General features: G+C 45.2%; 5 protein-coding genes across 17 annotated transcripts in view; 1 reads left to right on the top strand and 4 right to left on the bottom strand.

The window, feature by feature from the left end:
* Nucleotides 1-29,630: 29,630 nt before the first annotated feature.
* On the top strand, nucleotides 29,631-131,612 carry caska (calcium/calmodulin-dependent serine protein kinase a). Of its 7 annotated transcripts, XM_071926390.2 has the most exons (28): nucleotides 29,631-30,425; nucleotides 67,841-67,953; nucleotides 77,168-77,273; nucleotides 80,236-80,313; nucleotides 80,552-80,624; nucleotides 96,832-96,934; nucleotides 98,016-98,191; nucleotides 99,132-99,254; nucleotides 100,282-100,365; nucleotides 100,564-100,663; nucleotides 101,816-101,937; nucleotides 109,345-109,422; nucleotides 112,277-112,324; nucleotides 113,299-113,379; nucleotides 116,534-116,722; nucleotides 116,913-116,991; nucleotides 118,007-118,092; nucleotides 118,288-118,356; nucleotides 119,571-119,639; nucleotides 120,498-120,533; nucleotides 122,327-122,368; nucleotides 123,014-123,210; nucleotides 123,361-123,476; nucleotides 127,846-127,926; nucleotides 128,014-128,094; nucleotides 128,231-128,433; nucleotides 128,533-128,616; nucleotides 129,810-131,612. In XM_071926390.2, exons 1-28 carry the CDS (start codon nucleotides 30,367-30,369, stop codon nucleotides 129,984-129,986), a joined length of 2,853 nt encoding a protein of 950 aa, XP_071782491.1. In that variant the 5' UTR covers nucleotides 29,631-30,366; the 3' UTR covers nucleotides 129,987-131,612. The 7 variants fall into 7 exon arrangements, with proteins under 7 accessions (XP_071782491.1, XP_071782493.1, XP_071782494.1 ...); XM_071926392.2 differs by lacking the exon at nucleotides 112,277-112,324; XM_071926393.2 differs by lacking the exon at nucleotides 119,571-119,639.
* Nucleotides 86,761-89,065, bottom strand: gpr82 (G protein-coupled receptor 82). Its single transcript, XM_071926379.2, has 3 exons — nucleotides 88,184-89,065; nucleotides 87,270-87,428; nucleotides 86,761-87,081 (listed from the first exon to the last, which is right to left on the bottom strand). The coding sequence occupies exons 1-3, from the start codon at nucleotides 89,063-89,065 to the stop codon at nucleotides 86,851-86,853; spliced, it is 1,272 nt and encodes a 423-aa protein (XP_071782480.2). The 3' UTR covers nucleotides 86,761-86,850.
* Nucleotides 91,157-94,737, bottom strand: gpr34b (G protein-coupled receptor 34b). The gene is made up of 3 exons (XM_071926400.2): nucleotides 94,566-94,737; nucleotides 93,310-93,922; nucleotides 91,157-93,170 (listed from the first exon to the last, which is right to left on the bottom strand). The coding sequence occupies exons 2-3, from the start codon at nucleotides 93,897-93,899 to the stop codon at nucleotides 92,633-92,635; spliced, it is 1,128 nt and encodes a 375-aa protein (XP_071782501.2). The 5' UTR covers nucleotides 93,900-93,922; nucleotides 94,566-94,737; the 3' UTR covers nucleotides 91,157-92,632.
* Nucleotides 131,613-135,654: 4,042 nt separating the features above from the next.
* Nucleotides 135,655-141,397, bottom strand: nyx (nyctalopin). The gene is made up of 4 exons (XM_071926382.2): nucleotides 141,376-141,397; nucleotides 138,567-138,853; nucleotides 136,899-137,203; nucleotides 135,655-136,606 (listed from the first exon to the last, which is right to left on the bottom strand). Exons 1-4 carry the CDS (start codon nucleotides 141,395-141,397, stop codon nucleotides 135,778-135,780), a joined length of 1,443 nt encoding a protein of 480 aa, XP_071782483.1. The 3' UTR covers nucleotides 135,655-135,777.
* A 1,595-nt stretch (nucleotides 141,398-142,992) lies between these two features.
* The window catches only part of ddx3xa (DEAD-box helicase 3 X-linked a), a 16,130-nt gene continuing 14,943 nt past the window's right edge, over nucleotides 142,993-144,179 (bottom strand). For all 7 annotated transcript variants that reach the window (XM_071926354.2, XM_071926355.2, XM_071926357.2 and 4 more), the window contains one exon: nucleotides 142,993-144,179. This exon is cut by the window's right edge and continues 1,928 nt beyond it. The gene's annotated coding sequence lies outside the window, so the exon portion shown is untranslated.

Raw genomic sequence — 144,179 nt, 5'->3', positions numbered from 1 at the left:
TACAGCCCTGCTCCTGGCCCCAGTGCAGCTTGCTGTGATATGAAATCTGACACTGTCAATTTGCCTCCCAATCCGTCAGACTGTGGATTGGATTCAGATGGCAGTGTTGTGAGGCCCGGGGACTCTGAGCTGTGGCCTAGGCAACCGCTCACTACCATCCACCCACCGCCGTACCCCCACGAGTCCCCTCGACGGTGAAATCGCCTGCAATCTCCCGTTAAATGTTCCCACTCCCAGACTCGGCGCTAGATTGTTTTCTGGTCCGCAGGTAGGGGCGGTGCTCAGAGTCTCCCTCGGGCGCAGAGGTGAATCGCAGGGACAAAGATAGCTTAAAAACAACAGTTTCTGTCTGGAAACACTTTGTTTCTTCTATTCTGGTGGAGTGAAGCTTTGGATTTGTCATGGTTGCAAATTACACCCCATACTTTTTCATTTAAGTACATGTTCCAACTATTATGAAAGAAGATACATAATTATTCTGCACAACCCCACAAAATCACACTTTTAGATTCACATCGCTGTGTGTCTGTCAGAATAGAAGCCATGCAGTCACATTTCCAGGCACAGTAACAATCAATAGGAAAGCAGGGTTCATTTCCACAAAGTCAATAACCATACTCCAGTCATGCTGTCATTTCAGAAACTGAGAGGGACTCCGCTACCATACAATGTGAGGGAGCGTATTGCAGGTAATAGAGCCATCATTGCTGCTCGCCCCGCCTGACCTCAACAGTGGGCCGTCTATGAAGCAGCAGGGCGGGATGGAGCTTGTATCCCAGCCTGCACCGGGCCAGTGGTGCTTAGCGCTTCCCCACCTTTTCTACTGCGCTATAGGCCTCTACCTTATTGTTCTGGGCTGCTGGGACCTCTGCAAGATTTACTGCTAGATCCTCAATTGATTACACCGCCTTCTCTTGTTAGACGTTTCACAATGGTCAGATGAGAAAAACACGCTCTCCGGTTGTGCTCCATCTCGAGATGTTATGCTTATACTTTAACAAAGAAAAGTTGCAAATATTCCAAGTAGGTTAGAGTTCTGAATAACTTTCCCTAAGTTTCCGAACTTACGACCTGTAACAGCTGCACTCAAACGCACCTGAATATAAATCGGGGTATAAAAGTCGAGCTTGGGAAATAACGTTGTATTCAGCATATCCAGTATAGCGTAGTCTATGGGCTATTTTTAGTCTGGTGTACCACAAAGATCCCGGTGCTGGGGTTGGACCATTAGCTCAGAATGGCTCCTCGGTGACATTGACAGAGCGCCGAAGAGGATTTCATCTGATATGGAGCCATCAGCGCCTGGTAATGATCAACATCGCTCACTCTGTCAAAGCAGACAGACAAAAGAAAGAGAGCATGGAAAAGAAAAGTTAGAGAGCGGTAAGATAGTAGGAGAGAGGGCGAAGGAGGTGAGCAGGCAGAACCATCAAGAGGAAGCGGAGAGCAAGGTGAGATCAAGAGGGGAAGACGCAGAGAGGAGGAGGGGGGGGGGGGGTGAGGGAATCTGCTGAGGTGTGCTGAGAACAAAGTCGGTCCTGACCCTTGGGTTTTACCTGTAGAGGCCCAGCGGGGCGCCGGAGGAGAGAAACTCTGCTTTTTTTAGAGTGAGAGGAAATGACCCAGCACCTCCACTAAATGACAGTTTCTGACAAGCGACACGAGTTTCAACATGAAGCCCCAAACGCAACAGACTCTGTTTCTCCCTGCCGGACACCCATACAGCCGCCTAACGGCCCGCATCTATCTCTCCGAGCCGGAATGACCCAGCCGCGGAGAGAGAAGAAGGGCTTTCTCTGATGGCGGATGAGAGAGTAATCAAAGTGAATTACGCCAGGCTGAGAGTTTTAATTCCAGCCTGGCGGTATGTCACTCTCTGTAGCCCTGCAGGCCTCTCCGTCACAGCTCTGAAGTGATAAATAACTGGGGTAAATAATAAATCTACCCTAGACCGCAGTGGGAGGGAGGGAGGGTCTGTGAGTTTTAATCCCTAGAGTGAAATGACTGCAGTGAAAGTCAGCGCTGGAACCAAAGGAGCCTCTCTCTCTCTCTCTCTCTCTCTCTTCTCTCTCTCTCTCTCTCTCTCTCTCTCTCTCTCTCTCTCTCTCTCTCTCTCTCTCTCTCTCTCGTCTCTCTCTCTCTCATCTCTCTCTCTCTCTCTCTCTCTCTCTCTCTCTCTCTCTCTCTCAATTCAATTCAATTCAATTCAAGGTGCTTTATTGGCATGACAGTTCACAAACAAACAATATTGCCAAAGCATGTAACAAGAGATTAATCATCAATAAAAGTATTAAATAACAAAAATAAATACATAAATAAATGATAAAATAAAATAAAATAAAAAAAATAAAAATAAAAAAAAAAATATATATATATATATATATATAATAATAATAATAATAATTAAGTAACATAAAAATAATTCTATCCCCTCCTATTTATTATTGTGTGTGTGTGTGTGTGTGTGTGTGTTGCTGTGCCTCCACTGTCTACTGACTATCATTGTTTCTGTGTTTATGTCACTTGTGTTTCTGAGGAAACATAAACCAGCAAAATATCACCTTAGCCAATTAAAACAGAACTTTTCACATACATTCATATATTATTCCTCACATTTCTCATCCAGCTGTGTGTCCCTCTTCCCTTAAAGTGTGACAGCAATCTACAAATTTAGCAGCTAATGCTGCACACTGACTTTTCTCCCCACACAGGTAGGGCAGTTTGAGAGGATCAGGCAGATGGTTGAACTCTGGGTAGATTCTACCTATCCTCTCAGAATAAGTCTGTCTCACGTCTTTGTATCTGTCACAGTGTAACAGGAAGTGACTTTCTGTCTCTGTCTCTCCCTGACAGCAGAATAAACACAACCTGCTCTTCTCTCTGTCTCTCTCTCTCTCTCTCTCTCTCTCTCTCTCTCTCTCTCTCTCTCTCTCTCTCTCTCTCTCTCTCTCTCTCTCTCTCTCTCTCTCTCTCTCTCTCTCTCTCTCTCTCTCTCTCTCTCTCTGCCCAGGTAGGTAAATGGTCCATTACAGTGAAAGTGAGGAAATAAACACTAAAGTGCAGCACTTAAAGAGCATCAGCTGCCACAGTCATATTCCCAGCTGGTTAAAATGTGTTCCATTTAAATGTGTAATGCCTTAGAGGGTAGAAATAGCTAATCACAACTCATTCTAAATTAGTCTACGCAAATGGCAACCTGGCTTAATCATATTGGAAAGCTAACTGTGTAGAATGTTATTTGATTATTCCGCCTCACTGAAGACCTAGCGTGTGGGCTCACTTCTAGGGTGACAACTTATGTGTGTGTGTACATGTGTGTGTATGTGAGTGCACATGCATGCATATGCATATACATCTCAGTACAAGTACAAGCTTTTCTGGTCTTATTCTGTTTAATCTACCTTTTGAGAAGCTTGAACTTTGCCCTCGGACAAGTAAAGAGGCTTTTTTCTTGAAGTCAATTAATTTCCATCTGCTGGCCTGTGGAACCAACTGCATCTCTCTCATCTCACTGGGGAGGGAGAGAGAGAGAGAGAGAGAGAGAGAGAGAGAGAGAGAGAGAGAGAGAAGCACTGAAGCATAGAGCACTTTCATTATGTATCCTCAGTTTCACACGAGAGCAACAGTGTGGCAAATTTCACAGTGTAGATTTGCTGTCATCCACTGGACACATCTCAAAAAGCCTGTTACAAAGGCTGATGACGGCGATGCCAGAGCGCTACACGTTAGAATAATGGGAGTGTTTAGGTGGGTTCGTGCGACCGGCGGCCTCGGAGGAGTCCGGGTGCACAGGAGCATGAAGTGACGGAGACCAGCCTCTCCTCATAAAGACAGCATCCAGAGGAATCCATTCTGGTCACACTTGGTGTAATGTCACGTTGCTCTTAATGCCTCTTAGTTCACACTCACTAAGCTGTCAGAGGGGAGGGTGCGCACTGCAGGAAACGTCCATCTTTACAAGTCATTTAGTCGTGTATTCAGTCTGAAAATGCTATTTTTCTAAAAACTTGAGAAATTCTGCCAGTGGCGCGAGATAATTTCACTTGTTTCTGGGATTCTCAAGAAACAAGTGTCCTTATCTTGAAACAAGGGAGAACAAGACAAATGAGAGTTTTAAGAAAAATAAGATTTTAAATGGATTTTTTTGCATGTGCTGGCCCCATGAGCTTCCACCATTCAGTAAAACCCATTAATCTCACTCTGAGAGGGCTGACTGTGGGTAAGCAAGCATGCCTACACAGATACCAACACTGACCAGCGGCCATATTCGCTTTTCCATTCCGCCATTGCATCTTTCTGAACGCCTCACCACCTTACCTTTTGTCTCTCTCTTCCTCTCTGCATCACCTCACCCCATTCAGCCAGCCGGGGTGTAAATGCCTTTGTGACTGTGTGTGTGTGTGTGTGTGTGTGTGTGTGTGTGTGTGTGTGTGTGTGTGTGTGTGCGTAGGTGCCCATTCCTCTCTGATTGCCACCTACTGGCCTTCAACTCGATTCAGCAGTGAAATGATTTGTGAAATGGTGTGCTTTCATTTTCTCTGGATGAAATCAGGTCATAATCAGAGACATTGTTTATCATAATTTGATGCATCCACAGAGTGCTGTTCTTTCAGGGCACTGCCATCACTTCAAAATCACTAAGAAACCTACTGACTATTTTTCCTAAGCAATCCGGCTGACAGTCTAAGTCAGATATAGCAGGTTGTCTTAGAATGATCCGAAGGCTTTAGTCAGCACATACCAAACCAGGACGATATAGTCTAGCCCAGCAATCCTTACTGCAGCACTAAAAGTGTAGCACTTTATAATTGGACACACTTGATGACAAATCTCTCATCCTCTCAGAGGCTCAGGGAGAAATCTCTGCTGCACTGTTACGGGCTTGTATATCTTGACATTTGTCATCGTCAAAATGGATCAATTTAGATCAGAGCCCCGGAGGCGGCAGGAGTGTGTGGAGAGTTTTATCTGTTGTGGGGAATGTTTTGCTAAAACGGCAAACACTACTGGATGCCATTCTGCAGGGGAGAATGCACACTGTGAAAACTCATAGTGCAATTTAGTGAAATCAACTCATTTTTATCCATTAACACAATGTATATAGATGTGTTTGTCAATTTCAACTTAAAAGTGCTAGTTATGAGCTTCATGACTTAAAATTATGAGTTGAAAGAACACCTTAGAAAGCATTCATTAAACTCAACACTGTTAGTTTATTAGCAGACTTCCCAGTATGCATTGCATTCAGTTTAACTTAGTTACAGGATGGAGACTTCTTATGTATGTATGTTTGGTGAATCATAGGTCAATTTCTGATTAAAAAAAAAACAAAACAAAACATGATAAAATCTACTATCTATCTTATCTATGTATCTGGGAAGTAAGTTTCTCTCTGATGCACATGGCAAGTACAATCCACTACAAGTAAGTGTATTGCAGCTGCATACTATATGCTGAGCTGTGTATTAATCACGTGATACAAGAGGAACTTGAACTTAAACCTAGCAAACCTTGTGAAAAAATAAATAACACTGGATTTCAGTTCATCAATTAATGCATTCAACTTGGAAACACGAATCAGCATGACTAGACATTTGTTGATTGAACTTATTGTCTTAAGTTCACTCAGTTAGCTTTTCTACATTAGAACAACTAACTAATGATCTTTGACCTAACTATTCAGTACTACTTCAGTCAACTCACAATTTTAAGTTTTTAAGTTGAACTGCCTTAATATTCTTTGCAGTGCAGGGAAGAACCGTCTCTGACCGGCGCACTGCTTCTTTTAGATATGAGGACGCAAGACACATGCACAAGCACACACACACACACACACACACACACACACACGCAAAGAAGACCCCCTGGAGGTCTGTCAGTCACACCTCAAACCCCCTTGGGGCCAACAGATTCATTTGCACTCAATTATAAATCCAATTGAAATTTTTAATTCAAAACCTGCAAGGAAGAGGTTGAATGCATTCATTACCCTGTTAATTGAATTCAAGTGGAGGAAAACAGTTGAGTGAATATGAAAACTTGTTCCCTGCGTCTAGTTTATGGCGCATCCCACTCTGAGACAATGATAAGATACATCCATTTATACACAAGTGGAGTGGCACAGACAGTAAATTAGCAGTTCAGTAAGATACGCCCCAGGAAACAGAAGCATCATTACCACCGAGGTGATTCTTCTTTATCATTTGGTGATTTTCATAAATAGGGCGATGCAATATATTGAACAGTCTAAGAGCTTCCACTTCTCATTCTGCATAATTCATCAGTCTCTTCCTCATTTCTCTGTCTCATCTTCGACTAGGATTTCTCCCCCCAAAAAAAAAAAAGATGGCAGCACTTGCCTCAAAATAATACAAAACGACGGAGTACTTACATTGCGCTTAGTTTATTCAGAGCACACACACTGGCAGAGAGAGACTTTTCAAGGCTTCATCAGAGCATATATCATCTCCCTCGATTTGGCCCCTTTTAGCGTCTGGAGGAGAGACAAGGAATCGAGAGGCAGAGTATATTATGGGTCCTCCGATATTGCTAATGCAGAGGGGGCAACCTGGATTCAAGCTGCAACTGGAATTGTTATCCTTCTCTTCCCTATTCAGGTGTGGCAGCCTCTCTCCGTCTCCCATCTCCCAGGCCTGACCCCATTCACATGCTCCAGTGGCCACCTGCATTGTGGGCAATGTGGGCTGATAGCTGGGCCAGCGAGCCTATTGAGAGGCTAACCTCGCCTCTATCTCTGGCACACAGGTGGGGACAGACGAGGGGGGGAGAGAGAGAAGGGAAGAACGGATAGGATGGGAGACAGAGAGAGAGAGAGAAAGAAAGAGAGAATCAGAAACAGAGACAGAGACAGAGAGACTCGGGAGTGCTTTGCATGAACGGTAACAAAGTCTCAAAACGCTGTTGGAGCTTTGCTGGAACAAGACAGCACTGCAACACCACTGGCCCCACAAAACGCTCTCTCGCTCTCTCCTCTATCTCTCATACTCACACACACACACACACACACACACACAGTAATGCCCTCTCTCTCAGTGCATGGGTCAATGAAGAGTGGTAGCTTCAGGTTGAGCCAGTGGAAGGCGTCTCAACCAGAGCTTCAAGCCACCAAACCAGCAGCTGCACAAAGAGTGAGGATGATGTGCTGAAGGAACTGAGAAAGAGAGGGGAAGGAAAGGATGAACAGAGAGAGCATCTTCCCATTGGTGTTGAAAGAAGAAACGGGGCCACTTGCATAACATCAGTGTTAAAGAATCATTAACACTCCTGGCGTGAAAGTAGAAGCAAAGTGTATACAAAACGCGCACGGGGGAAAATGGCACTTATCTCTGTGATAAAAGTGTTTGTGATAAAAAGGGTGACTGTTCCCACTCATGACACAGAAAAGAAACTTTGATCTTACTGCCAGTATGACATGGCATGAAAGCACCGTGTATCACACCCACACTGCAAAAAATACCCCCGAAAATTACAAGTAATTTAATCCTATGTTCAGCCTAAAAATCTGATTTTTCTTCAAACAAGTGAAATGTGCAAAACAGGTGGGGATGGGGGTCAATTTCATCGTTTTGTCATTTTTTTCCACCCATTTTTCTAGAATCAGGTGATATGTCCATTAGCATGAAATCACGCATGATATCAGTTGCCTCAAGAAAATTCCTGAAACAAGTTGATTTGAATTTGAGACCCTTTAACCCTTTAACTTTTTCTTTAGAGAAAATAATGTTTTAACACAATAACTGACCTATTAAGATGGATATTTAGACTCTGCTATGGCATATCATATCACACAGAGCAACATCCCAAGGTGTTATACTACTGAAGATGCTAAATGGATAGTTCTTATAGCCCGATTATCTAGATCCAAATCCTAGGCAATAACAAGTCTCCCCCACAGGGGAAGACATCATGATAGATACGTCAAAATCCCACATTTAACCCCATAGCTCCACAAGGTGTACTTTCTCTCTGTGGCATCCTGGAGTAGCATAGAGGCTTAGCAGTTGTGTTACAAATCTCCTAGCAACCACGTCTGGTGCCATTATGGAGATCCCAAATTTCAAAATATAAAAAATCTCTAAATATATAATAAAAGGCTACCTGAAAAAGATTGTTGTGGTGTGGGTGTAGGTCAGAATTTATGTTACTGTGACACAGGAGCCTGTCTTTCTAAGGTTTAGCCCTATAGCTTCTGCTTCAAAAGACTGAGTTTGTAGCTTGAGAACCTTTACTTCTTAGCTAGTGTGCTAATCACGTGTTGACAAGGCAGTGATGGTTAGCTGACCAGATACTATGGTGAGCTACCTACTGTATGTAAGCTGACATCATCTAAACACAAAATCCATCATATACATCAGTGAAGAAATGATCAGTTCCCAGTCAAAAACAGCACAGAAATGAACCATGTCTGTAAAATTCTATTGAGATGGCCAGTTGTACATTTAGAAACGCAATCAGCCGTTCACAGCTATCGCCCCAGAGCTGACGACCTCCAATATGGCCGCCAGAGGGTGCGTGACATCACCTGAAACCCCTCCATACTGTGTATGAGAGACCTTTTCTCCAGGTGGGGAACATGTAGAGCTCATCTGGAGCTCACTACTGGCAATGCCATGGATATATGTGTGTTAAAATGTCACAGCCCTTCTATCATCCCCCTACCTCTACAGCGGCTGCCCGTGTCTACAGGCAGTTTTGTGTGCCTGCATATACATACACACACTGTATATGTGTGTGTGTGTAGCTATATGTATGTGTTGCATGTGTGCGTTTAAGTGGACCAGTGTTATCAGCAGAAGCTGTTGCCTCTGGTCAGCAATGCTCTATCAGACTGGTCCATTCCTCCATCCTCCCTCCTTCCTATCTCTCCCTCTCTCCTCCGCTCCCTCCATCTCCCCCTTCCCCATCTCCCTCTCTCCACTTTTTCCTCCCTCCATCTCTTTCAAACAATATCTCCCTCTCTCCATTTTTCTCTCTCTCCACCTCTCTCTCCTTTCATTTGGCTCCCTCCATCTGCCTCCCTAACTATTCCTCTCAGTGCCAGCTCAGACCTGACATTTGGTTTCCTGCTGGAAGCAGCAGGACAGAGAGAAAGTCGGATAGAGGGAGCAATCGGGAGGGCGGTGGGCAGAAGAGGAAGAGAGAGAGAGAGAGAGAGAGAGGCGGTAAGAGGCTTGGTAGAAGAGAAGAAAGAGGAAGCAGGTGATCGTGAAGAGCAGGATGAAAACAAGGACTTGTGAGAAAGAATGACCCCGGGAGGTAAAGAGAGAGGATGAGGATGCAAAAAGCAGACCAAGAGCGGCTGAGGAGGGGAGAGATGTAAAGAGGGAGGGAGGGAGGGAGGGAAGTAGTTTCCATAGTAACCTGTGGTTGTGCGAGTCTGGGATGCCAGCAAGTAGAGGTAGGAGGAGAAAGAAAGGTGGAGAGAGACAGAGTGAGAGAGAGAAAGCTGTGTTGTGATTTAATTGCTGCTCTCCAGCCTAATCTCCTGTAAGCCCAGTGAATCCTGAACAGCCGCCTCCGTCCAGGGAGAGGGCAACACTCTCCCAAAAAAGTTGTTCACCGTCAGCTGAGCTGGGGTCTGAGGACTGTTACACAAAGAGCCTGAAAAGCCTATAAACTAGACGGATCGCTCACTAGGATAAGACACGCGGCGCTTCGGCATGCTGGCGATGACAGATAATGCGCAGAGCGAGAAAAAGACAGATGACAATGTGTTTGATGTGCTAACTTAGGAAGCTGTCAGGCATTCAACCTTCTCCGCAGGGGGCTCATTATCACACTTGTCCACCTCATTCCAGAGACTCATCGTTTTTTCAGCACAGTATTAGCCCAAACTACCCCGCGTTGCACCATTAACAAAACGCGGCCTGCGCTTCGCAATTGGCAAAAACGGACCCTCATAAATAAAATCACGCACATTATTTGAGACTGGATGCTCGTTCCCTCTGCACTGTACTCAACTACATGGCAGGGATAATGAGAGTCTGATGTATTTTTGGCACCTCTCTCTCCCTGCCTCTACATGCACAGAGGGTCCATTTGTATTGATTAGAAGCTAATGGTGTGCAGCCCCTGTGGATTTTGGCATCACTCCCCCGGAAGGCATGTTAGACTCTGTGAGCGAGCTCCAAACGCGCCTCACTTTCCACGTTTTGGCAGTGGTTTTCACGTGCATGTGTGTGTGTGTGTGTGTGTGTGTGTGTGCGTGCACATTTGTGTATTTGCGTGCATGTGCGTGCAGCGCGTTCGTATGAGTGTGTACGCATCCAGTGTGCACCCATCTATGCATGAGTGTGTGTGCATGCATGTGTGTGGTTTTTAATAACCTAATTCCCTTCAGAGGGGAGTGGAGAGGCAGTAGCCCAGGCAGTCTAGGAGATAAAGCATTCAGAGCTCTCTGAGATGGTTTTACTGCGGCACACACACCAACAGCACCCAAATCCAATCCTTACTTACTGCCTTCCGCCCCTTTGAAGCCCCGGCAGAATCCGTTGGAATATTCCAGCTATTTTCCAGTGTGGGGAATCTCCTAAGCCTTCCACCGCTCTGTTTTCACTGGTGACCTGAATCCCCACGTCGTTTATGTTTTCAGAACTGTGATTGATCGGCATTCGAAATGACAACCGTTTTGTGTGTAATGGGTACGTGTGTGTGTGTGTGTGAGCGTGTTATGTTAAGAACGTAATTCTTTATAGATAGATATGTGTCCTGAGGGTGGCGTCAGTCACAGTCCTGACAGCTCTTTCACAGCTGTCTCTCAGTCACACATACACACACACATACATCCATTTAACTTAGTGGTCATGGCTATATGCTGACTACAAAAGACTGAAATTCTAGTTTCAGGAGTAGGAGATTGATACGATAGTGGGGAAACCATGTGATTTAACTGCCTGTCCACTTGTCGAGCTGTCCGTCTCCCACTGCGTTCCTCCAACCTGTCGAGCTGCCCGTCTCTCTATCCAACCTTTCTTCTGCCTGACACGGAAAACACACCACTCCTGAGAAGTAACAAATGTTTTAAGGAGGGCACTGAGAAGACTGAACAAGGAGAAATTAAGTCATATGGAGAGTGTGAAGGGAAGGAGGGAGAAGACAGGAAGAGAGGGGGAGGAGAGCTGCGGCAGACAGATCCCCATGGCCTGGGGCTGAGATCATGGGGGGATGAGAGTGATGAGCTCATCTAAAGCTGCCTTCTCTGTACTTTGCCCTATAGGAGGAGTGTACTACCAAGGCTGCCGAACTCAAGGTTCCCACTGGGCTGAGATGGGACTGTTCCCCAGGCTGGGGCTGGGTTTATAGAGATGTCACTGCTGACGTGAGTCCTCTTCAGTTTTCATCATGAAATACCACAGATAAGTTCTTGATGATACAATGGATAAGGTAGATACAGACACCCAGAGATAGTCAATATATTTGCAATTGTATCGGCTTGAATCACTCAGAGTGTGAGTGTTCAGCTAAACATGCAAAACCTTTATTGACTTCAACAACACAACATTTAAAGTGGCCCTATTATAGGAATTCAAATTTTCCTCTATTTATATACATATATGATCAAAGATGTTTAATGAAATCGTTAAAATTAGATTTTGTTTGAGGGGCTAAATCCTTTTTTACAGGCAGTTTCAGACTAACGTCAGAACTGGTTCGCCTCACTAAACAATTAGTCAGGTTTGCAGCCTTTGAACTGAATTGCATCCGTTCAACAGGTTTGCCTCATTTGAATTAGAGGAGCCGGTGTCGTCGGCCAACCAGTGTCCAGTATTGTGACTGTTTTCATGAATAATGGCACAGGGCACAAAGCTCAGTCAAAGGCACACAGCACGAGCACACTTTTCCTTCCCTTTAAAACAGTGCACTCTGCGCCACAGGGCTCTGACCATTTGGTGATGAAAAGAACAGTCTGGAGCGGCTCCATCACAAAAGCTTCTCCCAAGAGGAAACTGATGTCCTTGTGTGGGAGATGCAGAATCGCCACAAGCAAATACACGGTGCCTTAAATAAGCTGCCGAGGGCAGATGATGTTAAATTAGCTTGGTAGGAGATAACACATTTGGTTACTGTGTTGCTGTGGTCCTAGGAGAACCACTGCCCAGTGTAGGAAACGGTTCAGTGATATTAGGCTAAGAGCCAAACAGAAGTTGGCGGCGAACCACAGAGAGTTTGGCTACAGGAGGGAGCATCCACCAGCCAGTCCCTGATGTCTGTAGAGGATGCAGCTGCCCCAACAATCCATTTACAACACAGCCACATGTGTATATAGTTTGAATGAAAAATGTTATATTTTTTTCTGCCTATGGGATTTATCAAGTCAAATTGGCCAACACATCATCCACAAAAAGGGTTTGCATAGGATCTGTTCATGCGCGCATCGCTTGGTAAAGCCACAAAATAACACAGAACTCGCCTGTACTTTGCGCTTCATGTGCTTTTGACCTGGTCTGAGCAGGCGGGCGACGCAAGCACAAATCCCTGTAACCCTTGACACAAAATTGCTCTGCGCTGCTTGATTGTTACTGACAACCCCCCTACTGCGCCTCTCCTCCCACTTTGGTGCAGTCAAGTTCACGACGAGACTGAATCTTATAGAGGTGCTCCTCCCAAGCACCTAATAAATACCCTTTAAACTAAGCTACATTTATTTGCAAATCAACATTATTGTTATCCTGAGCCATAGTATATCTGAAAACAAAATCATAAAAACTGAAAAATATGGGACCTTTAAAGGGAAAGCAAACACCAACAATGGGCCATTTCAAACGTGTCACAAATGTAAGTGTTCTCTGCAACCTTCAGCATGATTGGTGAGTGAAAGAAACATAACAAAAATCCTGAACCTTCCATTTAAAGTTACTATCCTCAGATGATTAAATTTGATAACGTCACACGTCTGAAAATGTCAAATGATTCTTAGTTTGAAGACTGCAGATGAAAAATATCAGAATATCTTTCCATCATAATTACACTTAGTCCATTATTTCAGTTAGTCTTTTATTTTGTGGAGGGAACAAGTAACTGCTGTTGGCATACAGGAGTGACACAATGGAGGATTCTACTGCAAACACTTTTATACACACACAATCAATACAGCATACATAATACACACACAGGCAGAGAAAGCTGCTGATGTGAGAGTACTGCTAGCCACCACTGAATCATAAGGGTCTGTAAACACACACACACACACACACACACGTGCACAGTCACATACACAGGCACACAAGTAAATACACACACACAAGAAACCCTAAAGATGCTTTGCTGGCACCCACATGGCATCTGTATCTGTGGGGAATAGCTGCAAACATACATCAAACCCCACAAGCTGCACACACACACACATACACACACACACACACACACACACACACTGTCTGACATCTGTTTGAGGTTTGAAAATAGAAAATAGAAGCCCAGCAGCAGGGAAAACTCCTATAGACTGATGCCACTCAGCACATCTGAGTTTGTATAGTATCACACACACACACACACACACACACACACACCAACTCCACTGTAGCACAGGTTTGAAACACCTTATTGTATGTAACACAGCTCAGCTTTCGTTATAAAACTAACATAACCACTGCCTTCGTACACACACACACACACACACACACACACACACTTTTCCCTTGACCATCTCTCTTTCTCTTTCCTTTCCTCTGTCTCCATGTTGTCCATCCCTGCTGCTATAACTGACGGTGCAATGAGCCACGGTACAGTGAGCCGCTCTACCGTAGCAGCAGCCCTCAGGCCTTACAGTACGGAGTGAGTGGTAGTCTCTATTGGTGATTACTGAACCATCTGTCAGTTCACTTAGCATGTTAACACTGAAGGAACACACTCCGACTCTCCTCCCATGGCACACACAGAATTCCTCGCACACGGATCAGCAACTTCGAAAAAAAATAATAATAATAAATCCCCCTCGGATACACTTACACTGTTAGATATCCTCAATCTGTGATGTTCAATGCATTCCAGGAGTTATTTTGTGTGTGTGCCCACTTCCCCTCAACCAGCCTTTGTTTACTTCTACTTCACTTAGTGATTTCCTACAAAGAATGCCTTTTGACGACGCCCCAGAGAACACGCATGAGCTTGTTCCATTCAGCTGTGTGTTATAAGTGTATATGTATATGTATGTAATAGCGATAGCAATAGAAAGAGCAAGAGAGCGAGTTTTTCCCATTGAGAAAAAGTAACAGTGGATTTCTCCCTGTATGATTGCTGAACGTTGATGCAAAATGGCGAGTCTAGAAAGAAGCCTGTGTTCTTTGATTCTGAGGACTGACCAAAACCTGACATTTATGGTTGATGTTGAAAATGTTTCTGCTATCAAACACCACCAAGAATAAGAAAAATACACACCACCAAACTACAAAATGGTCCAGCAATGAAACATTTGTCACAAATAGTTAAAGTGTTTTAGGGTGGATTTTTCCTTTGAGTCCATTTATTTTGCCAGTCTCAAGGCTGGAGTCTGACCAGGGCACATGGATCACAAATAGCTAAACATCATAATGCACAATAATCACATATAGTTGTACCAGAGGAGTGGAATTTGATTTAGAGTCAGTTTTGGATTACCACTTATGTCTGAATCATCTCAAATGGATAGAGCACAAATTCTGTCCATCATCAAGTCTCATTTTTTACTTGCTTGCAGCAGTGGTCCTGTACTATTGCTCTGTGCCAAGGGGAATTGTTATTACAATCCTGCAATGCAACTGCAAAACAGATGCAGGGTGGAGTGCCATGCAATGTAAGGCTTTTCTGCAGTGGCAGTGTGCAGTGTGAATCATGAGGGAGTTTTTCTGCATTTAAAGTACAATTACTGCTGCTTGAAGACTCATCATGGCCCACAATATCACATCTTCTCAGTCTGATTATAAGGCAGCTCCATCACTTGGGTACCCATGATGCTTTGCTGGCAAATGTCACATATTAGTTAGTGCAGCGGTTCTCAATCCTGGTCCTCGGGACACAGAGCCCTGCTGGTTTTCATTTTAGCCATCTAATCAGGAACTGATTTAGACGTGGGAGGTGAACGCAGTTAACTAGCTGGTAGGATAGAAAACCAGCAGGACTCTGGGTCCTGAGGAGCAGGATTGAGAACCACTGGATGGTAGCACATATGAGTTTGCCTGGCAAATTAATTAGGAAAGCAAACATGTACATGAAAGCAAACAGAAAAGACATACATACATACATAGGCTGTGCACTGGCAGGCATACATGCTCACACACACATACACGCAAACACACACACATACAAACACCTCATTACCTTACATTTAATGATTGTGATCCCAGCAGTACATTACCATTTTACAGGCCCAGTCCCAAGGATGTAACAAGGACACATCTCAGTCCTCTCTCTCCCTCCTCAGGGGGCCGTCCACCTTTATCCAATTACCTACTGCATCACCTACTGCATGAAAGGAATATCTCCACTTGCATTGTTTATTTGCTTTTCTCTTTTTTTATTGCACATGCCTCATCTGTCGGTCTATATCATCTCCACTCCATCCTCTCTCTGTCTCCCTCTCTTCGTCTTTCTCTCCCCCTTTCCCCAAACACTCTCTTGCAGCCTGTCTCTCTCTCCATCTCCGTCTTGCTTTTCATCTTTGCTGCTAATATTTTTCAGTATGAATCATTACACATTTGTATGTCTGGCCCAAAAAATTAAAAGCATTAAACCACTAATGAAAATCAACATTAGCTCAGACTTAATCAGTGCATTTGGATTAGACCAAATGAAGTGTGTGAGTGTGTATGTGTGTGTGTGTATGTGTGTGTGTATGCACATGCATTTGTCTATGTGTGTACATGCGTAACTGCATGTGCGCGCCAAACATTCCAGGCTATGGCTGAATGCCCCATGTTTTGACTCCACAATCTGCAATAAAAATATATAGCCAATTATTACAAGATTGTAACATGTAAACAGATGTATAAAAATGATGAAATGATAAAAAAAGATTAGCATTTGAAACTCACAGGAGGTTGTATATTAATAGAAGATACAGTGAATGATATAAGCTGGGACATATACATCAAGTTGCATTATGATTTCAAGTTATGATGTGACAGAGCATGCCCATGCGCCAAGGGCACTTTTAGTAATTAGAGAAATGGTATAATATTAATAGGACTTAATTACATCTATCAGTGTGTTAACATTGCTATGTGTACTGTGTATTTGGTGGGACCATTCCAAATAAAGGTTCAGACGTGAACACAGTCTTGTATTGATTGTGTGAACCCACAGAGTTATAAGGCGTTATACCTGGTCTATAGTCTATACCTAAAGGTGGTAATCTCATGCCCACATGAACCCAATCACAACCATCATACTTTGCCAGCACCAAATTTCATAAAATTCCATCAACCGCAATAACAGATACATGAGCTTGCTGGCCCCACCCCATTGGTCAGTTGTAAATACTTATAGGACATGTGTCCCCCTCTACTCAACAGGGCCCCGCTCCTCCTGCGTTGTTTAATTAATCCAGGCTAATGTGATGCCAGCCGTTTCAAATTATCTTGCTAATCCGCATCCAGCTAACTCTGTTGGATGTGGATGAGCACACTCCCGTTTTGAAATAAAGGGAACATGAGTAGAGATGAAATCATGATCACCAATCATATGACTGGCAGGCATGGCATCATGAGTAAGGAAAGAGGACTTTTTTTTTTTTTACTGCGGCTGAGCAAGAGCTCATCTTTGAAGGCTATAAGGAACCAAAACATATATTAACAATGAAATGCAACACTGCCAAAGCCTCTAAAATGAGAGAGCAATTGTGTCAGAAAAATGCAAATAAATGAAATGCAGAAGCAGACTATTTACAATTGCACCTACAGCCCATATTGCATCATCATAGTTATCTATATACAGTGGGTATTTTCATTGTGGAAATTATTCAAAACAGCAGAATATGGCGTATGATTTCTTTTGACGTAAGCTGTCATTCTTTAACCAGGTATAGCAAAGCACTTAGTTTATGCCTTCCTTTCACAGCTGTATTGTCTATATATAGCAACAAGAAAAAGGCAGAGCTGGCCCTTCAGCACGGTATACACCGACCAATGGTGGAGGCTTTACCTGGGGGCAGATCCTCTGAGCGTAGTCCAGGATGCAGCAGCAGCTACGTTAGTGGTAAAGCCAAAACCACTATTTTACCTTTGTCTGTTTTTTTAGTTGCAGGATGTGGTGACACTATTGCCAGTGCCTCCACCAGTAGCTGGTGAACCTTCTGTTGTACGCTCTTTTTTTTAAACTTTGTCAGGATTTTCAGAATGAGATATTTTATTGTAAAGTGAACTCATATCTTGTGTTTTGTAACAGCCTGTTGGCTGTATAAATACCATTTCAGACTGCTCGCTCCAGGATGAGGTAAGTCCCAGTTGTAACACTTAACTTTACTTCTGCAATGCCAAATATGCTCAATGCAATAAATCTGTTGCAGAAGTCCAGCACCACCCCTCTGGAGAGGGCAGATGCAGCCGGTGTCTCCACTGGACAAAGGGGTAGAGAGGTGAGTTCATGCTGAACTTGGTGCAGCTGAGTAATGTTAAGGTAATGAATCAGAATCAGAATCAGAATCAGGTTTATCAATTTGAATCTCCGGAGCCTGAGGAGGATGTCCGATCCCTCTGTAAAAAAAAGTTGAAAAGGAGATACTGTTGCTTGATAAACAGCTGGTAAGTGATAATGCAAAGGAATCTATGAGTGTTATATCTTTTGCATTACAAGCATAACACCTGTGAGTTGAAAAATGTAATGTGAAACAAGGCTTTGTGAAGCATTTTTTTAAAATCCCAGAGAATAAAGTAGCCTACCAGAATGAAGCAGCACAAATGATTCAACCAAAGTATTGGGCCACAGTTCTGCCCCTTGCAGCTCTGCCACTGGGCTGATCAAGTCAAGGTGCGCTGGCTCAAGGTCATCATCAGGTTGCACTTCAACTGCAGGGAACCTCTCTTTCCTTATGGTGGCTACATTGTGTAGCACAGTACAAGCTAGTATTGTGTCACATGCTCTGTCAGGTGTCATATCTCAAAGACACTGAAATCTTCCCTTTAGTTGCCCAATGGTCATTTCAATTCAAGCCCTTGTCTGGGCCAGAGCTGCTCTGTAACGGGTCTGGGGCCCTGGGGTGGGCTCAGTGAATGGGGTCTTAAAAATGGCCTGCAGGCGTGGCCGCTGTCTCCTATCAGGATCCCATAATGACCTCTGGAGAGCAGTGAGATTACTTCATGAGATTTTAACTCCATGACATTGACAATTCATTAAAATGACTGTACTGCTTACCATATTCCATTACTAAAGGAGCATGCAGACACTGCACACAAACCGTGCTTCAATACTGGAGTCAGGTAGAGTCACAGGAAAAAAAGTTGATTAGTACAGGCGTGTCCAGAACTAGAATTTGGCTATAGGCAGTCCACATAGATTGGTGTAGGTCAGGCTGCCTGCACAATAATACTGTGGAAGCCTTTCCTGTTCACAAAATCCCTCTCACTGGTCCTGATGGAGCCTTAACCTACTGCTACAATGACATTTGCGAATGCTATGCAAACACATTAAGCTATTAAAGGATGTTATTAAATTGATTATCATTAAAAGTCCTGGTATGTTAATACATTTTCGTACCTGAGATTGCATGAACCCCCTTATTAATAGCGTGTAACCTTGCATGGCCAGGAAATGTGACAAATACATTAAGAAACCGTTTCAGTGCCAAGTAACTTGCCAACTTCCCTGATGACGCGGCACACAGCCGTTTTGCCAAGATTCTCTGCAAGTACAAGAAAATGCCACTGGCGTGATACACAGTGTTTGTGTCACTGTGCATGCATTGCTCTGACGAGTTTTTATTGTAAGTTTCTCAGGTATAATCCCTGATCAACTAAACCTGTATCTTTCAAACAACAAATTGTCTGAATTAGCCAACGGATCTTACCGATCTGTCAGGACACGTTCTCTTGTAAAAGCATGTCTAATTATAATAGGGCCTTGATCTTGTGTGCCTTGACGAAAAGGAAATAGACTACATACAAAATAATAAAGGAGACTATAAATAATTGTAGGGATATGTAAACATGCTGTCGACAATACGTTAAGTAGACTGTAAAAGTGAGACATATGGGAAAGAAATCGATCACTAACATTTCTGTTCTTCTCTAAAGAACAAACTATTATAATGAATAATTATACACAGTTTCTGCTGCCAAGGCTAGAGAGTGTTGCTGGAGGAAAACTGCAGATAGTGTAAATGCGTAAATAAATAGGCTTATCACTGCCCGTCATTAAGGCACAGTGGTCATATTTTTCATTTATACAATATTGTGCCATCACATGGAGGCTGTGAAAAGATTTTCTACTCACAAAGTCGGCCTCATGCTCCCAATACGGTCCAATAGCACACTAACACTAAAAACTAAGTAAATGTGATGGGCAAATGGCCTGGAAACGCTACAAACATTTAATATACTGTATCTCTGATATAATAAATCACTGATATAATAACTCATTATGGAAAGCAAAGGGGTTCTGCTGGGCTCTAAACACCCTTGCCCTTACACTTAACAATAAATTGAACTCATTGTTGATAACTAATGTAAGCTGTCTGCTATTTGATAGAAGCCCTCTTTTATAGTCTGAGTGGGCAAACGGCCTGGAAATGGTACAAATATTTATTATATCTCTAATCTAATTAATCATCAGGGAAAGCAAAGTGGTTCTGCCAGTCTCTAAACACTGTTGCCCTGCGAACAACCCCTCTTACTATCTGTTAATTCAATAGTATCTCCCTATATTACTTGTCTCAATGTTTTTGTTTATATCTGGTTTTGGAGATGGAATTGTTGCAATAAAGTTATTCAATAAAGGCCATGGGATCCTCTGGTGATGCCATTTTTCCAGAGAGTTGATTGGTGAGGAGGCAGGTTTTGTCTAAGTTTGGATCCAATAGCCTAAGCATAACCTGCTATGGAGTATGTTAGCTATGCAGCCTAAGTTACCATGGTGACGTAACTTGCTTAAAAGTGAGCCACTGCTGTGAGACTGAAAAGCCAAAGTTAAAGCACCAACTTTTGGGGAGTTTGGCCCATTGGTCACCTTACCCAATATCTGATGAGAGGCTTGGCACCAAAATAATTTCTGGGTCTGGAATATATTGGCATACAGTGGGCCACACTCACACACGTCAATCACTACCAAACCTCATATTCTGACATCTACTTGGCTCTAAAGCTCCAAATTTTGTGAAATTACACGAATCACATTAGGAGATACACATTGTTTGGCCTTTGTGGTGCTCCCTATGACCCAATTTTTCAGACATGGATCACTACCTTTACTCAACTTATGTACCAACTTGTGTGATGATTGGAAAAGACGTCGATGAGTTACGGCCAATTATGTATTAGGGCACACCTTTTGTGAGGCTCATTGGGTTAATGGCGGCCTTATTGTTTAACTAAATGAACCCGTTTATGGATCATTTGAGCATTTAGGTCCCTTCTGCAGTTTTTCCAAAATGCAAATTAGCAAAAAAATCCTGTTCCTTGAGCACAAACAAAAGCCCATCTAGGGAGAAATATTGCAAATTAGCTTAGGCTATAAATGTTATATGTGGCTTCAGATGATTTTCTTTAAAATGTCCTGTCTATCTATCTGTCCCTATTCAAATAAACACTGAAAAAAGATAGCTGGATTTGTGTACCACGTTTCATATCAACTAAACTTACTATGTAGAAGTTATAGCCTTTCAAAGTTTTTAAATTTGACCTTTAATTATAGCGTGCCCATCAGACCGGGGTAATACTTGCTGTGCAGGTGGCGTACACCATTATCGATCACTGTGCCAAATTGCATGTCTCCATCATGTATCACCTCATGGTAAATTACACAACTCAGTAATAATAATAATTTAAAAAAGAATAATAATAATAAAAACAGCACAAAAACAATACGTCTCAGCCCTACAGGTTTGAACCCCTAAATATTCTCCTAACTGCTTTCCACAGACATGTGTCTTCATGGAAGAACGGACACAGTGAATAATTGTCTTTTCCCCTCCTTCCTCTCCGGCAAGGAGCAACAGTCCATTAAAAATGTGTCCATTACATTCCTTCGGCGTGCCTTTCAACTCGCCTGTCTGGGGACAGAGCACCGCGGGGCAGATGAAATTGAGCAAACACCAAAAGAGCTATTTTTTAAGGCAGCGGATTCATTTTTAGAGTGTTGCATAGGGTGTGGAGGTTTAGCACAGTGACACTTACAAACGCACAAACACACACGCCAAGCCATGAATTAATCTCTGCAATTGTCTCATTGAGTTTTAAGAGGAATGTGCACGGCAGAGAAAGCGTACAATCAATCAAATATAGATATACGCGCATACACACATGTGCACGCCCAGACACACACACACACACACACACAAACAAATACAAAACCACAGTGGCTTGTGCCCTCTTTCTCCTCGCTGTAATGACAGATCCCAGTTACATAAGGTGCTCCAGTATGTCAGTGCCAGGCAGGGCATGTAGGGGTGTGTCTGCCCAGATTACAACTCTTCCACTGGGCTTCAGTTGGTCCCGCTATCCCTCCATGGAGAGATGAAGGGCTTTGAGGAACAGGCCAGCCAAAACTCCTCAGGAGAGGACACCCGCTGGTTGAGAACAGAATGTATAGGTAAGGCGGAGATTATTTGGAAGCCACTGCAGAAAGGACTGAGGAAAAGACCCTGATTCAGCCCCGGGCTCCGGCAATACACAGCGCTCTGCGTACGCTTGGTAGAGATGGATGGCAAAAGGCAGCGGAAAAGAGAAATATAATCACACACTGTACTACCTTTATGTAGCCGCTTCTACTGCTGTGTGACAATTTTATTGGACCCATAAGGTCTTTGGGGAGCGGCGGAGAGAGAATGTTTTTTCTTGCGGACTCCAACAAAGCACCTGGCATGAGCGCATCCAAAACAGGCAGCTTTTCTCAACTCAGACACACCATTTGCCATTCATCTCATACCTCCTCCTCTCCCTGTCTCCTCCTCTCACCCCCTCTCTCCTCCTCCCCACTGCTCGCCCTGTTCCTGATAAGCACTCTGCAGACAGCACCTCTGCTGCAGTCAGCTAGACAGATGAGCTTCCTCTTTCCTTCTTTCTCTCACACACAGACAAAATACACACAAACACACACACACACACACACACACACACCTTGGCTTTCATTCATTTCATCAGCCCCACCAGTAACCAAATTATTCATCTATCCTGTGGGCCGTGAAGTCCATTGATTCAGCCCATGTTAACCAGCATTGATTTCTGCTCTGTTAATGACATTAGAAGAGCCACTAGTCTGTGGGAGGACAAGTCTCATCTTTGCTGGACCAGGCAGGCTTAATGATCACTTTCTGTGTGTGTGTGTGTGTGTGTGTGTGTGTGTGTGTGTTTGGTTTTTTTTTTGCCCCAGGGACATGATAGCATACAATTAGTCTCAACTGGGCAGAAGAAAATTGACTTTCTGATGATCATGCGTGTTTTCCATTGGCAGGTCCCCAGTCAATGCAAGAATAACACTTGTTGACACTAGCTTGGGCACAGAGGGGCAAAAAATGGTCTCCTCTCTGACCACACCAAGGATGTGCATTCTCTTGATGAAGCTGCAAGCAAACACAATCACCACCACATCCCCCAAAACTGGCCAGACGGAGATAAAGGTATTCTTACTGTTTTCCAATCCATCTCGAAGAACACACAGCATTACAAAATTATTCATATGGTTGTCGGTTGCTGAGTACAAACATATCAAACACGCAGATGAAAACGAGAAAGTACCAAAAAAAAAAAGATTGGAGGAAGGCATGAAAAACTAAGAAGGGGGGGGCGTGTGGGTTTGTGAGTGTTACTTGTGGGGAGTGAGTTATCCAAGACAGACGGAGAGACTGTAGGGCAGTGTCAGAGTATTATAGAAAAGACACAAACAGCTCCTAAATGGATTCCTCCAGCAAAAAAGATGATGCATTCCACACGCAATACTTTTCCTAAAGCCTCCTAGTGGGGAAGTACAGTTTACTCTGCTCTTGAAAAATGAAACAGGCTTTGCTTTAGACTCAGCCAGGGGCGAGACTTAATACTCAACCAAAACCAGCGAAGAATATCATTAAGCAACACTGCCATGATCTGCTCCTTTGATGCGAAGAAGTGGGCTTGTTGGAGCTGGATGGAGGGAATCACACATCAGAGATAGCCCCCACACTGGGATGTTTACAAAGCATGTGTACAGAGTAAATAAAGCAGTGTTTCTAAAGCCAGTAAACTCAACATCCACGCATGATGTTTGAACAAGTGTTTAGGAGTTTGCTTGAATGCAGCCAACTTCTGGGATACATTGTAACGACTCTAGCGCCATTTTGTCCATATAGCGGAAGCTTTACAGGTTTGCATGCATATACTGTATTCCAACACATACATAAGCGTAGAATATCAAATATGAATTCCCTCCCCACACAGGGGAGAGGAGGGGAGAGGAGAGGAGAGGAGAGGAGGGGAGGGGAGAGGAGAGGAGAGGAGAGGAGGGGAGAGGAGAGGAGAGGACGGGAGGGGAGAGGAGAGGAGAGGAGAGGAGGGGAGGGGAGGGGAGGGGAGAGGAGAGGAGAGGAGAGGAGAGGAGGGGAGGGGAGGGGAGAGGAGAGGAGAGGAGGGGAGGGGAGGGGAGGGGAGAGGAGGGGAGAGGAGAGGAGAGGAGAGGAGAGGAGAAGAAAGGAGAGGAGAGGAGGGGAGGGGAGGGGAGAGGAGAGGAGGGGAGGGGAGGGGAGGGGAGGGGAGGGGAGAGGAGGGGAGGGGAGAGGAGAGGAGAGGAGGGGAGAGGAGAGGAGAGGAGAGGAGAGGAGAGGAGAGGAGAGGAGAGGAGGGGAGGGGAGGGGAGAGGAGAGGAGAGGAGAGGAGAGGAGAGGAGGGGAGGGGAGAGGAGAGGAGAGGAAGGGAGGGGAGGGGAGAGGAGAGGAGAGGAGAGGAGAGGAGGGGAGGGGAGAGGAGAGGAGAGGAGGGGAGAGGAGGGGAGAGGAGAGGAGAGGAGAGGAGAGGAGAGGAGAGGAAAGGAGGGGAGGGGAGAGGAGAGGAGAGGAGAGGAGAGGAAAGGAGGGGAGGGGAGAGGAGAGGAGAGGAGAGGAGGGGAGAGGAGAGGAGAGGAGAGGGCAGGATGGGAGCCCTGACAGTGGAGTTGACTGCTATCATGTCACCCTTCAGCAGACTCCTCCAGGGGAGCTGATGACATCCATGAGATCACAGGACCATTGAAGACTCTGTACATAGTCTGTGATCATCCTTCTCTTACATCAAAGGAATCACAACATCACACACTATCCTTTTATTTCTTTATTCTCTATACGTACCTCATCACTCATGTTCTCATCACTCTATTGAGCCGGTGCTCTTTGAAGTTAACCACTGTGGGGTTTTCTCCAAATCTAAATACCTTTAGTTATACAACCAAGGTCGATACGTCACTCACATAAAATCACAACCTGTCGTCATCGGCCCTGTGGCACTCTCCATGATAATCATTAAAGGTCCCATATTCTACACTTTCCAGTGTTTTGAGGTCCATTAAAAGCTGTTTGTGTGGTGACACTCTCAATCCATTACACGTTCATTTTCCAGCATCTCTCTGAGCCTTACCAAGAACAGGCTGTTTCTGCTGGTGTGTGTTTAAGGCTCATTAATATTAACGACCCTCTGTTCTGATTGGCTAACCGTTTCAAGGGTGAAACGTGAGACACCACAGCGCAGGCAGCTACAGGCAGCTACAGGTAGGGAAAACTCTCCAGTAAATAAACAATGGCAACCGCTCAACCACTTTGAAAAAAACATTTTGTTAGCCTATTATTTCTTACAAAAATGACAATGAGCGAACCTTTGTGACGCCACAAAGTGACGGAAGTCCAAACAGCTCGTTTAGAGGCTCGATTTTCTAAAACGGATTGTGTGGATTTAGTTGGCGACCGTGCGTTATGATACTTTCACCATGTTTAGATAGCACATCCAACTCCTTTATAATCAAAGAGGCAAGGGAAATCACGTTTTCCACGATATGGGACCTTTAAATTGTTAAAACCTTGTGTTTGTGAAAGGCGTAGGTGACAGTAAGAGTAATAAAGTAGAATGTGTTGCTGTGATTGTGTTATAGAACAAACCAACAGATTATTTTTCAACAGGCCACAGCTATAATGTTGCCAATAGAACGCTGAGGATGTCTCCAACTGTGAGGGTTGTCTCCGATTTTTGTTTACAATTTGCTAAATCTCACAAGCACTTCTGCTGCACATTATGATCAAAACCATTGCCATGAAATTAACTGTGTGCTTTTTTTTTAGCAGCATATGTCATTATTTCCCTTCCTGCTGCCTTTGACACATAAATTACCAGATTACCTCCAACCATGAGGGATTTTACTGTGGGAAATTGAACAAGATAAAAATGTAACCAAATAAGCACAAGGCTAATCAATGCTCTTTATAATACCGATAGCACTTTAATAGCTTGCATTAGAATGTGTCGTCACAACATGTTTCACAGCTCTACATGAATAAGAAAGTCCTACATGTAGCATCTTTAAAACAAAGCTTGTTGGCTTGCTATGGTGGGAATATTTATTCATGGTTGGAGTTGTTAACAACAGTTAACACAATCCAACACACTAGGTCATCGATGGCAATTTGCTGCATGCATGTTGGGGTAGAAGGATAGAATAAAAATGGAAGAAGAATAAGAGAATAATGAATAATGAATGATGGCTGTATGGAGGATAGACCCAAGCTCACATTTAATAAAGTCGCAGACATTAAGCTGTCTCTTCCATTCTCTCCACACACACATATACACACACACACACACACACACACAAACACACACACACACAACCTCATCCTGTGTGTTTTATCTCTGCACAGTTCAAAGACATCTCAGGACGTGACTGTCTATTCCTTGCAGGGCAGTGTGTGTGTGTGTGTGTGTGTGTGTGTGTGTGTGTGTGTGTGTGCGTGTGCGTGTGCGTACACAATACCACTGTAGCCCTTAGTCAACAAACAGGCAATCTATAGTACATCAGCTTTGGTCTCGATTCCTGATTGGGGATAGGGGGCTAAGAACATCTGGCATTATACCCACCTACTCACAAACACACACACACACACGCACACACACACACACACACACACACACACACCACTGGCTGAGTCTAGAAGGGTGTGTTGGTTAGAGATAAGATTTTTTTCTGATGTCCTGATTTCTCTTATTCTTAAACCAAATGGTCTTCTGCTCCCAACATCACAGCCCCCCCTTGCACACGCGCACACACACACACACACACGCACACACACACACACACACACACACACACATTACATGATGAAAGAGGGCAAAACCTTCCTAGAGGTTTCAAATGCCCCAAATAAAAAATGTTTGTGCTACAAAAGCAACCATTTATCAAGGGAGAGAAACACAATACCTCTGTACTCTGGAGCTTGTTTAATTACATCAAATCCTTTTTGTTGAAAAACCATAAATAAAAGAACAAGCTCATCATCTTGGGTTTACTAACTCTGCTTAATTATTCACCCGACGTTAATTAGGCAATCAGCTGGCAATGTATTTAACCCACCAGAGCCCATGAAATATGAATAGACTGTGCTTGTCTGTATGTTGTGTCTGCATGTCTACACTGTCTGTGTTGGGATGTATTTCTGGGCGACAGCAGTGCAGTTTGTGAACGAGAAGTTCCAATTTCAAAGGAAATTCAGCTCAAGAGGCAGTGAACTGACACGAAACAGGCTACCTGAGCAACCTGTTATTTCACTTTGTTCCGTATCACGATACTGCGTGCAAGTGTCACTGACCTAAACAGTGTTCAGGGCGAGTCCACTTACATTCTAAGCTGTTTCTCTACTGGCTGTGCAGTGTTTATATACTGCTGTTAAGGCCCACCGCATGCATCTGTCAATAAAATCGGTATTATGTTTTCACAAGGCAATGTTAAAGCACTTAAGGACATTTGCATGGTTTAGGATGTAATGTAACACAGTATTGGTGTGTGAATAGTCAACCTCCCATATGTCCCAGATGTCCTCAGTGATGCCACGCCCATGGTTTCATTTTGAAAGATTATCCAAAGTCATGCATCAAACTATGGAGATGCACCTGAAATGTTTTTGTCTGTGTAGAATTTTTCATTAGGCATTTAGTTTGCAATTAACGCTTACATGAGCTGGAAAAAAAACAGCTGGAACACCAATGCAATGGATGATCTAGGTGGACAAAGTCAGATTTTGACTGTTCTTGCATGCTTGCATATTTCATTCTCTTCCAGTCCTTACATTACTGGATTTCAATCAGCGCACCAACTGACTATGGCATGTTTCAAGGGTAGGCTAAATGTGAGGCAGGCCTGGGCAAAAGAGTGGGATAGCTGAATGTATATTGAACAGGTTAGGGCTATTTGAAGCATACACACACACACACACACACACACACACACACACACACACAATCATTTGAATTATCTTATGTTGCAAGTGTCCACTTTTGAGCATGTTGTTAATCCTGGTCCTCAGTAGTCACAGCCCTGGTGGTTTTCATTCTGACCCTCTAATCAGGAACTGATTCAGGTGAATGCAGTTAAGGTTTGAGGACCAACTAAGTGGCTGACAAGATAAGTGAACCTCAACTTATCCTCAAATGTTTTGATATAGATATGCCATTGATCTGTTACTGGTATAAATCAATAGGCTACCTAAGGTAGAGAGATACAGTAGTGTCACAGATAAGAGCTTGAAGAGTTAGGCAAACCTAAACCAAGAGTTTTGTGTACAGACTTTCAGGGGATGTAACGCACCCTCTGGCAGCCATAGTGGAGGTCCTAAGCTGACAATACACACATCCCATAATCTTTTTAGCAGGGGCTGGAGTGTAGCAGAGCTAAAGTACTTAAAAGAACGCTGCACACTGCTGCCAATAAACATATGACTTGGACATTTCAACAAAATTCAATAGACATGGTTAGTTTCTGTATGTATCTTCATGTGCTGGTGAGAAGGTCTGACCTCTGGGACTTCCAAGTCAGCTGCTAAACAGCATTGTATTCATGTGCTATTTAGTCAGAATATCAAACCCAGAAGACATACAATAAACAAACACGGATGTCCTGCAGCTAAACAAGTTAATCAGACAAATTATGGCGACTGCTCAACCGCTTTGAAAAAAACACTTTGTTAGCCTATTACTTCTTACAAAAATGACGCCACAAAGTTCCGGAAGTTCAAACGGCTCGTTTAGAGGCTCAGGTTTCTAATATGGATTGTGTGGATTTAGTTGGCGACCGTGCGTTTTGATACTTCCATGATGTTTAGATAGCAAATCCAACTCCTTTATAATCAAAGAGGCAAGGGAAATCCTGTTTTCCACGCTATGCGACCTTTAAAGGTTACCATTGCATCATAACTCATAAACTTGGGTAGCATAATTTTCTCCCAGTTTCTAACTAAATTATCCAACTTTGGAGGGCGTGCATGTGAATTTTCCAATTAGGAAATTCATTTTTCTGATGTATCCGAGGCCTAGTACATGAATGCCCAATTAGTAGTGGCTAAGTAGTCTGATGTTAAGATTAGCATCATTTAGTTGCATTGCTAAATTGGTCTTCTGGCTAGCTGTTTGTTCAGATTAACTGAGTTGACTCTTCTCATAGTGCTTTGTAGTAGAAACTTTGTTCTTAAAATGGGTGAAATGTAAGTAGAGATGATATATGACTAAGTCACTATATATTTTAAGGCGTTACTGAATTTTAAAGAAATGTTTTGGTAACAACCATGGTACAGAAGTTGTGTTATCCTCCCTTTACAAAGCCACAAAATGACCTAGGACTTAGCATTCCAGCATGTTGCACAGCACAGACTAAATACAATTTTGCTTAGCCCACCTCAACAAATAGGTTCTTCTAGCTTCTCCCAGTTATTATACACAGGATATGGCGTTGACATGCAACAACTCATAAGTGGAATATTTGAATTTGTTAGGAGATACTGTATGTGACACAGCTGAACTTAAAGCCTAGGTACACAGGAACTCATAGTTACGGGTGCTAATGTTAGCTGTTTTTGACGCTACACCTATGTAACATAATTCCTTAAGTCATTTTATGACCCTGAATCAATTAAGTCACTTCTTCATTGTCTGACTGCAATTGTCTGTCAACAGAAACAGAAAGTGTCAATGGCAACACCTGTATTATGTAATGCAATTAATTGAAGTTCAAAATAAGTGATGACAGAGTGACTGGGAGGTTACCTTTCCCTTCACCTCGCTTCCGTGTTGGAGCTCCACTCCGTTTCTATCCATTGAAAGTGGTTAAGGAAACTGCGCTTTTAGAAAAACCTCCATGGCGCCGCCGCTCCGCCATCTTGGCTCAAAGCCTATGAGCCTCAATGGAGATCTCTGGGAAACGGCCGGGAGCCAAAATGGAGGACGGCGGAGCAGTTTCATAACCCCCTTGTAGGAGGAGCTTGGTTTTCTGGAAGCTCTCTGGAGGTGAACGGCAGAACGTAGAGGCGACGGGGAAAGAGAGAGAAAAAATAAAGCAACCGACTTGAAAGTGTTGGAGAGCCAGAGAGAAAGAGGGAGAGAGCAAAGCTTGAGAATTGTACCTTGAGAGATTGAATCCGCCCGTCAGTTGCACGACAGGAGGACTGTGCGCGCATTTCTAAAAAACACGAAAGTGCAACCCGTCGCTTTTCGGGATGTGAAGATCACTGTAACCCACCTGGATCCCTGCTCCAACCCAAGCCTGTTACATTGTCCACTTGGTCTGTTTGGGCATTTCATCCGCTGTGCGCGCAACATTACTAACGTATCAGTCTGGTCGGAGCTGTTGACAGGAGCTGCGGGCAGACACACGCCAGCGGAGTTGTTTACTAAAATGTTTGTTTGACAACCATACGGTTTGCTTTGAGAAGGGAGTACGAAACCGGGAAGCTGTGGGGAAAGGTGGGGCCGAACCGGGGGACTGCCAAACGGGATTATTAAGCTCTCCTTGTGCCGATTCACCCACAGCGACGCAGCGTTTTTTGGGGGGGATCGACGGAGGAGCCAGCAACTGGGATTTTGCAACTCTTTTTAGTGACTGCCCTCCTGCTATTGAATACTAGTGCTGTGCGCCGGTTATTTCTGTCAAACGGTCAGCTGGTTGTGGCCTTTGTCTCCCCGTTTTGGAGCATAAAAACGTTTGGGACGCATATTTTGGGGATATTTTTTCCCCAGCCGGGGTCGGACTATGGCGGACGACGACATTCTCTTTGAAGATGTGTACGAGCTTTGCGAGGTCATTGGGAAGTAAGTGTCACGTTATCAATTTATTTCACTGTTTTACGGTTAAGATTGGACATTAGAGCTTTCCAATTAGCCCCTCATAATATCCTGACGGCATGCCGTGCACGCGTGGGCTCACAGATGCACACACGCACACACACACACACTAACGAAAAATCATTGTAATATTACCATAGGGACTGATGGTGTTTCTGTGGTAATCAATAGTGAATTTATAGTGACCTTACCGTACTTCAAGGCATTTTATCTCCCTTGGTATCACTATAATATAATATTTGTAAAGGGACTTGTAGTTTTGCTGTGATGTTTCTATAGTATCCTGCAATTTATTACAGGGGTAGTATTGCTCTTTTTTGTAAAGACACACACACACACACGCACATTGCCGCGTGCCATGGACATGACAGTTGTTGCGTTTCCTGTTTAACTGTCTAAATCTGAGAGTCTGTGAACCTACATCAAGGCCCAGGGTACGTTGACGGCCAATATTCAAATATTCTCGAATTTTTAACATCATCCACTAAAATAATCTGTGTGTCATTTGCCCAGATTGAACATGCTGCCGTGCGCTTTGACCTAGTGGCAGTTGGCAACTTGGTGCAGAGATTAAAGGGCAGGGCACAGGCCATCATGAGTCATGCATGCTGCACATCTGGTTACTGTTAGTGACAGCTAGACCACTTGGAATAATAGTCGTTCTCTAAGGGCAAGACTATAGCAGTGCGCATCTTTGTGGTGGAATTGCATACAGTAGTCCCAACATTTCAACCAGGCTACATTCAATAATCGCCCTCTCCTTTGGAATAATAGACCCTAGACTACTATGCAAATGTAACAGCAAAACTATAAATATGGTCACTAGAAAGTCACTATTGAGTACTACAAACACATTATGAGTCTTTGTAGGAGTATAGTGTTTGTTTGTGTTTTTGTCGATTTGTTTTGTTAGGGACTATTGCAGAGTGCTAAAGGTTAATTACACCACATTTACTACAATTATCTTTTGTAAACCTGCTTCAAAAGCAAGGGCCCTTGCAAACCCAGTGCCTGCGCACTTTTCTTACCTGCAACATCATTAACATCATTCCTCACACTATATAGGCTACTAATTATAATCCATTACAAGTGGAATGTTGTCACAGCAGTGATTACAATCTTATTACACTGCATGAGAGTAGTCTACATGTGGCTATGACTGCTCCCATGCTGCTGGTGGATGACATACTCGAACACAAACTGTAAAAAAAAAAAAAAAAAAAAAGCATGTCAGCAGGATCTATCTGTACAGCTTCCAGTCCTTGTGTCTGATTACCGATCCGTTCCAATCTTTAGCCTGTATACACAATTTTACACTCACTTCTCTTGTGCCAAACGACTGCAGTTCCTACTACATGTCTGGAGTTTCCTAGACATCACACTGCCTCATATTGGACTGAGGAACTAAAGACGAGTAGCTCAAAATGCCACAGCATGAACTGTAGTGAAAGTGTTAGAGTTAGGGCTGCCTTGCGATATATTCAGGCTCATCTCCCAGCCAGGTTCACGGCCACTTTGTCTTCATCTTCAGCTGAGGAAGACGGTTGAATGAGTGGAGAAACACCGTTTGAGGAGTAATGTTTTTGCTCCGGGCGAGCCATGAAACACCCGTATCTAAACTGCTGGTCTTTGAATGAAGTACTTCATCGGGCGTACAACAAACAGAAGCTCCACATGAATCAGCAGCTTGGCAGGCCTGACAGACACACTCGGGTCACACACAGTCAGGCAGGCAGTCAGTCAGTCAGAGCAGGCTGACTGGTTATGGGACTGCTGCAGCGTAGGGAGATGGTTGGCTGTTTGACAGGGTGATAAAGCCTGTACTATACATGTTTAGGCAAGCCTGAAAACGGAGTGTTCTCTTTATCACACACAGTCACAGTCTCTCTCTTTCTCCCTCTCACACACACACACACACACACACATACTGTCCCACAGAAGTAACATCCTGCACTATCAGCTCTGTTCTTTCCTGCTTCAACATAAAGCATGGTGATGATAATCACTAACATGGGTTCAGCTAAGGTTCTGATGTGAGTGTAGACATGGGATTGGGGGAACGCAGCAAAGCCAAACGCTTCACATCAGCCACACATGCGCACACACACGCACACAGAGCGCTAGTTGTCTGAATCACGGTCTTACTCATTGTATTCGACAGATCGGCTGTGATTTAGAGTTTGCAGAAGGCGAGAGCGGCCTTTTATCAGCTGACCCGCTGTTCTCCGTATGGAGAGCTGCTGCAGCCACGGCCTCCTTTAAGACGGCACTGAAGCAGCAATTGTGTGGTTTTTGATCCTGAGAGAGACGGGATTAACCGGAGGGAAACCCAACCAAATAACAACACAGCAGTCAGAAAAGGCATCGCTTTAAAAGCCTATTGCCCTGGATCCTGTGTGTGTGTGTGTGTTTTTCTGCAGGGTTAGACCTATGTAGTCTAGGATATAGGCCTATATATAGGTCATCCTGAACTGTGCTTGAAAAGCAGTGTTGTGAGCACTGCACTGTCCTAGTGTGTCCCAAGGACTGTGTGTGAGCTGGATTTATTTAGGTGTGTGTGTGTGCATGATTGTGCACATACATCGTTTGACTGTGTGAACGGGATTTAGTCCTAAGCCCTCGTTTTTAGAACACTGACCTCGGACACAAATCCTGTCTGTCTGTGTGTGTGTGTGTGTGTGCGTGTGTGTGTGTGTCCGTCTGTCTTGTCGCTGTTAGATTGATCCAGTCTGTTGTCCCGCTGCGTCCCGAAGCAATGGAAGAGGATGGAGGGGGGAGGAGTGGGAGGAGGAGGATGGGGAGAAGGTGAATAGAGATGTGTGAGGAACAAGAAAAGGATGGAGAGAGTAAATCGGGGATGGAGGATGAGAGAGCGAGCGAGGGAAAGAGAGAGAAGGAGTTGGAGAGGGAAAGAGAGAGGGAGCGAGGGAGGTCAGGGGTACTGTAGAGGGAAGCAGTCCATTAGTTTGACTCACACATTAAGAGACATCCTGTACCTTCAGGCTATGCTCTTTCCTAGTTCATCCTCAGAAAAGTTGTGTGTGTGTGTGCGCGCGTGTGTGTGTTTCTCGCAGTGGCGGACACAACCGCAGTACTATGCAGAAAGATGTTGTTCATCTTTGTGTTTGTTTTTCCTGCAGCAGTGACTTGGTGACAGCGGGAAATGCCTATTTTAATGCACCAAACCAAAGATACACAGAATGAATCCCAGGTTTAATGTTTTGTTTTCAGCCCAGGTTAAGGTTGTGATTCCATCGCTGTTACATTACACAGTGGTCTACTTGGCGGTAACAGTATTGATCCTTCAGTCATAGGCCATTGAGGGGCTTGACTGCAAACATAGCGTCTGTCTCCATGTGCTGTCTTCCCCTCTGTTAATAGAGCTCCAAACAGGACTTAATATTCTCCAGCTGAATGGATCAATGGCCTCCCAGTCCTGAATGTGTGGACTCACTGTGGATTTAACAATGGAGATTGTCCTTTAACACAGTCAAGTAGGGCTGCTCCGCTCCACTGTGAATGAAATGAATTACGCTCCATTTGCATACCTCACGGCCTAGGAGGAGACTCGGGGGTGCTGTACAAAGCCAGAATGTCATTATAACTCTCGGCCCAAGGAGGTATGTGTGTGTGTGTGTCTGTCGTTGTCTGTGCCTGTGTGTATGTGTGTGTGTGTGTCGGTTCTTGCGAGTGTGTACACTTGTGGGTCCCTTTCCAAGAGGTGACAGGGAATAAGAGCCCCGGGCCTTGCTCTGGCTGCTGTGCATGTGTGTCTTCTGTGGTCCCATCCACCTCATGGAGTGAAGTGACATCACCCTGCAATCCACAGGGAATCGAATGGCTAATAGCCCACCACTCCACTGCAACCCTTTTTCAGGTTGCTCTGGAAGAAATGATGATAATGCGGTTGTGTGTGTGTGTGAGAGAGAGAGAGAGAGATTCTTTTCCCCTCATCCTTCCCCCTCCCCCAGGAAGAGTGTAGTATTTCCTTTTGCCATGGAGCAACCCCCTCCTGTTTGTATAATTATGTATTATGGTTCCATTATGCTTATGTGTTGTAACGGGGACAACTGTGTGTGTGTGTGTGTGTGTGTGTGTGTTGAGACGTGCGTACGCATGTCCGTCCTTGATGAAGCATGTGTGGAACACTGACCTACATTAGGAGGGAGCACCAGTGCAGGAGCCTTGCCTCTCAGAGTTAGCCTGAGGCCTTGGATGGTGAATGATGATGAGAGAGGCTAGCTTCTGTTAGCTACCGCTCAGCGTGAGCAGCGGTCAGCATCGCTGTGTGTTGATGAATTGGCCAGACCTGTACTACTGCCTACCCAGTCCAGAGCACCGCCAGGCCCATGGGCTGTGGGTCAGTAGGTTAAACACTGCTCTATTTACACTGTCAAGAACTAAAAGTGTTTGAAATAGCAGCTATGAACTGGGCTCTATTCACTGCAGTACCACTTGTCCTATAAAAAAACCCATTTCCATACCGGAGGTCAATTTGAATAAAAGCATGTGCCAAGCGTTTGTATTTTCCATGGTGCCGTCCTCCCTTTTCAGTGGTTGTTTTGACGCCTGCTGGGCCGGGATGGTGGCAGACCCAGAGAACTGCCAGAGATAGCCAAGCTGTTCTCTTCTCTAACAAGTCCTCTTTGGCTCCCTCTTCATAAATCAGTTTTAATTGGACGGCAGTTACTGAATAATGTCCATTTAAGAAATGCAGGGTTGAGTCTTTTTTAGTCATAATCCGCCAACACTGTGATAGCGGTTGTGACTGAATGGGGTTCGAGGCCCCAGGGGAGTACACACGTGGTATTGTCTCCGGGGTTTTCGCCCACGTTGTGTGTGAGTATGTGTGTGTGCACACAGTTTGTATTGTATGAGCTCAGCCTCTCTGTTGGGGTTTGAAGGGGGAAAATCTGCTGAAAGGCTGGTTTCGGCACGCACAATTACACATAGATGATATAGCACAGTGTTCTCACACTCAACCACTAAAATATTTATTCGTCCTCATCAAGCTGGAGAAAACACCCCGGAGAAGACCCCAACAGCTCACTATGTGCAGCGACAAGTAAAAAAGCTGCATTTACCATGTAGCTGAGCCACTCGGAGGCACAGCTTAACATCAGCAACCCTGAAACATGGTACCAGGCTCACAGGCACTGCCAGTTGGCTGGGCCCTTTTAGACCTAGCATGGATCTTTTTCTCACTTTTTAAGGATGTTGTGTATGCAAGACAGTTATACAGGGAGAACAGCGTAAACGGAGCTGTTATCTGGAGACCACTAATTGCTTTCCTCATCTCCACTTCATGTCCACATAGATGAAAGCAAAAGTGTACGGGGCACCTGACCTTTTCCTAATGCAGTAATCTATCATATGTTTTCCAGGTGAGGAGAGGAGACTCGCTTGATGCTCTCCGTTTCATTATTTTCAGATTGACCTAAGTGGGCTAGTGCTACAGTTATCCATGCAACAGCAGCTTTTTCCAGGTCACTAACCCGCAGAGCTTCATCACAGATAACGGCGCTGTTGGATTGCCTCCCCGGCGTGATTGGAATTTGGTATCGGAATTTCCAAAAAGTTTCTTCCGCATCTAGGCCGCTTGAGACCATTGGAAGTGACAGCAGTCTTTTTGGATAAAATGCAATGCCTGAAGACGGTCTTACTCAGGAAACTGAACTTACTGGCTACAGTAATGTAATCTGCTTTTCTTTCTTTGGCCAGGGCCCCGATCATAAATGCTGCAAAGTTTTAATAGATCGCCATTCTGTGTTATTACTGTCTGGTTAAGTTCCCGCGCGGTCTATAAGGTACTGAAGAACCCCTAGTTGACTGTACAGTGTGAAGGAAATAATGGGGAGGAGCAGGAGGCTGTTCAGGCCAACTGAAGCGGTGTTATTCTAGTCAGGAGAGGGCCCTTGCTGTCCTGGCTGTCCTGTTTCCAGCTCTCCTCTTCCCATCCCTGCCCTGAGCTAGAGACGGCCACTGATGAAGAGCATCGAAGCATGGCAGACACTGGCAGGCCTGCACAGCCAGACACACACGTAGACACAGACACACCATCTAGCTCAGTGCTCCCAACACGCTGTGGTAGACACAGGTGGAAATACACACACACGCACGCGCGCTTACAGACTTGCACACACACGGCTTACCCACTGTGGGCGTTTGTATGCATATGTGTATGTGTCCGTGTGTGTGTGTGTGTGTGTGTTAAGGTGTGCAAGGGTGTCTCCCAGTCAGGTTCAGACTTTGTGGTCACAGCAGGTTTCTGTTAGCTAACAAGGTGATGCCTTCATTAATGCATAATTAATGAATTATCGCCCAGCTGACCCTGTGTGTATCCGAGTGCTCCCCCACAGAGATGTCATGCGTGTATAATTAGTCAACCAATAGGTTCATAACACACAGAAACACAGTTGGAGAGACATGATGAACATCTCTGAAGTCTCTCTCACACAGAAGTTTGTATGCTAGTTGCCTAGGTCTGCACGGATAAATATGATATTATTGCTGACCAAAATCACTGTGTTCTTTTTAGCGACTGGTGGTTTCTGGTGTTTCTGAGTCAGGGATGAAGGCACCAAGGCTGCTGATGTAGCCTATGATATTTTAGTGCTACTTTTTCCCCTCTCTCTCTCTTCCTTTCTTTCCTTCTTTCCTTCCTCAGTTTATTTTCTCCGTCTTTCTTTCTTTCAATTGGGGCCTTTTCAATCTAAAGTCATTTCCGCGCTGCCTGCCAAAGCACACACAGTCACCTGGGTTACGGCTGGGGCCTTTCTGGAAAAACAACACACACTCGTGGACACACACCCAACATGTGTGTACGCGTACACACACACACAGGGACAAGCCATTTCCCTTGCAAAAGCCTAGAAACTGCTTTTCAGTAGCAGCGGGATGCCAGAGAACAACATTCATGCCTTCAACCCACACAGCATCAGAAGTGACTTACTGGTGGCGTTTTGTTAAAAAACTTGTTTACTGCCTGGATCCAACACCCAAGTGAGCTGTGAATGTGCTTGTATCGGAGAAAGCAATGGGCCTAATATGAAGCATGTGGTTGCAATGACAGTCGGAGCTATTTGTTCAGCGGTGGGAGGAGAGAGAAAGGATACGAGCAGAAAGGTTAGAGTTATGAGCTCGATCTGAGAACCCTCCCACGCTAAAGATGGCTTGCAGATGTTCAGAGGCCAATGATTTCATCTGTTTCTGTTGTACTATACCTTCACTTGTGTAGATTGTTGTGTAAGCACTAAGCCTGATTCAGCTTCTAGCAAAAGGCCCAGTGCAAATTCAATCTATTTTGTATTGTTGAATTGATATGGTAATGGAATGTCACTCTGGCTGTCGAATGCTGTTCCAATACAGTGTGAGCTGCATCCAGTAGCTACTAAATGGGAGATGCCTCCAGTTGCCAAGGGTGTGTGTCCATACTGTACACTCAGAAGCATCACTCTATAGGCTATTTGATTGAATCTGGCCTTTAGGCTCGTGCGGTATAGCTGATCATAAGCTTTTCCCTATGTAGAGGCTGCCAGTTTGGGACTTGCCTCAGGGTGTGTGTGTATGTGTGTATGAGGATGCATGTGTACTTCACACTCTCAGCACATAATGGTTCCTGCCTCCAAGGCCTCATTCTCACAATGGCAGGCCTATTGTTAATGGCATCAGGCAGCAAGGCCCGCATATATTGCTGTAATAGCTGATATTTATGTTGTTCTATTCAGCCAGGTTTCTAAAGCTGTAAACATTTCTATAGAGCCCCAGTTTGGCACACATTCATCCCATATTATCCATGTTAGTATGAGATTAACCCATATGGCTCTCGTACATTCTCTCTCTCTTGTTCCGTTCCCCCCTCCCCACTCTCTCTCTGTTGGGTGTGCACATGGCGCATTTTTATTTAATTAACCTCTATTTAACGAGGCAGGTCAATTAAGCACAAATTCATATTTACAATGGGAGCGTGGCAAGACAGCTGGAGGTGCAACACACACACTCTCTAATGTGTGGTTTAGGGCTGTGTGTGTCTGGTGTTTCCCTCCAGCCTGAGTCCATCTTCCATTAGATCAGACAGCCGTTTTCTGGTCTGATCTCAGCCAGGCAAGACTGTCTCCCAAAGCTGAAATCCCCTTTGTGCCATTCCGCACTCCTTCAAAAACAGCAAAGGTAGACCAATGGCTGTGACCAACCAAATATCAGCACCATCTAGTTCAAGCAGCCACACGGTCCTCCTGCTATAAAAACCGCTTCTTCCTCACAGCAATGCAAAGTCTTAACTCTGGAGCTCATATCCACAAACCATCTGTACAGGCTTCTATTTTCCTCATCATGATCTTACATAGAGTTAATATTTTTTTAATCATGTCTGAACATTCAATTGGTGTCACGCATATCCTTGAGCTCCTACACTGTAGCAAAATTCCACCAGTTCTGCTGTACTGCAATAGAAGCACTTTTATTGGCCTAATAATGGGACGAAGATGACCTTAACACAGACACTAGTGCAACCCGTCTCTCCTCTTCAGTTCTTAGTGTTATTGGTCCTTACACTTGTGTCCTACTAGGCTACTTGCCACTGTGGGATTCACAGATCCTGACCTGTCAACTGTTGCATCTAGATAAGAGCAGAAGGTAAATGCCTGAATGACAATTCAATGCAACCCATGGACCGGATTATCAGCTCTAATAATACATCAGGACTATCTGCTGTGTGCCGGTAGCCCTCAGGTTCTGTGGTCTGCTGTACCTCTGCCAGTTAGCTCTTTACTAACCTATAAAAACTCCTAGGCTCGAACAAGCTATTAGCCCATTAAAACGTATTGCCTGTTAATTGGAGGGCATCCTGTTCTACTCCCCTACTTCACTGCCCCCTCGCAGACATGTATGTGTGTGTGTGTGTTGCCCATCAATGATCAAGAATTATGCTAACTTAGTTTAATAAAAGATAAATCAGTCTGGCTGGTAAATCTGATGTTTCAAATTGTATCTTACAAAAAGTTTATTTTGTCTGCTTCCTTTTCTGTTTATTTGGTAGTCGTCAGTTGTAATGTAAAGCTACTCTGCTGTTCTTCATCTGGTATTTACTTCAGTGGCCACAGCACATCCAACTGTTCCAACTTCTGACTGAAACAGACCCAAACACAAACCCAGTATCCCAAATCAGTGTTACACAAGCGTTTAATTTTGGTTGCGTTGTGGCTGATTCAGTCCTGAATGCTTCTTGAACCACACACACATCGCTACAGGCCGTGTTCATGTTGTATATGTGTCCACGTGTGTTTATGTGTTCATGTGCTCTCTGGCCGTGTGTGTGCATTCAGATGAGTCTGATGCATTGTGACTGTGGCAGATAGTGAAAACTAGGATAAATGCATTTCATTTGTTTCAGTCAGTCCCTCATTACCGTTTTCGTGTGTAAACATGATGGTTGATCTAAACGGTAATAATGGGTTCTTCAGAAAGAGGAAGTGTTTGTCTCATGGAGCAATGATAAACACTGATCACACTCTACCCAGCCTGCCTCCCAGACAATGGCTCATATTGATTAGAGGGATGTCTGTGTGTGTGTCTGTGTGTGTGTTGGGCAAGTTGATTTGTGAGAGACATACAGACACACACACACCCATCAGAGTGTGAGGGCTGGTGACCCAGTAGTCTTCTGACCCTCTGTCCTTGATGTTAATGCGTGGGCATCATCTAATGATGATTCGCATCTGAATAGTGTGTGCAGTGCCTCACAGACACATAGTGGATCAAAAACACGCACACATTCTCACACTATCTCACACACATGCAGATCCATGTGTCTGTCCTTCATGACCTTCCACTTAATAATAAGCTTCCCCCACTCAGGTGTGTAGTACAATGTGCATGGCTGCGCTGTGGCTTACAGTTGGGTTTAAATCATTTATCATAGCTGCGGGGTGTAGAGGTGAGAGGTGTCGTACAGAGGTGTGTGTGCGACTGTGTGTGTGCATGCACGGCAGGGAGAAGTAGAATGTCTCACTTCTAAATCAGACAAATTTAATGAAGCACACTCATTCATGTCCCAGTGTGTGTTCCTGGGGGGAAAGTGGCGTCATACTCCAGGCTGTAGCAGGCTGTATGCTGAGAAAAAGAGTAGCAGTTTGCTGCTGGATATCGCACCACCAAGAGAAACTGTCGACAGAGGGAAGTGGATCGGAGAAAGTGCGACGGGAGGTAAAGAAAGAAATGGATGAGAAGGAGAGTGAGGCGTTCAGCTAGGCAGAGTAATGGAGAGAGGAGATGTGTGATTTGGAACCAATGAATATTTGGAGGAGCAGCGATGCACAGGCCCTCGGCGGGCCGTAGCCACATTTAGCCGGGGTATGGCCATGTTGACATGTTGTCTGACAGATGGGTGACACATGCTCTGTGTCCCAGCCCCATTGTAACTGCAACTGGGGCTCGGTGACAGAGGCACAGAGCGGGACTCGCTGTGGTGCGCTGGGTGGAAAACCACATTGTCTCACTCTAAACCACCACGGTCTCGCAGAACAATACACAATTACCACTACAGCTCCCTCTCTCCTCTCTCTCTCTCTGTCGCTCTCCTCTCTCTCCTCCTCCTGTCTCTCCACAAGCTCCCTCCTCTCTCCCTCAACCCTTCCCCTAATGTGTCAGCCTTATTTATGAGTGCATTACGTGTAATGTAAATATTATTCCGATATTGCGCTTTATTAATTCATCCGGGCAGTAAAACTCCCTGCGCGCTGAGTGTGGAGCGAGGTCGCAAAACACAACTTGTGCATTTCCAGTATAATCACGCTGATTTGTTTTCATCCAGACCCCTCCTTCCTCTCCTCCTTCCCTTCTACCATGCTCCGCTGAGCAGCCTATTGAAGGTTGTATTGTATGTACGGCATTCATTATAATGTAATAAAGAACAAATCTCAAGACTTGGAGGCCGAGTAGTATAAAGTGGTAATTCCAACTTCAGATAAGGTGATCTGTCTCTCTCCATCTGTCTCTGTCTCTCTATCTCTCTCTCTCTCTCTCTCTCTCTCTCTCTCTCTCTCTCTCTCTCTCTCTCTCTCTCTCTCTCTCTCTCTCTCTCTCTCTCCTCCCACAGTGTCAACAACAGTCAGGTTGAGTGGTTGTTGATAAGCTCCAGCTCTCCAGCTCTTTCGGCTGTCTGTCTGTCTGTCGGTCCTCCGCTGTCGAAGGCTGGTAGGAAGGCCCACACAGTTTTTACACCTAACAACAGCCAGGCAGCCACCGAACGCACCAACAGCTTGTTAGCTGGAGTCTAGTGCCACATTCAAAATGGCAATAACGCCAAACAGAGCATCGCGAAATGGCGCCCGTCTCTGAGCACAAGCTTTTCGGCCTTGTGATATTTCCACACAAACGTATATGCACGCATGCACCCACACACACAAACAGTCCACACAATGTGGGCTCTCTTTCACTCTCTTTTGTCACTCCTACACATGCCCTTGTACCACGTCACCGCTCAGATTCTTTCTTTCCCTCCCACCAGAGGTTCCAGTCAGTCAGTCAGCCAGTCAGAAGCTTAAGTAAAGCTCTCGTTACTCATTGACTCTCATGTCCTTATGAACAGAGCAGCTGTTAATCTAAGGTTTATGACCGTGTTCCTGCTTGTAATGGAGTGACATGGCGACTGTGCAGTGACAGTGACGGGATAGAGAACGGATGGATGGATAGAAGAAGAGTGCCGCTGTCTCTTTTTGGCTTTCTCTGCCCTGCCCTCCATCTGGAGCACTACGGGAGGGCGACGGCCTTCGAGGGCATATGGTCTGTGTGGGTGTGGCTGGGAAATGCTTACAAAAATATCCCACTTCTAAATCAGTCGACTAAAGACACACACACGCACACAAGCAGTAGCGTGACTCCCTGTCAAAAGCAGCCAGACATTTTACGAGCGTCACGGTCATTTCACCTTCTCCCAGACCTGTCTGCAGTGTGTGAGGTGCTAGCAGTCCCTGTTGTTTTATCACTGCTTGTTTGTTCATTTTGTCTGGGATGAGTGTGTTTGTGCTTACATAGCTTATAGTCTGCCAGGGGTACGAAAGAATGTGTGGCAGGCTGGCTGTATTGAGACATGCACACACACACACACACACACACGCACACACACTGAGCCTCTCAAATATTTACCCTCTTCTCTTTCAATCTGTGGATAGACCTCCTAGCTGTTTGCTGCTGGGGCTGGATGAGAGGCAGAGATGAGAGGATGAGCTGAGATCCAGGTGCTCTGAGAGAATGAGTCACTGATGGGAGGAGGTAGGGGGGCAGTTAGGAAGGAGCAGTGATAGGGGGAGTCACTCAATGTTGTGTCCTGGTTGACCGTGGTTTAGGATAGCGCATCTGTTATGACTGTTTTTTACAGTTGGATCCCCAGTCAGTGTGTGTAGGAACACACACACCGTTGAGTCACGCAGTCTAATACTACTACTACTGGACTGTATTTAACAATAGTCTCAGGTGTTGTCTTTATCATCTGTTTCCTGAAGAGTGACTCACCAGCTAAATCGCAAACCAAGCCCACTTCTTCTGCTTGATTCTGGAGTCCACTATCGCCAACTTCTGAGGGGCCGTCACAGCTTTCTTGTGCTCTGACAATATTAATTTGAGCTCTGACCAAATTCAGGATGATTGCACATCATGACTCATTTTACCAGCGGGAGAGTTTGCTACAAACTTTGCACACTCCCCTCTATAGTTCAGCATGCTATTTGCATGTCTTCCCCAGCTACAGAAAATGAATGTAAGCAGCACTGCTGCCAAGCCTCATCCATAAGCCACGGGTGGATATTAATGCATCATCTCCTTTTGACACACTTGTGTACAGAGCGCACTTCACTCACCTCTCCACTGTTCACACAGCAGTACCTCGCTTTGATGTGCACTTTTTGCACAGATGATACGACTTCCACTTACTGCACTTTGCGAGTTTGAAACTGATCTCAGTAGGCTACAACTTTTAATAAACAAGTGACCAGTGTATAGATTGTCACCATGTTTTATGTTTCATGTGTACTGTAAGGGTTGTCTATTTTTGTTTTTACCTGACTCCATAACAAATGTCCCAGCCGGAGTAATAAAGAGTGATGGATTGATTTTGCTGGAGAGCAGAATATGGAGCAGAGCTGTAGTGCGAAGTCTCTGCTACCAGTCAGCCAGGCATAAATGCTTAGATGGTGATCTGCCGTCCAAAAGTCTCGGCTCAGTCATGCATGACTGGGCAGCCAGGTACCTGGATCAGGATCATACTGATGATACGAACGATATGACATTAGACGCTGCCTTCATCGTACTGTAGTGTAGAAGCAAGGCTGACAAACAGTTAACTTGATAGCAGGTGGAGTGGCAGACTAGATTATAGATTATATTGTCCTTTACTGGTGTTGTCAAGGTAATGGAGAGAAAGAGAGAGAGGTGGCGTATCATTGTTTTGGGGATGATGCTCAAACTTTGGCTGAAGCCCAGCAAGGAGAGAGGCAGGTTGAAATGTGCTGGGGTCAGTGGTTTATATGCTCTCCAGCATTTGCACACTTGTAATAACCATGCACACGCACGCACACACACACACATACACACACAGAGCGATAACAGCTCCGCTCAGCAGTTTTCCCAGGCCCTTTATGAAAGCTCTGGGCTCACCTCTGCCAAAGCATCAGACCACGCCAAGCTCACCGCTCTGCGTTCAGTGAAGTGCCACACACACACACACACACACACTGCATGTTGGATTATTCTGTGTAGCTAGCTAGTGGAGCCCTACTCTCATAATTGGGGTCAGGTAAACATTCGGCGTGTGTTTTTTTAACTGAGAGAAGCGCAGTTTATTTATACACTTTCTTCTTTACAGCTCCTCTGTTTGGAAAACAAACAACACACATTCCTGGGCCCATCTTCACACACACACACATGCACACACACTCACACACCATGCACACACAAACCCCAAATGGTTGCCTAGACAATGTCACAGCGTTTTGTTTAGCTCTCAGTGATGACATTGCTGCCATATGTGTGTGTTTGCTGACACAGTAGAGGAGAAGGAGGTGTGTGTGTGTTTGTGTGTGTGTTTAGTCAGATGTCTGGGGCTCAGGTATGTCCCCAGCCCCAAGTCCCAAAGCCCACTGTGTGATAGAGTTTATGCATGATGAGCTATCAATAAGTAATTAGTCTAAATAGCATCCAGCATATTCTCATCTCCAGATAAATCTGTTGACGCTTCAGGCCCAAAACTTATAGGAAGGCCCACACCGTTTAGAATTTGACCTTAGATGCTCTCTCTAATTCTGTACTTTTAAACACTGTTAACAACACACACGCTCACATTCACACATGCACACACTGTCACACTGTGCTACACTACATTAAACACATGTATACACTACTGTTTTCAGTTCAAAACCACCTGGGTCACACAATAATCAGCAGTGAAGCAAGGCAAGCATCTCTCTCTCTCTCTCTCTCTCTCTCTCTCTCTCTCTCTCTCTCTCTCTCTCTCTCTCTCTCTCTCTCTCTCTCTCTCTCTCTCTCTCTCTCTCTCTCTCTCTCTCTCTCTCTCGTTTGCTCTATCTCTCTCTCTCTCTCTCTCTCTCTCGTTTGCTCTATCTCTCTTTCTCTCTCTATCTCTCATTCTCTCACACCCACCAGGACGATTAAATAGTAATTTCAGCCAATTAAGGGAGGCAGCTGCACCTGTGATGGCCAGAGGCTGCAGTCTGAGATTCTCCTGCCTGTTTGTGTGTGTGCATCTAGGTGTGTGTGTGTATGTGTGTGCACTCATTATACTTCTTGCCTGCCTAATGTAATGTGGGAAGTGGGGTGTGGTCAGATTTTGAGTGACAGCCCTCATCTTACCCAGTGGTTGTCAGGGTCACGACCGGCTACAGGGGCATCACTGCCGCGCCCTGGCCTGATTGGCTGTCGCATCCCATTAGAGAAGCTCCTGTCAGAAATCGTTAGCGTGCGATTGGCCAACCGGAAAGGGGCTGACACCTGTCTGTCACCATCCCCCTCACACTAACACATTTAACATGATGTTAACACCCGTGTATGTCACCTCAGCAGATATAGGTGGTTCCGTATGACATTAACACAATCAGGGTTAGGGGTGCGATTCCCACTGGGGCTACCCATGCTAAAAATGTATGCGTGGGTTACTGTGGCCCCCAAATGGCGTTTAATTAGGTGTTGGTGTCGTCACTAATGTTGGCAGATTCTGTGATTGACTGCATTTAAAGCGAACTGTGTTTTCAGGTAAAAGGGCTAATGGCCAAGGAGGAATGAAGCCTTTTAAGTGTTCGATATATGGCTGGGTAGGATGCCCGATTTGGAATCAGTAGTGAGCAGCCTGACCTGCGTGCCAATTACACTCAGTCAGTTAACAGAGTGAAATCTAATAGAAGTTCATTAGCTCTCATTTACATTACAAAGCGCCTGCCTTTAGATTCTGAGAAACGCTGTTGGATTGGGCAGAGGCTAATGCAATAAGCGCATTCCTTGCAGAGAATTGGAAGGGGAGGGTGAAAAAAAAAAGACTTTGATTTGTAATTACATTCCTCTTGAACTATTCGCACGGTCGTTCAGCTGTGGGAGCAATGCGTGTGAAAGATGTAACGCTGTCACCCATCCAAATGACTGTCCTGTCCGGTCCTGTCCCACTGACTGACTCAGTGTTGACACCACAGGATGTCAACTGCTCTCTTTCGCTCGGTGGCCATGTAGCTGAAGCGAAGACACAAAGTAGTTATGCGTGTGTTTGTGTGTGTGTGTGTGTGTGTGTGTGTCGCCCTGTTTATGCAGGCATATCTGATCTCTTGGTTTGTCACAGTGTGTGTGTGGGTGTGTGACCCTGCTGTGTGTGTATGTGTGTGTATGTGTGTGTGTGTATATGGGCTAATCTTAGCTTTAGTGCTTGCTCCAGCCAACCATGAGGATTAAGAGACATAAGCACACGACGAGTGCTACTGGACAGAGCAGACTGGTGAAAACGGAGACAAGGCAGCAACAGCTACACCCCTAATGGAGGATATGATGATGTCGAAAGTAGTGGAATAGTCTTGTAAGGGCCGGACAAACTCTGCTTCACTCCGTTCACTTCATTCTACTCCTCTAATCTCAAAACGTAGAAAGACTGGGCACAAACTCTTCCTGTGTGTATTAGGGTTCGACCGAAAGGGGTTTTTGAAAGCTGATGCTAATACAGATATTTTTCTATTGAAGCTGCTGATAGCCAGTATGTAAATTGAACCATTGTTATGCCAAAAAATACAAGGATTCAGTGTTTTCCCCAGAATTTTATTCTTGGCTGATGGAAAAAACCTCTGAAGCAGTATTTGACCATAGGACACTAAAACTCTCCACTGAAACCCAGACTAATGAAGTTCTTTTAGATGGGTTAGCAGCCCCCCTATTCAATGGTAGGGCAAACTGTGGGAAACATTAAAGCCTTTAAATGAAGAATTAATTTGCAAGGAACATTATTGAACAATTAAATGAATAAATAAAATATGCAAAGAAAATACAATTTCATTGTAGGTTTTACAGACTGTTTTTATGTAGCTGTGGTCAGGGAGAAACCTCCATCATATCGGCGGTGGATGGCATGACTGGTCAATATCTGCCATTTAATAAAAGGCCAATATTGGATTGATATCAGTCTTATTCAAGTCTGTAAATGTGCCTCTCTGTCTTGCTTCCCTCGGTCTCAATCCCTTTATGCCGTTCCCTCACTCTTATGTGCTTCTTCTCCCATTCTCTCTCTGTATTCTCCCCAGTTCTCTGTTTGTGTTGCTTAGCCAAAGCCCATATGTTAGCCAGCAGTACTAGCTATAGGCCTGGCTATAGGGTGTAAGCCTATATAAGCCCTACTGCTCCAGCTCTCATAGCATGCTGTAGACTGCTGGAGAAGGCTTTCTACTCAGATAGAGACAGAGAGAGCGCAGTGGGAGTGATCGTCGAGAAACTAAACATCAACATCGTGTGGATTCATCCTCTCTAAGTACTGAGCGCTGAGCACATCATCTTGTCAGGACTGCCTTGCCCTTTGGCCCCGCTATAGTTTAAATGGATAAGTGGGCTCGGGGCCTGACAACAGCTCTTACACACCCACCGACGCTGACATGCGATGAGACTGGTTCCAGTCAAGGTAAAGGTCAGAGCTTTCCCATCGCCCCGAGGTCCTGCTGAGACACTCAGAGGCTCAGGCACTCGTTCTCTGTTTACAGCACAGAGGGACTTGTGCACGCGCACACACACACACACACACACTCATCACAGTGACTGAAACCACGGTGCATTCAGGGCACTAGGCTCGGAGATGGCCTTCATAAGCACACAGGAACTCATTGTGTGATAGAGAAAGGCTTTGCTCGGAGCTTTCTGCTGAGTATTGAGTTCCTCTCTCTCTCTCACACACACATGCACACACACACACATGCAAACACACACTCTTTCTCTCAGGCTGTGCAGCCAGACTATTGACTGTGTAGCATAGATTTAGTGTATTTTGTGCGGAGTGCTGATTGGGGCCTGTGCTACCGGAGCAGCATCACTGGCATGTAGATCAATGCGGACTTGCATGAGAAATCAGATACAGCCCCCTGCGCCGTGGCTTTGTCTTTGACTGCGAGGGGAGGAGGCTTCCAGAGGCCCGGGGGAACGGCGAACGTTACCGTAAGGTTAGGTTAATGCGTGTCGGTGTTGCCGAGCCGACGGGATGCGAACGGGACGGCAGGTGAGCGAGAAGGGAGAATCTACGAGGGGGAAGGTAGCGTTTTACAGCAGACATGGAGTAGATGGTAAACAAGGTGCCTTTTATTTTTTGCCTGTCAGAATGCTTTTGTGTTCTCCAGCAGAGCCGTGTGTGTTTACAGATGAGACGCTAGGAGTTGACCCTCGCTGCCCTTTTCCTCGTCCTTCGATGGGGAGACGGGGGGGCTGGAGAGAGTGGGAGGAGGCTGGTGTGTGCAGATATGAAAGGATATGCTCCTTTATGCCATTCTTCGCTCTCCTCAAGGTTAACCTGCGTTTGCTCTGGGTCGCCAAGCCTCAAAAATATATTCTGCTCTCTCCTTTCATTTATTTTCATTCTCTCTCTCTCTCTCTCTCTCTCTCTCTCTCTCTCTCTCTCTCTCTCTCTCTCTCTCTGTCACTGTTTATTTCTCTCTCTCTGTCTCTTACTCTCTCAGCTTCTCTCCCAGCTCACTCTGTTAGGCCTGGAGGCCACTAAACCTCTTTCTATCTGGTGGAGGAGAGCAGTAGGGCTGCTGAGTTCTTTTGAAGTCTGTCTGAGAGCCTGGCAGAAACTGGCAGACTGGCATCTCTCTCCCTGGCAGGGCTGCTGAGTCCTGGAGAAGTTGTGGAGCTGGCAGAAAGCTGGGCTCAGGAAGGGCTGATGCTGTTCAGAGTGTAATGATGATGGGGATGACTCAAGCTGATACTGAGACTGTAGCCAAAGCCTTTATTTTCATGAAAGCCTGATGCAGTATTTTTCCTTGAGCTTGCAAAAACAATAGAGTTTTGGCTTAAAGTAGTGAGCAAGCTAATAGACTAAAGTGCCCATGAGTTAGTGTCGTGGCAGTGATAGTGATACTGGTGTCATGTATAATTGACTTGGGTACGTTTGCATGCACACAATACTCTAGTTACTGTTAACAATCAGATGTAGGATATAGTTTGATTAAAGCATTTATGTGGCTCAGAGTATTGTGAATTCTTATTAGCATAAATCACAAATTGTGGCTGCAACAGAGAAGAGTGTACCATCCACTTGAGACCCATAGGTTTGACATTAGTTATATTCAGCTGTTGGGTATGTACATGAATTGAAACTTAAGACCAAACTACAAACTGTAGAGAGCAGTGAGCAGCGCTCCGTCCAGAGAAATCTGGACTCATCAACGTTGGATCTTTTCCTCTCTCATCCCTTTGGTATAAAGCATCACAGACCGGCTGGTAAACATGAGCGTGCTGTGTGTAGTTTACTGACGTCATGTTACATGATATCTGGGTATTGAAGTTCAGATTTTTCAAACAGTTGCCTCGCTCTCACTGGCATTTGGGGCTGCCAACATGCAAAGTGCCTGGTGTAAAATGTGTTAAATACAGTTTTAGAGGTCTTAATTTTTTCACCATGTAATGACAGGTGTATTTTTTAATTAAGTTTTATTTCAATGCAAATATAAAATTAGGTAGATGTAGTGAGAGATGATTTTATTTGATGATTATACCTAGTCAAAACAGAGTTGGAATGTAAAGCAAACAAAATAAGACAAATGCCATGAATTGTGTAGTTTCACCAAAAAATGTGAACGGGACCAGCAGTAGTGTCAGACAGTTTTTATTTTCTTGTGTAGTTACATTCCATACAGTAAGTTTGATCCGCATGCATGTCGACTCTTAGATTACTAGAGAGCAGGGTTAATACAACTTGTGGAACATGTTTTGTTTTTATCGCATCTGCTTTAATGAACACAGTGGGACATCACGTCCCTGAACATTTCATTTCCTAGTGTTTTTCTTGTATTGCCCATTTATGGTTTCAGAACTTCAATTGGCTGTGTTCAATTGGAAATAGGTTGAATTTGGCAGATTTGGGTTTCTTTATTTTTGGTGGTTAAATTGGTCTTAAATTTAATTCCAAATAGTGTTAAAAGATGTTAAATTTGGCCTGAAACTTGCAGTTATTTTACTTACTTTACTTTTTTAAGGAAATCAGACTAAGGTGTTAAATGAATTGAAAGATTGGGCAGAAATCTAGGTGTGTCAGCCAGGATATAGTTAGACGGATTATGATCTTGTGTGTATTCTGTGTATGCAGAGGCATTTACGCCCCCAAGACCACTCTCAGCCCCAGGCATCTGGTGGATGGCCTTGCATTAGCACTGCCCTCCAGAGAAAGAAATGGAGAGACTTTGAGAGAGACAGAAAGAGAGGAATAAATGAAGGAGGGATTAACAAAAGAGGGGAAACGACCAAATTGGAGAGATGAGAGGAAACACTGTATAGTGTGTGCATCCATGCGCGGAGAAATACAAAACTGTTCCCTACTGACATTCCCTTCCCCTCTCTCTCTCTCTCTCTCTCTCTCTCTCTCTCTCTCTCTCTCTCTCTCTCTCTCTCTCTCTCTCTCTCTCTCTCTCTCTCTCTCTCTCTCTCTCCCCTTCTCTCTCTCTTTCATGCACATGCAGCAGTCCATATCACATGAGTACTGTGTGCATCAAAGTATCATCCGGTTAGCGATGCTTTCTTCCTATCCCACAGGGAGCTGGAACACATCCTGTCCATAAAACACTGGATTTCCCACCTCTCCGCCACATCCATTCACAACACACGATGATGAAACCCATCTTCTCCCCTGTGGTGTGTGTACATGCCTTCAATATGTCTCTGTTCACCCCCTCCACTTTTTCCCCTCATTTTTCGATGCTCCTGCTCTGTATTCTTGGCTGTGACGACACCTGCACACAGTGATGTTCCTGTGACACTCATCCGTTGCTATCGATCCCCCTATTCATTATTCTCACCATCTTTCTTCCTGTCCTCGTCAATGGACGAAGACAGGAATCATCCTCTCCTCTCTCCTCTCCTCTCCTCTCCTCTCCTCTCCTCTCCTCTCTCAGTCTTATAGCTGTTTCTTAGCACTTGGCTGAGGAGTAGGAAGTGAAAAATAAAATACTGGCAACGGACAGAAAAAAAGAGGAATAACCGAATTAGCGGTATAAATAAGGAGTAGTGTAGAGTGCGAAGAAGAGGGCGAGAGAAGATAAAGAAATTGGGAAAGAAGGATGGGACCACCCTGCTGCGCTCAGTGGGGGTTCCGAGCCAGAGTATTATTTCGTTTTTCTTTTAAAGGGAGATAAATAGTGTGACGGAGGTAGGTGTGTGTGTTTGTGCGCGTGTTTTTTACCAAGGTGTGTTTGTGCGCGCGGCTCCACAGTGTGCATTCATTCTCACTCCTTCCTCTTTCCTTGCTTTCTTGCCTCTTCGTTTTCTCTGGTAGGCAGAGCTGAGAATTAGCAGTTCAGGACAGCGGCTGTAGCTTAGAGCGGTGATTACTGACCAGTGAAATGATCCTCATGGCCCACTGAATCACACACACACACACACACACACACACTGAGCTCTCCTTTGGCAGCGCAGAGGAAGTAAGGGAGCGGTGTTATGTAAGGAGGCTTACAACTGAAGTGTGTGTGAAATTTGAGGAGACAGGGAGGAAACGTCCTGGCCCCGACTCATCTGAACCTTAAAACACAAGACTGGGGGCAGTGTGTGTGTGTGTGTGTGTGTGTGTGTGTGTGTGTGGGAGGAGGAGGATTGATTGTATGTGTGTGTCCATGTAAATGCGTACATATAGGCTTACTGACGTGTGTATCTGTGTGTGTTTTGCGTGTGCGTGCATGCGTTTTGCGTGCTATGAGTTCCAGCTCAGTGGGCTCATTAACTTTTATAGACTGCAGCCTGGGATAGGAGGAAATGGCCAAGCCAATATGCTGACCACTCTGCAGATTCACTTCACAGAGGACACAAAGTACACACACACACACACACACACACACACACACAAACACTTTCTCTTTCACGCCCTCTCTCTCCCTCTCTGTCTCGGACCTGCACATGATTAATTGCACCGAGAAACGAGATTGGAATCTTCTGTGAGTAAAAAGACAAATTCATGATTCTTCTGTTGGTGAAAATCCAGCCGCCTTTCAGACGCGCTTACCTCGCCTTTTCATCATTTGAATGCACTGCACTGTTAATCAAAAGTTCAATTGATTTCTCCGTGCCGGAGCCCTGCAGCATGAGCTGTATTTTCGAGGCTCGGCCGAGCACAGAGGAGGATGCCTGGGATTTAGTGTCAGAGTTTCCACTCCTCGTTTTCTGAGGACCATGATGGTTTGTGGTCAGCAGAGTGCATCTGAGCTGTAGAGGCTGAATGGCTGTGGTCGGATTCCCGGCGGAGAAGCCGCGGGCATGATGCCTCTTTGGGAGGTCCGGTTTAGTGTAATAACCCCGTAGAAAGGCGTATTTCTATCCTCTATATGAGGCTGTGGTGCTGACCACTGTTTTGTGGCTGGTTGAATATAGACCAGCCTTACACGGTACACAGTACTCATTGCTGTCCTAAATTTGAACCCAGAATATGAGGTTCTCCTAATATACCAATGACCTCATGTAGCAGGGAACAAAAAAACACATTTTGAAACCTGCTTTTGTTTTACACCCTGGAAAAATGAAGGTAGCCGGTGAAGGATCTTTTGCAAATAAATCATTATGAACTGAACTGCGATGACAAGTTTATAGCCCTCATGAGCAGTTTTCTATTGGCATAATTTATTTCCCCTCCCCTTCGCTTTTGATGCAAAACTAGCCTGCACTGGGAATCAAGCCTGAGAACTCCCAAATTAGATCAAATGAAAAACACAAAGCACATAATCAGGCCTGCTGTTTGTAATTTCACAGCACTTTATTAATGAGAAAATCCTACGTTGCATCAGCACACGTGATTTAAAAAATATCATCTTTGCTCTTAAAGGTCTAGCATTTTTAAACATCAGTATATTCTTGGCAGATTAATTGTGATACCTTGATATAATTAATATAACAAATGACACTAGGGATGCACCGATACCGATACTGGTATCGGTATCGGTGCCGATACCAGGCTAAAATGGAATATCGGTATCGGAGATTTTACCCAAGACTAAATCTGATACCGAGTAACATGTAAGAAATAAAAGCAAACTGTCTTGATTTTATGCATTTGTGGCACATAGAAGCCTGTATTTCTCAAACAGTGGGAAAAACAAGGATTTTATCTCAATAATTTTGTCCATTGACCCCAAACTAAGGAAGTAAGCCTGCACTGTTCAGTAAAAGTAATGGATCGGATCGGTACTCAGTATCGGCCGATACTTAAACTTTCATACTCGGAATCGGTATCGGCATTGAAAAAGTGGCATCGGTGCATCCCTAAATGACACCATGGTCAAGATTTCTCAAAGTGAAGACCACATTTCTCATAAATCCCATTGCTTCTTGTCCCCAAGAAGAAGCTCCTTTGGTCAAAGGTTTTTCTCTTTTGCTTTACTGACGAGGATAAACATGTTGGAAGTGATTTTTTTCCGTCGGCCTTTCAGTCCTTCCACCATCTGCCATTGCCAGAAACTCTTTTGTAGCATCCTTTGCTCCTATGGGCCATTTCTCTGGGTCACTCATGACTCCCGCCTTCCTTTCTCCCATCGCTAGCTCCTCACCTCTCACCTGTCACTTTTGTCACTGCGGCAGAAAGCCAGGCCATGCTGCTTTCATATCCGCCGAGTTGATTCGCAGACCCTGGGAAGCTCTCTGGCTCTGTGCCTGTGGTGCTGCTAAATACTGCTTCAGAGGTTACATCATGTTACGCCGTCCTGTAAATAACTGTTCCACTTTCCTCTCTCTAAGCTGTAATCCATCACAGTGCTGGAAGGCAAGCCAAAACACCTGAGGGCGGGAAGCTCGCTCAGTCAGGTTGTATGTGGGTGTGTGTGTGTGTGTGTGTGTGTATGAATGTGTGTGTGGGCACACCAGTACAGTTACATGTGTAAAGATTGACAGTGTTCTTTTGTTTGTTTTTTGAAATAAGACATACTACATTATGAGAGAGAAGAATTAGTTTAGTGATCCTGGCAGGGTGGCCCTCTACTACACACACACACACACACACACACACTCATATGGATGCTAGATCATAGCGGGCTGCGGGCTGCTACCATAAACATGTTGTCTTCTGTCGGGGAGCCTGGCCTTAAATGCTTTCTAATGGGCCCCCTCGGAGCCCGCGATGGCCCTGCAGCTTATCAATGATTTAGCAATGGGAAGATGGCATGGACCTAATGGCCCATCCACCCCATTAATGTTGCATCAGACCACAGATAGCAGGCGCTAGCCGCAATGCTAACGGTATTGTAGCAGAACACATACATAGGAGGGTCATGCAAGATGAGACTTTCTTTAATGTGTGGAAGTGAACATTGGCCTCCAGAGTTGACCGATGGCTTACTGGCCGAGCTGCAGATTCCAACTCTCCCGCTCAAAATGTTAACTTTTATTTCAGTACAAACCGTCTTAAAGGATAGCACCGCTGTTTTATTTTTCAGTTTGTACCAATCATCCATCTTGTCCATCTCCTTTCCATTCTGCACACAGTCAGTGTAGTTGGGATATCAGAGCTTGTTTTCCTCCCTTCAGAAGAAGACATTTGCTGCTATTCATTCTTGTACATTATGAAAAACAACTTCCCTAGACCTAGATAATCCATCACAGGAAGCATGAAGCCTTCATTTGGTTTTGTCAAAGCTTCTCTGTTTAATCGTTATTTCAGTGTGTCTAGGTACTGTATGCCCGAGTGTTTTCATATCAGTGGGCGCCTTCAGAGACCGATGTCAGGCTCTTTGATTGGATGAGTGAGGCCAGGCGCCGCATGTGTCACAATGTAAACATAGCATGTAGACAAAACTATTCACCATCACGTTGCGCTCTGCTTACTGTCAACCACTCGACACCCACAGGAAGACACGGAAGGCTCCGCCAGGAAATAATCCCTCAAAACACGTCGCCTTACAAACTTTGTGAATCCCTCAAAAGTTGGATCTAAAGTGTAGCATCAGTTGTGAGATTAAATTTCTCATTTGTCGTGTAGCTGTGACTGATTGAGTTTTGTAGGTCAACCTGAGTCAGCAGCAGACTGAAGAGATAAGTAGCTCCCATGTTTGCCGTAGCTGTTAGCTTATCCTTGAGTGCTACAATTGGGAGGAAATGATATCATTCTGGCTACTGGCAACGCGGGCGATACTTCAGTCTAGCCTGCAGCTTTGTCCCTCGGTGGGACAGTTCCAGAAAAGATTTGTTTTGCTAAAAATTCTCCCTCTTTCTCTCCCCTCGTTCTCCATATCCAATCCTATCACCACTACCTGCAGGGTTCTCTCTCTCTCTCTCTCTCTCTCTCTCTCTCTCTCTGTTTCTGTTTATGTCTCTCTGTCTCTCTCCTTTCATGTGAAGGATTTAGTCATGAGTTACTCTCTTTCGATATATACGGCACAGTGTGAGCATTTCTCTCTGAACTGATTGGGCATTTACTCAAAGTTAAGTAACAAATCAGCCGGCTAATCCAGAGAGTGCCTCCTCAGTCTGCAGACAGTCCCGATACAGCAGCCGGCAGCAAATCTCACTCTTGGCTCGCGACCCAACACACTCAGGGGATTGGAGAGGAAGATTTTTTTTTTCCTCTGGCTTTTCTGTCTTTACTTTACTTCATTATTCTTCCTCCCACGTCTTGTCTTCCTCCTCGGCGTTCATTTCTCGCTTTGTTGTCCTCTCACTTTCTTGTTTCTTTCTTTTTTTCTGCCCCACTCATTTATTCTTGTGTTCCCCTTGCATTTTGTTTTTCCTGGGGCTCCATAAAGGCCTGTTACCATTAATTTGAATGGAAAATGTGCTTCCTATCTAACTCTCCTGCACACCGGAGTGCATGAGCTCTTGATGTCCATGCAGCACCTTCACCGGTGCTGTAGGCTGTACCAGGCGTCCCTGTCTACATACCAACACTCCGGCTTACAGTAGATTAAATTAGATGAAACTATAATGATCCTACTAGGGAAATTGGACCGTTGCAGCATCAATTAGTAAACGGATACAAAAAGAAATAGGAAATGCATAATACAGCAAATGCAAAATCAAACAACTTCAACACTCAGAAATATTAGAAAGTAGAAATGTATGAATGAAAATGTGCAAAAAGGTATGGATTCAGTGCAGTGGATGTGCAAAGCAGTAGCATCAGAACATACAGAGACAGATAGACGATATGAAAAAGCTTAAGAATAAGAATGAGGGCAGTATGAGAGACACATAACCGGGTCTACAGGGGGCCGCATGTACTGAAGTGTCCGACTTCTACAGAGGGAAGTTAGTTAATTCAGGCTGAATAAATGTGTGGTGATGGATCCAATCTTTGCAATATAGCTTTCACCCATCCAGACCTTTGAGATCAGTTAGTGAGCCTCAGAGTTGAGCTCAGGGAAAGGTGCCGAGGTGCTGAAATGGAACTGGGACCTCCAACCAACTCAGCCTGATCCTGGCTGACAGGATAAAGTTGTCGAGGTGCCGTGCCACTCGGCCCCCTGGGAACTCGCTGCTTACTTATTCATCCCCGACTGACTGCGTGGGAGGAGGCAGGAAAGGCCTTCAACTGCAGCGCTGTCAACTGTCACTCTTCATGTCCCCCCTGTGCTGTTTTCTCCTCACAAGAGGCTGACTCTTAATGGCTGTCCGAAATGTATTTTCTAGCCTTGTCTTTCCTCTCTTGGTTTCTGCCGTTCACCCCTTTGCCACCTCTTTCTCTCTCACTTTGTCCAGTTCTTTTCTCTCTGTTATTGGTTTAGTCACTCAATCAATCATCAATCCACTCACTAGCTCAGCTTTATTCCGCTCAGTGTGGAGATTCCCATGGGCGTGACCCCCTGCCTTCACCCCTAACCTGAAGCTGGATGGTAGAGCAGAGGGGGGGCTGGTGGAGGCCGAGAGGGAGGGCAAGGAGGAGTGGAGGTGGTGGGAGAACACAGCGGGCCTCCCTGTCACATCCAATCATCCTCAACCTCTCTCCCTCCCTGCTCCTCTGCTCCTGTCCGCCTCCTCACTGCCCTCCCTGCTTCTCCTTCTCTGGGTCAGGGAGCAGGTGATGCGTTTGTGTGTGTTGTGTGTGTTCGTGTCCACGCATGCCTTCTCGCTTAGAGCATGCTTGTTTTTGATGGGGCGCCCAGTATGTGGCCCTGTTTCTTGCTAATTGTGTGCTGTTGTTGTTGCCCTGGCCCCATTCTGCAGGCCAGCACAGCCTCGGCCCCAGTGGGCGGTGGACCGGGCCAAACCAGTCCGGTCCAGTCCAGACCGGACCGGGCTGGGCCAAAGGCTTGAGGCAGAAACATGGGAGCCAGTACTGGGGCCAACAGCCATCAAGGCTGGGGGGATTTCACCACACACATCTCCTGCAGTGTGGTTAGAGGGCTGGATGGGTTGGCGGCGAGTCTGAACCTCAGTGAACACAAAATATGAAACAGACGAATGATGACTTCCCTCTTACATTAACCGTCCTCTCTGTTTCACTCTCTGCCTCTCTCTGTTTCTCTTTCTCTGGTGTATTTGTATCTCAGGTCATTACCAGTGTAGGGAAACATGATGCTTAAAACCTCCTCTGTGTGTGTGTGTGTGTGTGTGTGTGTGTGTGTGTGTGTGTGTGTGTGTGTGTGTGGGGCAAGGTGAGAGGACGAGAAGAAAAGAGTGAGCCAGAGTAAGACTGTGCTCTAAATGTCTGTGCTCTAGAGATAATGTATTGACTGACTATTTCCCCCATGAAGCAGCTTTAGTTGGAAAGACAATTAGAAAAACAACTGGACCGAACCATCTTATAAACTCCTTGTGAGAGGAGAGGAGCGAAAAGAGAGAAAGCACAAAGAAAGAAGAGGAAGCACAAGAACAAGGAAGTGGACTCTTGCCTACTCTTTGTGTGTGTGTGTGTGTGTGTGTGTGTGTGTGTGTATGTGATGACTCCGACAGAATGCTAATGTATGATTTCATCCCCCTCCCCATTTCTTTCATTTTATCTGCCATTCTCTGTGATCCCACATTACCACATCAGAGCCGAGAGGTTACATAAACTCTTCCATCTCAATCCGCTGAGAGACCTGGGCTCTACTGAGAAATGTAATACAACACCCTTACCAGTACAAAAACAGAGAAATCGGCTAAGAGAGGAGGTTAATGGCATAGAAAATAATAACCATGACCTTGGGTTTTGATTGGCAGCCAGTGATGATAATGACATCATTGGTTTAGAGGCTACTCATGAATATGCTAATGCATGGTCCCAGGAGGAAGCGCAGCAGCAGCATGCTAACTGACCCAGCACTCACAAGAAAACTCAAATCCAGCTTCAGCAGTAGCGGACAAGCAGCAGCTGACTCTCCATAGTCACTAATGAACTATTGAGCCATTTGGCTTCCTGGTGGCGATTGGAGAACATCCTAGGAGAGGACCCTCCAAACCAAAGCGTCCCATCCGATTCTCTCTGCACTACACCAAACACAAACTACAGCTGATACTACTGGGCTTCAGCATGGAGAAATAAATTGTGGTTAATTAACACAGAAGCAGAAGGAGAAGGGAGGAGAGGGGATACTCTGACTTATAGGAATTTCAACTCTAGATCATCATTAGGCAACCACATCCTGTCCCCTGTAACGTAGATATAAAAGCACAGCAATGACCTCATCACTGTGCGCCAAGGTGGGATGACCAGTGAATATTCATAGCTTTGCTGCTTTGTTAATTAATATTCATTATGTCTGGGCCAGATCCATTTGCCCTCTTGCTACGCCGAAGTCAAGGTCCTCCCAACAATTATCATTACTCATGAGCAGACCAAGGATGATGAGAATATCAAAGCGATCCTGCAGAGGAAGTTTGATCACCGACCATATCACTTGGAATGAAGTATCTGGCATGGCTTCTTGTCTGAGACGCACTTCTCCTGCCCAGGCCTGGTGGCCTACTGCTGCTGCTAATGTAGTAGTGCATCAAAGTGCATCTTACACCCTGACTGGCTTCTCTGTGAGGGATTTTAGGGAAAGCCTGTCAGTTCTGCTGCATTGCCTTCTCTTTGGGGGTGCGTTTGTCTGTGTGTGTGTGTGTATGTGTGTGTGTGTGTGTGTATGTGTGTGTGTTGGAAGCCTGTCGGCGAGCGTCGCAGGTGCTGGCATGTCCAGGTTTCTGCCTAATCCCCATGGGAGCGTAAATAAGCTGCCCCGCTCTGCCTCCTTACATAACTACTCTGCCAGAAACGAGGGAAAGATGAAGGGATGGATACAGAGAGGGGAGGAGTTAGGGAGGGCCATTGATGAAGAAAATGGTGAATGAGGGAAGCCATATAGGAGAATGGGAAGATGAGGAGAAGACAAGGAAGATGGGGGTCAAGGGTGAGAGGAATCTATGGATGTATGGGTACCAACCCCTGCTTCTCCTGAGGTGTAGCTGGTTGAAACACATTTAATTTTCTGTCTTTATCTCTCTCTCACACTCACTCACACACACACACACAATTGCTTTCTTCTCAGGCTACACTTTCCTCTAGCTAGTGTTTGGTATTATATTTCCTTCCCTTTCACTCTCTCTCTCTCTCTCTCTCTCTCTCTCTCTCTCTCTCTCTCTCTCTCTCTCTCTCTCTCTCTCTCTCTCTCTCTCTCTCTCGTTCCTTTTCTTGGTTTTCCATTTTCTGTCCCCTCTCATGTCTGTTCTGTGAAGCCTCTGGGCGGATGCTGGGAAATGTCAGGCATTTAATTGAATTTGTAGCACTGCTGGATCCACTTAGAGTGATCATCGGCAGCATACAGCAGCACACGCACATATATAGAGAGACACACGTCAGAAGGACTGCACTTGTTGAGATATTGGTAGCTACTGTCACATCCACATGCCAGGAGACCCTATTACGATCTGAAGTGGAGTTCCAGTAGTGTGTGTGTTTGATGCGAGAGAGTACATTTAGCTGGGCTGCGATTGTGTCTTCCCCGACTATTCAAGAGGTTTCTCGCCTCTCTCAGCTGCTGTTGCCTAGCAGAAGTGTGCATCACATGCAGCTTAGGACATTGTCAAATTTAGAGTGTGTGTGTGTGTGTGTGTGTGTGTGCTTGCAAGAAAGAAAAGTGTAGAGAAAAAGCGATAAAGAGAGAGTGGTGCAATGTTCAGAGACATTCACTACTCTCCAGCTACCCAGATCTCGCACATACACACACACACACACACACACACACACACTGGTGTGTCAACACATATTGGAGCAGACAAGTGTTAGAGTTGCCACCACAGGAACTCCCCCTGATGCTTGTGCACCATGCTAGGTCTTCTTATGCTTTCCTTCTGTCCCCTTCTGCTTCCCCTGGGATAAAGTTCACTACCCAGCCAATCAGCAGCTGAGGGAGTGAGACAGCTGGGATAATATGCTGAGAGGAGGACAGAAATATAGGAATATTTAGCGGGGGTTATCGCTGTTAGCACAGCACAAAGCGTTTAAAGCACACACACTCTGTCTTAAAAAGATGAACTGGCTCTCATTTTTGCTCTTTCTTTTTCTGCTGTGGCCTTTCTCTGCTCTGCTCTCTCTCTCTCTCTCCCTCCCTCTCTCTCTCTCTCTCGCCCTCTCTCTCTGAGAGAATTAGAGGCAATAAGGATGATTGGAAATACTAGAGTCATAACTTTTTCAGTTTTGCTGCTGATAATCACATTAGAGAAATGACTTGTGTTAACCCATCATCCCATGAACTGAGGACTGCAATCCTGATGCTGTATTAATACTCCTGCTAAGCTCCAGCTCCAACACATACACAGACACACACACATGCTTTGCCCAGCTGGTGAAAGAGACTAGTCATAACAGACTTATGTTATTATGGCCAGGTCATGACCCTTAATGAAGGGGGTAAGGACACACTGCACACATCACACACAGAACTCACCCTGCAGCGCTCGGTGTCCTGTGGTCAGTACAAGCTGCGTGTACGTGACACACCCACTCCGTAGCTACACAAAACACTCCACACACTCACCTTGTAGTGGGTGTGATGTGGGTCAATGTCTGTAAGTCTATAAATGGTCTGCACTGTACTTGTAGAGCACCATAATCCAACATTACACACACATATAATCATTAAACAAGAGAGGGAGAGTAGCCAGGACAGCCGTGTCCCTAATTGCTCATTGTGAATCATTGTCTGCTCTCATTGCCCAGTTGCCCTGCATTAAACACTATCTCTATTGCCGTCTCCACCCTCGGGCCATTTCTCCCTCTCTGTATATCTGCATGCTCTCTCCACATGCACTCTCTCTCCGCGCTCTCTCTTGTTTCTGTATCTTATTCACTCGGGGGCAGCTAGAGCCTTGTATTATCGTTTTGTTTTTTTTGTTTTTTTAATGTTTGCTTTGTCTCTGCTTTGTTCAGTTCATAAACTGCAGACTCTTACTTTTTTTTTTTTACTGCACGCTCCGAGAGCCTGTGTTCTCTGCCTCTGTGTCCCTGTTGTGCCGAGCAGCCCTTGTGTAGGATGTAAACCATCTTCGCTCTGTCTTTGGCGAACCGTCTCGTATCTGAGAGTCAAAAGGCATTACGACAGCTGGGTGAAGGGTGATCGAAGTATCACTCTCAGCTGTTAAACCAGCGTGTGTGTGTGTGTGTGAGCGAGAGAGAAAGAGAGAGAAAAAGAGAGAACACAGCTTATCCAGTCAAAGTTGTCTAAAACCTGACATCTGACTGCTCTTTAACAAATCCCCCTGGATCAAAGCTGTCCACTATTGCTTTTCCTCCCTTTTTTTTTCACTTTTTTTCTCTCACTTCTCTCCCTCTTTCTTGGTCCTTTTTGTGCATCTCCCTGCCCCTCCTTCTCACTTATCTCTCCCTGTCTCTCCTCTCTCTCCTGCCTCGCTCCCCAGGAGGTGTAAACATGTTAATGACGTTCTATTAGCGTCGATTCTCTTTAATGTTTCCTCCAGGCTGGAGTTTCATTATGCCTTCTGATATCATTAAGACTATTACAGTGCCAGGCTTTTCAATTCCTATCCATTTGCCTGATATCAGTCTTATTGTTTACTCCTTCCGCTGGAGAGAGTGAGAGGTGCGATTATTTCTACATTAGCTCTTTTTTATGCATTTTCTCTCTGTTTTATCTCCCTGGGTTTCTCTCAAAACGATTCAGCTCCGTTTCTTCATTCTTTTTTTTTTTTTTTGAAGATGGCATAGTTTAATTGCTTTGTATTGTTTGTGGTGATACTAGCCGGTCATTCATCAAATCACTCGACTGCAACATCAACTGACGCGCTAGAAATAGCAATCTAATCTAATAACTTTGGACCAAACGTGACTGTCATCTCCATGGTGGCTGTTGTCCCAGCTCAGTGGAAAGGCCCGCTGTAAAGCAGCTTAGTGCAGCTCTCTCTGTTGTTTCTGACTGACTGACTGACTGGTTGGTAACCATGTTGGTCAGCTTAATAGCTATGACACAGTCACAGTAGTGTCACGGGTCATGGGCAACACACACACACACACACACACACACACACGCCGCTGAGTCGTCCTCGCCACGGATTTGGCCATTAGGCGTATTCTGAGCGTGAGTGATGCTATGGACGAGTGTGTGTCGTAAAGCTGGTGACATTTACGGAATGAGACGCAGCGTGATTGATGCACTCTGAAGTTGGGAAGGAGTGCAGCCTGCAAATCACCTTTTACTACATACACATACACACACAGACACAGACACACAGGCAGATGCAGATAGATGGCATCCAATGTAGGGCACCGTGTCTTTTTGATGTTGCGATAAATCCCTATTGGTTACCATGAAGCCCCGACATGGAATGCAGGAAACGCTGGTCTCTCTCCCCAAGCCTCTCCCCCGTTGTGTCACCGGGTTAGTTGTAGTATCAGCGGATTAAGGTCCCAGGCCAAGACAACACCTCCTGGCTGGGAGGTCAGCCGGAGGGGAGAGGGGAAAGGTCGGGAGTCGGTGTGGGGTCATTAAGCGCTGACTGCAGCGTGCTGGGCGAGTAAAGGTCACACATGTTTACCTTTCACACTGTGGAGAGAATCCTCTCCGCTCACCTCCACATCTGGTCGACATGTAGACACACAGTTCACACACTTCTACTCTCCGCCGCTGCGGCACGCCACATCACCCCCACACAGACCTGCAAACACACACAGAAATGCAGAAGACTGAACCGCTGTCCCGAGCATATTTCAACTCTCCTCTCTCCTCCCTGGGCCTCACGCCAAGGTTTCAGCGTTGTCCCTAAAGCATTGATACGCCATGGGGGCGTCCCGAACCTCTTCACTTCTGCTCTTTTCCTTTCCTCCCTCACTACCACTCCTTTCCTACCAGGAAAGAAGTTGGAGGAAATGAGGAGAGGAAAGGAGGAAAGCGGAGAAGCAAACAAAGAGAAGCGAGCAGAAACCGGACAAAGTGCTTCCTATTACAGTCACCAAAGCTGACGGCAATTACTGATGAAGTGGCCCTATCACACTCAATTAATCAGACAACCAGTAGCAGGGTTTATTCATGACCGGCCTACTTAAAGTGCCATAGGCCTGGCCAGGCTCGTTCTAATGTGGAATATGAAATACACATTCTACATCAACATCTATTATGGCGTGTATAACATTACCAGGCAATGACAGGCAGTGTCTGCAAATAGTTTTACACATGAACATGGGCGTGAAATATAAAAATACTTTCTGGAAGGAGGATACTCAGCTGCTTCATCTGAGGATTTTAAGCAGCTTCTTCTGTCTCCGTTACTATTGGGACAGTCTCCAAAATGGTGGAGCAAAAATCAATTTCCAGGTCTGGGAAGAAATGGAGGAGATGGAGGAGGAAAAGAGGAGGCATTTTTTTAGACAAACGGGACGTACCCCATTTCTCTCCTGTCTCTCACTCTCACTTTCTCTCTCTTCCTGTCCATGTGTCTCTGCTTCTTTCTGTCTCCCTCTCTACCTCTTCCCCTTTTCTCCCTCTCTTCCTGTTATTTTAGCGAGGGTGGCTAAAGTGCAGGAATCTTCAGAACAGCCTGTGTGCAGCTGACTTCTATTCAGAACTATAATGGCTGACGCTGTGTGCAGCTGAGCCCCATTCAGCGCCAGAATGGCTCCTCCATGTACAGTCGATTTCTTCCAAGACGCCCAGTTCCGCCACTTGAGCCGTCTGCGGTTCAAAGCTGTTTTCTCCCCCCCCTCATCACACACACACACACACACACACACACACACACACACACACCCTCTCGCAGTCTTCCTTCCTCTCCTCTCCACAGAGAGATTTCTAAAGTTAATCTTTCCCACTTTGCGGTATTGCGGGACTGATGTGTGGGGGAGATTGTGCGTCTTAAACCTTTTTTTGATTTACGCTCGCCCAGGCTGCTGTGAATAAGCCCCTCATCTGCTCCAGCACTTAGCTCCTCGCTCAGCACACGCACACACACACACACACACAGAGTTAGGTGCACACAGGCAAATGACGTGATGTGGGGAACTCACTCATCCTGCAGTCTCTTCGTCTGGCTTGCTGATTAGCTATCTGCCTGTAGGTCTGCTTGCCTGCCTCTCTTTTTATCTGTCTCTTTCTATCTATCTGCCGTTGCCTGTCTGTGCTGTTCTCCTTCAGACCTCAGCCAACCTGTTAGTCTTTTTTTGCCCAGCGCTTTCTACGCTGTAAGCACTTATTCAAGGCTCAGTCTTTCTCTTTCACACCGCTGCCCGTCTCCTCTTGCCTCCCTCCTTCTGTCCTCCTTCTCCTCCTCTCTTTGTCCCGGCTCTTCTGGGGCTCCTTGTACATAGTTGTATAGAGTGAGTCCAGGAGCAAGGCCTGACATTTGCTGCGCTGCGAAGGGGGGGGAAGAGGTGAAGCGACAGGACTGTAGCGGCGAGCCAGATAACGGAGGAGACGAGGGCTCGACCGCATTACTAATGAGAGCTCTTTGACCCGTTGTACCTGCGTGAACAAAGTTTTCGGTTGAAACAGATTTCTCTTAGAGTTTGAGTTTAGTTTTAGAGTGCTGCCATCCTGAAGTTGAGGAATTCAGTTTTTGTAAGCTGGTGTTATCTTTCCCTCCACAGACTGAAAGCCTTTAGAAACAGCTACATGAAAGCTATCCATTTTCCCCTCTTCAATCCCCTCTTTCCAGGGATTGTGTACAGCTAGTGCAAAACGCAACATGCAGTATAACTAGTAATCGATTTGTTTCTTTAACAGGGGACTGGTGTTGTAGCTTAGTTTTACTGAAGTCCCGCAGCTAATTAGAGGAAGGCATATGATAATTAGTTTTCACAAGGAGGATGCCATACTTTCTCTGCCCCCCTGCAAATCCCTGCTGCGTGTCACATATTTACATAAGGAATCATGTTGTCTATGGTATGTTCCTCACTGCTCTTGACCCCATGCCTCCCTGCTTGATGTGGATGGATGGATGGATGGATGGATAGATGGATGGATAGATAGATGGGGATGTGCCGGGTTGACGTGGAATTTACTGTCTCCCTGTGTTTTTTTGTTTTATTTTATGTTTTTTCCTGGCTAATTACCGCTCCAGCCAGCCTGTAAAATAAATACCTATCATGTGCCAGCTAACCGAGGAAACCAAGGAATGTTTCCGCTCACTAAGCTGTTGACCCAGTAGCCTGTGCTTCTGTTTGCGTGTGTGTGTGTGTGTGTGTGTGTGTGCTGTGTGTGTGTGTTTGTGTGTTGTGTGTGAGCAGGAGGAGCAGATGCATGCATGCAGCATTGAAACGTTGTGCAGTTCTGGTCAAAGTGACAATTTACTCAGCAATATTGCTCACAGTGTTTATTTCAGTCTGAGTTTGATCTATGTTGCGTGCGAGAGTGTGTGTGTGTGTGTGTGTGTGTGTGTAGCTCTTGCGTCTTTGGGCACCGTGCCGCCGTACCTCACCCTTCTGACGCTAAGCAGCTTTAGTTTGATCACCATCTGTTCAACCAGTCTGTGTTTGTGCACAGAGACTGCCTCACACACCTCACCCACTCTCTCGCTCTCTCTCACACACACACACACACACACACACACACACAGCAGCACTATTTGCGGTTAAACCACAGCCAGTCGGTACTGCGATGTCTGCTGCAGCCAGGGCTGGTGTTTTGTTTAGCTGTGAAATGGTCGCTGTCACATTACCACTGAGCTTGTATTGAGTGTGATGCACTATGGGATGGGTAATTCACAGGGGGCAGCGGGGGGTGTGTGTGTGTATGTGTGTATGGTGGTGGGATGCTGTGTCTGTCTGCTGGTTAAAAGCTGCTCTGCTGGTGAACCCGGCTAACTGCTCTATTTCTCAGTTCACCAACAGTTCAGAGAGAGAGAGAGAGAGAGGCAGAGAAAGACATGGAGAGCTAGAGAGAGATGGGGAGGTGACACAGCAATACACTCTCACTGGGACATCAACGTTTTTACACACTCTCACATGGCCAGTGCAACTCTCACTATGATCTTTGAATATGTGTGTGTGAACTGGGTCATCTTTAGATAAGCGCTGCGCTCCTGAGAGCTGGAGACAGCAGCATTTCCACCTAGCCGACAGACAGCAGATGTGAACTCTGTTTGTGCTGTGTTTAAGCCAACTACAACGTGCATGCACGCACACACACACACACACACACACACACATGCACTATGATTATCCCATGCCCTGATGATCCAGATCATTAAAGCTCTTTATATCACTAGGACATATCCTCAAGGTCCGCGAATAACTGCACGACAGCTTAAGATAAGGGGGTGCTAATGTGTTTGTGTGTGCATGCACATGTATTAATTTGCTTTCACGGTTACAGTTTGTGCCATTCTGTGTGTCTGTCTATTCTTACACAAGATCCATTGCTTTATTTACCCCAGCTTTCTATTTGCACCAGCTCTCTTCCCTCCTCTCTGCTGCTAAACTTCATCTTTTTGTTACACACACACTCACACACACACACACACACCATTCCATAGTTCGCACAGGTCAAGCCCATTACCCCAGTGTTGTTAGTGCAGCAGTAGCCATGGGCTTTATCGAGGTGGTATCCTCCTGCTGTGCTGTGCTGTGCTGTAACCCTGGCCTGTTGGCCTGTTAGTTCTAACTAGCAGCTGCGCGAGAGGTAGGCCTCTATTTACCCATCGACTGAATGGGATAATATACTCTCTCCACAGGAGGGATGATTCAATATGTGAACTGTCCGACCTCAGCGATAAACTGCAGCGCTGGTACATGCTTTGATATGCTGCGTTGTGCTGCGGGGTGAAGGCATAACACACTCTCACTCGCCTTTTTTCTAATCAGAAGGTCTAATCACCCCCTGTGCACTCTGAGTTCCTTTATGCCTCTAGGATTAGCACTTTAACATAACCTTGGAGGAGGAGGAGGAGGAGGGTTAGGAGGAGGAGTAGTAGTAGTAAGAGGAGGGGGAGGAGGAAGAGAAGTAGTAGGAGGAGGAGGAAGAAGAGAAGTAGGAGGAAGAGGAGATGTAGTAGTAGCAGGCGGAGGAGGAACAGTAGTAGTAGTAAGAGGAGGAAGAGTAACAGGAGGAGGAGGGGTAGTAGAGTAGAAGGATTTGGAGTGACGAAGTAAACTTCAGTATTGACTTAACTTCAGTTTCAGGCTTCCTTCTGCCTTTCAAGTTTAAGTAGCGACTTCATTTTCAGGTTCCCCTCTGCTTTTCAAGCGTAACAGTGGTTGAAAGCACTGGTACCATAAGGCACACAATGAATATGATTGTTAATGTGTGTGTTTTCTCTGTGTGTGTGTTGTGCAGGGGTCCCTTCAGCGTGGTGAGGAGATGCATCAACAGAGAGACGGGACAGCAGTTTGCTGTCAAGATCGTGGATGTGGCCCAGTTTACCTCCAGCCCTGGACTCAGCACAGAGGGTAAGAGAACACACACACACACACACACACACACAGAGTTGTTTCCAGTTGCTCATAAATATTACATATTGAAGATTATTTCTTTTTGGCAGTCTTTCATTGACCCCACTCTGTCAAACACTCAAACAGCTTGGTGTGGGGTGATACGGGGGTCAGGTTTGTGTGTGTGTGTGTGTGCGTGTGTGAGGTTGTTTCTTTTTTAACCTATTTTATCCAGGGAAAGTCGACTGAGCGTACTTGCTCTTTTTCCAGCAACAGCCTTCTTTACATTCACACAGTTGCTCACATTCACACTGGGAGCTGCCCAGTTCAACCACAGTCTTCACAGTCTTCCCTTCTGCAGGTGGGAATTAAGACCCTTTGCTCAAGGCCGTCTTCACAGTAATTGTTTACTCATTCACTTTCATTTTCACAACGGTCCTGGGAACCGAACTGGTGAACGTCCGGTCGCAAGCCCACTTCTCTAACTTCCAGGCGGCTGGTTATCCAGAGCGAAGGTGTTTTGTGTCGATAATCCAAAGAGAAGGGCTGCTGTGTACCTTCCAGACGAACCAGGCAGAGGTCTGATCAGATACGGCCCGCTGCCAGAGGGAGCGATGGAGGAAGGGAAGGAGAGAACAAGAGAGAACGAGAGATTGAATTAGAGATATGGGGCGTGATAGCAGAGAAACTATTGGATGGAGTGGGAAGGGGAGAGGGAGAGAGAGAGATTGAGAGGAATGCGGGACTTCGTTAGAGAAAGAGAAAGTGGCCAGTCTGCTGCGAGACAGGTTTACTACAGTCCATATATCCAGCAGGTATTTTTAGAAAGCAATGAATGGCTCAACACTACTTCTCACCCTTTTCTCCCTGCATTCATGTATCACTGCACAGGGTTGAGCGAGGCCTTGTGCCTGATAGAACAGGACATTTAGAGCAGAGGTTTAATGTAGGATAGAGGTTTCAAACCACAGGCAGAGCAATTTTCTCCATAGTTACACCCATGGCTTATGTTCAGTTTATGTAATAACAAACATTACCAAGGCTATAATTTTGGTGCATTACCTAGACATAGATATTTTTTTTCTCTACAATCAGTCCATCATCAACTTGTTAAAGTCACAGTGAAACCATATTTTTGGAGCATCTTGCTGCCTTCATGTGATATAGGGATATTGGGGTGTGATGTAATGCAGGGAGAGATCATTCAAAAGTGCAAACCAATGGGAGATCAGTTGGGGAAAGAAACATTTTTATTTGATGGGAAGGGCGGGATTGTACAAAAATGTGATGGTTTGATTGGTTCAAAGTTTTATTTGCACCGCCTGGTACACAATGAAGTCACTACTCACGATTTTCTGTTTTCCAGGATATAAAATGGAATTTTGATAATAATAACTTTGTCATTTTTTGACGTTAGTTGTCAAATAGGCGTATGGTATGATAGTTAGAATGAGCTACAAAGGTGAAAGGGTCATTCCAGTGACTTTAATGCTTTTCGGTATTACACTTGAATTATAACCTCTTCAGTAGAGAGTCAGTTTGATGGTGTGTTGCTGCAGCTGCAATAGAATTTCTAAAATAATCGATTACAGTGTTTCTCCAATGGTGTTCGTTGGAGTGAACTCAGCTGTATCTTGATTTTGTTTTGTGGATGAAAAGAAATTAAAATTAAAAGAATAACACATAAAAAAAATGACATGAAGATTAAGAGGTTCCTAAACTACCATTACTATCTATTTCCACTAACTATCCATTTTGTTTCCATTTCACTTTTCCACCAAATAGACAGTGTGTGTTTTATCATCTAATCTGAAAGCTGAATAGATTTCTTAGCTCATAAAATTTAGCAAATTCTATTTTCACGGTTGTCTTTGCTGATTTACATCCGTTTTCCAGTACAAACTGCATTTCCACTTTTGTTTTCACAGTTTGGCAAAGTTGTAACGTCCCTCTGCAATTGGTTTGCTTACCAATTATAGAGCAATCAACCACCATAAATTATCAAGAACATGCTGATAAGCCCTCTGCACAACCCCGTACTCATGACATGCTTATCATACTTTTGACGTGGGTGATCTCATTTTTGCCTACTGTGCATACAAGTGGCAGTTTTTTAAATTAGCGGCAAAAAAAAAAAATGAAAGTGCAGCTTTTGAACTGAGAAAAAACTGCATTAAAAACAAATAAAATCAGCCAATGACTCCCCCCACACCCTCAAAGTTAATATGCACATAGGCCAGGGACTCTTCATATATCTCCCTGTCTCATTTTCTATCATTATATTAGGCCTGACATTTCCAAGCAGTGGATAATTAGGTATGCCTTGGAATTTTGTATCTGCCCCAAATTTGCTGTGACATTAAAAAGGTTGGGAACTTGGGATGATTTGCTGTGTCCCAATGCAGACAATGCCGTAAGTTCAAGAAAATGAGGGGCTTTACCCGCCATGTGGCACACCGGCTCTGAACTCCACGCAACCCTGTCCTTATCCCCCTCTCTCTTTCCCCTCCTCACCTCCTCTCCTTCTCTCTCTCCCAGCCCCCGGAGTACATGATCCAGCGCACCAGGCATGTCAGCGCTTCTCCTTAGTTTACTTAAGCCTCTATAGAGCAGCCACAAAGCGCTCAGCCAGTCGTGCGATGATCCCCCCACTCCCCCCCCCCCCCCCCATCCTGCACAAAACACCGGATGCGCAGACCTCACACTGTAAAGTGAGACGTTTGAAGCCTTTTCCGTGGAAGATTGTAGGTTTCCTCCCCCAAGGCCCCGTCTTTACTTCATGGTAGTGTGTACTTCTGGGCTGAGGTCAGCGAGGAGCACTTGTTCAGACACAGCCGCTTATTATGAGGTCTGCTCCTTCGATCACTCACTCCCATGTAGCTTAAACCTGAGCCTGCAGACACAGACACACCAGACAGACGCGCAAACACACGCTCGCCCGCTCACACACACACGCTAAAAACTTTTAACTGTAAGTACGATATTATGTAATCGTAAGCCCGCGAAACTTTAGGGGTATAGAAAAAGGGATTAACGAGAACAAAGGAGGAAGAAGATGAGAGAGAAGGATGAAGTGAAGGAGAGAGGGAAAGTGAGCATTGAGGATTTTTTTTTTTTTTTTTGTGAGATCTCCTGACTCTGGCTGCCTGTCTCCTGAGACTGATCACAGCTCCTTCTAGCGCCGGGTTTCATTATTCTCCTCTCTGGATCCCTCCAGAGTGATATCGACACAAGTCAAACACTAATGTTATGGTGCACTCTGCATTCACATAAGACGACTGCTTCTGCTTCTGTATTCACATAAAGGACACAGACACAATTTGCTGTACATTTCCTTCTTTTCTTGCTCTGTTATCTGCGCGTAAACAATAGATCATACAATATAAAAACACTGTATTGCCACTGCCAGCATCCACACAAAACCCATTTCTGATCCGTGAATGATCTCCCAAGCTGGATGCCTGGGAACTGCATGTAAACTACACATTTTGATAAAGAGCAAGTCAGGAGATTCGGTTTGACAAATTGTGTCATACTAGCATTAGGTGGCTGAAAGAAACATTTCCCATGACACCATCTGGCTTATGTGCTTTACTCATACATGCCATGTATATGGTTTTTCCCGGGCCTTGGAGTCTGCTTTTAGACCGAGCTGTGAAAGGCAATCTGCAGATCATTTAGTGTAGTCACAATGACAGATCCTATTCCACTAACATAGGCAGGTCCTGCGTATTTCTCCAGAGTGAAAACAATGCTCCCTTGGCTAGTTTCTCCTTGCAGCCCTGCCATGCAGCGCTGCACAGTTGTTGAGTTCTTTATGGGCAAAATTGTATAGCAACTTAAATTGTATAGCAACCGGGAATCTCTACTGACATAAACTATCTACACGAGTGGGAGTTGTTGTTGTTAAAAGCAACTTGTCTTCTCCTTCAGTCTCTTGTTCTTCCCCCTTAAGTGTGCATGTTCACACTGCAATAGAATCTGTGCCAACCGCCAGGCCCAAACGGTCCAGTCGGGATTAGAATCAGCATTAAAATCGTCTAGTGTGACCTAGCCTTTAGTCGGATTTCAGTCAGTGTTTTAAATGTGGACACGTGTCCAAAGAAAGTAAACTGACCCTGGTGCAGTGGCAGTGTGTTTGTAAACTCAAATGACATGGTGACATTCATGTGTGACGTGCTGCGTGATTACAAAAACACTGAGAATAATACCGCTTGTATCAAGGTGAGCTTTAACAGCATCAATGCGAACAACAGAGAATACCAAAATAATCTGACAAATTGTTGTGAGTATTTCTCGTCTTATCAAGATGAACATGAGCTGGATCTCATTTAGTCACATCCCCCTCTGAGTAAACTAACCTGACTATCAAATAAAGCACACTGAACCCAAGAGGAAATCGTGTCACTTTGAACCATGTAAACACATGGAAGTCCTCCTACTCTTACCCTGCTCTCTACTCGCTACTGTACTGGCAAGTATATAACTGGCTAGTGCCATGCTGGCCTGGCTCCATCTCTCTAGTCTAGAGAGGCTTACGGAGAGAGAGAGCGAGGAATCTTGAACAAATGTTCTCTCCTCAGAGATTGGGTATTTTGTCATCCCTCCTCTCTCATAAAACGGGTGATGAAAAGCTGGCCTGAAGGATCACAGCAAACACCTAAATGAAAGTTTTTCATTGTAGCTTGTCTGACGCTGTACCAATGCCATTCCTCTTCATCGCCTGCATGTGTTTACATGTGTGCACCTGTGTGCGAGTGTGCGTGTGCATGAGAGTGCACATACATGGTCATCACCCTCTCCAGTCGTTTATATCCAATCACAGTCGCTCCTCGGCGGCGCTCAGAAATCCATCAAGCTGTGCGCTCCCTCCAGACGCCAGCCGGCTGTTCTCATTGTTGATTTGTTTTTATTTTCCCCCTTTTTGTTGCCCCGTTGAAAGCGGAGCAGTTACAGTTGAGCGGGCAGCTTTAATACGGCAGCAGAGTAATCAAGCAGGCACACACACACACACACACACACACACACAAAACGCCGCACAGAGCTCAGACCGGGCGAAATGGGTCAAACGGGTTGTGTCTTGGCAATGGATTGGCCAGCAGGGGCCTCAGACATGACACAAACACACACACACACACACACACCAGCTTGTTTCTCTTCAGCCTGTCCGGAGGTCCGTCTGATGAATAGGTCAGGCCTCTAAAGGGATGAGAGAGAAAAGCTAGCCAGAGAATGAGCAAAATTCATCATGTGCCATCGCCGACCCCCTTCCCTCCTCCTCTTCCCCCTCCCCTCTCTCTCCTTTCCTCCTCTGTCTTTCTCCATATGTCTCTACCTCTCCCCCTTTCTCCCTCTCTCACCCTCGCCTCTGTTTCTTCTCTCCTCCCTCCCTCCTCTCTCCCCCGTTTTCCTCAAGTGGCCTAAAAGCTACAACAGAACTGTTTTTGTGGTTGTTGACTGTTTTCGATACATCCTGACATCTCGTCCCAGCCGTCTGCAAACACTCAGTCGGGCCTCACACATTGGAGTGTACACACACACACACACACACACACACACGCACATTAAAACGCACACGCACAGCTCTGTGTGATGTAGCTGTGGTAGCAAGGCCTCCTTCCAGTGCAGGCTTTGACTCCCAGCAGGAGAAACAGGGACCACTGTAGAGATCACATCTGTTTCTCTCCTCCTCCCTCTCTGCCTCTATACCTCTCGTTCTCTCACTTTTTCTTTGTGTATAATTTTTTTCTCTGATCTCGCTCTCTTTTTCTCTCTTTTTCTCTCTCTCCCTCTCTGGCTCTTTCTTTCTAGCTGTCTTCTGTTCCCTTCTCTCACCAGCTTATAGCTCTTATTTCCCCCTCTCTTTCCCCTTTCCCCCTTTCCTCAGACTCTTTCTCTTTCCTTACAGTTTTCACTCTTTCCATCCCCTAATGGGTTGGGTCAGTGGTTCCTAAAGTGGGGTCCAGGAATCACTAGTAATGTAGTGGTAAATCAAGAGGTGGGTAAACTATGTCCTCCAGTCATAGTCATTATAAAGCAGCCGGCATAAACAATCAAACATCAGTTCTATTTTCAGAAAAACTGAAAATGTGCTTTTCCCTTTGAAAGTCCCTATCTTCATGTAACTGTCATCTGTTTGATACTGCTTACTGTGATATATTTATGAATTTACCCTAAGATATTTTGGCTTAAAAAGGTGCCTAATCGGAGTTCACATGTTATTGTTGGCAGTCACTTAACTTCCTCACTTTATGTGTGTGCAGTATGTGCTGTATGTGTTCGCAGCCAGTCCTGCAGTCTCACCTCTCTCTTCCTCGTCACCCTTTCTCTCTCATTCTCTGGTTACTCATTCACTGTTGCTTACACCCTGATCACAGGATCAATAGTATCCTGTAGGCCTCACTGCCCCCTCTCTCTCTCTCTCACACACACACACACACACACCTAAAAACAAAAAGACAAAGAGAATGGCTTCCCTGCTGCAGTTTTTCCTCAGCTCAGTAAGAGGGAGTGGCAATTTGCTCCTCATCTCATAAAGTATCTTTTGTAATCTCCAGCGGTAGTTACGGTGACGGACATTAGCAGCGGGATCACCGGATGACATTAAATGTGGCGGGCAGCGGGGCCCTTAAGGTAGCCACTTATCCCGGCTTTAGTAGCATTAGCATCATGTTAGAGCTAGCCCGCGCCTTGTGTTTGTCCTTAGAGGATTAGCTTAATGTTAGCGCTGAGACTCGCAGCAGCACAAGTGGCTCATGGCTTCAACTCAGGGCTTAATTAAATGTCAGTGCATACATAGCAAAACAATACTGTAGCTTTTCAGCATGGCTCCCAGGCGTGCGTGTGTCTGTGTGTGTGTGCGCGTGTGTGTGTGTGTGTGTATGTGTGTGCGTGCTCCCCGGAGTCCTCCCATCACATCTTCTGTAGAAACATCTGCTTTGTCCCATTTCTTTGCCATCTCTTCAGCACTCCTGTCCATAAATCACCTATAGCAGCTAAGGGAATACCATGCTGGGAGTGTGGAAGACCCAGCTGCCATATACCTTTGTGCATGCTTATGTTTGCACAGCGCGGCTATTTCAGTTGGCCGCGTGCAATATTGCAGAGGAGGATATTAAAAGTTAATGCAGTTAAGAGTGCTCGGTAATGCATTTTCAGCGAATGAGTTTGAGTGTGTTCATAAAGCAGAAAGGTTATGTATATGATATATATCTCTATTTGGCCTCTGGCTACAACCCCCAACCCCCAGAATAGCAGCTGCCAAGAGGGGGGACAAGGAACTGCCTCGTGGAATGAATGGATGGATGGATGAATGGATGGATGGCTAGAGGGCAGGATGAAGGGAAGATAGAGGGAGAGAATCACCAACTGGGGGAGGGAGGAAGGGATACTCGGCCTGAAACTCCCAAATAAACATAGGCAGAAAAGTGGGAGGAATATATGATGGTCTTGAGTGGTCATGATGGTGATGATGATGATGATGATGGTGATGATGAGAGAAAGGGGCAAGGGATTGACGAGCATCCAGAGGAAAAAAATGCACCATCATGTTAAATTTTGTGGGGAACACACACAGTTGAGATGCACCTGTCATAGCTTATCACAGCTCCACATTGTGTTTGCCAGTGTTGAACGCTGCTGGGCCGGTAACTCCATGTAATGTGTCTTTGTGGCCAGAATGGCAAACAGCTGTCCAGCTTTTCAGAGCGCTTCTGCCTCCTATCTAGGACAGAGATGCCCATCCATTATACAGTTAGCAGAGTGTACATACAGAGGCTCCAGAGTTTATACCTTCAAATCCGTGCTCCATCCATCCTGTTTAATATGACAGAACAATTCACCATTTGCATTACAGGGAGAGTGCCAGAATATTGATTTGTCTAAGCAATTTCTTTGTTGACCCCATGCACATCCCTCTTGTCAAAACTCTGGCTCGCTCAAATGATATCTAGCTATCTTCTTTCTCCCTGCGTTGTTTTTTCCCCACATGAAGAAAAAAAATCTGTACAATCTCTTCTTGTCACTTTTTTTTTGTCTTTTTTGTTTTTGATGAGAAGGAGGGCTGTGTGGGATTGTGTATTTTTCTCTTCTGGTGTGGCTAGCTGTGTCTCTGTCCTCTCCCTCCGGCGACATCTCTAAACAGCCAGGCTCCATTGTTCTTTTCAGCTTCATTAACCCCCCTCCATTAACCCTCCTGTTCATTAGGAACTAATTAAAATGGTAGATGCTTATTGCCAGGCAGCAGTAAGAAGATCTAAAATAATGAGATGGATACAAACAAACATCACTAGGACCCGAACAGAAGGGAGACCTGTTGCCGTTTCGCATATGAGAGACCCGCCGCCGATGAGTCATCACCGCACTGTTTGCGTGTCAAGCTCCAAGGAGTGTGACCCTAGTGCTGCACTGTGCATTTTACATTATCTCCTCTTGCTAACGGTGGGAGCGAAGCTGCAGAAAGCCCTGAGGCAGGCAGGATCTCAGCAATGTCAAGGTGTTCAGCTGGGAAAGCTGCAGGATTCGACTGCTTAGATTGGTTTAAAAACACGGCAGCATTTCTGAGGAACCTTCGCGGTGTAAAGGTTTCCCTCGGCTTACAGTGCCTTGTCACTGGGCAGCAGCGAATGTCTGAGGAAAAACTGCTAAATAATGAAGGTGCTTGCTATGACATTATGGACATTATGACCAGCATGAGGGCGGTAAAGCGGTAAAATCTGATGGGGTTGCTTATAGACACTAGGCTTCATAAATACCAAAGTAGGAGGAAAAACAGGGCTCTTATGTATTTATAGAAAGTATTGAGAAGTAAGGAAATTGATTTGGATCATTTCCAGGTCTTTCAAAAGAGGAAAATGCACTCTTTGGTTCAGTCCAGATACCCATATGATGCACATTTTATGTCTATCATCTTGCATAATGTAAAAGAAATGATGTAGTATAAGGAATAATCTTCTCATTTCTCAGCCGTAGAATGGTTTGGCCTAGCCGTATTGCCCAGACATTATCAGCATACATCACATTCACCATCACCCAAAATCTTGAAATCCAGCCAAGAAACCAAAGGTCAGGAAAAAGCATGGAAAATTGGAAAAGTAATATGCTAGGATCCCTGAAAAGAAGTGTGATCCTCTTGCTGCTTTACGATCACTTAAACCAAAATATATCTCTCTCCCTCACTCTCTCTCTTTCTCTCTCTCTCTCTCTCGCTCTCTCTCTCTCTCTGTGTTTCCAGATCTGAAGAGGGAGGCCAGTATCTGCCACATGCTGAAGCACCCACACATTGTGGAGCTGCTGGAGACGTACAGCTCAGACGGGATGCTCTACATGGTCTTCGAGTTGTAAGTCTCAAACCGCACACAAAGTCGACTTTCCGCCAACGAAGGCAAAGCGGGCCTCGTCAAAGGCCTTCACGCCAGCACACGTGTCGGCGAAAGAAAAAGGAGCGTGCGCGTCAGAGGATAGAGGGACGTATCTGCGGGAGAGTGTGAAGATGGGTTGATATGGGGACGGGGAACACGGGGCGATAGCAAGGAGGGGAGATTGACAGTGGAGGATGAAGGGGGGCAAGTGGGAGGTTGCGGCGATAGCATGAGAGAGAAAGCGAACCCCGCGGTGGTTTCACATTCAGCGCTGATACGAGAAAGCTTGTTAACTGAGGAACGAGAATGAAAGGGGGAGGGGGGGAGGTTTAGAGAAAAGAAAGGGGGGGGAGGGGTGTTGTGAGTGCAGCAGTGTATATGAAGGGGCAGAGATGAGATTAAGATTTCACACTTGCTGCTACCTCCAGCTCTTCTCAAAGCTGTGCCCTCCCCCAGCCCCTCCCACACCCCACCGTATCATCGTCTTTCCCCTCTCTTCCAGAACTAATTCCTTTATCATTTAATTCCGTTATCGCTGATCGGGCAAGTCCTAGGGTTTTGCACACAGTTCTATCACACGCCTCGGCGCAGGGGAGAAAACTTTCAAGGAAAATGCAAACGAGCTCAATTTTTGAGGGATTTTCACGGTTTTGGCACACGTGCGCACGTCGTGTGTACGCGTCCCCGTTTATGGCGCACATGCACACGAATGTGCACGCGGGAATGGGAGTAGATGTGAGACAGGCTCGGAGCAGTGCGGTCCTTTGAGAGCGGCATAGATATCTGAGTAAACATGGTAGATAAATGCAGACGGCTTCATATGTCTCCCTGTCCCCAGGTCTGCCTCCCAGCTAACCAAACAGCCAAGAATGGGATGAAGGGAGGAAGAGAGGGAGGGAGGGATGGTGGGTGGATGATAGGAGAGGAGAGAATAAGGATGTGCAGTGGCCAAATCCCACATAACGGCCCCATTTAATTGGTGCAGAGGCACAGCAACGCTACAGAGTAAGTTTGGATAATTGGGGGAAGGATGGGGACAGAGCAATTATGAGAGACTGAGTCGATGGTAGGTAAATGACTGGGTCGGATTTGTGTTTGAGCGCGCGCGTGTATCTGCGTGTGTGTGTGTGTGTGTGTGTGTGTGTGTGTGTGTGTTGACGTGCTTGTGCAGTCCAGTGTGTGTGTGTTTGTGTAAGGCAGCTAACTAAGCAGGATTGAGGCGATGTGGTAGGGCTTAATGGCCATATCTTAAAAGTCCGTCCCCAGCAGCCTGTATTGATTGCATGGTGCAGTGTAGCTCTGTGCATTGAGACGCGCTGTCATCCCGGCTACAACCTGGGTTTAACTGGGCTGAGAAGCTGTCATTGTTAGAGGCATATCTTTACTGTAAATTACTCCGTAGGGCTTTTTTAATGCAAAAGCGTTAAAACCTCACTGTTACAGCAATGCCTCCTCCTCCCGGAGACTCAATTAATATGTCGGAGCTGCGTTACTGTGCACAAATATTTTAATCTCTCTGAAGGACTTCCATATCCTTCCTGAAAAGATATATTTGCTCAGGGGGTTTGAGACTAATAGCATCTGAGCGTGCGCAGTTGCACGTACACTCACACACATACATAGTTGATTGATTTTTATTTGGTAATTTCTAAAATCATGGAGATTCATTCATGAATTTATTCAAGGAGAGCAGCATGCGGTAACACTGCTACGCTTTTCCTTCCATGAATCAAACAAACAACAGGACCATAGATACATATCAGTATTGAGACCAAGCAAGCCAACAACTGTACAGTTTTTAATGCAATACAAAAAACACATTAAAAACTCATATTCAAGCTGCATTTAAGAGCCGCATATGGCCTGACAACCCAGTAGTCAATTTAGTCCTGTCACATTACACAGAAAAGTAAAAAAAAAAGTGCCAATATGGCCTTTTCATGGCCTTTACAAAGGTAGACTACATTTAGACACACCACTTAAACATTCAGCGTGGATTTAAACCTATTTACAAACCTATTTGCATCTGGGCAGCTTGTTCCATAGAGTAGCCAAAGAATGCAATAATGATTCCTTGCCCATGCTATTCTTAAATTTACCTGGAACAAAATCAGTAGAGCTCCCTCTAGTGGAGTATCTCTGGGTATCTCTGACACCCTTAAAATAACCCCTAAGATACCTAGGAACCTCTCGAGGGTGCATCTTTATCTACTTCACTCTATCTTCCTCCCTTAGCCATTTCAGCCTCTCAAAAAAGGGTTCCAGAGTTCCAGGTGAATATTTGCTGGGAACTTCAAAATTGTCCTTACAGGCTCGTTTGATAGTACACTCAAAATAAAAAGAGGCCTCAATTTCCTATCTAACACGCTTCCTTTTTCAGAGAGGAATAACACTCGCCAACTTCAGTTCACTAGGAAATATCCCCGACGACAATAAAACAATTTACGATATGGGTCACACATGGACAAATAAAATCAGCTGCCTCCTTTAAAAATCTAGCGGGAATATTGCCAACACCAGTTGCTTTAGAGATGTCTAGCTCATTAAGTTTCTTCAGCACAGCCATTCTGTCACTCTCTCGAAGGAAAAAGCACCAGCTTCTACCCCTCGATGGAGATAGAGCTGTGGAGCATTTCCAAAACAACCGGGTTTGGGAGGGAATTTATCAACTGGGGTCTCGGCAATTGTGGTAAAATAGCTGTCGTTTCCCCAACCGACAGAGACGAGACATAATTACAGCTTCTCCTCTCCTGAGCTCTGTCTCCCAATTCACCTCCACAACCAATCACAGACAAGCACAGTGTTGAAGTTTTAATAGGAGTGACCTTTCCTTCCTACCTAGACGCCTGCGCTGACCTTTATGCCACACTGACCCTCTCTGTCTCCTCTCTCTCCTCCGTCCCCCCCCCCCTCCTTCAATCTCTGTCTCTGTCTTTATTAGTATGGATGGAGCAGACCTGTGCTTTGAGATTGTGAAGAGGGCAGACGCTGGCTTTGTCTACAGTGAAGCAGTGGCCAGGTGAGATTTGTGCATTTCTTTTTCTTCCTTAAGACTCCCCAATGTGCTGTTTGAGAGTTTGTGGTCGGTATTGATGCATGTTTTCGCATTCCAATCCCATGACTATACTTAAACGGATAAACATGTAGACAAACACCTAGTGCACTATTTGCAATGTTGTTAGTCTTCTGCTGCTCTTCTGCTGCTCTCTTATTTTGCTGTGACACAGCAGTAACAGTGCTCTCTGTCTTTTCCTTAGTCACTACATGAGACAGATCCTCGAGGCACTACGCTATTGCCATGACAACAATGTCATCCACCGAGATGTCAAGGTATTTCTGACTTACAATGAAGCTTCTCGCCTCACTAGAAGCTTTCTGGGGCAAGGCTGCGGGGTAATTCTAGCAGCCTGGGATATATGCAGTTCAGGCAGTATTAACAATTCAAGAAATAACAGCACGCTGCAGAGATATAATCATTAAAAATGTTCTCCGGTGGAATTGCTTTATAAAGTTGTTTCCAGTGCTCCGTGACCTTAAGTTTGACATTTTCCCCAAAACGCGCAAAGAGCAATCGGGTCAACTCTCTCCGCTCCGCCGTTTTGATTACTCTTTGATCACTCTCTTCTTGTGAAGACTGTGTAAGATCCAAAAACAATTAAATCCCTGTTAATTTTTGTGGTTGCATCTGCTCTGGTATCTCCTTGATTGAAGGACTCTTGTGGCGACAGTGCTGGGAGGAGGGAGAGAGAGACAGAGCTATAGAGAGAGAGGGTGATGTGTTTATTTTGACTCTAATCCACCATTTAAACCGGCCTTCATCAGCCTGTATCATCTCATCATATCATAGTGCTGATCATGGCCAAATCAACAGGCAAGCCTCTCCAGTGTGACTCTGGTCCTGGTTAAACTTGGCGGTGAATATAGCAGGATAACAGATGTAATGCGGGTTTGACTAATTTGATGCACAATGCTAAGGCTGCAAATTACTGTTAGAGTGCTGATTGACAACATGCAAGCAACCAGCTGTGTGGCAGATAGGTAAGCGGTCACAGAAAATGGTTGATTGACAGCTGACCTATAATTTTCACAGTGTGAACTTAAGCTGTCAAAATCCAACAATCTGACTTTCACTTGTCTTTATCTGGTCCATTAATATATAATGCCTTGTACTGCCCTTGCCTTCAATATTTTATTCTCACTTTGTGTTTGTCTGAGGACATTGGAGAATATTTGTGAGAGAGAGAGAGAGAGAGAGCCAGACAGAGACAGAGAGACAGACAGAGAGAGACAGAGAGAGAGAGAGAGACAGACAGAGAGAGAGAATGTGTGTGGATGTGCTTGCATGCATACATGTGTCAGTTGTGTGACTGCATGTCTGTCTTAGGTGTGTGTCCACGGCAGGCTGCAGGTAGCCAGTGTGTCTGCCAACTTTTCAACCACCAGCTCGTATAATGAGCAGCCAGGTTTCAGAAAAACTCGAATAAGGCTTTGCATCCAAAGTGGTGCCTCTTGTCTCCTCCATCTCGCTCTCAGCATTCGCAAACAAGCAAGGCAAAACACAATTCCCTTGGCAGCTACCCCAGCTGTGAGTTTAATGGTTTTTATATGATATTCACAGAGCTCAATTGCAGTGCTCCCTTTTATATGTATTTTATTGCCTTTTCCCAGAGACTCATAATGCATATTATATGGCCGCAGTCAGCTCCCAGCTTGTGGATTACTATCTCTCTCCGGTGTTTGGCCGGGGTGTTAGTCATCTCAGCCTATAGAATCCTATCTCTCTGTCTTCAGTCGGCGACTCTCTCCTGTACTGGATCCCTGGCTGCTGCACAGGCTTAGCCTCTCATTGTCTATACGTGAGTGATAGCCAGCCAGACGGTTCAGGGGCACGAGAGGATAGAGCTGGCTGTTTACGTGTGTGTGTGTTACAATGCCTCTCCTGGTTATTAAAGTGATATCTCTTCCATTCTACTTCTGTACAGCCTTTGTCCTATATCCCCCATTAATATATTGCCGCTACCTATGAGCTGCCCTAGCTACAATGTCCCGTTTTAATTTACACTTCCACTGATTAGGTTTTCACTCCGTCCGTGGTCAAGAGTTTCTCTCCCTGCATGCCTTGCTGCTCTGCTGTCACAGCAGCAGCCTTGGTATGTCAACCAATTATCCCCACGTGGGCAATATGTTCAATTAAGTATGCTTAGTTGGCAGTGTGTTGACCACAGTAGTGACATTGTAGTAAGCTGAGAGTCACGCTGCACGGCATCACCCAGACTTGTGATTTTAACTGCTTTAACTGTTGCTTACTCTCATGGGGTGTCTGTATGTGAAGCTTAGTGGGCATTCCTTCCATTCTCCTTAAAGTTAAAGGTACATATCTCACTGCTATCTTATGGGCCTGTTTTCTGCAAGATCTTTTTGTCTAAGATGAGGTGTCAGGTACTGTGTGTGTGTGTGTGTGTGTGTGTCTCCGTATCATGCAGTTTTTTTCCTCTCTGCAAGCTGCCACTCTGTCTGCCTCTGGCCTACAGGGAACTCTTCTCACACCAGAGACGAGCTCAAACGCATATACACACTTCCTCCTGACAAACTCTATCTGCGCTCTGCGTAGTGTTTTTACCAAACACACTCCCGAGAGATGGAGGAAGCGTTTGCAGCTCGATATACACTGATATATTTCTAGTCACAGCAAGAAGATGAGTATTTAGTGGAACTGAGGATCCATATTCATATGAGTGAACTTGTCAACCCCTTCCACTTAGTTAGTCCAAGTTTTCTGCTATTTCAGATGCATCACAGCCACCAAAAATTGCACTGGTTTTGATCATCTGGAGATACCCGCGCATATATTAGTCCTTGGCTGGTTTCCTTTCATTCTAAACAGAGTAAACAAATCTCTATCTAGCAATGACATCATCCTCTATGGAAGCATCACCCAGTCATTGAATATGGATATTTGTGAAAGGCCAAAGGCTTAGAAGTCAAAATGAATTTGTATGATCAGTGTAGCAAGAGGTTTAAGTAAGATACATAAACCTCTGAGCTTTGACATTGGTACAGGGTGGCATTCACCTCCATTATCACCATTTAACAGTGGCTCTGTGGCGTGTCTCCTGTCTGGCTTATCAGATGTACTGCCTGGGATTTATGCCCTCTACAGGGGACACAGAGGGATACACACACACACACACACACACACACACACACACACAAACAGTCATACACACAGAAACACACACACACTAACGGCAAAGCTGTCCTTGTTGAATATGGATAGGCTTGAGTGTGCCACATCCTTCCATGCATGAAAGTCAAAGTCATTGAATTCATTTGAATCCCGATGTTCATAAATCACCGTGCCGCTGTTTGTCTCCCGGTATTTATCTTCCTCCTCACCTCACCACAGACCTCCACCGGTGACAACGGCAACTGTCGCTGTGTGTGTGTGTGTGTGTGTGTGTCTGTGTCTATCTGTGTTTGCATTTGGTCTTTGTTATGCTACAGACAGATTGTATGCAGATTGGCACTGCAAAACTGATAGAATCTGCTTCTCTGGCTCACAAGTTTTGAATGCAGAACTTGGAGAGCTGAATACCGGCACCAACTCGCCCGAGTCTGAAGGTGAACCCTCTTTTTTTTTTTTGATAGAAAAGGTGTAGTCACACATCCATCTGAATGTGCCTCTGATATGGGCTCTGGAAATTTCCAGTGTTTGCGCTAGCGTCGGTTCTGAAGTCGAGGCGCACCGAGGTGACGCTGAATGTTTGAACTGCAAAGCACAGATCCCGACACTGTGTTGAGCAAACTGAGGAATTCATAAACACGCCGATACTTTCGATGTAAACATAGATGAATGAATAGAAAGTCATGCTGGCACAGGCCTATACCTTACCTTACAACATAGTAGCGCTTTTTTCTCAAGGCGCACCGAGGTGAAGAGACCAGCTGTCAAGACGTTCCTAGCAGAAGAGACGGTAGGCTTTATCTCTGTGAGTTTTAGAGTTCGGCTCGCTGGAACTTTACATAGTGTTCCTGCAGGAAGACGGGAACTTTGCCAAACCTCGGTACGCATTGCTCCTAATGCCATTTCTGCTTATAGCGTCATATTGGAGACATAACTGCTGTCTAGTCTATGGTTAAATTCTTCTGTGCGTTTGCGGCGTCATTATGGCCTAATGAAGCTGGTGTCAGCTTTGTAGACGGCTTGGTCAAGTCTGATGCTCAGAACGCAGGTAATTGTAGATTTTCCCTTGACTGTCTGGTTGCAAGAAGAACACACACACACACACGGATGCACACCCTTATTTTAAACTGTATATACAGATACTTTATTTCTGAAAAGGGAATGCCGACAAGCAATATTAAAACTAGCAGAGAGTAGATGTGTGCCCTCTGTGTTGTGTACTGATTAAAGCCTGATCTTTATCTAATCCTCTATTGTGTCCTCCATGACGGGCAGAGGACAGGAGGTCATTTGGGGAGGAGCTCTATTAGCCAGAGCCTCCGTACTAGAAAACAGACATGGAATGAAAAAACATGTACTTGTACTTGCTGTCTGCCCATCCATGTTTGTCCGTCTGTGTGTGTGTGTGTGTGTGTGTGTGTGTGTGTGTGTGTGTGCGCGTACATGTCAAGTCCCACATCTCAGCCTTATCTAGGCTTGCTGCAGAGCAAATGCCACATTCTCCATATGAATGGCTAGAATTGACAGAGGTGTGGAAGTCTTATTTCCCCACTGAATACTTGAATGTCAGCTGTTTTTACAAGGTAAAATGGCCCCGGTCCACTTGGGCCTATTCGTGTTACACGCGGAGGGCTATTAGCAGCATTGTTAGTGCTGTTTGTGTGGTGATGGGTGGCTGTACGGGCGAAGCTAATGGCTCCTCTAATGGCATCCAATGGGCCTTGTGGTGTCAGAACATAAAAGCTCTGACATTGAACCCTCATAGGTACGCGCGCGCACATGCACGTACTACAGCACGCATACATACTCACACTCTCTTCCACAAACATTGACATATGCGCACACACACACACACACTCGTTTTCACACACACTAGTAGTTCAGTTCTTAAATGCCTCATAGTCATCTAGGTTTGATGGCTAAATTACACCTTTCTGCACCGCACCACTGGTCACATCCGTGTCGCGTCTTTGCGCCGGCCTGTCTGCTGATCTGTGCGGAGTAGCTGTCTAACTGTCCGCTGTCCTGTCCTCGAGAGCCGTGATGACAGCCACAGCCTCGTATCTCCTGAGCGTGCTGGTAGTGATGGTCTTTCATGTCAGAGAAGGCTTTGCCCAAACAAAACAAAAACAACAATCAGTCATTCTGTCTGCCTCTGACAACAGTGGACAGCCACTGGAACTAATGCCCTCTCTGGGGAGACTCCTGCCTCTGTCACACAAACAAATGCATGCAAGAATGCACACACTCACTCACACACACACATGCACATGCACATATACATGCCCCAAACACACAAAGGTTTAAATGAGGCTCTTTGATAGGGGTCATTGGCATCTGTAATGAGGCCGAGCAATTGGGAAAATCATGTGAATTAAATAACAGTAATCGCTCGGTAAGGAACTGCTTTCAGCAAATTAGTGAGAAAATGCTTTCGATTAAGATACTGTAGATTATGTTAATTGGGGTAAACAAGTGTGACTTAAGGACATTTTCCACTTGCCCAATTTAGACCTCCCCCAGTCCCCCCCCCTGCAAATACGCAGCATGAGATTTTTCGCTTTTATATAACCAACCAAGTAAAACAAAGGTGCATCGTGTGTATCGTCATATTATCCCCTGAAATCAACAGATTCATCAAAAATCTGGTTCATTAGTTAGATTTTAGGATAGCTCAATTTTCCATTTTCAGTGTAAAAATGATAAAATTACTGACAGTAGATATCTGCACACAACACAGTTGTTTTTTGGTGGTAGTCCTCTGTCTTCCTGTCGGCTACAGCACACTACAGGAACCAAATGCTGCAGCACCGCACATCACCTGTGGCACTTCTCTCATTATTACTCCTCTCTTCTTCTTACCGTCTCTCTCGCTCGGTTCCTTCTCTCCTGGCTCCCTTCCTTTCTCTATGCTGTCTATTTTTCCTCTGGCTTGTGTGTGTGTGTGTGTGTGTGTGTGTGTGTGTGTTTGTGAGCAGACACATTGGAGAGTGTCTGATTCTCTTGCCTGTCTGCCTCAGTCTGAAGGGCCCAGGCCCCTTGGGGCACACACATCTGCAAGGGCCACACTTCACAGAACATCCCCTCCCTGCTGAAACGCCCTGATACAATCTCACACACCTATTGCACAAACACCAGCGTGCACTTGATAATCCACACTCAATAATTTATACACAATTACTGAACAAAGTAGATGACACATACAGATATCAAACATTTATAAGCTACTATTGCACACGAGGGATATTGCACAAATACTTCCTCATAACAAATGCTTGCAGAATTATATTATTATTGCTCTTTCACAAGCCCATAAATTATTTCATATTATACGTTTCATACATCAAGCTACCTTTATAACAAAACAGCAGGCTACAAAATAGTCTCATGACTCCAATCCACTGTAGGAGTCTCAGTCCCCACCTCTAACTGTCCACACTTCTGATTGGCTCGTCCCATCACTGAGCCAGGTGATTGGCTGCCATGTGGGTGTCGCCTGAAGAGACTGAGGGTGTGCTTGCGGAAGGTCTTGTCCAGCAGGAAGTACATCACAGGGTCAGTTGAACCCCGTAATGCAGCCAGAAGGAGCAGGCAGTTCTTCAGCTGGAGGATGAGAGAAGAGATCTTTCTTGTCAGTATTCCTTATATTTTTATAATGGATGAGACCTGGACACAGTGGCACACTCTAATACAAATGTAGCATAATCTTAACTCCATAGCCATACAAACAATGCTGTAAATCAGTAAAGTAGTCTGCAATCTTTTTTTGAATACAGGTGAAATTTAGTTACCTCAATGAGGGTGGAGAGTGGATGACAGTGATTGGTGGGGTTGGGTCCGAGTGCAGATGAACTGTGAGCTGGATGGGACAGCTGACGTTGTTCATGGACCAGAGAAATGAAGATGGGTTTGAAGACATGGTGCGGCAGCAGACACACTATCAGAACCACCTGGGGGGAATCGGTCAAACACACAGACCGTCCTGGTTGTTATTATGGAAAGCAAAGTGAAATATAGCCTCTGGCAGCAATGAACTGGTTACCACAGCATGAAAAAGAATGCACTGAGTTCCCTGATTGCCCTGCAAGGCATTATGGGTATTGGAGTCTTTGTTATTATCACAACACAATGTAAGTTCAAATGGCTGTGTTTTCTTCAAATCTTTTTCTTCATATCAGCATGTGGCTTGGTAGATTCCTTTTAATATTATGTTTCTGATCAACCTGTCGAATTTCAAGAGGATTGACTACTGTCATGATTTTACAGTCAGTTGAACGTTTTGTGCAAGTTTTTTAAGAATTGATAGGTTAATTACTTTTTTTTAGTACATTTTTCGACCAATTCCAAAGAAAAGGCTCACCCAATTAATTGTACTTTTTCGAAAAATCCAAAATGGCAAGTTTCACATCTCAGTGACTAATTGCACAGCGGGGCTGAGCCTTAGACCTTGAGGGCTTATCATGGCGCCCCCTTTGGGCCAATCAGTACCATTCTTTGTGTCCAGGCCATGAGTCAGCAGAACTATCTATGTGCTGAATTAAAAAAAACAAAAAACAAATGGCATATTTAGGTTACCACCGCATCAGCGGTGGTAACCTAAATATGAATGACTAAGATTTGTGTTTGACCCAAGAACAGGGATGCAAATTATGGTTATTGATGTAATAACCTTTTCTAGAGAATAATATCATTAATTCATAGCCACCTGGATGACCACGATGTTACGAAGCACCTTCCCCAGCAGGCTGTGGGAGACGGTGATATTCGTGCTGCGGCGTGAGCGCCTGATATGCCGCAGCACCGTCATGTAGGACAGCAGCACCAGCAGGAAACACACGAAGAAGACGGTTACAGCAGGCACATAGCAGGCTGTGGACAGGCTGCCCCCTATCTCCACTGCTGGGTTGTAGCACACCTCCCCGTCCTCCACGCCGCCTCCTTTCTCATCCCCTCCACCCTCTCCAGCCCCGGCGCCGCTGCCGCTCCCGGCTTCCTTCACGGAGTAGTACACCGTCACGGGCACAATGCCGCCCACTGCCACCACCCACACTGCGGCGCACACCCCGCAGGCGAAGGAGGCCCTCCTGAGGTGGTTGAAGAAGGCGCGCGGCAGCAGGATGGTGCAGGCGCTCGGCCTGGAGGCGTGGGTGTGCCGGATGAGGCCGGCGAAGCGGCTGAGGGCCACCCAGGTCAGGATGATGACGCCGATGTAGATGTTGATGTGGAGCACCGGGGTGACGCTGTGCAGGACCAGCTGGCACATGACGCCCCCCCGAGGCCAGACCGGACCCCGGGCGTAGTAGGCCGCTAGGAAGGGCGTGGTGAGGGACAGCAGCAGGTTGGAAACACTCAGGTGGGACAGATAGACGTGGGTGGGGGTTTTGGTGGAGATGCGGCGCAGGAAGACCCACAGAGACAGGGCGTTGCCTGGGAAACCGGTGAGGAAGAGGAGAGCGTAGAGGGAGGGGAGGAGGAAGAGGGTGGCGCCAGTGGGGCAGAGGGGGAGGACAGAGGAGGGGAGGGAAGAGGGTGTTGGAGACCAGAAGGAGGTGTTATCCAGCGGGGAAGTGCGAGGCGTGTTCTCCATTGATCTGTAAGAGAGATAAGTGAAGGGATAGAGAGAAGAGGGAGAAATAAGTCTAGAACCCCAGTGATGAACTCTGCAGTTTAATACAGAAACAAGTCGAAGTCGTTCTTTCAGTAGTTGGCTTCAGATTATTAGTCTTACATGTCGACCTCCGTGTTTAGAACACTGTTATCAGTAACGGGAAAGTTTTGTCTAACATTACTAAATATAACTAAAAAGGATATTTACATTTTACTTCCAGGCTACCGGGGTTATCATTTGGGATTTTATATAGTTTTGAATTTTTATTTAAATTTATCTTTTGTTTGGTTTCAGTGTGGGTTTGGTAGTTTTAGTTTAGTTTTTTTGTTTTAGTTTAGTTTATATTAAGTTTCAGTTCTAGTTTTAGTTTTTTGGTTGGGGTGGTATTTTTAAAAGGTATAATGATAGAAGTACAGAACTGGTATTGTGTTTATGTTTGCCATAGGTATTATGTAATACAAACAATAAATCAGAAATTCTGTTTAAAATATACATACATTTTTCAATTAGCATTATTATTAGCATTAAAAATACTGAAAAAATTGCACATAAACTAGAAGATGAAAGCTGGAAATTTCTCACCAGTATTTAGTAAGACAGTTCAGTTTTAGTTTTTTCACAGTCCAAATTTTATTTTTATTTCAGTTTGCAACAATGATTTTTAACACCTAATTTTAATCTTACTTTTAGTTTACAATAATAACCTTGCAGGCTACATCCTCAATTTATTCCTGTGAGCATTGATACAGAAGGTGCTATATAATTGATGTCGTCTGCCCTGTATAATGCATCAGAAGATAACATATAATCAATAAGCAATTATCTGAATGATTGTCAGAGTACAAGCCATAAAATTTACTTAAATTACACGCAGATCAATTTGTTTGCTTTATACATACCAGTGACAAGAGCGCTGACAAGAGCTCATTCAAAATCTCACAGGCGTCAACCACGATACTCGATAAAATATTCACAGAAGATGTTAAAAATGGAAGTTATTAACAGTTAAATGCGAAGCTCCTTTTTAAGGTTCCTATCGGACAAGAGTGTTAAACATCTCTGGTCTGCAGCCTGGTTTGTGGGTGTGATGTGTGTCCTCTCACCTCTATACTTATGATTGTGCACGACTGCATGATGGTGTACTGCAGATAACATTATAGAACAGAAACCTAAGACGGATGTTGCGGGTGGTGTTTGAGTACATTAATAGCTCTTACCTGAAATGTGATGCATTTTTGACAGGGGGATTCTTGTGCGGCTTCACAGTTTAGAACACAGAGAGGTTTCATGTACCTTCTTCCTTTTTCTGCTGGGCTACATATATGGTTTCTCTCACAGATACAATCCACTGTGGGTAATTATTCAGATGCGTTGGTCCAGTTATTCCCCCATGTTGTCGGAGGAACTTACTGTTACCGTTCATTTAATCGCATATGGAGTTTAGGTTTTTGGTCTCTCTCGTTCTCTCTCTAGTTTAAGATCCTTTTTTTTCCTTTTCTACTCACCTTTACTTTGCATCCAAAATGCACTTTCTCTCTCTCTCTCTCTCTCTCCCCCTCTCTCGTCCTCTCTCTATTTCTGTCTCTTCCTCTCTCTCTCTCTCTCTCTCTCTCTCTCTCTCTCTCTCTCCTCTCTCTATTTCTGTCTCTTCCTCTCTCTCTCTGTCTCTTCCTCTCTCTCTCTCTCTCTCTCTCTCTCTCTCTCTCTCTCTCTCTCTCTCTCTCTCTTTCTTTCTTTCTCTCTTCTCTCAGCTTTTCTCTACTCATTAAAGGTGTCCAGTGATCCAGTGGAGGGCGCTCTTCAGTGGCAAACTCTCTACACTGTTTACTGTCTGTATTTATTCTGCCTTGGGGTGGTGCTGCTGTTCTAGTCAACTGTTTAGGCAGCAAACGGAGTTGAGTTTGTTGACAAGGGCTCAAGTATCCCATGCTTTACTCATCCCACTGTAGAATGTGTATTAGAATCTACATATAGAACTTAGTGCTCTAATTGAGTTATCTTTTATAAATGAAACAATGTCAATACACACTAATGTAATTAACTTATTTTGTTTATTTATTTTCTATGCATTTGAAAATGAGTAGTGTTACCTGAAGATGTATATTGTCACTGTCAGGTGACTCATAACTCATGTTTTAACTTCAGTTGAAGGATCATAAGGTCCCTTGGCTTTATGAAACTCTTTCAAAACCAATCGCATAAACTCATGGTGGTCAAGCTAAAAACAAGACAAAAGTTTACATTTTGGAGATACAACAACAGCCATACAGTCCTTTGTGAGACAACATGTGGTTATCAAAAGATATCAAAAGCCCTGACGTTTGGATGGAGTGGCATTTTATCAGTATAGCCCCATGCTTTCATCTTAGTAAGAGGCCCTCCAGGTTCTCTATAAGCTTGTGATCACTATCACACTGATGAAAGTTCATGCTTTGATGTATTCTGTAAAATTGTCATCCTCTTTCATTTGGTTTCATCAGAATGTCCCACATTGTGTCCTTTATGGTCAGAGAATAATGGTGCTCTCATTGTCTGTATGCTCACATCATTGGTCCTCTGCTGTTATTTCAGCAGTACTTGACTACATATTTGACTGATTAGGGTAAAATAAAGCACAAATACTACATTCGGTGACCTTCGGTGGTTTTATAATCCTGGTTGGTGCTTTTTCTGCTGTGGTTCACTGGTCCACTGGTGCACAGATCTTCTTTTACACCAGACTAGTGCCATGGGAAATATGGAGGTGAACCGTTAATGTGAAATGTTGTTGACCCTGGTCAAGATCAGGGTTGCTCCACTTAGTGTGAAAGTTCAGCGCATCGTTCTCTGTTTGGAGCGAAACAGAATCTATCCACATCTGTTTTAATTACATTGTAAGGTGACTGCCCACAGGACAGTCTTGTGCACAAGGCTCAGTGTAAATTGCCTCCTACACTGGTTGAACCCATATCAGCACACTGTATTTCCAGGTTGTGTGTGCGAAGGGGCTAATAGAGAGCAAGGTCAATGTTAATCACTATTAACATAATGATTTTCACTTATCATCTGAGAGTGATCCATTTTTATAATGGTGGCGGGAAATGCTGTATCACACTGTTTCAGAATCTGCCATAAATTTCAATTGCTATCTTATCAGATCATTGAGTTCTTGACCTATGGCTATCATGCTTTTCACACCATTGGGTGACCGCTCGTGGCTGGTGGATAGGCATCCATTATCCTGGAAGACTCCACCCCCATCAGGAAAGAAAGATAGAATCGCAATCAGAAATGTTATGTTAGTTGTGATTAAAATTGACCTCTCTACAAGATCATTGGACCTAACCATGCCTGCAAATGCGCCTGATATACCAGAAACCCTCAATTTGTGAGACTTAACCCTCTGTGTCCTTTAAAGCATGAGATGAGGCCGTACTGTAACTTGATGTGACTGTGTATAAAGATACAGATTGATATCCATCTTATTCCCATTATAAATTTAAAGGCCTCTCCCAATCCCGTCCTCTCATAACTCAGGAAGGCTGGACCTAACAGCCATCTTGTTCCTCAGAGTGCTGATGAACCTGACCGTCCTCTGACCTCCATCTGCCTCCCAGTTCTGGTTCCCAGCTCCACACTGGAGCTGCTCCCGCTGGCCCCGCCCTCTCGCACGCGCAGCACGTTGTTCACCAATCGCAGCACCTCCTTCCTCACCGAAGAGGATAACAGGAAGTACATAACAGGATCCAGGCAGCTGTTGAGGGCAGAAAACAGCAACGCCACCTCATTGGCCCGGTCAGCCACACCCCTCCAGAAACACGAGGAGTCTGTGATCTGGGAGATGATATAGAACACCCGGACCATGTGGTAGGGGACAAAGCAGACGGTGAAGAGAAAGAGGATGAAGAAGGACTTCCTGGCGGTTCGGGTGTAGCGGGATGCGTTGGGCAGGTCTGGTTTCTCTCGCGACGCCCTCAGGAGCTTGTTGGCGATCTTCCAATAAGACACCACCAGAGAGAAGAATGTGAGCCAGAAGACGACCACAATGAAGAGGTTGATGTACGCTTTCCACTTTGCATGCTCGAGATGCTTGTAATGGAAACACCTGGAAAAATCAGTACATACATACGTCAGCTCATGCTGCTCCTATCACACATACAGGGATTCTTGCCTCAAACAAACTTAAAACACCCATTAAATGTCCTTAGGAACAGTTAAGCGCCAAGCTGTAAGATGTCACCAACCTGTTCACGTCTTTATGATTCTTCGACAGCACGAACGCCAAAGTCAGGGCAAAGGCCATGACCCAGATGACGGCGCAGGCGGCGGTGCTCCACTTTGTGGACTGCAGTCTGTGCTGCATCCCCACACTGCGTTTGATCTTCAGGTAGCGGTCCACGCTGATCAACCCCAGCAGTGTGATGCTGATGTACATGTTCATGTAGAAGAGGTTGCCCACTACTTTACACATGGTGGGGCCCAGGTCCCAGCAGTTACCTCGGCTGTGGTAGAGTATCCTGAAGGGCAGGCACACCACCAGCAGCAGGTCTGCCAGAGCTACATTGATGAGGAACATGCGCACCGAGTTCTTCTTGGATTGGACGCAGAGGAAAACCCACAGAGCCAGCAGGTTGCCAGCCAGACCCAGGACGAAGAGCACGGAGTAAAGCAGCGCCAACGGGATCTGCAGTGAGCTGTCATCTAGGTTGCAGGGCTGTGTGGGGTTAGGGGTGCTCAGGTTCGTCCAGCTGGTCTTTGTGGTGATGAGAAACAGAGAGGAGTTTGGAAACAGCAAGGCAGTCGTGGCAGTTGTGGTGGAGAAGTTAGCGGTCATGGTGGGTTTTGTATTCCTCAGCCCTGCAAAGGGGAAAGAAGAAAAGTCTGAGAGGGAGAATTTTTTGTTTTTGTTTAAGCATTCCAAACACAGTCAGATTTTGCTGTGAGTTTGGGTGGGAAATGTGTTGAGTTGTAAGTCAATAGATTCAAGATTAACTCTAATGTGTGTTTGGAGTTCTTCTGGTTCTCTTGGGAAAGTCTTGGACTCTCATTAGTGCTGGTCTGTGTGATGGCCCAGGGCCAGCTGTATGGCTTAGCCCTAAATCAGCATTAATCCTGCCCTCATTAATTACATATCACACAGCAGCCCAAAGCTTGCCCAGCTGACCACTTTACCAGCAGGCCTTGGAAAGCCCCAGATAGATGGACCTGCATCGATTCTCTCCATTGGTTAACAGAGCTTAACCTTCTTTTTGATAATATTGATAACTGATCTAATAGAGATCAGTTGATTGAACCTCTGAACTGATGAAATCTAGTATTTTGTAATGTTCTTATGCAGCTAACCAGTAGTTCAGTGTAATCAGTTCATATCAAAGGATCAGAATCTGAAATGGTAAGAGAAGTTTCTTTGCTCACAGCACGCAGCCCTTATCTTACAACCAGCGTAACAACCTAAAAGATGTCGCTACTATTTCAAAGAGGAACTTGTCAAAGTACTCACCATGTGATTGAAGTCCATAAACGACTTGTTGCTCTTGTTTCTTTGTGAATGTGCTTGTGTGGCAGGAAAGGATAAAATCCCACTCTCAGACACTCACTCCCTCCTGGAGAATAGTAGCTCACTTGTGGTTTTTGTAGTCCCTTTCTTTTTCTCTGTCTGAGTCATTCCAACATTTTCCCCTCTGGTTGAATCTGTAGGAAAAGACCTTACAGATTGCTTTCCTGAATAGACACGTATAGTTCAGGATCCTTTTCTTCCTTCATTTTGCAGTCAACCTTCCGCTGTTCTACTTCATCCTTCAGTGACTGGGTTACAAGGTCAAAAGACAGTGCTGTGTAGAATCTGCCTCTTTCTCTAGCTCACTCTCTCTCCATTATCTCTACAGCTGTGAGTAGCTTGCCCTCCCCAGCTGTGCTGTCGAGAGCAGACAGAGAAATGCTGAAGTGCAGAATGCGGTAATGCTTTTACAGAGAAAATAGAGGAAAGAGGGGGTTGACCACAGTTTGAAACCACTGTGCAGAGCAGAACGGAGGCAGAGACAGAGACAGGGCTGGGCTCCGCGCAGGGCTTCTGATTACATGTACTAGAACAAGCAGTGGGATCACAGAGCACTCACCGCTTGTGTATACAATATGCTTTCCACATCGGGCTCTGATTATAATATGGAGGTACCTGCAGAGTGTAGTCCACTGTGTAAGAGAAAGGTTCCCAAAATACCACCGTATGTCCTTACAATAATCACAACAATGGCTTTAGAGGAGAGCCAGGCTGAGTTTAAATTGCCACCCAAGAGACGTTGGCCGCAAACCAGTATCAACCTCTCAAGCCAACTTTTCTTAAGCATAGGGTATGGGGAAAATGATCCCCGCTCTTGAATGTTGATCATGCCATCACGTTTTCAGGTCTGGGTTCAGAGTAGATTTAATGTTAACGCCGAATGTTTTGTTGTGTGCCATACACAAAATCAGATTTACACTTGGAGTTATAGGAATTGCTTTCTTCAATTAAGTCTTCAGCTCATAGCGAAACCAAATCTTCTCTTTTTTTTAAGTGAAGCTTTTCAAAATGATGTTTTAATAGTCTATTGCCTGCCCACACCTCCTGTTTTTAAAGCCTTGGCGGTTCAAGAGTCTCCACCACAGTAAGCTGTCGACACATTCACAGTCACAACAGGGTGGAGAAGCACTTCATGATTTTACCAAAATATTAAACCCTCTTTTATGTTTTTTGTTAAGCCCCGGTGCATATAAGATGTGCGAACTTGTGTACCAAAGTCCTGAATAAAAGAGGAACTGTTTTTAGTGCCAATCATTTTGATGAAATCTATGATGAATATTCATGAGCAACTCTCTCACGGCAACTCTTTTCACGTGATGAAAATGACACAAAAGGCAGATGCCATGAAATTCAGAAAACAATTGCCATCCTAGACAATTGCCTGACTAGACTAAAATGATTTGCCATTTTCATGGTCTATAAAGCGATGTGTTAAAAATGTATGAACACACTAGAGGACCAATTTTATGTAGCTGTTTCTGTATAAATTACATCGAGGTGTGTCTTGCATTAGATGTAAGGGCTCAGTATATAATATCTGGCTCCATTCTCCATTAGACTTTGACCTCCATTAGACTTTGACCTCCAGTAGACGACTGTATCAGCCTGTATGCAGAGGAACTGTATCCAAAACAGCAAAGTCACAACTGAGGGACTTGATCCTGGGAAAGAAATATTGATTCATCTTTTACGAAAATATGAGTTGCAACATAGTAACACCTTCCTACTACAAGTGTATCTTCTGACATTATCAAAGTTGCAAGTCAAAATGGTTGCAGAAGTAGCAATTGCTCAACCAAAGGCATTTTTTTCTGCTTACAAAGTGACATTTGAACTTGTTGGCTTCACTGAAAGAAAAAAAAAAAAGAAATTGGATGAAATTACTAATTTGTAACTAAAACTAAATAACATTCTATTCAAAATACTGACATAGAATCTAAACTGCTGCCAAAATTGACACTAGTTAATTTTAGTCTATGTATGTCACTTATTCATCTCTTAAGGCTTTTAATCTCCTGCGCTGTTGGTTATTCGTGTGTGGTAGTGGTGGGCGGGAGGGTGTGTGGAGATCTGAGGGGTTTATGGTTTGGGGGTTTTGGGTGTGTCTTGTATATGTGATTATTTTCATTTATAGGCGGGTGTCCCTCTTTAATTAGCAAAAGAAGATCATGAAATCATGAGTCTCTCTCTCTCTCTCTCTCTCTCTCAGCCTCACTGCGTGCTGTTGGCGTCCAAGGAGAACTCAGCTCCAGTGAAGTTGGGGGGTTTTGGAGTAGCCATCCAGCTGGGGGAGTCAGGCCTGGTCGCAGGAGGTAGAGTTAACACTGCAACACATGCTTACAATAACATGTTACACACACACACACAGACACACACACGCTCATCCCCTCCCAGGCACATTGTTATGCACAGACACTATGTCATCACCTAGTCATACTGTGTGCTCTCCTGAGTAGTCAAGTTTATTGGAAATGTCCAATTGATTCAATATGTGGTGCAGATTCCACTATTAGCATGGGACAAAATGTTCAGACGATTCTGTTTTAAGTTCTAAATCCTTATCAGTGCTGATTAGCTGGAAGTTGCTTCACTCCTATGAAAGCAACTCCTCCTGTCTTATCATCCACTGTAGCTTCTGCTGAGACCACTGTGTGTAGCCTATATCATCAGACATCATGCACATATATCATCAGTGTCCATTAGAAACCTCTTTACTGTCAGCTTTACAGAAAAAAAGGAGCTAGTCTCCCCCCATTGATGCCCACACATTTTTGACAGTTTACAACATATTTTCTATTGTTTTGTTTAATCTCGAGATTACAGAAGAAATTCCACATGTGGCAGTCTGGGCTTTGTATAGGACAACATTGATATGATTCACTTTGTACACTGTGAAGCGAGAAAATGAGTATATAACCAGGACATGAAAATTGTTGTGGTTAAAACACCATTTAGCTGGAAAGAGGAAACATATCTTTGAGGTATTTGTCAATAGAACTTCTGATACATAAAAAGTCTCAAATTGAAGAGAATATCACTTAAAATCCAGTTAAAATTGAGCACTACATAAGATCTGTTCAGAGTGCAATAGAGAACTTGCAAACTAATCGTAAATCCACATAGAAACACTACATACAGTCTCTGCTGCAGGTTTCAGTGGGGGGAAGCAAAAACAGAGATTAGCCCATTTCCTTTTTCCAGTTCACAGAGGAATAAAGAATGAAGAAGCCCTGTTAACCATAATTATGTGTGTCTGAGCATGAGTGTGCATGCTTGTGGACGTCTACACGCATGTGCCCCATGCAGTCATCCATATGCATACTCTAATTATACACCGTCCCAAACTCGGTTCATCAATGATGCGCCCCCGCCCTTCCCTCTCTCTAACCCCAGGTCGGGTGGGTACTCCACACTTCATGGCCCCGGAAGTGGTGAAGAGGGAGCCGTACGGTAAGCCTGTGGACGTGTGGGGCTGCGGAGTCATCCTCTTCATCCTCCTCTCAGGCTGCCTGCCTTTCTACGGCACCAAGGAGCGCCTGTTTGAGGCCATCTGCAGGGGCAAATACAAGGTAGGAGGTCATTAATGGAACCTCCTCACTCAGGTGTGTGGTTTCATACACCCCTCAAAGTCCCCACCGAAAAAGGAATACACCAAGTTTGTTGGGATATTGGTCGCTTGGTCAACTTACCTGTTAAGTGAACATAGACATCAACATCATCCATGTGTCCCCGGTGGATCATTTGCTGCAGATAGTTAATAGCACCCTGGATACCCAGATCCTTTCAGAGTCTGACCGTAAGGAGGAGGAGACTCACATCCTTATCATGGAGAGCTTCCTGCTTTAAGCCTACGGACCTTTGATCATCGCACTGAACCGATGTCACTTTATTTCCATTCCATACAAAGAATGCAGAAATATAAGATAAGATAAGATGATATAGCACTTTATTGATCCCCTTGGGGAGCTGGAGGCTCCAGGAACTACATGGTGCCAGGCACCCTCAGTCTGTTTGATGGTCATGTCTGGCCCATGTATGTAAAACACAAGAAGGTTTCAACTACCAGGGACTACTTTTCCTGTTGAAATTGGAAGTGAAGATGATGGCCAATGAGAGACTGTGTACAACTAAAAGTCACTGCGCAGTGGATGAATAAGTGGTTGCTCACATTAAATCATTCCAAAAATAAACCTGGCTACATCAGCTATATGATATTTAATTTTTAAATTATATTAATCTACAAGCTATATAATAAACACCAACAACTTTTTATTGCTAATAAGTCAGTTTTCTTATAATTCTGATAATGCTAGTCGCCTACTATCACTCAATATAGTGTATTCATGGACACATGGATGATTTTGGTGTTAATGCTCTCATTTTTTTTTCCGACTAAGTTGACCAACGGGCAAATCTCCCAAGAACTTGGTGCATTCCTTTAAAGTGTGCACGCATATGTGTGTGTGTGTGTGTGTGTGTGTGTGTGTGTGTGTGTGTGTGTGTGTGTAGATGAATCCACGCCAATGGGGCCACATCTCAGAGAGTGCTAAGGACCTGGTGAGGCGCATGCTGATGCTGGACCCTGCTGAGAGGATCACCGTCTACGAGGCCCTCAACCACCCCTGGCTCAAGGTACACCAGGACAGACAGAATAACACTCAAACCTTCTTACAAACATGTCATGTTCACATCGGGGCCAAATTAAACACCAAACAGATTGCATGATGTCAGTCAACTGCAACGGCAAATTGCCTTCTCATTGCCAAAGTATTTTTAAACAAGAGGTTAGACCACTTACACAATGAAAACGGATCCGTCAAATAGTATTATGAGGCTGTTCATTTTAATTTTTATTTCATGTCATAATATCTAGGTTATATTTTGGAGAAATACTTCAATGTGACTCCTACTGTAAAAACCACAATACAGCAGAGTTATAGCTGGTTTGTCTTCACTGCCACAGTAGAAGGCAGAAGTTGGTAAAATGTTACTTCATCTGTTGGTAAGTTTCACATGTGAACACTTTGCAGAGTTTACCATTGATCACCTACTGAAAATAGTGAACATCCGTTTTGCCACTGACCGCATGTCACCACAATGTGAATGTGGCATTGCAATACACAAACACATTTAGAAACACATGCACAAACTCTGCCTCTCACTGTCATTTTGTTTCTTCTCAAATACTTTCTCACACTGGTTGAAACAGGGTTCTCCACGCAACAAAATGAAAAAGTACAAGTACAAATATCCGTCAACTATGACAAATTAGAGGAAACATGACATATTCAGTTCTTCATTTATGCCAAAAGGTTAACAGGCTAACACACTTTCTCACACTGCAACCATATCAACTTGGGCTACAGCCACATCCGCCTCAGCTCTTCCTTTACAGCCAACAATGTCATGTGACCAGCAGAGGAAGAGATTTGTTAGGGTATATCTTTGCTGCTCTTCAACCCACTGCAAACCCCTAAATAGTCAGGTACATTTCAGCCCAAAGTCTACTTTTAGAGGAATATGTGACAGATGTGATCAGAAAACACCCACCAATGGAAATCTGGGTTTAGACCGTGGTCCAGTATCACCTTGCTATATTGTTGAGTCTCTGTGTATCAGCAGTATGACTGTGTGAGCAGTGCTGTGTTGAATTTCCCAGGAGCGAGACCGTTATGCCTACAAGATCCACCTGCCAGAGACTGTGGAGCAGCTGAGGAAGTTCAACGCCAGGAGGAAGCTCAAGGTAGGCTGCTGCACGCTCGAGCCTACATACAAGCACGCATGCATGAACACGTTTTGCAAAAGTCAAGGTCTGTTAAGTCGTCCCACCCTGTGCACATCTGATATTGAGTCGGTGCACCCAACCACAGATAAAGACGGTGTATGTGAGCCAGATGCTTAACGTTGTGCGGCTGCGGCTGCTGCTGTTGTTGTGATTCAGGGGGCCGTGCTGGCTGCAGTGTCCAGTCACAAGTTTAATTCCTTCTACGGAGACCCCCCCGAGGAACTCCACGACTTCTCTGACGACCCCACGTCCTCAGGTACACACACACACACACACACACACACACGGGCACAAACACATTTCACACCCTTTCATCTTTGACATACTTCCTCCCTAAAATTTCCTTCCTCTCGTCAGCTTGTTGTTTCTTCTCACATCGCAGTTCTGTTTTCCCTGACAGGCCCCGCACAGCCTGTTATTACGATAAGCCAACTACTGTCTAGCTCTTATTGTATTTACCGCTACAAGGAAGACAAAGCACACACACCCAGACTTGCCAACTGTTGGAGTGCATTTATTGTAAAAAGAGGAAAAAATAGTCCCACATTCCTCTGCCCAGTTTGTGACGTTTACTTGCCCGCTGTTTTCAGCACAGATTTCACCATGTGACACTCTGAAGAAAGATGCACAGATAAATGTCACTAACTAGAGAGAAGAGCATGTGAATGTTTTCCTCTTTATATTAACCGCTATGCAATATAACTTCCTTCTTCCTACAGCTTATTAGACTTTTCTGAGATGCTTTTTTCTTTTTGACTTGATGTTTTGTGTAAGGAATGTCTCAGTACTAACTCTGATATGATAAAAACTCTGATAAGACTGAAAATACTGGAAGGTACAAAAGATTTTTTATCCAAATAGCTACCTGTCTGGCAATATTTATACTGTTAATTGAGCTAACCACCTGGGATTTAGTGTCTTTTAACTGTTTTAAACATCGGTATTGACACTTCTGTTAATTTGCAAGAGCTTTGATGCCAATCTGTGTTTTGTCTGTTTGTATTAATGCTTCCCACCTGCTAGGACTACTAGCAGCAGAACGTAGGTATCCCTTGCTTCGTTGTGTGCTGTGATGCATGTTACTTACTCTTTCCCATTTGTGGCTGTTCAGTCAATTTGCCACTTGCAAAAGTTGTCTTTCTGTTTTCAATAGCTCACCTACTTTGTTCACATCAGTCACAGGAAGTATGAACAGGTTTAATCATTCAGAAAATGTTTCAGCCCTTGAGTGAAGTGCGTGTGCATGCTCACTGAAATGGCATTCAGACAACCTTTAGGTGACTGATGCAACGTGGTTCTGACACGTGTGTGTGTGTGTGTGTGTGTGTGTGTGTGTGTGTGTGTGTGTGTGTGTGTGTGTGTGTGTGTGTGTGTGTGTGTGTGTGTGTGTGTGTGTGTCTGCATACAGGGGCTGTGTCTCAGGTGTTGGACAGTTTAGAGGAGATCCATGCTTTGACAGACTGCAGTGAAAAGGATCTGGATTTCCTCCACAGCGTTTTCCAGGACCAGCATCTACACACACTGCTCGATGTAAGTGTCTCTCACACACACACACATACATACCAGCAACATAAGGAAGCACACTAGAAAAACTATATCCACCTTAATGATTCAATAATTAATATTGCATCTTAAAAACATATTTTTCTTGAATTAATAATTCACAACAAGAGCACCAAATGCATTTTGCTACTCTTTATTGCCAGTTGATATAACACAATGTTGATTCAACCTATTCCCAGTTTATGAAAGCTTTTGCATCTGCTACATTTGTTGTTCTCAACACCTGGTGCCTGGTAGGTCTTTCTAGGGACAAATCCTCTGGTGGAAGGAAGTGCAGTGTTTTACATTTTTGGCAGCGCAAATAGCGGTTTGTTTTGAATGAACAGAAGAGGAACTGGGTACTTGGCATGAGCAGTGATAGCCGCCATGGCTGAACAGACAAACAAAAGACCAGTACCTACAGAAACTCGAAGAGGCAAAAGACGTTACAGTACTGGACACACTGTTTGACTGACAGTTGATCTGTGGGAAAACAAAAAAACAGGAACACCACAGCAATGAGCGCCAAAGATATCACTAAAATAAAAAAAGCCACTATCTCGCAGATTACCGCTTTTATACAAGTGAAATAAGCCGCCAGTGCTGTGAGATAATGTCACTTATTTCCTGTGCAAATCAACTTGATTCAACAAGCTGACATTATCTTGATGCTAGCGGAGTGATCTGCCTTATTTCAAGATGTTGGCCTTGTTTCAAGAAAATTATCAAAACAAGTAAAACAAGATGTTAAGACTCACTGCGGGACTAGATGACTTATAAAGATAGACATTTTATGCAATTTAAGACACAAGCATCCCTTTCCCACCAACACTCGTACACACACACACACACGCACACACACACACACAAGGATGCTCAGTATTCTTAGGGCAACTCAAAAAGCTCATGATGTTTCACATGTGTCATTGAATTCTCCCCTCAATCTGCCTGTGTGTGTGTGGGAAACAAACGGCAGCAGAGTGCAAGCTGTGAGTCTGACTAACGGCCGGCTGCTGCTTGTTTCTCTGACTCAGAGGCGAGCGCTGGCAGAGAGAGTGCTGCTGCAGGTCACAGGAACAGGCTGTCGACCGCGGTGGTGTCAGCCTGGGACCGACTGGTTCACCACACCGGCACCATATTGGGTCACACACCAGCCCAGCCACCAGCAGCCCAGGGAGAGGCTAGACTGCATGCTGGATCAGAGAGAGAGGCTGTGATTGTAGTGGAACGCTGGTTTCTCCCAAGTCTCTGACACCATCTCTCTCATTTCGTCTCTCTCTCTTTCCCTATTCTTTCCTCTCACTCCCTTTTGTTTACTCTGTCCTCTCTCTCTCTCTCTCATTACTTCTCTCTCTCTCTCTCTTTCCTGCTGCTCATCTCTCTCTATGCCTGTCTCTATCTCTCCCGCTACTTTTTCTCTCCGTCTGTCTCCATCTGTTTCACACAACTTTTTCTTTGTCTCTGTCAAATTCAAATAAGCTTTGTTGGCAGGACAAGGGCTTTGGCAAGAATATGATATCCAAGAAATGAACAGCATGAAGCGTAATAACATTAAGAAATCAAATCAAAAATGTAATAACAGGGGATACGAGGCAAGAGTAATTCGTATGTGTTCATATTCAGTCAGGTAACTTTGAAATATTTACAATCAGAGATAAGATTGGAGTAGCAACAGTGCGGTCTGTTCTCTCTCTCTCTGAGGCTGTTATACACATCTTGCTGCCAATAATAGAGACCTCTCCTCAACCAATTTTTGTGTTTGTGATTTCTTTAGATTTACCATTAGTTTCCCTTATTTTGTCATATTGTGGGCACGAGAAAAGTAAATGTATTTCTTACAAAGCCTCTGATCCTTGGTTCACCAGGTTTTTGAGTGCTTTCCTTTTCCAATTTCAAGGTTATGGCCCCCAAGTCTATGTTTAGTAGGAGGATTTCTTCCTTTAGTTTCATGAAAGGTATTTGGCCAGTTTAATTTCTCTGTTTAATGTTTGATAGCACTCTGAATTTTAATTTTATGTTGTTTTCTCCAATTATCTGTGTACTGTCATTTTAAGTGGAGGCCAATGCACTTTAAGATCTATCACTCTCTTTGTCTCTTTCTCTCTCTCTCTTTTTGCACAGTCTTCCTTTTTTTCAATGTCTCACCCTGCATATCTGTGTTTCCTGGCCCGGTGCCACCTCCCCTGTATCGGAGGCCATGCTCCGTTCACTGACAGAGCACAAAGTCATCCAGCCAGTCCCGCTGCACAGGAATCTATGAGCCAGGCAGCCGTCCTGCTCTGCTCGGGATTTCATGCCACATTAGGGCCGACTGGAGGGAAAGGGGTGGACCGTGTGTGTGCATCAGGGCTCCCGCTGGTCAGGGAATTTCATGGAATTTAGAGAGGTGTATTCCAGACAGGGGAAGTCAGGGAATTTGTTAAATTCTCAGGGGAAGACAGGGAATATTAGGGAATTGTACGAATGCGTTACTTTTGTATGTATTTTGCAACTTGTTTTATACATTTATGGTATTCGATGGTGCTTTTTATACGTTGTATGCCCATTTCTCAACAGCAAGGCTAACAGTAGTGGAAAGCAGACTGGTTACCCTTTAGATCGTTTCTGAGCTGAAAACAACATAACAAACCAGAAAGGAATAACATTTTTAGGTCATGGAAACACTCTCAGAGAAGTCATGGAATTTTACATCAAGGCCGCGGTGGGAACCCACCGCAGTGTATTTGTGTATGTGCATGTGTGTCTGTGTGCGCATTTATACGAAATGCTTGTGTGATTGTGTGGTTTTCTGTGTGTCTTTGGGTTTGCGCAGGCATATAAACTTGCAGTTTGGCTTTTATGTGACAGTGTAAGCAAAGAATATTAGTATCTAAGGATAGGAGGATAGGAGGATAGAGGTGTTGAGAAGAGTGTGGCCATGGAGAGGGAGTGGATATGAGAGATGATGTCCCATGCAAGACAAGGAGGAGGAAGGTAATTCATAGTAGTAATGATAGTTTTATTTTGTTGATACCTGTCTCTTTTTGCTTTACCCCCCTGCAGGGAGGTCAGACCACACGGTCAGCTACAGAACAGCTGCAGTGTCTTCCCCACTTTTTTTATTTAAAAGGGAAAATTGACTGAGCACATATCGAGGGCTTGGAGCCAAAGGGGCGTAAGTGCGATTTTGGGCAAATATGAGTATTATATATCAGTTGAAAGGTCTCAGTGAGATCTTTTCAGTGCCAAAAGGACACAACTGAAATCATGACCCATACGTTTTAATTAAACAAAAACTGAAAGCCGTAACAGTAAAAGTACGGTTTTGTTTGCTGCCAAAAGGGCGTAACTGCACTTACGCCCTTTTGACACCAAGCAAAACCCCACTTTTGACACTGAACAAGCATTGTGGGTAGAGGATTCTAACAGCATTTAGGTCAACTCAAAATGCATGCTGACGTAAGTAATGCTAGCATGGCAGCATGATCACATCATTTTTAGTATCCTATTCATATCCTAATTAATATTCTAGGTCAATATTAGATGAATGTAAATATGTTAATATTCCCATGAAATACTTAGGCCTATAGATTCAAAATGTTATTTTATAATGTTAGGAGTGTGAACTGGTCAAGATGAGCTCTGGTAGTAAGACTGCTGGTAGCTTCCCAGTACAGGCAGGCTTCTACAGTTGCCACTGAGCAGGTTAAGAGCTTTGATCTTACTCATTCACTTTCCCCACCCACATGTTCAGAGCCGGTCCTGGCATTCGAACTGGTGACCTCGTGGTCACAAGACCAGAAGCACCCAGTCACCCGCTTCTATAACCTCTAGGCTAATGCAGATGCTTGCCAACATGAGGACTTGAACCCGAGTTCCGGTTGAAGGACAGTTTCTCTAACCATCAGACCACCCAGCTGCCAAGAGGAAAGTGCATCCCTTTTTTCCCCACAATGCTGTAGGCATCAAGAAGCAAATTCAGGTCAGGAGGCAGGAATCAAAACCTTTGAGGGAGCTACTGGGACTTAGGGTAAGAAGAATTGAGAGAAGGGGATGGCTGAAAAGAGGTGTGTGTGTGTGAGTGTGTGTGCGTGTGTGTGTGTGTGTGTATGTTAAAGGCTGTCCCAGTTGCTAGGGGCTGAATAGGTGGAAGCGGGGAGCAGAGGACTAGGAGGAGCGGAGCTGCCAAGTGTGTGTGTGTACAGCAGTATCAGTGGGAGCCTGGGGCTGCAGATGTCTCCCTTTCAGCCTCAGTTTCACACCCCTGCCCTGCACCGAGAGGGGCAGACACAGAAAGAGGAGAAAGAGAGAGAGAGAGAGGAGCATAGCCCAGCCCCAGACTGTGAAGGAATAATGGCATCTATTGTCAGGCCTTAGCACCATTCATAAGAAGCACAGCCTCCAACAGTATCTGCCTGTCCATCTGACATTAGCCTCCGCTCCACCCAAACACTCTGAGGCTGAGGGGAAACTAGAGATCCAGCAGACACGGAATGGATGGAGCGTGCTGGCTTAGATAACTTGTGTCTTGTGTGTTCTCTGTTGGCTGCGTTTCTCTGACAAACTGCTCGCCGTCTCCTGGGTGAGTGTGTGTTTTCTTTTGTGTTTTTCTTTCTGATGTGTTTGGAGGAAGAGTGTTTTGTCAAGAGATGCCTCGAGCTAATTTGAAGTCAGCCAGGCATCCCCCCGTGTGTGTTTTTGGCGTTTGACATGTATAATGAGCTGCTTTAGTCAAGTGCATTTGTTTTTGTTCTTATGCGCTGGTTTCTGAAGCTCCTTAGGCTTCTTAGTTAGTGGAGGCAGTGTAATAAGTTGTCCTCCAGGAAAAGATGTCTTCATTTGCTAGTCTCTAATAGGAAATGAAGATATCGCACAGCTTCTCTGCACACTTAGGCTTTCTAGTTTGTTGTAGTAGTATTATAAGGAGTTCTTGAGGTGCATGATGCGTTTGTGTACATCTTTCTGAGGGTTTGCTCATGAAGGGGGGCGTAGATGCGGACTTGGGACATGTGTGGTGTATGTTGTCGTTTCCATGACCCTTTTTTATGGTGGGGTTAGTTTTCCACAGTGGGGATAGACTCACTGGCATTTCTATTGGCATAAATACACATGCAATTGCACATATTCACTCACATATATACCCATAGTCCCAGGCACACATTCATATGCAAGTGCTCTTACTTTCCCACCCTCCCCAGTGTCATTTGTCTTCAAACACACACACACACACACACACACACACACACACACCACGAATGATGACTACTAAACATCCTCAGTCCAGTCCAAAGACACACCACATGCCACACAACACAAACCCATAGTCGCTTACATTCTCAGTCAGTAGTGTTATAACTTCAAATTCAGGTCACACATTTCAGCCACTCACATCTAAATTACATGTGTCTCCATCTTTCTCCCTTCTCAGTGTGGATAATGTTCTCTCCCAGGCGACTTTACAGACTACCTTTACAGAGCGGTTTGGCTATTACAGAAGCTTATTAAAGGAGAGTTCCCACTGGTCATGGAAGTTTTGGAATATCAAGGATTTTTGAGAGGTGCATTCCAGACAGGGAATTTGATACACTCTGTAAGGAAGTCGGGGAATATCAGGGAGTTGTACAAAATGGGTCACTTTACAGGAATATACCAGAAACTATTTTACAACTTGCTTTACTTATTTATTGTGTTAACAAGCCCAGCTCTAGAACCAGACCACCAGACTGAGCTGAAAAAGAAACCAGATAGGAGTCAAATTTTTATGTCATGGAAAAGTCATGCAATTTTACATCAGGGCCACGGTGGGCTCCCTTATTACAGACGTTCATTACATGTTGTATATTACAAAACATGTTACAAAAAGCACAAATTAAATACAAAGTAAATATGAAATGTTCACCATGATTGCAGCTTCTATACAAAGTAAGAGCAGAGCTTTGCTGGTGAACACTGTGCACAAACATGCAGATCATAAAGGATTTTTGAGGTTCACGCTGCCGCTGTTGTGTCTGCCATCTTTGTTTATCATTCATCATGCGCCCCATGACGGTGACCAGCATCTCATGTGGTAGTACTGTTGCTGCTGTAGTGTGAGGGAAAACGGAAGAGTCTTGGGCCCCGGGGCTGTGTTGAAATGTCTGGTACTAAAGGACTGTGTGTTTCTGCGTCTGAGTTTGTGACTGTCTGTGTCCGTCTCTGTGTTTCTATGTCTGTCTCTGTGTTTTTCTACGTGTGTATGCAGTGTGTGAGTTTGTCTTCCTATGTAGGTTAAATGAACAACAGTATACCAGACAAATTGCTCATCATACATCACATGATAGTTTTTTTGAATATGATAGCAGTTGTGTCAGATGACCTCTGCCTCTTTGATACCAAGTCTTTGTATCGAGCATACAGCTGCTGTCTTTGTTTAGACTGTGTTTGAGGGCTATTTTCTCCACAAACATGCACTTACACACACACGCACACGCACACACATGCACACACACGCACACACTCTGTCTAGGCCTATACAAGCCTATCCAGTCAGTACCGTTTATTAGTCAGCTGGGTTTTCTGTAAACAGAGCTGTCGAGCTGCCCTGTTAGTCAATGCTCTTGTGTCTCCACAAATGTCTGTTGTCCTCCCATCAGGGAGCTGAATAAACAGTTCCTCTTTGTTAACATTTCTATGCAAAAAAAAATCAAAATCGCTCAAACATGCCTGCATCTAAAGCCAACCAAAACCAAGTAGAGAGATAGAACGGAGGACAGGTGGAGAATAGATTATTAATTCATCCATAAAATTCACTATTGCTGTAATGATGGCCTGCAGAATCCACAACACTTTCTGCTTACACACACTTTGGTATTGCCTTTCATAACATTACATTGACCATGTAACCCAACGACAGATGCAACTGTTCTCCAAGCATCGTTTTTGAGACGGGTCAGATCAGATTTCAAATAAACGTTGCAGAGAAATTGGAAGCTTTGAGTGGCTGTAATCAACACGTCTATTTTGCAATTTCCAGGAGGAACTGTTGTTCATAAAACAAAATCACATCACTAGGGAAACAAGTAAGTGTGGAAATCTGATTGGCTGTTGACGGTTAATGACTGTGAAAAGTTCAGCCATGGCGACAAGCTTGTTGAGCGTCCACACTGGTCGCTCAGCTCTATAGGAAACGAATGGTCTTCTGGTGACTTGTTGATCATGTTGCTCAGTGTGGAAGCACAGCTGGTGTACCTTATCTCTGTTGTGTGTTGTGCTGCTCACTATTGCATTGATTGATTGATTGATTGATTGATTGGTTGATTGACTGATTGATTGATTGATTGGTTGGTTGGTTGGTTGGTTGATTGATTGATTGATTGGTTGGTTGGTTGGTTGGTTGGTTGGTTGATTGATTGATTGATTGTGTCTCTGTTGTTTCAGCTCTACGACAAGATCAACACCAAGTCCTCCCCACAGATCAGAAACCCCCCCAGCGATGCTGTGCAGAGAGCCAAAGAGGTGAACAGACACACACACACACACACGCAAACACACACTCTCTCTCACCACCAAAGCACACCTCCACACCCATACTAAGACACTCACTTTGCACATACAACAAGAAGACACATACCTGCACTGAGACGCCACATATCCATATCATGTTGGCGCTGTCCCTTGTCATGTGATCCGTGTGATATTAATGATGATGATTGATCAGCTGTCCTGATGACAGACTCTCTACTTACTGGCTCTCTTCCTGAACACCTAACAACCTGCAGTTCTGTCAGTGCTTAGGCTGTATTAACCCCTCTGGCCTTCTGCTCACTAAAGCTCTAACTCTTCACTGCTGTGGATCACTCTGCTCACCTGCTCTGCTCATCTAGGGCAGTGGTTCTCAACATGCGGTCGGGGGACCCCCAGGGGTCCTTCAGGCGGTTCCAGTGGGCCTCCAGCAAAATAGGAACTAGTTTAATTCCACTATAATTCAATTCACTAGAGATTAGCCCAGTTAGAGAATGTACAGTATAGGAATGGCTGTTCTCATTGAATTTCACTATCTCCCCAAATTCATTACAGAGAGATTAATGCAGTACTAAATCAACAACAAAATCTTCTTATATGGAGGTTCCTGGGACTAAATCATATGGGGGTGGGGAGGGGTCTGTGGCCCGGCGTGTGTATTTTGGGTGTGTGACATGAAAACGTTTGAGAACCCCTGATCTCGGGGATATGTTGGCCATATGTCAGTACTAGACATTATGGGAATGGGAATACTACTTTCTAGGACAGTGGATAAATATCACCTCCTACTCTTTGCTGAATCATGGTTGATGCTGGACCAAGGTATTCCTGAGCTGTCATGAGAATATCTCATTTACTTGAAGGGAAAGTTTAAAAGGTCATTCATGCCATTTATGAGCAAGTTTTACAACCCCAGGGCCCATGAAACCCATTTAAAAAGTCATTTTCTAGTTTCAAAATTGCATGGGCTTCACTGGTAAAATTGGTTTTGTCAATTTCTGAAACGTTGACCTTAGAGATGAAAGCTGGAGATTTTAAGTTTTTTTTTATTAGACAGCAGAATCTAAGTTTTTGGTTTGCAGAAGGTCCACAGCCTGGCAGGGTGGTAAGCCACAGTTCTGGTCTGCTGCTGTTTGTAATATCTCCACTGGCGTACACCATAGTGACAAGTTAGTCCTCCTTGGGTACTGCAAATGTCAAGCTATGTTAATTTTTTTCTCCAAAAAGTTAGGCTCACGACCACGCTTAAATTATAATGAGTCGGAACAAGCAAAGAAATTGAATTTTTCCATTATTCATGTTCATTTATTGAGTCCTCTCTAGGATCCCCTCAAAGTTCCGTGACCTCTTGAGCTTTGCTTGTACACGAGCCGACTCCCTCTGACTCAGGCTCGCTGTTAGAGCAGTTGTACCACAGCCCACTGCCCCGCTTACAGAGAGCTGGATGAATATAGGATTTCTGGCTTGTTTGTTTGACCTTCCTCATTAGAGATGCTGCTGGATGTGTCAGACACACACACACACACACTGACAGGGTATTTGTGGGCTATTAGTGTGGTGTGGACTGTTTCCTCTCTCAAAGGGGGCTGCATTGCGGTCTCCAGGTTTTGACCTCGGCCAACATGAATTCATAGATTGAGCTTGTGTGTTTACCTCACAGTGCACTCAAACACTTCAGCAGGATGCGGAGTGGAATTGGTGCTTAACAAGGAGTGTGAGAGAAGAGAGAAGGTGTGTGCGAGAAAATATTGGGGCATCAGTGGTATGTGCGTGTGTGTGTGTGTGTATTTGTGGACGTTTGTGCATGCTTGCGGGTGTGCAAAATGAGCTTTGCCAGTGTAACGTGTTTGCGTTGTGCGCTTTGTTGAGGGAGCAATTAAAAAGTCTGAATAGGGAGGGAGTGGGTGAGGGCTGGCGTCTTAAATCCCAGCTGTGCTAACACTGGGAAAGCCATTGAGAGGAGCCAAGCTCTGTTTAATGTGGCTTTGGTTCATGTCAAAGAGACCTGGCTAATTAACACGGCTCTGGTACACTGTGTCCGAGGAGTCGACGTCTGCTTATGGAGCGAAGTCTGGCTCACATTTTCCTACTTAAATCAGTCTAGATGGATCAAGAGATCTGGATGGAGCCGCACCAGATGTGACACTGTCTGCGTTGGCGTTAGGGAGTCAAACAGTATTTTAGTGCTTTAGTCACAGACTCTGTTGTCTTCCGTGCCTTTTATTAATTTTCCTCCTGAACCAGGAGAATCAAGCTTTACTCACACTTAAGCATTACAAACACACTTCTAAACTTGCTTTGTAGGCAGTCCAGGACTGCTTCAGTACAGTTTCACCACAGACAAACTCATCATCTAATCTTGGTCGTGCCTGTAGGGACTATCTCTTCCTCCTCCTCCTCTGCTTTGCCTCTGTCTCTACTGATTCACTCTGGCTGACACTGAAATGCTTTGAGCCAATCAGACTGCCGCTTCCACCGTACTCTGGGGTTTCTCACCCACTACAGCAGGGGTAAGGTGCTTCACGCCTCAAGAGTAACAAAGCTTTGTTCTAACATCGCACTAACACACCTTATGTGACCTCCAAACAGTTGAATGGGTTGTGTTTGTGTTGTGTTGGAACTAATTCTTTCTGAGAGTGGAGTCGCCTATTTCAGCTATAGATACTAATCTCACAACCCCACCCCACTTCACGGCTTATTTCAAATTGGCTGCCATTGATTAAAGGAAGGGGCGGAGTTTGACTCTCCTTTGACCTCATTCATCACTGACCTTTCAACCTAGACCCCTCTCTAATAAGGACAGTCGACAGCCTGTATAACTCTTCTTCCTGTGTCTTCCTCCACTAAGAGTTCCTCCCAAGACGAAGCAAGTGGAGCTTTGAAACATCTGGAATATGTAAGCCCAAGACCTCATCACACTACTGCCATTTCCACACTACAAATGAATAGAGCATAAGACAAAACTAAGTTGGCTTGGCTTTTAAAGCATTTGAGTATTCGAGCTGGTTTGGGTCAAAGGGGGAGCGAACATTATCGTAACACCCATGAAGCGTGCTGCCGTGTAGCAGCCTCCGTTCCTGTGTGTTCAAACGTTCTGTACTCACTGGACCGAAATGTGAGTTTAACAGGACACTGGTGTAGGTTTCTATGTATATGTGTAGGAGAAGATTTGCCTTTGGGTTCAATCAAAAGCTGTGTGTGCCTGTCAGAGGATGTAGCTCTGCTGATAAAGCACATTGTTGTTGATACGCTAGTCGGTGCTGGCTGTGAGTGCAGCAACTGGATGTGATTATCACAGATTAGAGATAATGAATACCTGTATGTACACACACACACACACACACACGCACACACACACACACACACCTCTGATTGACTAGCAATCTTGAGAAAGGGAGTGCGTAATAACTCCTCAACGCAGGTTTCACACACACACATACATACACACATACTATACACACCCCCTCAGAGGCCTCACCTCTACAATGCCACATTCAGCAGCCAGGCGCAACATAACTGGAGCTGACATCAATCCAGGTCACGTCAAGAGGGCAGGGGGAGGGACGGAGCCTTGACCAGATTCCTTGACTACAGTTGAGTGACATCCTCAGTCGGTCTCTCATTGGCTGTGGTGACGTGGGAGGCGGTGCCGAGGAAAGTTTTAGAGGGTCTGTGAGGTCGTTGCTCAGTGTGTGTTGGATGGTTCTCCGTACTCCGTCCTTTCTGTAGCAGGTAGGGGAGTGTGTGTGCGTGTGTGTGTGTGTGTGTGTGTGTGTGTGTGTGTGTGTCTGTGTGTGTGTGGTTGGGGTTCAGGCGTAAAGAAAGACCGCTGCGGCTTCCTGACCGCCTGTTCTCTCTCTGCCTCCTCAGGTACTGGAAGAGATCTCCTGCTACCCAGAGAACCACGACGCCAAGGAACTCAGACGGATACTGACCCAGCCGCATTTCATGGTGAGTCAAAAAACCACACACACACACACACATACAACTCAAGGCCCTCGTCTTCATCATACCTCCCGGACGGGTGCAGGAGGCCTCTAACCAACATTCAGGGCTGCTGACGACGACGTTCTTGGCCAAACTTGGCGCGACAGAATCCCGGTATCTCCATTTGACAGACACTGCAGGCCTCTGTAGTCACTCAGCAGGAAATACATACCTGTACCTCGCAACTCTTTTCATGCCGTAACTTCCTCTGCCCCCGTTCTGGGAGAGGAGGAAGAGAGGGGAGATAGCAGCAAAGAGAGAGAGACATCAGCATGAGTCAGAGACAGGCTTTTTCAAGTTTATTTTCTATGTCAAACCCCCCTTTACCACACACACACACATACACACCCCACTCCCCGGCTGCAGGCAACCCAGTAAAACTCTCCTAACAAACACAACGCTCCCCTTGTGGAAAAAAAACACTCTTCTCTCCAGAGCTTTGCACTCTGGGAGAGTAGCAAGGGAACGGAAGGAGGTTAGAATCCAAAAGGTGTTTGTGTGGGTGTATACGTGTGTGTGTGTGTGTGTGAGTGTGTGTGTGCGGGCCTGTGCCACAGCAGGTGGATTCAGCGTCTTCAGAGATGGCGTATTAAAGGAAGACAGACAGGTGAACAAATAGACAAGGTCACAGAGCGTTTTTTTTGGTTTCTGTTTGACATGTGCACGTCCGTTGTGATTTTCGCGCTGTCATTCCAAAATGCTTTTGAAAAAACCTTTCAACTTTATGCGCCAGTCACCGTGCTGCTGCGGATGTTGGAAGCCGCGTGGGTCGGAGCAGCAAGGGTTAATCCAGTCAGGGGAAAACAGTCATCCCAGTGCTGAGGGTAGAGTCAACAGCTCCCCTACTAATCCTATCACGTCAATGCGTCTGATCCCCGTCTCTGATCAATGGCCTGCTCAATTCCAGACAGACAGACGAGCAGAGAGGGAGGGAGCGAGGGGAGGGGGGGGACGTGAAAAAAGAAAAAGAGAAAAGGAGAGAGAAAATCAAAACGAAGTGATAAGGAGTGAAAAGATTAGCGCTCGAGAATGGACGGAGAGGGGGAGGAAGAGGAAAGAAGAGATGTGGAGGGTGCAGATTGCGTAGCGAGGAATGAAGGGAGGTGTGGATGGAGGTCAGTAAGGCGTGTCTGATGTGATGTGATGTGCTGTGTCGGGTCAGAGGCCCGGCTCCTTCCTAGTCCTGGATAGAGGGAAAATGACAGAGTGAGGGAGGGAGGGAGGGGGGGGGGGAGGGGGGGCTGAGGCACCGTCATGTACTACATTCCAACACAAACACAAGGAAAGGAAAGTATGTCTGTTGCTCTGTTAGCCCGGCCGGCCGTCTCTAGTGAGAGCTTACTGCAGACAGCAGCAGTCGACTGTTCCACTGAGCCTGGTGAGGATTTTGTGTTTTGTGTGTTCTTGTATTTCTCCACTTATGAGGACCGAATGTCCTCACAGAGATAGACAGATGAGGGAAATCCGACAAAGATGAGGACATTTTGCCAGTGTTCACTTCTTTAAGAGGCAAGTTTAGGGTTAAGGTTAGAGTTCGGGGTTTGAGAATGAATGTAGTTGATGAAGGTCCTCACATTACAATACAAACGTGTGTATGTGTTTGTTTGTGTTTACCTACACATGCCATTGCAGGTGCATAGTCCAGATTTTTACATGCTTTCTGCACTTGCGCTGCATTGGTGCTCCACCCCTAAGAGGAACTGTTTCACTAACGCAGGACAGCGCAGGGTGGGGAGACTTCTATAGCGGCTGCCACTGTACGGCCTCCGTATGTTCTGTCGATGAAACTACTGTACAGTGAAATGCCTTTACCTTGGAAACTGTCGAGCTACTTTGGAATGTCCTTTTTTTCCCCTCCAACTATATTTAGACAAGGTCTGTTAGGTTTTCTCGTCTCGCCTTCCATTTGAATACTTCTCACAGCGCGGCCCAGAAAGCGTAGTCTTTGTCTGGATGTTTCTGAAATTATCACTTCACAGCTGAATGGGTTGTTCTGAAAAGTTGCTTTCTTCTGAGAATTTGACTGTGGGCCGTCGAGCTAATCTTAAAATCTCTCTCCTCTCTATTTCTCTCTCTCTCTATCTTTTCTTCTCTTTTAGTATCTGTTGCACTCTTTCTCACTTTTATGTTTTTTTCGGGCGCTACTTTGCTGTCTCGCTTTCTCACACTCACTCAAACGCACCCACACAGCATGGAAGGATTAGTTAACCCCTTAACCCGGTCCTCATTAGGGCACAGACACACACACACACATACACACACATGCACACACACACATTCTCTCTCTCACACACACACACACACACACAAGTGTACCTCCTCTGTGTCTTGGAATGAGAAGTTTCCTCTGTGTGTGATGTACTTTGACATGGGAGTTAGAGACGCTGCCATTGCCTTCATGTCTCTGCCTCTCTGATCTGCTCTCCTTCCCTGGGTGTGCGTGCCTGCACGTGTGTGTGTGTGTACGTGCGTGTGTGTGGCACTGAGGGAAGTCGGTGACAGGTTTCCCCTTTTGTTGTGGTTTGATTGCTGTCTTCTGAAGTTCAGACTGGTTTGTTAAAGTGCCACTCAGGCTTCTGCGGCTGTCAGGGAAGTGGAGTCGAGCACTCTGTGGGTGTGAGGCACCGGCGGGCTCGGCGAAGACAGAGGAGACGCCGCTTTAACTCAGACAGACGGGGGTTACAGACAAAAGGCTGCTCTGGGGAAAGGTGCGCTGCCTTGAAGAACAACGAGAGTAGAGTTTCAGACGACGACGTGATGGAAATCACCCTCTGCTCTTTAGCGGCCTGACTGGAGAACCGAGTCTAACAGGAACGCCATGGTTCAGGCTTTCTGTGTGGCTTGATGGGTGTGAAAAGTGTCGTCCACGTAGTGACCGCGCACCTGAAAACCACCGTACTTTGGTGGCGCTGTTGGAAAATTCAGCTGTCCATGTCCCCATACAAGAAAAAGAAAAACACCGGAATTGGCCAGCAGTTCTGGTTCCAGTTCCGGTTCCGCTTCGTTCAACCAATCCTAGATGAAGGTGCATCTTCGTAACCAAGTTCCCGACCTCATGCCAACTCACCCATTCGTTCCAGATGCAATTACATCATTTCGTGTGTGTGTGTGGTCACAGGCCTTGCTGCAGACCCACGACGTCGTGGCCCACGAGGTGTACAGCGACGAGGCCCTGAGGGTGACCCCCCCGCCCACCTCCCCCTACCTGAACGGAGACTCCCCCGAGAGCACCAACGGAGACATGGACCTGGAGAACGTCACCAGAGTCCGCCTGGTGCAGTTCCAGAAGAACACAGACGAGCCCATGGTACACACACACACACACACACACATTTAAATCACACTCACATTCATTTAATCACACACATACTTTATATATATATAGACGAAGATGAGGGGGGAGCTTTTTTGTGAAGAAGTTCAGCAGAATATCCACTGACTCTTGGTTTGTGTGTGTGTGTGTGTGTGTGTGTGTGTGTGTGTGTGTGTGCACGTAGGGCATCACGCTGAAGATGAACGACTTAAACCACTGCATCGTGGCAAGGATAATGCACGGGGGAATGATCCACAGACAAGGTACATTTCCACCTCTGACAGCTGACATTTATGCCTGCTCCTTGATAATGGAAGCTTTATAAACGCCCCGCTCAAGGCCGCCTCACACGAGCTGGCTGTACAGGCAGTGATCACAGCAGTGCGGGACACACACACACACTCACACACTCACACACTCCTACACACCTTACATCCAGGTGGGCAACAAGCCATGCCCTTGTTAACCACTCATAAAATTTGCCGCTGCACGGCTCCACGGAAGAACAGAGCTTGTGATTTCATTAAGTGGATTGTAGGAAAAACAGCGACCTGTCGGATATGACACCTGCGATGTACATATGGCAGCGTGTCACTGTGATGCTGCATTCACATTATGGTCTAATGAAAACCGCCATACTGGTCAGCATTACGGGATGTCAGTCAACTGCAACGGCAAACTGTCTTCTCATTGGTGATTTTGATAAACAGGAGGTTCAACCATTGTGTTAAATAGTATTGTGACTGTTAATTTTCAATATTTAATTTAATTTCAAAATTATTAAATATTATTCCCTGTGTAAATGAATAGGATGCCAAGCTGGAAATAGGAATAGCCCAGCCAAAATCTGGCATTACATCTTCTTTTTCCTGGATAGTCAGAAGGAGAAAGCTTATTCACGATATTATCTTCACTGAAAGAGGAGACAAGAAGAGCAGGTGGACCGCAGGTGGCACGTGCGTCCATTTTTGCCAGACTTTTCAACATCTGCTTCGTCTTTACTGCTGCTGTAGAAGGCAACAGTTGGTCTGCTGCTACAACGTGAACGCAGCATAATAAATGGCCACTTGATTAATTAGCTAGTAATTGGTACGGCATTGTGATTACAAGTGATGCTTTTGTCGACTATGTTAGTAATGTGGAGAGAGTGATCGAGGTTAATGAGTTACTACTTTGGCACTGTAATGAAGGGAAAAGGTTTGATGATTCCACATATGTCTCTCCTTTCTCTCGCTGTCTCTCCTTTTCTCTCACTCCTTTTCTCTCACTCCCTCTCAGGAACGTTGCATGTAGGAGATGAGATCAGGGAGATCAACAGCATCAGCGTGGCCAACCAGACTGTTGAGCAGCTGCAGAAGATGCTGGTGTGTGTTGTGTGTGTGTGTGTTGTGTGTGTGTGTGTGTTGTGTGTGTGTGTGCATGTGCTTGTGACTAGATGTGTTAGTACATCCTTTAGTGTATCTGTAGATCTCTGTGTACAAATGTTAAATCAGAAAGGCGTTGTATGCTGAATTGAAGATAAGCCACAACAGTCACTATGTGTGTGTGTGTGTCCACAGAGAGAGATGCGAGGCAGCATCACGTTTAAGATCGTGCCAAGCTACCGGACGCAGGGCTCGTCGTGCGAGGTAACACTCCTCCTCTTCCTCCTCTTCCTCTTCCTCTCATCTTCAGCGCTGTGTTTGAGCTCCTGATCTGGTTACTAACCGCTCGCCTGGTTACTGAGCGTGTGTGTGCGTAACCAAATATGTGTGTGTGTGTGTGTGTGTATGGGGTGTGCTCTCTGTGTGTGTGTGTGTGTGTGCGTGTGTGTGTGCGTGTGTGTGTGTTTTGCTGTGTTTCGCTGGGGCTGGGTCAGATATTCAGCACACCAATTTCACAACCAAGATACCGGAACCCCCTCCCCCCTCTGGTCCAGGTATGAGCCACGCCCCTCTGTGTGATCCCGCCCCGCTCCTGTCCACACACACACACATGCACACACACACACACGTGTGCACACACACACTCACACACAGAAACAGGAACATGTACACGTGATACACAAACCCTCAGACCGTCCCTCCCCCAAACACACGGATGTGGAGGACCAAAAGACTTGAAATTAAAATGCAGTTGTTAAATGACCCGCCCACCCTGGGTGTTGACTGACAGGAACACTAACCCACCTCCTCATTTACATACCACCACTTATGATCATTATCACTTGATAACACTTATAATAAGTTTTAGAGTCTGATTCTGAATCTCTAGAAAAAATTCCCGTTACCATCTCATCTTCTCCATTTCTCTTTTCAGGTTCAATTTAGCTATTTATAATAGAATTTTTCCATTTACATTTCATCGCAACATGATTGTTAGATCATAAATCATTACATAAAAGCATTTATTGTATTGTAATTTGAACTCTTTTGGTCCTCCAACACAGCCCTGATCCAGTTTTATCAGAGTGTTTAGTCCTGGCTTCATGCTGTGGAAGCCTGTGGTAGCGATGACCTCATAGTCCAGACTGCTCCATGTGTTTCTGGTGTTAGTGTACCGCCCCCCTGTGGTGATGTAAGGATGTGCAGGCTAGAAGGCCGACTGATGTAGTGTCCCGTGTCTTGTTGGCGCATCCCCACTCCATTGCCTGCAGTCAATGCCTAGAAATGTGTGTGTGTGTGTGTGTGTGTGGGCATATGTGTGAACGTGAACACAAACCTGTGTTTGTGTGCACCTACCTGACCACCTGAGTTCCTGTACGTGCGTGTGTGTGTGTGTGTGCGAGAGTGCTTGGACGTGTGTATGTGTGTGTGTGTGTGTGTGGTGTCTGTGCATTGCTGACCTGTGTGTCTTATTTCAGAAAGAGTCCCCCACCACCTCCAGGCAATCCCCTGCCAATGGCCACTCCAGCATTAACAGTTCTATCTTGGTAAGGACGCCCCCCCCCCACCCCAACCCCCCCCTACGCCCCCCCAAAAACACCCCTCCACCCCCCCCACCCCCACCCACCCAGAAAGACCCACAACCCAATCTCCTCCCTCCCCTCCGGTGTCTCTCATTTGTAACGCTGCTGTCTCATGGTATCTCTACATGTCCGTGTCCCTCCGTCAGTGGATAAATCTATTTGTCTAGATGTCCGTTTATCATGGATTGTGTTTATTCCTGTTTAATTTTGAGTTGTGATTGCAGTAGTAGTTATACGGGTCGTACCGAGAATCTCCCGGGTATCTGAATCCCGTGTCGTTCTCCCCGGTCATTCTCAATCTGTTCAAGCCAAAGGCCCCCGTGTCCGATATCTCAGTTAACAAATTGGTGTGCCTCATAAAGCCTGCTGCGGTGCTGTGCCTCGTGGCTGACACAACACACTACACCCCCTGTGGTTCCAGCGGTACAAGGGACACCCTCTGTGCTCCCGCCGCGCATACACTTCAACCTAATAGCCTGTCGCAGTTCCCGTGTTTGTTCGCCGAGGCTCCAGACAGACACTGTGGCCGCGCTGATGCTGCAGCTGCTTTGCTTGCTCTCCGCTTGCTTGGTTGCTCCACAGCCAGATCTGCTTTAACAGATGAGAATCACTCTGCTCTCTCTGTCTCTTTCCTCTCTCTGTGTTTTTGCAAGCGCAGTGACTAGAGTGCATTGGTTTTGCATGTTTCGTTTGGGGGTTCTTCTCATGTTCTCAAGAGGATATCAGAATGTTGTTTGGGGTTTTTTCTAGTTGCTGTACCTCTGCTTTGTCTCTTCTGTCTCTAAACCGTGTCCCTCTGTCGTCGTTGGTTTACTTCCACAGGATCTGCCGTCCACCATCCAACCCAAGGGTCGACAGGTGAATACCAGCGCTCAGTCACACTCTCTCTCATCTGTAGTGCACTAGCTCCTTACACAGCCCCTGCGTCCCTCCCTCTGACTCAGAACTGTGTGTGTGTGTGTGTGTGTGTGTGTGCGCATGCACCCACATATAAATGTGTGCATTTGGCTCTCAACTCCTCCCCCTCACCCTCCTGTGCTTGATACAGCCCATTCACTAATGCCTAGTGGAGGTCAGCCCCATCAGTATAATCTGAGTTCATTTACAAGGTGGTGGTTGTTTTTTTTTTGACTTGCCACCAACTGATCCCCAATCTGTTCGGGCTGTCACTTTTGATGTGAATGGCCAAGGCCTGACCTCGTTTTAAACAGCCACTACCGGATGTTGGACCCGCTCCAAAATGCATTAGACTCAGACTAATATGCTTCAAAATGGGCTGCAGCTGTTCAGCTTTTAGCGGACCGCAGAGAAAGACAGAAATGAGCAGACAGAATTCAATTGGATTCAAATTAAGTTTTGTTTGGAGGATGTTTTGGGAAATTAGTCTTTATTGATTTGGAGGAAAAGAGGCCTGACCATAATGCTCCCCTTCAAGTCCCAGAGGAAAAACAGTTTCCAATGGTAATCATGAAAATACAGTATGATTTTCCATCAGTCTGTCGGATGCCTGTCTGTATTCAACATTGGTAAAGGAAGCCAGAGATCCAGACCTCCGGTGGCACCACACACACCTCCACCGCCCTTCTCTCACCCAGGCTCCTTGCCTATTCTTGGGCTTCGAGTAGTTTGCCCTCCCTCCTCTCTTTCTCTCCCTCCTCCTGTACTCACCAACAGGCACATCTCCCCGCTAAGGGCAAAACCTACAATTCAAAACAGAAAATGTAATGCTGGACACCTACACAGCACCAACAAACTGACAACTTCTGAAGTTCATTTGTTGGTTGTTCTTAAAATCATTACTGTGTAGGCAGAACAAATATCAGTGACCACTGTTGTGTCATCAGCTTGACACTACCTTTATTACACTACCTTCACTCCTACTGAATGTATGGTACTAATGGCACAGGCATTGTTGAACCCTGGAGAGGCTAGAGATCGCCCCTAACCACTGATCCTGAGTCAGATATGAACTCATGCCCCTCGCAGTTAAATTTGGGGGTATGAACAGCTCTGAGATCAGGAGTTACGGGCAACCTCTACCTCATGCCAACTCAAATTTAATATTGATAACTTATCACTGCTCCCTAAGTGTCATCTCATCCCATCACAGTGTAGTAGGTTATAGTTCGCTCATTCCAAAGACATGCATCACCAGTTTCCTCTGACATAACCCAACATCGACCAACCCCAAATCACAACATCTTACTCTTTTGATGTTGCAGAATCAAGTGACAGCAGAGGGAAAAGTGGCATGGAGGGATCTTGTGGTTGTGCTAATACCAGATGTTACCAGTAGAGGGGAGTGGAGTCTGCAGTAGACAATCTTATACAACAGCTTGGCAGGCTGTCAGTGTCACCCGTTTCACCTCACTACCACTGAATTGTATCATTTCAATGATTGATCATACTGCCATAGAGTATCTTTAAGGAGTGTTACAGGGTAATATATCCCTTGTCTGTCCATAAGTGGACTTCTACCTGAACCTTGTGCCGTCATCTCCCATCCACCAAACCCCCCCCCCCCCCCCCCTCCTCCTCCTCCACCCTCCACTCCCCGACCCCCCCAACCCCCAACCTTGGTAACCATACTGCTGTTTAGACATTCCATAGCCGTTTTACTGCATGATGTGTGTGATGCTTTCACATCCTAGATCGTATCCAGACCTCCAATCAAGGATAAAATGTCAGTCAAGGTAAGAGACAGCCCGCCCAGAGCCCCCCAAAAAAATAAACACAATGTTTTATCCCAAATATTTTTACACACTTTTTATTAGAATAAATCACTTATTCACATACAGGATAGATGGGGGAAAAACCCAAGAAATTACAGTGTGGTTGAACCTGGTATAATGCAGGATAATGGTTGTTGTTTTGAACTAGTAGACATGTAAACAATGCCTGTGCCGTAATTACCAGCGTGTTGAGAGGCTCATTAATGGCCCAGCAGTGTCTGGGTTTATCTCACAAGAGATAGTCCTGCCTTAGAAACCGGTCTCCAACCTGGCAACCACAACCCCCCGCCCCCCAACACCCCCACACCCCCGCCCGAGACGCCTTTGCTCATTACTTCAGTCCTCGCTCTCACGATATCCCGCAGGAAACTACACTACTTAGTCATCTCCTCTCTCAGTTTCCATTTCTTTCCATTTCTTCCCTTTCTCTCTTCAATTCTCAGTTTTTTCTCTTTCTATCCCCCTCACCGTTTTATCCTCCCACACTCTCGTCGTCGCCCTCCTCTCGATTGACCCACACCCCCTGCCTTCGCTGGCCGGCTCGCCCCTCTGACCTCTGCGCACCTTTGCCCCCCCCTCCCCCCCCCCCCCCCCCCTTCGCTGCAGATCTACGTGCGGGCTCAGTTTGAGTACGACCCCTCCAGAGACGACCTCATCCCCTGCAAGGAGGCTGGCATTCGCTTCCAGGTGGGCGACATCATCCAGATCATCTCCAAGGACGACCACAACTGGTGGCAGGGCAAGCTGGAGAACACCAAGAACGGCACGGCGGGCCTCATCCCCTCGCCAGAGCTCCAGGAGTGGTGAGAGGAGAGACTACAGCAGATCCAGAGAACATAGCTACACATAGAGACACTGTTCCCCCATAGCTTCAACAACTCCAACATCCCTCAACCCAAAACCTGAGCCATGTAAACTGGAAACCACTAAATCGAACCATGTTTGTTTTGTAGGCGCGTGGCATGTATAGCCATGGAGAAGACCAAGCAGGAACAGCAGGCCAGCTGTACCTGGTTTGGCAAGAAGAAGAAGCAGTACAAAGACAAGTATCTGGCCAAGCACAACGCAGGTACACCACACACACACACACACTCATATTCGCATGCATATGAACCCAAACAATACGCTGCAAACATCTCCACGGTCATCAGTCCCAAGTGGTCACACACACTTGTCCCGACATGCATGCAGGCACGCTCTCATTGCGTACAATTTTCCCTGTGGTTGCAGAAGTGAGAATGCGCATGGGTGAGAGTGTGTGGCTTGTGAACGTGTGTGTGTTTGTGTTTATGCAGGTGGAACTTGCCCGTAACAAGATCTTGTAGCATACAGCTCCGGTGACAGTGCCACCGCCGGGAATGACAGGAACAGCTGTCAGAGTAGCAGAAATCTTATATGAGGACTGGGGCAACCTGGGGCAATGTGAGCAGGTCACTGACATGTACAGTAGGCTTGAGTCAGCGTGCCTGTGCATATGCAGGCAAATTCAATGCTAGAAGTAATATTGTTCAACATTGCGATCTCTGCGGCCGCTCCGCCTTACCGCTGTCTGGCCGTAGATGACAGCACCTTCCGCACAGGTTTACTACTAGAATATCACTGCCATGTGTCTGGCTGTGTAAGCAGACCAGGCTGGGGGTGGGGTGGGGGGTGGGGGGTGGGGGCTCAGACCGTCATGTGTGTGTCTGCAACCAGAGCCGTGACTGATATGATAACACAGGTGGCTGGGGAAAGAGTTTGGTGATGGGGAGAGTTTAGGCGCTTTGGGAGGCATTTTTGAAGAACAGAAGGTGTGAGACAGGGTGTGAAAAGGGGAGGGAGAGGGGGATGGAAGAGTGTTGAAGCAGAGCGGTAGGTAAGGAGGAGGCATTGTAAGGTGTGGGGATAGAGTGCGGTGGAGAGAGAGAATAAGGGCAGGAGCAAAGAGGGAAGGGAGGGTTAAAAGAGGGTGAAAGTGGGTATCAGGTATCTGAACCTCATCCACCCAGGGCTTTGCACTTTTACACTCCTGTACAGTATGTACGCCACGTAACAGGTGTGTATGAATATACACGTGTACGTCTATGTGTGTGTGTGTGTGTGTGTCTTGACACTGGTCTGTTACTTGTTCAGTGTTTTTGCCAGAGAAGGGTCCAGGCAGAGGTCTGGCAGCATGGATTGTGTCTATATCAGTGGCCTGCAAACACTTTTTAGGTTTCACTTGCTCTTATACCCAAATCTAAGATTAGCACACTGACCGGTAGCGAGGGGGAAAGGTCATTTTCCAGCTGTGACCATAAACAGCACACTTAGAGTGAGTTTTGTGCTTACTCATAGCTTACATATGGTCTTCACAGGATGGGGGGGGGGCTCCCTAAAAGTTAGAGCCTAGCACCTATAAAGCAAAACCAAGCCTTATTTTTTTGTTATTTAATTGCATAAATGTGGTTTCACATGCACATGTAGTTTTTCTTAAGGGATTATGCAAGTTGAGCCTCAGGGCAAAAGCACAAGATAAAGGAAGTACTTTGACACCCTCTGCCCTGAATTAATATGCTGTGATGGGAAGAAGATGGAGGACTGTGTGTGTGTGTGTGTGTGTGTGTGTGTGTGTGTGTGTGTCCCAGTATCAGGTTGATAAGCATGTCAACTGTCGAGCTGTGTACCTGGAAGCCCTCTGAGTGGTCCCCATATCTATCAATGTCCATTTAAAACAAATTAGCATGCATCACAGAACATAACAGTCATGTGACAGTGGCACACAGTTGCTAGTCTGAGTGCAGCGTGCATGATATGAGCGTGAATGCATGTCATCCATGCCCGAATCATCTGCATTTAATTATTAGTATTTAAAAATCAAACTGTAAATGCCATGACTTCAGCATGATATCATCCGCCCCTTACATGTCATTTTATTCACTCTGTTTATTCCCTACTAACTAATATGAAACTCACAGTTCATATTAGACAGTTACTAGCATGATGGACCACCTCATTCAGTGTTCACTGTTCACATTGTATTGTGTGTGACACTATGAGAGTCGTTGGTGATAATGTATCAACGTGTTATGGCCCTGACACACCAAACCGACTTCAAAGAACCAGCGGCGACGAAGGCCGACTGTTGCGTCGCCTCACTTCGCCTGTGTCTGGTCCAAAAAGTTGCACTTGAACACACCGCAAAGACTACAGCCGACGGCCAACTAGCACGTACGTTCTGCGCCTGCGTGAGGGGAAATAACTCTCCATACCTTATGTCTGATAAGAAGTTGCAAATGGCACTGGCGTTGTCAGCCCTTGGTCTTTTGGTTGTGGAAGAAGAAAGGAAGAGGCGGAGGCGAAAAATAAGGAGAAACCGCACTAAATGGGTGAAATCATGAATAACGTTACTCCAGCGACAGGCTCAAGGGGCTTTCCCGAACCTGTGTCGAGAGCTGGAGATAAATGAAACCTCCGATTTTAAAAATTTCGCTCGGCTCTTTCCTGTTCAGTTCCACATATTGAAGGAATTTATCAGTCCAATCATCCAGAGGCAAAACACGAACTACCAATCAGAGTGATCTCTCTCACCGACGGGCTCCGACGCCGATTCAACACGCTCAATCGGCCGAAAAGACGCCGACAGAGACCGACTAGTGCCGACGGTGCGGGACACACCGCAAAAACTAGGGACACCGACGCTTACCGACGGCCCGACATTGGCCGACCGTCGGCCTGGTGTGTCAGGGCCTTTACTATCACCAGAATCTCTGCAGAGTCCACACACACATTTCACACCAGCAGCAGATTATGGGTTTCCTTTAACCTCTAGTCACCCACTGGTGTGAATATGCCTGTACCAACGACACTGCATTGTATATTTATATCCATCTCCATTGTTGGCGCTGTGCAGTGTTGCATGGCCGCCCAACTGCTGTATCTTGCTGTATGTGTGTAATGTACGTATGGTAATTCTGCTGTTGTAACCGAACCATGTTATGACCCCCCCTGTTCATCTCTCTCGCTGTCTCCTTCTGAACGGCCTCTCTGCATGTAAGTAACAACCAGTGACAGCGGCTAACGCCTCTTTGGTTTCTCTTCTTCTCTCTCTCTCTGTCCGCCAGCTTCACACTCCTTTACAGTCTCACCCAAACACTCACTTTCAGCGTATCACCCCATCTCTCTCTGTCTTTCTTTTTCTTTTTCTCTCTCCCTCCCTTTCTCGCTGTTCATTTTGTTAACCCCGTAGATTATATCAGCTGTCACTGCCAGCGTTTTCAGTTTTGTTTCTGTTGTGATTGGCCAGAACAACAGAAGGCTCAGGCAAAACTGAAACCGTGTAGCTTTGCAGTGTGTGTGTGTGTGTGTGTGTGTGTGTGTTTCAGACATTGTGTGCTGTGGTATTCATCCTAACCCATTTTCTAATTCATTTTGGTCCTGTATGCTCAGTGACAGACCCAAACGGACAGCAACGTAAATAGAAACATAAACACCCAATTCGCCAGCTAGCGCATTTAATACACACAATATTCACCGTCAGAGTAGCAGCCAGCAAAGGCAGGCTGGTCCGCGGCCAGATGGGCGGTAAGACGGAGTCGACCGTTACACAAGAGTACCCAGTGACTCGTGGGTATTGTGTTTCACACGTCAGCCCCCCGAGACGGTGGCCGGAGGCTCACGTTACGGGGGGCTGAGGACACATTGTACAGCGCACCGCTCTGCTCTAGCATGTGTTACGAGAGTGGCCAGGAGTTCCCTAGTGTAACCTTTAACCTCTCATTTATTCTGACGTCTGCGCTCCTCACTGTCCTCCCCAGCAAGCCTCACTCAGCATAAAATTTAGAATAAAATGATACAGTTTTTTATAGAACTCATTAAACTCAATTGAACCTGCACCTTATGTTAACACACTCTGGTTAAAGTTAGTACGAAGCATCATTTGATATTTTATATAGTAGCAGTCACTAGGCAGACGTCGTTCCGATTGAATATGTGTATCATTTTCCAGCCCTGTCTGTGTTGGGTTCTGCACAGCACCTGAGCCGGGCCTACATTTCTAACCTTCTCATTGGATGAATTACTCCCTGGTTTGGCTCATTTCATCTCATGTCAGCACAGAGGCTGCTGAATGTAGACCTGTACAGAGAGGTGCAAACTCTCAGTCATCATCACTTCACAGCTCATCTCAACTCTTCAACTGTCCATAAGTGGCATTTATTTCCTTTTGCAGCTTTGACATTCGGTCTGGTGCCAGTCAGTTTTCTTTTTTTTGTTTTTTTTTGTTTCCTTGCCTTCGACCAAGTGAGCATTTGACCCAACTTCCACTCTCGCCACCACATCGTCACCGAGTGTGTCCAAGACTCTTTAGCACACCTTGTACCCTTAGTGCTCTCTAGAGCTCCCTGACTGTTTTTTGTCCCGGCTCAGTCCTCTCCACACCGTCTCACTGTCGTTCTCTCCTCCCCTCTCTCTCTCTCCAGTGTTTGACCAACTAGACCTTGTCACATATGAAGAGGTTGTGAAGCTTCCCGCTTTCAAGAGGAAAACACTAGTTTTATTAGGTGAGTACCAGTGGATACAGCTCACGCAGTCCACTGCCAGTAACACCTCTCTTCCTAGCTGATTGACTGTGTGTGTGTCTTCTTCAGGTGCTCATGGAGTAGGCAGAAGACACATCAAGAACACACTCATCACCAAACACCCCGACAGATTCGCCTACCCCATCCCACGTAAGACGCACACTAAAGTCATCCTCAAGAATGTACTACACACACAGTGCCGCGCTTTGTTCTACTTCACGCATTGTGGAGAAATGTCGATTATGTGTCTGCTCACTCCTTGTGTCTTTCTGTCTGTGTCCCGCAGACACAACCAGACCTCCTAAGAAGGACGAGGAGAATGGGAAGAACTACTACTTTGTGTCGCACGACCAGATGATGCAGGACATCAGCAACAACGAGTACCTGGAGTACGGCAGCCACGAGGACGCCATGTACGGGACGCGGCTGGAGACCATCCGCAAGATCCACGAACAGGGACTCATATCCATACTGGACGTGGAACCTCAGGTGTGTGTGTGTGTGTGGGGGGTTCTATACCTGTGTGTGGGATGGCTGCACGTGTGCATATTTTTGTACATACTGACCCCTAAACCTGTTCTCCTTTAGGCCCTGAAGGTCCTGCGGACAGCAGAGTTTGCCCCGTACGTCGTCTTCATTGCGGCACCAACTATCACGCCAGGCATCAATGAGGTAGGAACAGACCGAACACACACACACACACACACACACACACACTCTCTCACATACATTCATGATAGATTTTTAAAGCGAAATAGCAAACATTAACCTGGATTTCTGTGTTTAGCAGCCATGTAGCAACTGATAATGTAATAACTTGTCAAAATGTAATAAAATGTCCCACTATATGACTATAATATAATATCATATAATATAACCTGTTAATGTAATAAATTCCTGGATAATGTAACAACATTGCATTATTTCATCAACTGGTGAATGTCATTTTTAATTGATGATGTAATAATGATATTGTCTATTAATGTTATAACTCGAGTTCTTCTTCATTCTTCTTATTCTAATGAGTTTTTCATTATTAGTCAATATTATTAGTACATCATAAGTTGAAAATGTTACACCCCTTATGAAATAACAATTGCTGGTTAATGTAATAATGTGATGTTATTATATTATCCTGGATCAGTTATCCATTATCAGTTACATTAACAGGTTTTAGTACACTTTCGACCCATTTAGAGGGACATTTTGTTCCGTTTTGACAAGTCACTACATTACTTGGCAGTTATTACATCATCAGTTGCTACAAGCCTGACAGATGGTTCTTGGATTTGTCAATAAACATGAATCACTGATACAGATTTACAGTTTCCTGTGTGTGCTGCCAGCTCTTTCACATTACATAACCACAACAAATATCATCTCAAAATGTGACAAGTCATCATGTGAAGCGCTGCGGTCATCAAGCATGCGTCTGGACCAGCAGTCCAGCAGTCTCTCTCTCTCTCTCTCTCCTCTCCACTCGTCCGTTTGCCTCTCTCATCCCTCTCTGCACTCGTTTATTTTTGCATGCTGCATGCATTTGTTTCTTTGGCACTCGCACTCAGATGCCCAGGTGGTGCCGAACGCTGCCAGTAAGTATGACCCGACAGAAACAGCATCCGCATTTAGCGTTTAGTGTTATTTTTAAGCATGCGTGTGTGTATCCCTTGTCATGTTATAGATGTATTTTTAGGGTTTTGTTTACACCCATTGCCTGTACGGTTCTAGTGGTTAGTGCTGCCTTTTCTTCCTTCCCTCCTCCTCCTCTACAGAGTCAGAGTTTCTGTTTTAGCCCTGCTCTCATCCCCCCATCCCCCCTCTCTCTCCTCTGTCACTGTCCTAACGGCCTTTTCCTCTCCGCTCAGGACGAGTCTCTCCAGCGGCTGCAGAAGGAGTCGGAGATCCTGCAGAAGACCTACGCCCACTACTTCGACCAGACCATCATCAACAACGAGATCGACGAGACCATCAGGCACCTGGAGGAGGCCATCGACCTGGTGTGCACCACCGGCCAGTGGGTGCCCGTCTCCTGGGTCTACTGACCTGCACCCCCGAACTGCTCCTCCTTCAACACCCCCCCCCCCCCCCCCCACCTTATCTACTCCTCCCTCTCCCATCCTACTCCCCCACTCCCCCACCCACCTCCCGCCGGTGATCCAGCAACACCTCTGCAAAAACTCCCATCATTCCCTCTGCGAAAACAACTCAAAAACAAAATCAACGCAACCAATCGGAAAACTTCTCTCTACACTGCACTTGACCGTCAAACAGCCAAATCGGAAAAAACCCTTGGCGCGCCGCGAATACAACAGAACTGCGGCAGCCCAATTGAAATCCTCCGCGTGCTGCGCAAAAGACCTGCGGCAGCCAATCAGACTCTTGCCCTTACAGACTACCTAGTCGTAGTGTTGTATAAACTAAAGTAAACAAAATGAATATTGTCATGTCTGTACTAGCTAGGAGGCGACATTTTTGTAGACGTTTGTTTTAAAGAGACAGTACTGAAACCCCCCTCCTCCCATGTCGGTGCACTGCAGCCTCCCACATGCTGTTTTGACCCTCCCACCCCCACCCCCACCCCCACCCCCACCCCCACCCCCACCCCCACCACACTGTAGTCCTATTGGGTGTTGTAGTCCTAAAGCGTTTAGCTCTATAGAAAGACACTGTTGGTGGGTATTCTCTCTCTCTTTCTCTCTCTCTCTCAGCAGACTGAAGAAAAGCACACAAACACACTGCAGTGTCTCTCATCTATAGATCATGTCACCGGCCCTCATTATTTATTCATTCCTTTCCCTTTGTAAGCTGTCTAACTGGGTTGCATCCTCTCATAACACTATCCTATTGTTAGCCTTCGGTACAGTAACAGTATCAGCTACCCCAAAACACACACACATACACACACATATACCTTTCTACCAGGTACTGTCTCTTCTAAATAAATCCATAAATGTTTTAGAGATTTGAATGAGGTATCATGCATGTGGACATTCGCAAGCTTCCATGCTGTCAGTCAGTGTTTTCCCCGTGTCCCACTGTAAAACCTCCAAGAGAGAAAAGAGAAAAAAAAAACAACAACATTCCAACTGTTTGGAAGACCTGAACTCAACCAAGGGAAGCAAGAGGAGCAAGAAAAATAACTAACAGCGACAGAGCCGGACGTTGACTTGACACCTATGCACATCCCTTGCATTTTGGGCGACATTTCTAAACAACCGATTTGTAAAGATCGACCATATAGTGAGATGTGTTTGTAAAAAGAAAAAAACGAATCAATAAAATGTCTCGATTTTTGATTTGTCATACTCAAAAAAAAAAAAAAGATCAAGACAGGGGGAAGAATTTCACCTTATTCCTCATTTGCCATTTCAGAAATGTGTTGTCCAAGAGTATTAATGTTTCAATTCAGTTTAATCGATGAGAGATGAAATGCTGATTTTTATTCTGCAACCGTGTATCTGTTTGAAAAGGATGTGCACACTATACATTCTGCAAGGTGACGACTTTGCAAGGGAAGAGGCGGCAGTTTGTGCATCTGAATAACCGTGTATATGAATATGACAGACTGACATACAACTGCCCTTGTGTAAATTTACTCTGCAATGATAAAAGTTCTTCAGTATGAACAATTTTTTAAATATATTTCCTTTTATGTGTCGAAAAATGAACCTAGGTGTGGCTCTGTTCTTTTGCACTGCACATACGCATGACAGCGGCTCCAGTACCTTTCTTAAAACCCAGGCTGAGCACATAAGCCCCAATGTCTATCTTTTTTTTTTTTTTTTTTTAAGGTGTGCAGAGTGCTTTAGGAAGTTTGAAAACCCTCCAGTAGTCTCAAAGGAAGATGCGCGCGCGCACACACACACACACACAGTGAGAGGACAGAGAGGGCAGGGAAGGACAGGGTGAAAAGAGGATAGGCAGACAGGGTGGAAAAAATGGGCATGGATTAATCAAGGCAAATAGGGTTATTAACTGGTGTGAGGGACACACACACACACACACAAAAAAACTAGTCACATAACACATCACAATACAACAGCACAACAAACAAGCAAAGACAAACAAGCACATATGGTCGACCAAACAAAATCAAACAAACCATATGCTTTATTTCAAATGAACTTCAAGAGAATCCCTATGAATAGACTTGACATTGTCTATGAAATGTAATTGCACTTTTTGCAGCATAAAACTGACTTTTTAACGAACTAGCAAATGAAGTCATGCCCACTGTACAGCCGGTAGATGTAATACCGAGGCTGGATAACTCAGGTGAATGTGGATACAGCTGACCTCTGTGTCAAGTGTTGCATTTTGGGATTTCAATCAATCCCACTGAGTGATTGGACCAGAGCCTGAAGAACAGTGTTTTACTGTTGCGTAATCTGATAGCATTTTGCTTAGGAAAAAAAAAAAAAAGGGCTGTGTTGACTTAGGACATCTGTGTTTTGTTTTGCTTTTTATTGAATATGGATTTTAAATCTCAAAATGGAAACGAGTACATCACAACAACAGATGCGAGGCTAATGTAGCTGTTCCTCTCAACTGCTGATGAAATGCAGAAGAACTGGAGAGACTCTGTGGAGGAAGATGCTTTTCAAATAGTACTTGAATTAGATGTTGCATCAAAACTTCATTTAAAACAACATTGTGCAGCATTGTTTTTACAGTCTTATTATCACTTACTTATTAAATATTATACACCTACTTCTTAAACACCTGGTATAACAATCAAAATGTATCAAAATAATTATTTTCGATTATCGTAATATTAATTTTGTCCATATTGCCGATCCCTTGTTTCAATTATCAGCAACTCCTCTATATTTTAAAATAATAAGATCCTGAAGCAATCAAGGAGAAAGCAACTTGCTCTAATGAAAGAGCAGATGGTGGAAGAGAGGTAGAAAAGGAGAAGACTTTGGAAACAGAAGGAAAGATGGAGCGAGAGCAGGAGAAGCGCTTTGAAGAAAGAGCTGTTGGAGGAAGTAGCGATGACCAGGAATGACACTGTGGACCTGCAGATGAAGAGGAAAGACAGATATTAGAAGAGAGGGATATGATGGACTGACAAGGGATGGAGAGAGACGGCTTTTAGTCTCATATCAGCAGGAGTGACTGAGAGGGAGCTAATGAGAAATACGAGACACAACATTATGACAAGACATGACAAGAAGAAAGAGAGCCAGGCAGGAGAAACCCTGCAGCTGCAGAGGGAGAAAAAACACTGTCAACAGCCAGAGGAAAAGGCTGCAGCATTGGAAATTGGATATCTATAAGACAAAGAGAGCTGTACCAGAGCGTGAGACAGATGATCTGCATGAGTCTGAAGGATGAAAAATCAATTTAATGAGCTGTGCTGACTGTGGAAGTGGAGATTTGGTAGCTGAGTGGTACAGTCACCTAAAGAGGACACAGTGTACATGACCACATGGAATCCTGAAACCTCTTTGATAGCCGTCCTGCAACACTGTACAATGAAATGAAATAAGGGGCATTGGCTTTAAAGCAATATGTCACTTTTTATTCTGCATGTGAGCTCATTAACAGTCAATGTCTACCATTAGCTATCATGGGAATTCACAGCCACCATCTGCCTTCAGGCTTTTTTCCAACTCTACCAACATAATTACCTCTTGAAAACAGAAATATCATTCTGGTAACATCCGTGTAGCTCAGATAGCCTCATATTATGGTCACAGCTATTACAAACCAGAAATCCTGGATATTGTCACAGTGGCCTTTTCATCTCATCGACATTCGGCTGCACATCAAATTACAAGGCGAGAATATTGTCTTGTTTCTGTCCATGGGAGATGACATAATATATTTCTAATCTGGAAAGCAATGGGATTCTTCCTCTAGGCAGTAAAACTCTGTAAAGTGGTAACGTTCATTTATACCAATGCAGAACAGTGAGCTTGGTATAGCAGCTCAACACACAATTCTAGTTGTGCATCCCTCACCTCTGCCATTTTAACTTTGGCCCATATACATTACAGAGTTCTATTACATTTCCACAGTGGTACAGATAAAAATAGCCACATTAGAACGGCGGTAAATGAGAGGGATGAGATGCAGCATCCGGGCCTCCCCGGTTGTTTCAGTCCCGGCCCTAATCCCCCTTTAAAGGGCTACCAGGCCAGTGTGCAGATTAACTGCCGTTCGCTGCTGAAGCGGGTCGACACCTCGCCGAGGCTGAAAGGACTCACTTAGCAGGCGGGTCAAAGTTCAACAGCAATTTTTTTTTTTTTTTAGAAAAATATATGATGTGTGACGGAGTGTTAAGTCTTACAACACCATTGAACTAGAATCACTGGCTGTCAGAGCAAGCTACTCAGATTGGATACATATCACCGGGGTAAAAGGTGTTGGCTGGTTTGAGATCAGGGACATCCACAGAGCACACAGAGCACATCAGCGTGGATAAGGACATTGCGGTACACAGAATAGACACTATGTTGTAAATGAAGTTAAATACAGTTCATTTCGATTTGTGTGCACCGTTCTATATATCTGAAAGCATTTCTTATCCCAAAGAGGACTGACACGCTTTGACACTGCGGCCTCTCCCATCCTCCACCCAACATATGGCAGTCACACCCGTCCCATTCAGTGTATAGAGAGAGGTCGTGTCCACAAGGGGAAAACAGTCCGTCCATCCACAGGAGGCAAATGCAATGAGAAAGTCCCTCCATTACATTACAGCACACACAAGCGAGGAGGACGCTGAGCCGCATGCAATAAGAAGATTAATGCATTTATAGAAAGCCGCGGAACCTACATTTACAGAGTTGAATGAATAGAAAACGTGGAGAATGAGCGAGAGAGGACATCTGTTTAGGAGATAACTACAGGAGCAACTGCTCTTATCGCCTTTCACTTTACACACAGACGTGAATGAAAATATTAAAAAAAACGCTCATAACAGACTGTGTAACGCTGTGAATGTTACATAATATTCATTAAAATTACATTAATTTGAGTGTGTTACGTAACAAAAACGTGGGAGTTCAAATGTACATTTCGATCACGTCTTCTCGGCAATCCATCGCTTCAAATCAACACCTGCCTGTATGACTGTAGAAGTGGATCCTGCTGTAATAAACCCAGCGCCTACAGTTGGGCATAGCTGTTGATGGACCAGGGGGAAAGATATGCGTCGAATAATTATGATTCCTCATATAGAAACAGTTAATCTCTATATATATATATATATATATATGTAAATATCATAGTTACCTCCGCCAAGGAGGTTATGTTTTCGGTGCAGTTTGTTTGTTTGTTTGTCTGTCAGCAGGATTACGGAAAAACTACTGGCCCGATTTTCATGAAACTTCGTGGAAGGGTGTAGCATGGGCCAAGGAAGAACCCATTAAATTTTGGAGCGGATCCGGATCCGACTCACCAACAAGCAATAATAGCACGAACCTTGGCGGAGGTCTGCCCTCTCCGAGTGCCCTTCTAGTTTATCATATAGTTCATGTGAAAATAAATACTATGGGTAATCTTCCCACGTTCATTATTCATCTGTTCGTCACAGTCTTGGTGGACTGCTGCAGTGTCCGGGTCGGTCTCTCTCCATAAACTATTCTGTTTACTACACTCCTTGCATTGCAAGAGAAAAGTGTCCCAAAACCCCTCTGTCTTTGGCAGGGTAGACTCACAGCAGTACCCACGCACCAGGGCAAGAGTGTATATTTGTACTTGCTTAGATAAATAGAACCGTCTTTAATCTCAGCAGCACATTAGAAAAAGCTATTCCTACTTCCTACAGATCCACCGACGGCAATTCCACGGGTCAGAGCGCCGACCCCACTTCCACAGTTCTCATGTGCAAGAGACACAGACGTCCGTTTCTAACTGGCCAATCGAACCAAAGAGGAGCCACGCTACGAGGAAGCAGAGAAGCGACTGGCCTGCCTGCGCCCCTCGCCCTCCGCCGCCCGCGGAGAGCTGCCCGTCCTCCAGGTCCAGCAGGGTCCCGTTGCGGAGGCTTTCCGTACCGTTCCCCATCTCCTCCCGCAGCTCCTGCTGGAGCAGCTTGGAGATGAGGCTGTTGAAGCGGTTCTCCGTGGTGGAGGCGATCTCCGAGGAGGCCGTGGTCAGGTTGAGCTCCCCCGGGTCCACGCACGTGCCGTTCAGCCTGGCGAACACCACCTCGCCTAGATCCAGACCCGCCACGGAGGAGGGCGAGGCGCAGGGGATGTCCCGCACCAGCTTGTAGCTCTCCATCCACTCCTTCAGCCACTCGAGGGAGCAGTCGCACTCCCAGGGGTTCCTGAAGAGGTAGAGGCGCCCCAGGAAGTAGATGGGCTGGAAAACGGGGAAGGGAAGGGTGGTGAGGTTGTTGCTGTTCAGGTGGAGCGTGATCAGGCTGGTCAGGTTCTCGAAGGTGCCCTCCTCGATGTAGAGCAGCCGGTTCCTGTCCAGGTAGAGCACCTCCAGCTCCACCAGGTCGCTGAACCAGGTCCTGGACACGTTGGTAAACTGGTTCCCCCCCAGGTTGAGCATCTTGAGGCGGCTGAGGCCCTTGAAGGAGACCCGGGGCAGTTCAGACAGCAGGTTGTCATTGAGGTAGAAGTTCTCCAGCCGCAGGAGGTCCTGGAAGGCCTGGTCATGGATCACGTTGATGCGGTTCTCCTGGAGGTTCAGGTACCTGTGATGGAAAGAGAGAGAGAGAGAGAGAGAGAGAGAGAGAGATGTTTGAATACAAAGACTCAACTGAGAGAGAGAAACCGAGACAGTTTTCACTCTAGAGCTTGACTTTAGGGAACAGCTTTTTATGATAGGGACCTCTCAAACGGCGTCTCAAACCATGTGCCACGGAGGACCAAGAGTCTGCAGGTTTTCATTCATGTAGTGATTGGTTGGAAAAACCTGCAGACTCTCGGCCCTCTATGGCACACGGATTGAGTCTCCTGTCTTAGATATTCCACCCTCTGACTTACTTGAGGCTCCCCAGGCCCAGCAAGGAGTTGTAGGCCACCGCCTCGATCTTGTTCCTCTCCAGGTAGATGTGGGTCAGGTTCTCCATGCCCCTGAAGGCCCCGGGGATCCTGCGGAAGTTGTTTTGGAAGCAGAACAGCTCCTTGAGCACCGTCTGCTCTATGAAGATGCGGTCAGGGATGTTGAAGAGGTTACAGTCCGACAGGTCCAGGCGCACCAGCTTCTTCAGCCCCGTCAAGGTGCGTGTATGCAGGTAGCTGATGTACTCATTGTGGGCCATCTTCAGCTCCACCAAGTTGGGCAGGCCCTGCAGGACAGAGGGTGGGTTGTACAGTGAATATGCAGTGTTGAATGTGTAGTTTTACACTGGAAGAAGATGAACTACGGCAAAGCTCAAGAGAAAAAGTTACTTAGCCAAAGTAGATCAAGATATTTTGTAACAACGATCATCATTAAATTGTATTTTATTCATAGTACAAGGGAAGTTCACTATGTTTATAATGCCCACACTCCAATAACTGCCTGCCAGAACTGGAGTCTGGACATAAACGCAACAACTGTGTACCTTTTTTCTGAGTGTAGTCTGGGCCTAAACCCGAACTCAACTCAATTTGGGTCTTCACAGAAAAAAGTGGAGGGAATGTTAACTTCCAGTTGTATGTAAACTTAAAATAAAAAAAAACCATATAGGCTTTAGTTTATAACATCTGACTTGTACAACCTTGACATTTTAAGGAGTAAATAAACAAGATGAAAAAACGCAATACCTTTCTTCACCAAAAATAGTTTTGCTAGTTAACTATGCCTCAAAATGACAAGAAAAAGTAAACTGCAAACTTGAATTTAGTTGCCACCAAGCTACTGCTGTAGTAAATCTACTACTATAGTTTAACAGGATGTAGTGAAACTACTCTCCAACAGTGTGCAGAGCTTTTCAAGACTCTCAGGTTTTACTAGTTCTGTAACAGAGGTAGCTGATCAGATTACAATTCATCCAGGTAATTAGTATATTTTTAAATGTCTGCCAAGCCTTTTGCCAACTTTTGAAAAGCAGATTCAACTCATTCATTTTCTTAGATTCTCTTAGAACTTCAAGGGTCATTTCCCTTTGAGTTTTTACAACCACAATACGAGCTTAAGAAAAATCATTAAAGGCCATTTTCTCAAAATGACATATTCCCTGCATGCAAAACACTTGTTTCCCCAACTTAACCTGCAGATACGGACATCAAATTTGACCTGCTGCTTCTTGACAAAAATAGCTGCTAATTTACAGAGGCTTTTTGACACCTTTATTCATTCTATTTTATGCTGTATTTATATGAAAAAATAGTGAAAAATCTGAGCTTTTTGCCGTATACACACTATTTTGTAAATAAGTAAGATGTAGTTGTAAAATACATATATATTTTACAAATCCCTCTGTAAATTACCAACTATTTAGTTCATCAGAATCAAACAGGAAAATGCACTGATTTTATTTACAGAAAAGGATTTCTAACTGATATTGTCCAAATTCAACATTAAAAATGTAATTCTGATAGGATGAAAGGACTTTTTTTTCCTCTTCACCTGTGCTGCCACCAGAACTGAACCCTGTCCAGCTACCAGGCTAACACACCAATCTGCTGCAGTCAGATGAAGCTAGAGGGGCTGATGAAAAGGCAGACCTTGAAGGCTCCAGGGGTTATGAAGGAGATGTTGTTGTGGTCCAGGGAGAGGGACCTGAGGGAGGGCAGGGTGCCGAAGGCCCTTTCCGACAGGAACTTGAGTCTGTTCTTGTCCAGGTTGATGGCGGAAGCCTCGCAGGGAAACTCTCTGGGCAGCTCAGCCAGGCCGGAGCGGTCGCACAACACACTGCAGCTCCTCTCCTGGGTGCAGGAGCAGGATGCTGGACAGGCACGGACACAAGCCCAGACTGCCAACCCAGCCTGAGGCAGCAGGCACAGCACACAGACTGAAGGCAAGAGAGAGAGAGGGGGAGAGCATCAAAACCTTGAGTGAAAACAGCACTGCGCTCAGTCAGAAAATCTATTCTGCTGCACAGAGCCAATGGAGTCTGACAATCAAAGAGGAGAAATGGCCTGGACTTGAAAGTCAATGGTCAGACCCGAGTGCCAAAACCACACTGTTGTGCATGTTTTTAATATTCTGCAGTGCTAAAAGAATAAAAAAAAGATTAATCTGGAAATGAAGTGAGTCTGGATATTGTTTATAGAGTGCAGAGCATTTTCCCTCTCTGATTAATATGAAAACCATCCAACAAAACAGAACTCCTCCATTTACCTTATGTGCTCTAAAATGAGCTCAGTTTTCTATGCAAATCTGTACAATACTCTCAGTAATCCATGTTCAACTGCAACATTATTTGATTACTCTTCTATATGTTAGCCAAAATACTGCCAAATGCAATGGTGCTGTTTGTGTATCAGGATAGAAAGCTTTTCCAAAAATGACTGAAAATATCTTTCCATTTAAATCGTTCAAACAGACTGCAGCTGGATTGCTTAACACTGCTGATGGGAGCGGATTTCACTGACTTGATTTGAAAGTTTTAGGATAATACTTTCATTTTGTGAGCCCATATGGCTGCACAAGCCAGCTGCTGAACAACACACAATAGTGAATAATACACTGCACACAAACCAAATGCTTGAGTTTGCTGAGATGTAGGATAGAGGGGTCAAGGTATTAAGAGTTCGCCAAAGACTGAGAGTTTACAGTATGGCAGCCATCTGTTTTGATGTACTCCACTCTGGTAGTTCCAGTGCAGCAGCACCCACATCACCCAGCACTGCAACAGCTTCTTCCCAACAGCAATCACCCTCCTCAACCAGCCCTCCTAAGCCCCTCCCCACCACCAACTCCTCCAGATAAGCTCTCACACACACACACCAGTTTCCCCCAGAATCTCATTGTTGGCTGGTGAAAGCCTCTGAAACAGCATTTAGACAATGGGACACTAAACTCTCCATTGAAACCCATGATAATGAAATTCTTTTAGGGTTAGCAGCTCTTAAAGGCAGGGTGACCTGCCACACCAATTTGATGGTAGGGGAAACTCTCTCTCACACACACACACACACACACACTAACCCGGACTGAGCGAACCCTGCTAATTTGCACATGGGCGCTCATAAACTATTAGGGCTGTCCATCAACCTAGTTGTATTTTGCACATCTGTCACTTAAGCGTCTTTTGCTTTTCATCAGCCTCGTTTTACTCTTCTGATCTGTGACTATGCCAGCGCTGCTCCACTGGTGCAACACTTCAGCAGTGAATGTATACTTGTAGTGTTTAGTCTACTACCAGAACATCTCGTCTGCAATACATTTGAGCTCCTGTCACATTTTGTCTTGCACCTGGTGTGTCACTCCTGTATTGTGTATCTGTCTTGTAATGTGTCAGCACCAATTATCCGGATCATATTCCTTGTGCACCCTGTTCTACTCAGCAACTGATTCTGATTCAGTTTCAAATCAATTCAAGAAGTATGTTGAATGTTTATTCTGACACTACTGACTGGGTATAAGACACTTTTATGGCAAGAAAAATTCAGAATGGATTGAGCTGAAACTGAAATTACGGTGTAAAAAAGATGGTTTCAATAAGATTTGTCCTCCAGAGTGTATATTTTATTAGGGGTCTGGTTTTACTATCGAATTATACCCAGAAACCATAAAAATTGTCAGGAAAGGAAGGAAATTGTCAAAGCATCAGCAGAAAGGTCAGGCTCGAGGCCCCACGGCCACAGCACCACTCTTTATCCCCTCCTTTTGCTCCAGAGAAACCTCATATTGTTAACACTGCCCATCCCCGCAAATCCACAAGAATTACTGACAACTAAAACTGGTGCTGTGGACGCAGTCAGGGCCGCAAAGGAAAACACTTTGCAGATCGGTTCTTCTATTTCCCCCCGATCTCCACAGATTAAAATGCTTCTGTGGAGGTCTGCGGCGATGCCAGGACGCGGCGGAGTAATGATTTGATGTTTGAGTCACGTTGACTGGCAGGTTGAGGGCTTTTTTCAGGCCAAACTGTGTCTTTCCCAGCTGCTAGGCGTGGTGAAACGATGATGTGATTAAGAAAGAACAGCTTACATTAGAGATTAGCCCAACAACAATAGGCATTGTCTGTGCCTGGGATTTCATCCTCGATCCAGTTCATGTTAGCTGGAGTTTGGCCCTGCCTTTTTAATTTGATCAATCGATAAATCTCTGGAGATGAAAGGGCCTCAGAGTAGCCAAACGCAAATTCCAGTTTGATTCCTTCATTATGGCAGAAGAATCTTTCTTGATGTTCAGGGACAGCACCCAACCCCCAACAACAAACCAGTCTTAATAAGAGGTTAATGACTGAGGACTTTTCAAAAGATTTTAGCTTTTGTGATGAAACCTTTGCTTTCACCCATCCAGTTCAAACCTCAAGACAATTTACTGGCTGACAAAAACTGGAAGAGCAGAGGGACTGAAACTAACCAGTGAAAGCGATGGCAGCCATTCCTGCAGTCTCTCATCTGGGACATGCCAGGATTAAAGGAGATCTGAAATGGCACAAAAAGCACAGCAGCACTTCTGATGAACTACAGCAATAATTATTAATTATATAAAATAAATGAAAAGGCCAGTTCCATTAGCGATTTGTTATAATTTCTCAGATTCCTGATTCTTTAGTAGCTTGGCTACTACAGCTAACTTTAAGAGGCAGTAAAATGGTAACTAAAAAACAGAATTACTTTTAAAAAAATAAAAAAATAATTAAATCGTTGTGGTTTCTAACTTTAGTTTTTAATCACAGCTGCTACGCAGGACCAGCAGAATTTATGTAATAGGCAAAAGGTCTAATGCAATAAAGGAACACAAGATGCACAAATGAAAGAACATACCTGTAGATCGTTCCAGGCAATTACATCCATGTGTGATAAAAGTTACAGTCCAAATATCAGTGCACATACCCATCCTGCCCATCCCACGTCAGTCGGCACAGCTCACTCTCCAAGGCATAACTGAACCTGCGCCTGACACAGTTCTTATTCGGGACAGAGCAAAATGTGTGGTGGTTGTGTGCGCTCCTGCACTTAGTGCCTAGCATCCTCCCCCCTTCAGTTAGTGTGGGTTTGACTGTTCCATCATACACACACAGACACTTTCCCAAAAGCCATCTCTTAATGGCCGCCAAATCCCCTGGACGGAGAGATGGATGGATGGAGATGAAGGGAGATGGGCGGTTGGCAGGATTAGAGAGGTAAAGCAGCACTCTCAGATCAGAGCAAACACCAGAGGCAGGCCTGTAACTTAGACACATGGAGCACTCAGATTACACTCTCCACCAACACACACAGAACATGGAGATGGGCCGAAAGGGGGGACATACATAGACCTTTTCAGAAATGCAGATGTGTTGAAATGGATTAGGGGATCAGCGGGCCATTAGTGGTGTGATCTGACGGAAAAGTAGATCGATATCATTTGCCAATATGAGATTAATATGGGGTCGAGTCGCAGGTGCTACATAGGCCCCAGCTACTGCAGTCTCTCTCTCGAGTGATGAATATTATTGTAGCTGGGTCAACGCTACTTGCATGTCCTTAAAACCTTATTTTCAAATTGACACACAAATTATACAACAGGTTTTTAAATGGGTGTCACTGGCTCTGTGGTTATGAAACCTACTCAGCACATTAGGGACCATGTGACCTTTCAAGAGAAAATTGAGAATTGGGGTAAACAAGGTTTTTGGGAAGTATGAAAGATATGTAACCACTGCTACGTCATTTCAAAGCTTAAAAAAAAAAAGCTGCAGATGGCTAAAGTAAAGACAATCTGTAGGGGCAAAAAAAAAAAAAAAAAAAAAAAAACACGTCCTGCACACTGCATTTTCAGACATTTTATAATTTCACCAAAATGATAGTCTCTTGATTGAAGATTAATTAAAGTTCAGCAGACATGGTTGCCAGGTTCTCTGTACACTTGGTGATTATGGGAAGAAGCAAACGCTGAGTGGGGGGAAGAAAAAAAAAGTGTATTTCAACAGTTCACAGATCCAACTCATGACCACCTAAAATGGCAAGTATGGGAAAATAATACAATCGACACTTTCGGCTTTACAAATGAAATCTTTATATATTTTTTCAAAAGAACTGAAGCCCATCCAATCTACGCCAAATTCAGTTTTGCCGCCCATCTGCCTTGCAGTCACACAAGGCAACAGGCCGCCTGCTACAACAGTCTCCTCTGCACAACTACAGTAAACAAGTTTTTAGGAAACATGCTTGATTTTTCAGATACTTTTGCATTCAAACTTTTTATTTTGGTAAAATCATACAATCGCACAGCTGAGTATTTCCCATGCAGTGCATTAGCCTCTAAGCTAGTACAGAAAGCAAAGTCTACATCTAAAGAGCTCTAGGGTTCTCCTTTGGGCATGGAGCGAGTCTTGGGCAGCGCTCTGCCTGCACAGTGTCTACAGAGAGCCAAGTTCATCCCAAACAGCACCAACAGCTGCCAGGGAAATCACTGTTGCAGAGACCTGCTCCACACTAAGGGAGAACTCAATAGATGCCATATATGCAAATGCAACAATAGAGAATAAACCACATGTTTGTTTCTTTAAAGATTGCCATGTGCCAGACATTCACTGGAGAAAAATAATTATCAGGTCAAATTAGAGTAAAGAATCAAACACAATGCACACAATTGGAGAATCTGAACACTTCTGCACTGATACGCTTAGGAAATGTATTTGCTCTTTTGACAACTTTATTCCAAACCTTGGCATGTTTGTTCAATTCCATTTTTAATTTTGTTGGCCAATTGGTAATCTAATAGAGATGATTGGCCCTGAGGAGGCCCTGAAACAGCTGTGGATATTATTTACTGAGTCCAATGCATCTTAAACATTAAAAAGCTCACACTACCCCGAAATATATAAATTTCACGCATACAGGTGACATTCAACATTCAAGTGCCAGTGTTTTTGTACTGTCTTTTGGTCAAGTTTCTGAAACTTTCAAAGAATCACTTTGAGGCTTACAAAAATAAATATTTGTCAAAAATGCTTAATAAATTACACAAAACTAGCAGCAAAAGTAGAATCTAGAAATCTGTGTGCAAATGGCTAAATTCCCCAACTGCTAAATCCCCTGGTCCCAAATAAATCCTGGTTAAACGTTGAGAACCCTTCCCCTTTGTAAACAAGCTGCGTTTTTTCACAATTTCCTCACACACAATATTTGGAAGCTTAAGGACACATATCCAAGACATCTATATAAAACTCTAGATGT

This window comes from Centroberyx gerrardi, chromosome 10 (genome assembly GCF_048128805.1).
Source record: "Centroberyx gerrardi isolate f3 chromosome 10, fCenGer3.hap1.cur.20231027, whole genome shotgun sequence".
NCBI classification, from domain to species: Eukaryota; Metazoa; Chordata; class Actinopteri; order Beryciformes; family Berycidae; genus Centroberyx; species Centroberyx gerrardi.
The sequence above is the reverse complement of the archived record's forward strand: the minus strand, read 5'-3'. Positions and strand labels throughout refer to the sequence as shown.

Bases quoted from the DNA above. Each gene is read 5' to 3' on its own strand.
- caska (XM_071926390.2), top strand. From the start codon at position 30,367: ATGGCGGACGACGACATTCTCTTTGAAGATGTGTACGAGCTTTGCGAG. The intron at 116,992-118,006 runs GTACATTTCCAC...ACTCCCTCTCAG, and splicing joins GGGAATGATCCACAGACAAG to GAACGTTGCATGTAGGAGAT. The intron at 123,211-123,360 runs GTGAGAGGAGAG...TTTGTTTTGTAG, and splicing joins TCGCCAGAGCTCCAGGAGTG to GCGCGTGGCATGTATAGCCA.
- gpr82 (XM_071926379.2), bottom strand. From the start codon at position 89,065: ATGGAGAACACGCCTCGCACTTCCCCGCTGGATAACACCTCCTTCTGG. The intron at 87,429-88,183 runs GTGGCTATGAAT...GATTCCCCCCAG, and splicing joins GTAACATCGTGGTCATCCAG to GTGGTTCTGATAGTGTGTCT. The intron at 87,082-87,269 runs GTAACTAAATTT...CTCATCCTCCAG, and splicing joins CACTCTCCACCCTCATTGAG to CTGAAGAACTGCCTGCTCCT.
- gpr34b (XM_071926400.2), bottom strand. From the start codon at position 93,899: ATGACCGCTAACTTCTCCACCACAACTGCCACGACTGCCTTGCTGTTT. The intron at 93,171-93,309 runs GTTGGTGACATC...TGATTTTTCCAG, and splicing joins AATCATAAAGACGTGAACAG to GTGTTTCCATTACAAGCATC.
- nyx (XM_071926382.2), bottom strand. From the start codon at position 141,397: ATGGCTGCCATCGCTTTCACTG. The intron at 138,854-141,375 runs GTTAGTTTCAGT...TCTTGCCTTCAG, and splicing joins GGCTGCCATCGCTTTCACTG to TCTGTGTGCTGTGCCTGCTG. The intron at 137,204-138,566 runs GTCTGCCTTTTC...TCTGTCCTGCAG, and splicing joins TAACCCCTGGAGCCTTCAAG to GGCCTGCCCAACTTGGTGGA.